The sequence below is a fragment of the Antennarius striatus genome, chromosome 18 (assembly GCF_040054535.1).
Source record: "Antennarius striatus isolate MH-2024 chromosome 18, ASM4005453v1, whole genome shotgun sequence".
NCBI lineage: Eukaryota > Metazoa > Chordata > Actinopteri > Lophiiformes > Antennariidae > Antennarius > Antennarius striatus.
In genome coordinates, this window is record NC_090793.1 from 12,105,409 (window position 1) to 12,221,471 (window position 116,063).

Genomic DNA, 116,063 nt, shown 5'->3' on the forward strand with positions numbered 1-116,063 from the left:
GCACGAATGTATTGGTTTATCTGTTGTTTGCGAGATGTCTAAAAAGATGTGGATGGGTTTTGATGGAATTTTGTGGATCTCAGATAAAAGTAAGATTTATTACATTCTGAAACAGAACTATTATGTAGATTTTGACTTTTTTTAAATATGATACCAATCTCATAAAATGATTGACATAATAAACCAATCAAAATCTGAAAATACCAGGACATGACCAGCACATTAGATTACTTCACTATGCAAAACTGGACCCAGATTTGAAAGACTATTTGCAGAGGGGAATGTATTGAGTCACAGTACAGTAACAATGATGTGACATCGCCTGTGATATGTAGCTTAGATCATTTCAATACAGATGGTTTCAAGTTTCTGTGAAGGGTCAGAAGTCATCGAGAGGAAAAGAAATGATTTTGAGTGATTGTAAAGTAAAAGTGTATTTGTTGTTAAGTCATAAACTATTCATCATAAATGCAGGATTCCATATGCTAGAAGAGTTTTTCTATTCAGTTCGATTAAATTTTGCATGAGGCTGTTCTAAGTAAAGCAACATCATCATGGCAACATCCTAGAGTGTGTGCAAAGCCCAGGGTGAGCTGCTCCAAGAGCTGACCCATGGCAATAATGTCAATGTAAGTATGCAAATAATTTGAATTTTGTAATTAAAGTTATATGCTTGGAACTGTCAGCAGTTCCACCAAATGTTGTTCGCTCTCTAAACCTATTGGATGGCCTTTGGTAGGTGGTTGTTCGAAGCCCAGCGTTGTCAGAGATCAGTCTGTCACAACGACCGTCAAGATTAAATAAAATTATTCCTCCTTTCCAAATGATTGACCATTTTGAGGGGCTACATCAATGATGAAGGAACTCATGTATAACCTTTAGTTTTGAGCTACAAACAACAAATGTCAACGTAATTCATTCATTTATTCATTTTCCCTAACTGCTTCATCTGTTTGTGAGGGTCGCAGGGAGCTGGAGTTTATCCCAGCTGTCTTGGAAAACTCACGGGTGCGATGCCATTGCACCGCGGAGCCACACAGAAACTGACAAGCACGCACACACACATTCACACCTATGGGCACTTTGGAACGGCCAGTTAACCTGAAGCACATGTTTTTTGGAGGTGGGAGGAAGCCGGAGAACCTGGAGAGAACCCATAGAGACATGGGGAGAACATGCAAATACAGAGTGGGAGTCAAATCTGGAACCGCCTTGCAGTGTAACGACAGCGTTACCCATTGCGCCACCGTGCCACCCCAACGTAATTCAGTCCCGAGAAAAAGTGTCTGCAGAGCCAGTAGTTTTACTGCTGCTGGTTGAAGTGTGTGTGTGTGTGTGTGTGTGTGTGTGTGTGTGTGTGTGTGTGTGTGTGTGTGTGTGTGTGTGTGTGTGTGTGTGTGTGTGTGTGTGTGTGTGTATGTGTGTGTGTGTGTGTGTGTGTGTGTGTGTGTGTGTGATCATTGTTGCAGTTGTTTTGATCTTTTATGTTTCAGATTGGTATAAGATTGCCTGTAGGACTTTTATATTTTATTGAATTTATTGCAGTACAGATACTAAAGTAAATGTTCTGATTACTTTGCGTTCTACTAAATGCAACATTAAAAAGTCATTAAATAACAAATATAGAGCATATAGTAACTCATTTTCCACAAAACAGAGGAAATGTTTCAATTCCACAGCCAGATAATGCCTTTTCTCAAAATAGAACACAGGAACATGCTTCTCATTAAGTCTGCATGTTATGTTTGCATCTGTTTGGAAGAGCATATTCATAATGCAAAGCTGGAATAGCCCTCTGCACAATCAGGACATAACAGCTGATGGCACAATACAGTTTCTAAATGTTTTCTCAACGGTGAACAACTGATTAACTGTGCAGATATGAGTGAAATGTTCCATCTATTAAACTATGCAGGGAGAGAGCCATGATTGTGGAATAATTGTGTAATTCAGTGATCAACTCACTCCAGTTGAACTGTTTGTAATACAGGACTGAGTAGCAAACAAACACAGAAATAATTTTAATGTGAAAACTTTCTGTACTAGCATGTGGTGATGTAGTGCCATTGTGGGATGAAATAATGTGTCCACTAACTATCAGAGACAGAGTAATGGTTGAGCTTCAGCATCCTTAACTGTGATTTGATTCTGCAGCTGATGTCATAGAATCAGTGGTACATATGTTGTTATCAAACTAACACTTGTTGATGTGTTGGTATGGTGTTGTATGAGCAAGATGCTTCTTTTTCTTTCAGCAAGTCCCATTAGGGGTTACCACAGCATGTCATCCTTTTCCCATGACATCATATCTTCTGCATCTTCCTTTCCAACACCAACTGCCCTCATTTCTTCCCGCACTACAGCCATCCACCTTCTCTGTGGTCTTCCTATTGTTCTTGCCTGGGAGCTCCATCCTCAACATCCTTTAACCAATATACTCAAGATATCTCCTCTGGACGTGTTCAAACCATCAAAATGTCCTCCAAAACATCTCACCTTGGCCGTTCCTCTGACAAACTCATTTCTGATACTATCCAACCTGGTCACTCCAAGAAAAAACCTCAACATTTTAATTTCCTCACCTACATCTTCCTGTCTTCTTTTCAGCGATACTGTCTGTAATACATACATCATGGTTGGCCTCACGATTGTCTTATAAACTTTGTCCTTCATTCTTGCAAAAAATCCTCTGTCATATAAGACATCCGACACTTTCCTCCACCCATTCCAGCCTTCTTTAATCCGTTTCTTTTCCTCCTTACCACACTTGCCGTTTCTCTAGACAGTTGACCCAAATTATTTAGAGTCCTCCACCTTCTCTATTTCTTCTCCCTGTGGCCTCACTCTTCCTTCTCCACTCACCAAAAGTCTCAACTGCAGCTCCAATTTACAACACGTTCCCACTCTATGTTCCTCACGGCATGTTTAGGAAACTTCATTGTAATAAACCAAGTCAATTTTTAGATTTATGTCTTCCTTAAATCTTTTATTTGTTTTTTTAAACTGGACCATTCCTCTGTTCAGGGTGAAGGTGGAAACTACTTACATTCAGCTTCACTGATATAAATTAAATTAAATGTTTATTTATGTTTGCCATTGCCATAATTTTAAGGTGACAAACTGAGGTAAGGTAAGGTAAGGTAACAATGCTATTTCCTTCACAAATGTATTCATTAACATTGCCCCATGCAATTAAATGTGTAACACACATTGGAATCTCCTCTCCAATGTGTGTTACTGTAGCAATGGGTTACGCAGTAATTGCAAGCTTCATTCCCATCAGGAATAGGTCACTCCTGTGGTGAGATGTAATGAATAATATGCAAATATAAACTTTCAGCAATAAACAGGCATCAACTAACAGAAAGCATGTCATATACTGTATGTGTCCCCTATTTTACCATGCAGATGATTATAGATAAAGTATAGAAAAATAGAAAGGAGACTTTGCTCATGATATATTCATTCATTCGTTCGTTCGTTCGTTCGTTCGTTCGTTCGTTCGTTCGTTCGTTCGTTCGTTCGTTCGTTCGTTCGTTCATTCATTCATTCATTCATTCATCCTTTCTCATACTATGTCCATTGTCTCTCGGAGGCGGGAGAACAGGTTCTCTGTACTGTGTCTCTATGTCACTGATTATGATGCTTGTTACAGGTTGTGGGAATCCTGTGATTCTCAGCGTCCATCTGTAATTATTGCTTTCAGTGTAGTCCATTTTATGTAAATAAATAAATAAATAAATAAATAAATAAAACAGGTGTGAGCTTATTATAGTGTGTCAGAAAAAGAAAATTTTGTACTTTACAATGTCTAAATTCCGCAGAACGTGAACAGCTTCTTGTAAAATATATGACAAGTGGTGTACATGTTTTGAATCAAGTTAAAAAGTTGTGCATTTTGTCGATTCTTTTTGCATTATTTTACCTTTTTTTGGTTCATTGTGCATGAAATGTGCAAAATAAAAAATAAAATTAGTAAGAATAAAAATTTTACATGGTGATTGATTTAGTGTGAAGAATATCTACCCACTTTGACATTGAATGTCTTAATGCATTTTTTTTTTTTAAATTATGGAGTAACTTTTCCATTTTTTTCTTATTGAGCTACTGGGCACCTGATTCTCCTCAGTGACAATGGTTGAGGGCACTACTGAAAATTCCATTGCAGATTGACTTTTCAAAATTACCGGTAAGGCTGCCTTCTGTGAAACAAATGAATTCAGAGACTCAAGATTCTTTTGAGCTGCTGTTTTTTTCATTCATTTCTTTTTTAATTTCCTATTTTCCCCACTTTCCACTTCTTCCTTCTTTTTAAATCTCAAAATGTAAAAACACTGACTCATTGCTTTGCAACAGTTAGTCAGGATTGTAAAGTTGTCATTTAGAAACAAGACAGCATTGAAGATGTTACATTTTAATTTGGTTGACATGTTCACATCGGACTTAATCAGTATAATACATTCCAAATACTTGGAAAGGGAACTTTGAAATGTTATACAGTATCTGTGTGATGTGTTTCACAAGAGTCATTTGAAAAAAACCTGTAAATCCAAAGCATATGTATGTTTTTGGAGGGATGATGAGTTTCATGTGTGCATATTTTGTTGAACTATACATATGGATTCATATTCTACACATTGGTTCACATCAGAGCATTCCTGTTTATATCCACAATGTGATAATTTCCATGTGGACTCCTTTAATGTTTACACCCTCAAAGACATTTAAATGAGTCTGTATGTGAACGCTTTGGATAAAAACTGTCAACTGTTGTTACAAAACATAATAAGGTTTATGATAAATGTGAAATGTCAAATTACCGTGCTCCATTCCTGTATAGACAAAATACAACTTTGCTTTGCAAATGAAATGACTTCCTTATCGTCCTCATTTTCTTTTTGGTGAACCAACACTTTGAAGACAATAAACACCAGGTGCAAGATATCAAACACTCTTCCCATCACTCAAAATCATCCTCTATAAGCAATTTCTAGATGGGAATGGGGATTAACTCACCTTCTCTAAACAAAAAGTAAATACAACTCAGAAGTAAATTAATCAATCTGGGGAAAACGTTTCCCAGACCTCCACTAACAATAAACGCTTTTAGGATCAAAAGGTCTCTGATCTGGAATTAACATAATTGCAAGTCCATCCATCCATTCGTAGTGAACAAATTACTTAAGTTGCATGTTTTTGGAGGTGGGAGGAAACCAGAGAACCTGGAGAGAACATACAACCTCTGCACAGAAAGGAATCAAACCCAGAACTTTCTTGTTGTGAATTAACAAAGCTACCCACCTTAAATAAATACAAGTCATAATTTTAAATTTTGAAATTCTGAAAATTATTCATGAAATATCACATGTTGTTATTCTCAATTTCATAAATCCATGCACTTACAAAAGGGTAGGTAGTTAGAATTTCATGCAAGATTCACCACAAAAATGAAACAAATTATCCTGAAATAAATAATTTTAACTGAGTCCATTTCATCTTGAAGTCTTATTAATTTGTAATTAAATAATGTCCTTACAGGGCGGCATGATGGCGCAGTGGGTAGCGCTGTTGCCGCAAAGCAGTTCCAGGTCTCCGGCTACCTTCCATCTCCAAAAACATAACTTAAGTGAATTGATGATACCAAATTGCTGATAGGTGTGTGTGTGAGTGTCTGTTTACATGTGGCTCCGCGGTGCACCGGCATCATGCCCAGAGTATACCCTGCCTCACGCCCCCAAATCAGCTGGGACAGGCTCCATCACCCCTTGACCCACGACAGCGGATGAAGCGGTCATGGTTTCACCATGTAAAGATAACAATCCAGTAAATAAGAGAAGAAAGGAGCACATGTCAGCCATGACGGAATCAAATTCAGAATCTGAGTGTCTCCACAAGGACCAATACATGTGTCCTAAGACTCTTGACATTATAGACTGCAGTGCTCATGCTGACAAAAGCATGGTTAAAAACAATTGTTGTGCAAAATGTGAGAAAGGTGAGAAAACTTTCACTTTTCAGTTGTACTATTCAGTCCCAATTGAGTCCACGAGAGGGCGGTGTGGCTCAGCTGCATTTTCCTCCTGACAGCATAGATGTTTGCAGTTTATATTTAGGCAAGCAGACTGATGCCCTCGTACTGAATATGTTTATTGCTTTCTCCTGAAAATTCCGCAATATTTGATGGTTTAATTTTTCCACATGACATTAGAGAAGTTAAATTGAATGTGAGGGAACCAGAGAAAATTTGAAAAGTTTCACTGAATTGCCATCTTGTGACACAAACTCTCACATGAATGCTCACTAAACTGCATGATAAATGTTGTTTATTAAGGCTCGAATGTGCAAAATAAAAATGTTCCAAGCTGAAATCCTGCTGCGACCCCCTACCCCTCTAAAGAAAACCTGTGTTTACATGATCTTTACTAAATAAAAATTTCTGCCAAACAACATGGCAGCAGTCTGTTTTGGAAGGAGGCCTGTACAGACTGGAACATTCACCACTTCACACACTAAACTGGATACCACATGAGGTCCTAGCTAGACATGGACAGTATAATTACATCCTCATGCGCTTCACTGACTGCCTTGTGGATTTCTTAATGAACACGTAACATCTACCAGGAATCCAGCTGGTGTATTAACCACCTTATTTGAATTAGCACTGGCATGGACACACTATATCCTGAGTGGTGGTGGAGGATCACAGTGCGGCAGTGTCGCCACAGCACCGGTCCAATAGCGCAGCGTTTGTTAGAGCAGTTATGGACTTGAATGCTACTGGATTTTAAAGAAATCCAAATGTAAATCTGAGCCCCCAAACTGGATCTTGTTGCAACGTCCAAATGATTTGTGGGTCTTCCAATATTGTTGTGAACATTGAATAACCACAAATATGATGCCACGTGATGAGTTGGTGTCTTACCCTGGGTGTACCCTGCCTTTTGCCTGCAGCCAGCTGGGATAGGCTCCAGCTGACTCATGACCTGCAACGCAATTAAATGGCTGAAGATGAGACGATTGCAATCTTCTCATCTACAAGAAAATGATTTTCTGATGCTGTTAATGGCTTGAATTTGTTGTTGATAACAGTTTGTAAATAATGTTTAACTGGTGACAAAAGATCCATTGAAATAAAATTTTCCATTTGATCTATATTTACATCTCTGACCAATTATACTCACAAAATGGGGCAGAATGAGCCAGTGTGATCATTTTTATCTAAATAGTACAAGTACAATTTAGATAAAAATTGTTTATTAAATAATATTTAAATATGATCTGATTTAACAAACAGGCTGCTAAGACAAATAATAAGCTGTTATCATCACATATGACAAGATGGGACAATAAACAATTAACATAATATTCAAGTGAATAATTCAAACATTACATTACATCCATTTTTGTTACAGTTTTCATCTCTTTGGATGCTATCACATTAGGAATGATCTAGCTTGCCTCTTATTCATCATCTTCCTCTTCCTGCTTTCAGTTCACTGCTTTCCCCTGCATTCCCCACCTATCCACCTTTAAATCACAAAAAACAGTGTGAGATATAATTGTCAAATTTGAGAGACATTTGACCTATAATTTTAAACCACACTTTTCTGTTTCCTTTGGAAGTGTATTTCCCTTGTATATCAGAACAGCACGACTTCATAATGCTACCTAGGGCTGTTAATGATCTGTGTAACAAAGACTACAGCTGCACTGAAGGTCATCTGTTGTGTCCAAGAACATTTGGCATTGAGTGCAGTTTGGAGTGTTTCCAGTGAACATACCAGTCAGACAACAGACTAACTCCAAAATAGCAAACTGCACAGGTCTTAGATGTTTTAAAAGCTTGACTGTATGCAGTTAACCATGCTGTGAATTGTTGGTACAGTCTGTCAATGCAATCACCTGGTGGGATCTGAAAGGTGGTTGGCACTGAGCACCGCAGAGACCATTTATACCCGGATCTGCATATAAAGTTTCCATCTGCATTTCTTTGTAACTCTGGTCAAACACAGATTACTCCAGACATGATTTGTGGAAATCATGAGCAACAAGCTGCAGCACATCCTATTAAACTGCCTTAATCTGCTGATTATTTCATCCTCCAGTGTTTCATCACCTCTAAATCAGTCAAGTCACAAGGAGCAAGAACAAGAGAAGCATGTTTTCCTCTCTTACTTTGAAAGAATTCCATTCATCATTGATAGTTGTCATCATCCACATCAATGAAATATATATATATACAGTATGCACCATCAAAAAGTGTCCGACAATCACACAACAGTTTTTCCGTACCTTTTTATAATTTGTAATGATGATTTGAGCTGCCATCTATTGTATCTGATATTCATTCATCTTTTTTTCCATTTAAGATAAATACTCATACATTTTTGGCAAGGTTTTTTCTATTTTTTTTTACATCGAATGCCCTTCCTGCCGCAACCCTCTGCGTTTATCTGGGCTTGGGACCAGCCTACAGTTGACACTGGCTTGTGCCCCCGTAGGGCTGCAGATGCTGGGGATTGAACTCAGAGCAGCATACATGCAAGGCATGTACCACTGAGCTACATCTGATATCCACAGGAATGGTGATACAGGTAGTTCACATAAAGATTTAGGTTTCAGTAACATGGAAAAAACTTCTTTTTTTTCCATTTCAGCTCTACTTGTTATGTGACCAAACCTTTCCATTACAGTAATATCACTCTAGACTAATATTGACTAAAAAACTTTTTTTTTTTTTTACAATGAACAGGAAACTTCAAAACAAACTTATTTGTAAAAGACATTTAAGGCAAAGGATGACAAATGAGTAAAGTAAAGATTTGCAAGCCCAACACATTATTTTCAAGGGCATGTGTTGCCTATGCGTCCCGATATTTGTATATATGTACTGTATGTTGATTCTGTTTAACCAGAGTGACAAATAATTATTTGCTACTATCGATTTGATTGTTTGTCATGTATGTGATGTGTAATGGTTGAAAATCCACATAAATACAAGCTGAAAGCAGACAAAGGGAAGTAATAAACTCATTGAAAGATAAGATGTTAATTCAAACTATTGATTATGCAGATTGATATGGGATTTTAAAAAGTTCATTCAGGATTTCTATCAGATTTGTATCATTGGTTTTTTGGTTGAGGCAGTAAAAGAAAAACATTGCTGTCTCTTTTCAAGCTTTTCCCACTTTTTGCTTTCCCATCAAAGAGATGAAAAATCAAATAGATCCCAGCATGAAATCAGAACACCCTTTATAATCTATAGTATCTACTTGACACACACACCCAAACTGTGAGCCACCGGATCAGAAAACAAAACAACAATGGCCTGCTGCTCCATGCTTAATTAATTTGCATATTTTGAAAAGATTTGCTTAAATTATTTGCTCATTTTCTAACAATATAAACATCAAAAACATCACTCTGACTGCAGTCTTTGACATCATTTCAGCATCAATGTTACATTGCTACCACAGATAACACATTATGAATCAACAAATGACCTTATGTACTTGATCGTACTGCCGGTTGTTCACACACTGAAAAGCCAGAACAGAAAAAACATTTTGTGAATGCTATTTTAGAAATGACGAGACACTAAATCTGTGTGAATCCCTCTGATCATATCAGACAAACGGTCATTATGAAGTGTTTCGCTGGCACATCATTTAATGTGTTTCAGTAGCTGCAACTATAATAAAAAATTAAGGATATTTGCTTTGAATTGCAGTTCATCATATGATATGTAATTTAAACACCCAGCACAGCAATCATCATTTCCAACAACCACACATCACTGAACAAGGTCAACAGTCCAAGATAAGGGCGATTACACAAGGTCTCACTTGCACTGATGGAAATAGCCCGGTCGACAGACGATTCCAGGCCAGGAATTTCAACCAATACAGTTTAACATCCTCCGTATCGTGATGATGTACACACAACAACAACCTTTGACTTAAATAGAACCACAAAGGCATATCCTTTTTTAGTCTGCGCCAAATTGTTGGCAGTGTGATCTTGCATTGTCTCAGGGGAGGGGGTGACACCTGTGGACGGTGGATAAAAGGACCCAGCCTCTAATCTGTCCCCTCCACACGCAGTAAGCTGGATTCCTCCAACTTGTCAGTTCCCACGCTTATTATCACCTAAAAGTTTCTAACTATGGCCCCAAAGAAGAAAGAAGAGCCAAAGCCTGCAGCCTCAGTACCCGCCGTTACCCCGGTGACAGAGCGCCCCAAGACCCCGCCATTCGACCCTTCAACAGTTACGGTAAAATAAAATGACAGATTTAGAAAATTAATCAGGATTTATTGGAGTGTTTAACAACTTTTTACAACTGATAATTATATCACTTTCATTCAGATGTTTTGCTGTAGCATCAAATGTATTTGCTATTACAAATTAATTCAATGGTTTCTTCATAAGTTATTATTTAAAAAAGTGTCAGCAGCAACCATGGCTGTACAGCAAATCAGAAAGGTTGTGGGTCTCCTGGTAATTTGTATAATATTTATGTTCATGTCAGCTCTTTATTACATTTCAAGCATGCAAAGCAAAATGTGTGATAAATTTAGAATGGTCAGACGCTGACCAGATCCCAGACATCATGGAAAAATCTTCAGTCTTGGCACCTTTTCCAAGGATACATTTTTTTCCTGTTTGAGTGAGTCACCATATTACAGCAGAGCATGGTTAAAGCCACAAAATATGATTCTCATTCTGTGGGAGAGCGGACCACCCAAGCCATTCCTCTAAGGGCAAAAAGGGTGGAAAAAACAGGAGGAAGAAAAATACAGATAATTATATCCATCACCATCCATCTTTAAACATGCTTAGATAAGTGTTTGGATAATATTACTCCAAAGGTCTATAGAGGAATTGAGGCTTGTAGACATATCAACATCACACAAAAGCTGGGGGCAGTGTCTGATGTAGAATACTCAGTACACATTATATAAATAGTCACATCACCCATGATTTAAATTTAGAAACACATTAAGATGCAGACAGTGGCTTTAAATTTTACCTCTCCGTGTTATAAAAACACTGAGGTATATTTTGTCTTTTACTTGAAAAACCATGTTCATACCACAAAGTAAAAAGGATCTCAGCAGTTTGAGTTTAAGCATCACAATCTCCCTCAACTGGCATATGATGAAGTGGTGGCAAGTCATTGAATTTAGCCTAAAATGACATCTTCAGACAGTTCCTGCTTTTTTCTCTTTATTGTTGTATTCTTGCACTTGAACATCCGCAAACATCCAACACAATTGTTGGGTTGAGCAATTTAGATATCCTTTTAAACTATTTATGTGATGCCCTGGGAGTGTGATTGTTTAACACATATAGTAAAAACTCAAATGAAGGTGGCAGTAGGAAATAATAGAGTAAAAAGTGTTTGTATGACCCAAGGTCATTGATTTACAATGCACCGTAACTGGAACAGGATGTAACCTGATCTGCTGGGATGGCATTAAGTATAAGGGAGGAGGCAAAGTCAGATATTACGCAGATGAAGTTTGTTGTTTCAGCCCAAACACTCACTTAATGAAATGTAATAAATCCTGACCAATCAGCCCTATTTAACCATCGTATTCACTCTGTCCTTTTTCAGCTGGAATTCACCCCTGAGCAAATTGAGGGTAAGGTCATTAATACAGCTGTCAGTCATGTTCTGTGGCCTGATGACTATTTATAGATGGAATGTATGGTAAAGCTCTCAATTAAATGTGTTGAGCAGCAGCTGACGATAAATTGATTCAGAGGATAGACTATAATTTTAAAGTAAACATCTAAATCTATGCCTTAGAGAGGAGCTCATGTCAGTCAGGATGGAGCACCTTAAAAGTATACCATTTGTTACTTGCAGACACATCCCTCAAAGGTGCACTTAAAAAGACAGATTGCTGATTGTTGCCTTATTCCCAGGTTGACAAATATTTATATATATAAAGTATTTCTCCAGAAACATCCTTAAAACAGAACTATGATGAACGGATCTAGGTTACTGCAGATATACAGTAGACACAGACAAAACACTTTTAGCAGGAAATACATGATGATTGACAGGGGTAGCTTTAGTAGGCTGCTAATATCTTATATTGTTTTTTTTTAATAGAGCATTTAATTATTTGGATATATAATTATAATACATCATTATTTTACTGTATCCTCAAGGCCTTTTCCTGGACTGCAGTGAAATGAAAATAAATGAAAAGGAATTATCTTGTTTCTGATCACAGACTTTAAAGATGCTTTCCAGCTATTTGACAGGACACCAAATAATGAGATGAAAATTACTTATGCCCAATGCGGTGACCTGACAAGGGCTCTGGGCCAGAATCCAACACAGGCAGAGATGATGCATGTCCTTGGAAAGCCCAGCGCCGACGGTGGGTTGTATGTGAGACACTCCTCTGTCATCCATGTTTGTAGTCTGATTGATGTTAATATTCTTTGTTAATTCACATTGTGTTGGACTCCCCCCCCCCTTCTTTTTTTTTTTTTTAAATACAGACATGCAGAACAAGTTGCTTGACTTTGACCAGTTTCTGCCCATACATCAACACATTTGTAAGGGCAAAGACCGTGGGACATATGAGGACTTTGTGGAGGGTCTGAGGGTATTTGACAAGGAGGGGAACGGCACGGTCATGGGGGCTGAGCTCAGGCATGTTCTGGCTACGCTGGGTGAGTTGAGCAGTCTATCTCTAACAGTCCATTCAACAGCAGTGTCTTTGTCAAGAGCTAATCTGTGATGTTCTGATTTCTTCCCTGTGGACCGTAGGTGAAAGGTTGAAGGAAGAAGAGGTGGAGCAGCTAATGCAAAACCAAGAGGATGCAAATGGTTCCATAAACTATGAGGCTTTTGTTAAGTACATTATGGCATCTTAAAGATACCTCATTGTCGTTGTGGTACACTCTGAATCACCAAATCAATGCCAACCGGTAGCACGTTTCTTATCATTATAAAGCCAAGACCATGAACCGCATATGAATCAATAATTCATTAATATTTCATCTTGTTTTTCTAGAAGCTTCTAGTCGATAATGTGCACAAATTGCACATTATTCCTGTTTAAAATGTAAAATGTGGTGCATGAATGAATCATTTCTGATTTTGTTCTCTTTTTTACAATGATATATTGTTTGTATCCCAATATTAAATGGCTGATCAGAAGAGAGAATTAAATCACTTTTATGTACTGTAACTTGAAGAGGTTAAAGGTTGGTGCAAAGTGAGAACTTTGTTCATTGTGTAAAAGGGTGATTCATTGCGGAAGATGAGACAAAGCAATGTAAAAAAAAATCTGTGAAGACAGAGTGAGTTACCGTAATTGTTTTTTTCTCATCTGAATGTCCACTATTTTTTTCATAAGCATGCTATAGGCAGGGGGAAATTTAAAGGTGAAATTCCAGAGAGAAACAAGAAAAGAAAGAAGGTAATTCAAACAATCATTCATTGTGTCTGACAGTAAAATCAACCAGACGGTGTTACTGGCCTTACATGTATGATTCCGTTTATGTATTTTTACTAATCCTTAGACACATTTAGAACGTTAGCTAGATGTACACACCGAATTATATTTTATAGAGTAAACACGTATTATATTAGTTTATTTGATTTATTTGTTTTATACAATTTTATTAAAAGACAGAAACACAAGTTAAGTGTTTTTACCTGAAACAACCTGTAAGTAATGAGTGAGTGTTTCAATCTCCTGTATTGAAAATATAGAAAACTACCATCCTTATTGCATCATTGGAAATCAATTTTTGGCATCAAAACAGGTCAAATGTCAAACGGGGATATTATATATAAAGGGGATATAATATAAATTCGGTTCATGTACAGTATAAACACTCAGTGTAAACAGCTAAAATAATGAACATGTCAAAGTCAGAGCATAATCACTCGTTGGCCAATAAGGGGAGCTGTTGAACAAATAATGTTTCAAATCGAACCCTTTTTGTTCAGTCAATACTGAAAACCCAAGACATCTTATACAGTAAAACTTAATTCAGACAATTGAAACAATCAATACAGATTCAAAATACCAGTTTTGTTTTCAAAACAAAGATGAGAGTATAATAAACTTGAAATTCAACTGTCACTTCTCATTCATTCTGCTTGTGTCAAAAAATGAAATGTCACATAAATTCAAATTTCCATTTAATCAAAATAATGGCACAAATAGAATAACTTTGCAAAACAATTTATATTATAAATATTTTAAACAAAGACACATTATCTGAGAATTAGAAGATTTGTTTCTGTCATGGACAAAACCCTGTTTTATCTCTATCTCTATCTTTAATAGACATTGAACTTGAACAAAGTTAAGACTATAAATTTGCATTGTTTATCTGCTATTAAACCCTGCTCACGGTAGCTTGGTTTGCAAACTGATTTACACAGAGTGGTCTTTACTTTAGGCTAGCCTTGGAGCTGTTTGCAGATCCAACAAACATCAGTGCATTATTGCTGCCTGAAGTGTTTTTCTGGAGGGTAAAGATACATAAATTCAAAACATTTTATGACAACATTTGTTTAACTCCTCAAAGAAATTCTAGGAAGGACAAACCTGACTATTATCGGAAATATGAAGTTATTTTCGTTTCTAGAGTTATCGGTAAGATTCATATTACAAAATATAATTCAAATCTTTCTCAGACTGTATTATCTCATTAAAATGATGAAGAAAAGACAAACTCAGCAAGGAAACAGTAAATGTGTATGACTAGCAGAGGTCATGGAGCTACAAAGAATCTCTCATCAATATTTCACCACTATGATCAACTCGAGGGCCGTATTCCCTGGAAGGTGGAAGGGTGAGGAGAAGAGAGCACCGATGACAACTTCAAACCCTGATGTCTTCTGAGCAAAGGGAGAAGACAAACCTCTTGAAACAGCAAAACACAGCAGCAGGGTCACCAGAGGTCAACCAGTCCCCGCTGGGATCCACTGGAATCGTTAGCTGTCAAATAATATACAGATCTTATGGGTGGAGAGCTCTCACTTGCTGCAGCAGGCTAATGCACAACATCGACATGTGAAAAATACACTTATTGTGGTAGGCACTGTAATATCACAATACTGTTCTTCCTCAGAAAACATGTGTCTTCTACAAAGGTGATAATGGACTAAAACTGGAGTGATATCCAACCCAAGGCATCAGGTAAGTACATCATCAAATAAGTCTTTTTAGTCTTGGAGAGAGGGAGTGCAACTTAAGGAGGAGCTAAAAAAAAAAAGGGAATTCAAAGTGAGTTGCTATAGTGAGAAAAATACTCATAATGAAAGGAGCTTTACTTCAAGTTCAAGTTGAGATAAGGATAACACAAACACCTGACTTTTCCACAACAAAAATGTGCCTTCAGAGAAAGGTAAGGAAAAAAACTGACTGCTTTGAAAACTACCTCCAAAAGTTAAACAAAAGATATTGCAGTTAATCCCTTGCTTCATTCTAAATATTTTCCAATGAGATAGCAAAATTCCCACTCAGCCTTAAATTGATATTGGTTATTGAAGTACATTACTACAGTGTATGAGATTGCTGTTTGACTGTATTTCATTTGGTTGAGCACTATCTGGGACAAACTGGTGAAAAATGTAGTGGAAAGGTATTTCTGTGTTTGTGAACTGTCTGAAAACTGGGGAAAAGATTATGTCATCATCATTTTTCATTCAGTAAGGTAAGCTTCTATGATATAAATATTGATGAAATAGGCTGTATTTTGATTTTTGGTTTTGCCTTGTTAGAAGAATTTTAATTTGAAAGCGATATTATGCAATCTTTTATCAGTACAAATCCCTTACCTTAAAAAGGACAAAAAACAGCCTTGTTGAAATAAAACCAATCATACTTAACAGAGAGCGCTATCTAGAAATAGAGCCCTAAATAAATAAAATTATACAAAAGCATCCCTTTTGATCATCACGTATCACTTATCAGGGGTGTGTGATGGTGCCAAGACCCCCTGCCAGGTGTTTCTAGACATTCGCCTTTGGGCATACGCAACTATCTTCTTCTCAGGATACCATAATTTGTTATGGCTGTTTTGATATATTTGGATTCAACAGTTATTCCATTAACAGGCGCCATCATGATGGAATAATTTACATAATCACATAAATAGCAAGGCTTTTACTGATAGTGCAGTTCATCATACTCAACCTCAGTTCCTAAGTTACAACCTTCCAGAGAAAATGAATGGATATAAACAGCACTTTTTCTAAGCCAGTGACTAATGCTATGATGTATAATTATAGTAGCGTTCCTCTATCTCTCAGTTTCAATGTCACATAAACAAATAAAGATAAAGTGTGTGAGAAACATTCAATAATATTTTAATCAATGGATGATTTTTTTGAAATTTCTGAAGGAACTTGGACTCATTCTGTCAGTATCCAAGTAGAGTGTGGCCTCATTACTCGCGGTTAATTTGTTCCAGGAACCACATGTGAATAACGGATACTGTGACAAACTATTTATTCTATTATTTACAATACTTTAAATGTTTATGAACCCTCCCCATACTAATATTAAACCACCGTTTATCTGTGTTACCTTTTCCCACACTCTGATAGACTGTTTAAAGCACTTTTGTGTCTCACGGAAGTGCTCTCCATTCTGAGACTCAAGGAACGTCACGAACTTCCGGATGACGTCAGCCAATAGAAAGCGGGTTGAGTATCACGTGACTACTTACTAAAAATCCGCCATAAGGTCAAGTCGCGCGTGTTGATGTGCGAATGCGCGAGGGATTACTGTTTCTAGTTAGGTTCCTGGACACAATTAGTTTCAACTAATCATTTCTCGGCTTTTTGGCTATGATCAAATGTAGTAGTGTGTAGTAATCCACAAGGCCATATATTCCTTACCATATATTCCTTACCACATGTTGAGTCCTGCCATTAACAACCAACTGAAACATGTAAGCATGAAAGGATTTAAGGAATCTGGCAAAAATGATATATTCTATAACAACTATTTGCTTAACTTAGTAAAAACTTTAAAAGCACAAAATGTTTCCAAATTTGTGCACAGTTGAGAAACACCTTATCGTTGCAAGTGACAAAGCAGTTTGAAGACTGTACTACCAGCCTCAGGCTGTCATGCAGTTCTTTTTATCTCAGTAATGAATCCTGATGTGTAATTTAATATAGACACATAACAGCTCAAGGCACAAAACCCACAATGAAGTGCGATTAGCCTACAGCAATGGTACACTCAAGAACATCAACACACTGTCTGTAATACTGTTGGTGACTATTAAAAGCAATAATTGTCGCAATAGGCCTCTATTGAGCAGCATCTGAGTCTCTTCTAATTGTCTGGGGATGAATAACTCATCGAATCCTGAGGGTACTGGGCAAAGACAACATTTTCTGCTCCACTTCACTTCAGCTTAGCCTGAATGTATGAAACAGTATATGTGTTACATAACCTGGCAGGCACTCTCACTGGGTATCTTCACTTCCATCACTGAAGACTGCATTCATAAGACAGACAGTGCCAGGGAGGCAGCAATAGTCCGCCATATTATACAAATTTTTTGATTGAGTCATTGAAAGAGTGTTGAATTCATTTCATTTAGAGGTTTAAAATGGAGAGAGATAAAGCAAATGAATCAACAGAACAGGCCCCATTAGTGCAATCTGCATCTGACACAAGATAGCCCAGAGAAAATGAAAATAGTAAGTGCCTCATAAAATCTGTCAACACACATCACTGTTGTTTACAAACCCTTTAAAATATGGGACCCTTAACATAAAAAGTCAAAGAGCAAAAATATGTATATATCTTTAATTAAAATCCATGTCTCCCTTCAAATATGTACTGTATGTACCAATGTTTACAATGATAAATAAATTACAAAGACATTATTTCCTTTCCACATAAAATGCATTTGTTTGTAAGGCAACATGGGTGGTTTCTAATATAAAACAAGTACATCAAATATATTAAATACATAATAGTAATATTATTGTAATAAATTGACAAATTTGGCATCACTCTGCATTCAATACATTTCATCATGTACATAATGATTTGACAGTAAAAGCAATACAATTCTGCAAAGTGCAGTGGGAAAAAAAGATGAATGTACACATTAAAAATTCTCAGTGCTGGTAAACATTGTTCACCTCTTTGGTGGGTTTGAATATTTTTTAAATTATGTATGAGAATATTAATTTGATAATTAACTATTAGGTAATGCTTTGATAATCTTTTATATATAATTCTATGAAATGCTGGAAATAAAAACTCTCACAAACCACAGTTACAAGAACACATTTAGATTTGAATAATTTTGGATGATCTACATTTGAGATTGTCTTTAATCTCAGTCCTGTTGAGCAGCGCATACGTAAAAACGTTCTGAACCCAAAAAACAATTGTAAACATTTATTTCTCAACAATGAATGATTAATTTTATGATCTGTACAACATCACATTTGGTCAAAAATACTGCATATTTTATATACTATACCACTGCAGACACACTAGATTTATATTTACAAATAAATAACATATACACAAAAAAACACACATACCTACATAAATAAATCAACAATTCATTAGAAATGTTAGACATTTTGGTGAATATGAATAATTTGGTTTACCACTCATGAGCTGATCATGACTTCTGTAATGTCAGTTAAATTACGACACGAATACCAGCAGCATGTTATAGCTTAACATCAAGACAAATCTTTGATCTTAAAATTACAGAATTCCCCTACAGTTCCTTATAAAGCTCATTTATTCATGTATTTGTGTAATCCATTCTGAAAAATATGTGTAATTATTCTCTTTTAGGGTAAAAGACCACTTCTTTATGACTTTTTTGATTTCTTGTAGTCCTTTGGCTCCTCTGTTTATCCTTTCCTTAAAAAGTATTTTTGGAGTTTGACTTTGCAGATCTATGGTTGCGCTCATTATCCTGTGGGCAGCCTGATGTAAGAGTTGGCATTAAAGGCTCATCACATCAAGCTTCTCTGCTGAACTAACAGCTTGAGGGTGCCGTTTGTTATTAGAAAGCTACACCACAAAGCTACAGCCACAGGCTGAAAGAATTTGATCTGCTTCTACTGTGCCAACAAGGGTTCAGGCATGACACAATGGACGCATATTAACATATATACGTACATGCATCACATCAATGGCTTAAAATCACTCTCTCAACTCCAGACGTAATGATCGATGGTGGAAAGACAAAGAGGAAGGGGGAGAACTTTAATTTAGGACTGCACATCTATCAGCCTCGGGGGTTTAAAAAAACACTAACACATTAAAATGCTCTCTGTGTTCACACCTTCCTTTTCTGAGTAAAAAAAATACAACAAAGGGAAGCAAAAAATGGTGATGAACATATTGATGGACCAGGGAGGAAGATTCGTCTGTTGACAAATGACAAACACTTTTTACAATAGTACAGGATGATACAAAAAGAACAAACCTTTGACCCCAATGCACCAGTGAAATGGCAAGTTGATCTTGCGTTGGACTTAACAGTTTTTGACGTCAATGCTAATTTATATGAATACCACAGGGGTGCCTCCTCTCAACTATTTTAAACCTCTTCTTACCCAAAGTCTCTTTCCTTGATCCCCACCGCAGCAATTGATGCCAAGGCGTCGTGCCTCAAAGCGCTTTTTTACATGTTGTTCTTCATTGCATTAAAAAGAAATATATTTTTGTATTGGCAGCATTAGTAGTGATTCATGGTCAATCTGACTAATTAAAAGTATTACTTGCCATCCTCCCACTAAGCAAGAATGGAGTAAATGTGTGACAGCGTGTGACCTGTTGAAAAGTCCTGCTATTTTCCTGACTGCAGCCCACCCGTAAGCTGACAGGGAGAAGGTCACAAGAATCGAACACCAACACTTTGGACAATTAATGATGCCATGCTTCTGTCTGTCAAAACTTGCTCCTCATGTGTGCTGTATTTTTTACAATAGGGTGGATCTTATTTGTCCAACACTCTTCACATGTAGTTGGTATTGATGTTCTCTTTGACACTACAAAAATGAACAGTAAAACTGGATGCATTCTGGACTTGTTAGAGGAATCTCTGTTCAGTAAATCACTTTGTTTTACTGAACAGACAGCTGGTCCTTAATATATTGATGCACTTAAGATTATGTGCTTGGTCTCCCAGTCACACAGCTGTGGTCTGTTTGATGCTGTGGAAGCTGATTCTGGTGGGAGATGTGGGGATGGACATGGCTCGAGCCACTCGAACTCGAAGGGCGTGGTTGTCCTGCCAGCGGTGCCACCTTTTCCTCACTGCCGAGCGCACCTGCACATAAACATAATGTCAACATAATTGACGTAACATTAGCAGAGGAAAACACAAGACATTCTTTATTTCATTGCCTTTAAATAGAAACTCACCTCCCCATTTAGAAAGCAGTAAAACACTGAGACGAAGAAACCCTGCAGAAATGGAAGCGGAAGTGGAAGAGTGGGGGACACATACTATCATGAGAAGTAGTGAAAGCAGTGATATTGTGTAATAACATTTAAATTACAAGAACAAGAAATTCAGAATGTTAGAAAAAGAGATTCTAACAATGACGATGCTGTGCTAGAGATCCATTTTCCTCCTACTCAGTCTCAAATTTAAAGATAAGAGGATAAAAAAAGCACTAAGGCAAACTCATTCCAACATGACCCTATTAATCCGGTCAAATTGTAAGCACAGCCATTACGTTACTTCAAATCATTTTCCAACATGAGGGCCTGTAACCTCAAAAGTCATCCTGAAGGAGGTGTTACTGGACTGCAATATTGATACATTTGTTACAGAATGATTCAATTTGTATACACTGTGTGTGTGTGTTTGTGCTTGTATTTGTGTGTGTGTGTGTGTGTGTGTGTGTGTGTGTGTGTGTGTGTGTGTGTGTGTGTGTGTGTGTGTGTGTGTGTGTGTGTGTGTGTGTGTGTGTGTGTGTGATGCAGTGTCACATTGCATCATTATACTTATTCCCACCTGAAAAGACTGAAGAAAGGAGTTGAAGTAGATGAAAACAATTTGTGAGATGTCGTCCTCCCCCGGATTCACAAAGAAGAGCATGTAGGTGATGCCCAACAGTGGCAGCAAGACCAGTGTTGCTTTCACAGCTTTTCTGTGGGAACATCAGCTGCCTCATTTATAAAATGATTTCAATAGAAACTTGGATGTCATATAAGTAATTTCGGGAGAATGATGAGTCAGTGGTAGAAAACACAAAAGATACACACAAGATACACACATTGATGCCAACAAAATTGCAAGCTGTCTAGCCTCATATTTTCATCTGCTGAGCCACTCAAGACATGACGTAAAAGTGCCATTTAAATGTTAACATTTATACGGGGGCTGCTATAAACACTTTATATTTTTTACAGTACACATCTATCTATTCATCCACATAACTAATACATAACTAATGGTCATATAACTAATGGGTTTAAGGTAAATGAAAGAGATGGATTGTTAGTCATTATAAATATATTTTATGTTGCCACGTTTAAAAAAATAATTTTGATGGTCTTCATCTTCTGTACATGGTGATAATGATATTGATATGCAAGTCTGTAGAGGGAAGTAGTAATAATAATATTAATATTAGCGGCACAGCAAGGCGGTTCCAGTTTCGAATTCTGCTCTGTGCGGAGTTTGTATGTTCTTCCCGCGTCTGCTTGGATTCTCTCCAGGTTCTCCGGCCGCTTCCCACATCCAAAAACATGCACTTCAGGTAAATTGGCCAGTCTCAAATTGTCCATAGATGAGAGTGTGCGTGATTGTCTTTCATGTGGCCCAGTTATACAGCAGCGTTTCACCCTGGTATGTACCCTGCCTTACGCCTCAACTCCGCTGGGAATAGGCTCCAACAACCCCGCGACACGTGACAGCAGAAGAAGCGGGTACTGAAGATGAATGAATGAATATAATAATAATCATGATCATAATAACGATAATAATAATAATAGCCCGATTAGAATCATTACACCCAAGCACGCTTGCTTAGCAGGCAATAAATCACACCTTTAAGATCTTCTTGCTCACTTATAAACTCTATGAATTGGAATGCATGTTCTTACTCACACACACATTCACTCCATTTTAATCATGTTGTTTAAAATGAAGTTGGGAGATTAATATATGAGTTGAAAAAGTCTTTGAAAATATGAGATTATTATACGTGTGTTCTTGTTGGCACTGGCAGGCAGTGCATTTCACACCTAGGCCTTCAGTGATGTTCTCCTTAGTCAACTGTGAATAAATACATCCCATAATACTGTAAGCAGCTCCCACCCCTGCCACCAATGTAGATACAAGACTGAGGTGTTTATAAACTGGCATCGGTCCTACTCCTTCTATTGTCACTGGCACAGAAGAACCCCGCGGCCACATCTTTTATAGATGTCACACAACAACGTCACAGAACACAAATGACTAAAATGACCATCATTTATGACACCACAGCTAGAGAAACAAAAACACACATACACTAACACACTAGCAGATGTTGCATTGCCTCTATCATGTATAATGCGGGGTGCTTTCCAACAGGGACACAAGTCTCTTTGACTAATTCCTCTACAATCATACAGCTGCACAAGCGCGCCACATTATTTACACATATTGCAGAAGAACAAGAATGTCTTTTTTCATTTTTAGTATAATTGTCATTTAATTTTGTTATAATTGATTTAAAATATATAAACCCCTCTGAGAGCTGTCACCTTACTGAGGTGGGGGCGTTTGAGTGACAGAATGATCCCAAGAGCTATGTTGTCAGGGACTTTATACTAGTGCTAGGGTCTCAGCCGTCATATGTTTGAGTTCATCCCGGTGAACGAGAAGATCGTGTCCCTGCGCCTTTGGGTTGGGACAGGTGTCTCACTGTCATTTCGGCCTACGGGACAAACGGAAGTGGAGTCCCTTGGAGGGGTATTGAATAATGCTTGGACTGGGGACTCCATTATTTTCCTTAGGGACTCCAACGCTCACGTGGGCAATGACAGTGAGACCTTGAAAGGGGTGATCAGGATGAACGGCCTCCTTGATCTGAATACGAGTGGTGTTCTGTTATTTGACTTCTGTGCTAGTCACAGTTTGTCCATAAGAAACACCTTGTTCAACTACAAGGATGTCCATAAGTGCACATGGCACCAGGACACCCTAGGCCGGAGGTCGATGGTCGACTTTGTTTTCGTATCATCAGACCTCTGACCACATATGTTGGACACACGGGTGAAGAGAGGGACAGACTTGTCAACCGATCACCACCTGGAGGTGAGCTGAGTCTGCTGGCAGACCAGGGGGCCGGACAGACTCGACAGGCCCAAACGTGTTTTGAGAGTCCATTGGGAACATCTGGCAGAACCCTCTGTCAGTGAGGTCTTCAACTCCCGCCTCTGGGAAAGCTTCTCCCAGATCCCGCAGGAGGTTGGGGACATTGAGTCAGAGTGGACCATGTTCTCCACCTCCATTGTCAAAGCAGCTGCTTGGAGCTGCGGTGGCAAGGTCTCTGGTGGTAACCCCCGAACTCGGTGGTGGACACCGGGAGTAAGGGATGCCGTCAAGCTGAAGAAGAAGGCCTATCAAATCTTGTTGAATTGTGGGACTCCGGAGGCAGCTGAAAGGTACAGGCAGGCCAGGCGTACTATAGCTCGAGTAGTTGCAAAGGCAAAAACTAGGGTCTGGGAGGAGTTCGGTCAGCCTCTAAGAAATTCTGGAAAACCATTTGGTGCCTCAGGAGGGAAAAGCAGTGCACAGCCAACACTGTTTACAATAGAGGCAGAGAGCTGCTGACCTCGACTGAGGATATTGGCAGGCGGTGGAAAGAATACTTCAAGGATCTCCTTAATCCCACTACCATGTCTTACTAAGAGGTAGCAGAGGCTGAGGTCTTAGAGGTGGACTCGTCCATCACCCAAACTGAAGTCACCAAAGTGGTTGCCAAACTCCTTGGTGGCAAAGCACTGGGGGTGGATGACATTCGCCCTGAGTACCTCAAGTCTCTGGATGCGCAGGGTCTGTCATGGTTGACACGTCTCTGTAACATCGCATGTCAGTCGGGGACAGTACCTCTGGATTGGCAGACCGGGGCGGTGGTCCCTCTTTTCAAAAATGGGGACCAGAAGGTGTGTTCCAACTATAGGGGGATGACACTCCTCAGCCTCCCGGGGAAAGTCTATTCAAGGGTACTGGAGAGGACGATCAGACCTATAGTTGAACCGCCAATTCAGGAGGAACAATGCGATTTTCGTCCCAGTCACAGACCACTGGACCAGCTCTACACTCTCCATCAAATGCTCGAGGGTTCTTGGGAGTTTGCCCAACCAGTCCACGTGTGTTTTGTGGATCTGGAGAAGGCATTCGATCTTGTCCCTAGTGGTATCTTGTGGGGAGTGTTTCGGGAGTGTGGGGTTCAGGGCCCTTCGCTGAGGGCTGTCAGGTCCCTGTATGACCGAAGCCAGTTTGGTTCGCATTGCCGGCAGTAGGTCAGACCTGTTCCAGGTGCATGTTGGACTCCAGCAGGGCTTCCCTCTATCACCGGTTCTGTTCATAATCTTTATGGACAGAATTTCTGGCCGCAGCTAAGATCCAGAGGGAGTCCGTGGACAAAAGGGTTTCATCTCCACTTTTTGCAGACAATGTTGTCCTGTTGGTCTCATCAAACCTGGACCTTCAGCATGCATTTGGACAGTTTGCAGCTGAGAGTGGAATGAGGATCAGCACCTCTAAATCCGTGGCCATGGTTCTCGACCGGAAAAGGGCTGTTTGCCCTCTTCATGTCGGTGGAGAGTGGAGGAGTTTAAGTATCTTGGGGTCTTGTTCACGAGTAAGAGAAGGGTGGAACGTGAGATTGACAGCTTCCGCAGTGATGCGGTCGCTGTACAGGTCTGTCATGGTGAAGAAAGCTGAGTCGCAAGACAAAGCTCTCAATTTAATGGTCTTTCTACGTTCCCCCTCTCACCTATGGTCACAAGCTTTGGGTCATGACCGAAAGGACAAGATCCCGGATACAAGCGGCTGAAATGAGTATCCTCCTTAGAGTGGCTGGGCGCACCCTTAGAGATAGTGTGAAGAGCTCAGTAACCAAGGAGGACCTCGGAGTAGTGCTGCTGCTCCTCCGCCTTGAGCAGAGCCAGCTGAGTTGGCTCGGGCATATGTTCCGGATACCTCCTGGACGCCTCCCCTGGGGAGGTATTCCTGGCATGTCCTACTGGGAGGAGACCTCGAGGAACACCTAGGACACGCTGGAGGGACTCTGTCTCTCGGCTGGCCTGGGAACGCCTCGGGATCCCCCCGGAAGAGCTGGAGGAGGTGTCTGGGGAGAGGGAAGTTTGGGCATCCGTTCTGAGACTGCTGCCCCCGCGACCCAGCCCCGAATAAGCAGTTGAAGATGGATGGGTGGATGGGTCATTTGATATAAATGAAACTGAATTACAACAACATTAAATATGAAAACTTGCATAAATGAAAAGCTTTTAATCACCGAAATTTAAACACAAAATCCATTCTATTTTGTTTCCTCAAGAGCACCCCGTTAGCTAGAACAGGTTAGCTAGTTCAGGTTAGCTAGAAAAGGTTAGCTCGTTCAGGGATCAGACCCTCGTCTCACAAGAGCTTGTCTTCAAATGTGCGTCTGCATAGCACCGCCATCTCAGAGTATCCAATCACGTACATTTCAGGGAAACGTGGGCTAGCCAGCAGGTCCTAGAAGGCCTACTTGTGATCTGATTAGCTATAGCATCTGTCTATTACCTATATCTTCCCATTCACTCACAGTGCAGGGAGACCTGCATTCTAGATTCTTAAGGTCCTGGGCAGATTTCATTCTACCTGGCAACACAAGCTAGTAGAATTCTGATTGGATGAAACCTCTCTAAACTAAAAATAGAACACTGACCCAGTGTTGGCCTATGTCATATTATATCCCAATGTATAATTATATATTTATACATATATTTGAATATATTTAAGGAAAATGCAATAAAATATAATAATAACTGATAAAAATATTATCATGTTAGACCTACAGAGAAGGCCTTGCTGGCATTGATTGTCCACCACTGTCTGTGAGTATAAGCATGAAGTAAACAGATCACAGATATCCCCGTCTTTTTTTGTTGTTTGCCCCACTGCTTGTACTGCTCATTATATTTTCCCAACACTTCTTTTTTTCCACTTAAATTTGGATAGCTCATGTGAGCATATCTGCCTCATTAAAGCCATAAATCTAACTAGAGCCTGAAAAACTTGTCTTTGAGGTTGTCTAAGGTGTGACAGCATCGTGCACTGAAAGAAGAAAACACACTTAACATAAAAGGTGAGAAAACACTCTCAGTTTAGTAGTTAAATGTACCCCCCCTCCAAGAAAAAAAAAACCTGAAGCATGATTTCACATAATTCCCATCTGTCAAGCACACATCAAATAGTTGCATTTACTGTTTCATCAAGTATTCAAGTGTATCAAGTGTGTTGGGGGGGGGGGGGGGGCAGGAAAAGACATATGGACCATCTGAACAGACTCATCCGCACAGCGGGCTCAGTGGTCAGGCTTAGCCTGGACTCTGTGGATACACTTCTGGAGAGCAGGACCATGTCTAAAGTTAAGGCTATCACGAACAACACCAGCCACCCCCTGCAAACCACCTTCTCCCAGCAGAGAAGCACCTTCAGGGGCAGACTGCTGTCACACAGCACCTCCACAGAGAGGCTGAGGTCCTCCTTCGTGCCCCATGCCATCAGGGGGTACAATGACTCTCTCAGGAGGAGTGGGGGGAGGTGGTGAGGTCAGCATGTGGTTGAATGGATTTAATTTAATTTTATACTGTTTATATTTCAATTTTATACTGTATTTATGCTAATTTATACTGTTTATATTTTAATTTAATTTTATACTATTTATATTTTAATTTTATACTGTTTATATTTTATTTTAATACAGTTGTATTTTTTATTTTATACTGTTTATTTTTTAGTTATAGTTTAGTATATAAGTCGTGTTAATGCTGCATGTGTCTGTTAGTGTAGTGTATGTCTTGTGGTATGTCCTGTGATGTCAGTGTTTCTTTTTCTCCTGGTGTTTAATCCAGTATTTATGTGTGTTGTAATGCCTGAGCAGTTTTTGCCTGAGCAAAAGCCATTCTCCTTTCTTTCCTCAAGAACGCTTTGATGACTAGGTTGAACAGTTTATTTGTACGTTTTAATTCCAGCAACAAATCCAGCAACAAATTAGCTTGTTCAGACCCTCGTGTCACACAAGCTTCTCTTCAAATGTGCCAATTCATGATCTGATTGGCTATCGCATCTGTCAATTAACTTTATGTGGCCATTTTCTCACAGTGCAGGGACACCAGCTTCCTAGATTCTGAAGGGCCTGGACACATTTCATTGAACCTGGCAACACAAGCTAGCTGAATTCTGATTGGATAAAACTCTCTAACCTAAAAATAGTGTTGGCCTATGTCATTTTATATACCTGTGTGTGTGTGTGTGTGTGTGTGTGTGTGTGTGTGTGTGTGTGTGTGTGTGTGTGTGTGTGTGTGTGTGTGTGTGTGTGTGTGTGTGTGTGTGTGTGTGTGTGCCCTGATGGTCCACCACTGCTAACAGGACAAAACAAAATGAAAGCGTTCAAGAGGTACTACATACCATGTCTCACATCTCATTTCAAATCACTGGAACAAGCACAAGTTCCAAATTAAATTTGAATGAAAAATGAAATTAAAGCATGTCACATTGAATGTTAGAGGTGACGGGAACTTGTCACAACACTTCCATCCATCTAAATTCATTCATCTATTCATCTTCCTACCCCCATCATCCACTTGCATGGCTCACGGGGAGCTGGAGCCTATCCCAACGGCCTATTAACCTCAGGCACATGTTTTTGGAGGTGGGCGGAAGCCGGAGAACCCGGAGAGAACCCACGCAGACACGGGGAGAACAAGCAAACTCCGCACAGAGCAGGACTCTAACCCAGACCCACTTTGCTGCGTGGCAACAGCACTACCTACTGTGCCACCGTGACACTTCTAAGGAAATAACTGTAATTAGAAAAATCTGACAAATTTCACGCCTTGAAAATACTGATCAATTGAGTGGCTTATTTACCAAAAATCATTATCATTACAGTAAATAAAGAATCACAAGAGGCTCCAAAAAGCATAATTGCCAGCTTCTTGTGGCTTTTGGGATGCACAAACTTGATTTCTCTAAGATTTGTCAGCAGTGACAGAATTGTAAAAAAATAAAGCCAGAACTTAGAAGTAGACAGTAATTGTGAAAATTGGACTCAATCTACCGTCTTCTTGAATTGCCACCTTATTTTAGTGAGGAAGTTAAAGTGCCCAAATGATTGAAGGAGCTATGCTGTCAGGAGCTTTATGCTCCTGGTAGGGTCTCTCATGGCATGCAGGTCCTGGGTGATGGCTCAGACTTTGCCCCCGACCCAAAGGTGCCCTTGCATCTTTGGGTCAGGGGCAAGTGTCCAATTGCTATTTCAAACTACGGGCCAAACTGCAGTGCAGAAACTGATGACTGATGAAACTGACGAAACTAAAACTGAGTTATTTGTACATAACAAGGGGTGGTATGCATGGCAGATGAAGAGCACAGCATTCCAAGGCAAACACTTGCTAGCCACAGTAAAATTTGGTGGTGGTTTCATCATCCTGTGGGGCTGTGTGGCCAGTGTGGTGAATTGTTTTAAATAAAATAATATAATAAAATCCACACACAGCAAATGCAACAGTGTTAGAGAAGTTGACAGAGTCATAGGGACAATGAGACCTTGATGTTAGGCAGAATGTTTGCTTTTCCTGGACTCAGATGAGTATTAGCAGTAGACCTACCACTACACTTGCATGATGTTTCTTTTGCAAAGCAAAGATTAAGGTTAGTTGGACATACGGTTGGTTTGGCATGTGATCAGTTGCCTGTGAATCCAGTGACCGCCCACCACGTACACACACAAAGCAGAGCTTGGAAATAAGAATTCGACAGAGACTTCAGTTGAGTTGAGTTGAGTGCCAGCTTGACTCCCGGCATGTTATTACCTGAGATCTCGTTAAATAAGTATCTGTTGACATTGTTTGTCTGCGTCTTTGATGACACTGTTAGAATTCGCCTCACCTATGTATGATTTGAATTGACAAATAAATATCAAATAAATATATACTCATGTACTTTCTCCTGTCTTAAGAAAACCTCTCTCCACCACACCACTGCAGGTACTGGCAATCTTATTAAAGTTGAAGGTCACATGGATTCCATTCAATATCTGCAGCTTCTTACAAACACTGTTCAAGAATCAGTGGCAAAGTTGAAGTTGCGCTGATGTTGGATCCAACAAGACAACAACCCTAAACACTGCTCAAATTCTACTCAGGCTTTCATGCAGAAAAATAAGTAAGACATTTTGGAATGGCCAACTCAGTCCCCAGACCTGAATATTATTGAAAATATGTGGTGTGATTTAAAGTGGGCTGTCTATGCTCGTAAACTATCACACCTGACTGAGCTGGAGACGTTTTGTGAAGACGAATGATCAAAAATACCTTCAACCACAATCCAGACCCTCACTGGAACTTATAAGAAGCATTAAGAAGCTGTTATCTTAGCAAAAGGAAGATCTATCAAATATTGATGTATTTTTTGTGTTTGTGTGCACCTCCCTACTTTTGTTTAAATAATTATTGCACACTTTCTGTAGATCCTATAAACGTCACTTCACTTCCCGAATCTCACTGTGTTTGTCTGCTATATGATATATTTAGGTGAAATTGCTGATCTGACCAACCAGTGACTTATAAAGGAAAATGTTTAAAATTATCAGGGCTGTCCAAACTTTTTCATACCACTGTAAGAATGTTGCCTCTGCAATCCGGCCCCAGATAAGCAGTTGAAGATGGATGGATTACTGAATGGACTCAGTACAGCAGCTCTTTCTTCAGAAATTTTACACATTGCAGTCACACAGTAAACATTCACGTTATCAACTCACCTGTACTGTATTGTTTCAGATGTGGTTGAAGCTCGTAGTTTGGTCATGAGAATTCTGACAATGTTGAATAGGAAAACAAAATTTATCTAGAAAAAAACACAATATATTTTGCTTTAAACCCTGCGGTAAAGCCTGAAATAGTGGAGAAATGCTCATTACATGCTGGATATTGAAGAAGAAGCAACCAATTTAAATGCATAATTTTTTTCTCAACACTACAATTAAGAAAGGTCACCTCACCACCGGTAGCTGGTTGCATATAACCATTACTGGATAAACTCATGAATAGTGTTTCATAAACACCTTAAAACATTACCAAAATTAATTGCACCAACAAGTTAGATACATGGTGAGGATAGGTCATTATAAAACCATTTTCATTACAGGGGAGGCATTTTTCATCAATTTACACCGTCATGGGAGTATGAGTAATAATACGTCTTATCTCGGTGAAAATTGAGTTTACAAGCAGTGTGAAAATAGCAGGAGTGGCTGCACAATGAATGAATGAATGGATTTATATATTGCTGCTCACCAGAAGTACAAGAATAACTGGTCCCTGGTAAATGTAGTCCATATATTTCCCAGGTTCTTTACCAAACCAGCATCTGTTGCCATAAGAAAATATTTATTATTGTCTAATTAACATGTCAGATAAATGATCAGAATTAGTTTTTGTGACCCTTACTGCTCATTTTCATAGTACAACTTTCCGATGGCCCAGGCTACTATTATAGGGCATGGAATACCTGGAATAAACAAACACTCATGCAAATCAGTAACTCAAATCAGTTATTAGATAACACATTTACAACACAGCAATTCACTGCAATCACACTCATCTGAGAAGAAATCACCATGTTTACGTAATGTAAATTACATATACTGTATATTACATGAATTGATGCATGACTGATATGCTGTACATATAAGGCATCACATAAAAACATTGTTGGACCTATGAGCGACACATAATCAAAGAATGAATCTGTTTGGGCCTCCTTTCTTCAAAACACCTTTATCTTATTTGAACTCAAAATTCTTCATTTTTTTTCACATCTTATGCTTATTATACCTCTTTTTAAGTTTGTGCTGCATCTGAACCATTTTGATGATTTTTTCAGCGTGTCAAGATGGAATTATGGACTGTCGTATGGACTGCATGCCAGTCCAATCCATCAGCTCGCGCTATCACTCAATTTAACATTACTGCTGTGAAATACACAAATGATTCAGGATGAATGATTGGCCTGACTTACAAAATCTAAAAATGTTAATTTTCATTACATTATATGGACCCGATGGAGTTTTTCTCTGCACAGAGGAAATTAATTCGAGCTAAATTTAATTTACCCCAGCAGGAGCGTTTGGTAAATTTGAAGTAATGATCAGAGGAATTACCTCACTATCAGCATACCAATCACATCAGATCATTAAAACTCCATTGACATCTGATCTATTTTAAGGCCTTCCCTTCCAGATATCAGCCATGTGCCACAACAAGCCATATGTAATCCCCTGTTCTGCTACTTGGATGTGACCTAGTTGCAGTTGAGTAGGTATAATTTTCTTCATATAAGAACAGAAAGTGTCCATACGAAGTATGAAGGTGAAGATGTAATCCTACGCCTTAGCAGACGTTTGCAATCTAAGGACTATCTAGTTTCATTGCATTTCCGAGGTTAAAACATTTATAAGAAAAGTGACTGAAAAGTATTCATATGTAAAAAGTTACGTTACTTTGGTTACATTGAAGGGTCAGAAATGCACTGTCAGCATGAATACTCACACCAGCCAATGAATAGGAAGACCCACTTTCGGAGCTTATCAGTCGAGTATGTCATCACAATGGCTGTGTGAAGGTAGCATCCTTCAACAAACATCCAGAAGAAGTTTGTCACCACAAAATAGTTGTATATTGTTGTAATCAATCGGCACCAAGGCTGCAAAAATAAGACCACTCAGTTAGGTGTATTCTACATTTTAACAGAAATAGCAACATGATTCATCAATCTATCGGCTGTTACCTCATTACTCTCGTGGATATTGTGGTCAATCAACTGAAGCAAAAACCACATAATATTCCTCAGTATGAAGGTGGTGATCAGATTCCAGTGGATGATGTTTCGAAGACATCTTATGCTCCTGAACCACAACATGAATGAAAGACATGCTTTTATTGTCTCACAGAAGTATCCTATTTAAAGTAATAATCCTGACCTACACATTAGTACAACTATTAATAGTAGGGTTAGAACCATTATGTTGGCCTTTTAAAGTCCTGTGTGTCAGTGACTGGCCAGTCACATTACTGAAGAAAGGTTAACACATGTCTGCAAAACCTACATTTATTTCATTTTCAACTAATTTACTTTAATAAAGTTAAAGTTAAAGTACATTAGCAGCCAGAACTTCCTGGTTGGCACTGCACCTGTGGCAAGAAACCACTGTATTACTCTATGTGCGATAGCAATGGCAATTTTATTTACTTACCATGGTATGAAAATGTATTGGACCCTGTCCCGATTTGTTTTGCAATAAATTAATAAATACAGTAAATAAAATTTCCAATACAAACCTGTGACATTGCTTACACAATTATTTTTTTTTGTGAAACCTAAATCCTTTGATACTGTTATTTAATAACGGAAAGTACATAAATATAAGAGGGAATGTCAACAGAAATAATAGAAAAAATTAGAATGATAGAAAAAGACAAAAAGGCCTTAGTTCAACCTCAGTCTTCCACAAAGAGGACCCAAAGAAAAGCAATCACTAGGCTCATGGAGTTAGGATTCCGAGAGATAAATGTGAAGTTCTCATCACAAACAGGATTTTCAAGACTACTATAGAAAACTTATATCGGGTCATGTTTGAGCTGCTTGGTGATAAATAATTTGATCTGGCATCCTTTCAACACAGTTTAACATTTAGATGGGAATTTCCTATCCAATTCCTTTTCCTTGTAGATCTAATTCAGGTCTATAGGAAAACACTAAGTTGTACTTTGTTCTATGAAATATTGAGTAGATTTAAATTTAGAGCAAAAACCTTACTATGTTGGATTTCAAGCGAAAGAAATCAATACCTGCAGTCAGAAAACCACATCGATCAAACTATAGAACAGAGCAGCTGAGGATGTTTAGTATGTTCCATGTTTTGTCATTGTAAATGTGTGTGTGTGTGTGTGTGTGTGTGTGTGTGTGTGTGTGTGTGTGTGTGTGTGTGTGTGTGTGTGTGTGTGTGTGTGTGTGTGTATGTGAAGAGAAAGGGAGAGAGAGAGAGAGAGAGAGAGAGAGAGAGCAAATGTCTTGCTTAACCTTAGATTTTTCCACCTGAGCTGAGCTGCTATCCATTTGACATAAGCGAGTTAATGATAATCTCTCTAAAGACAATGCATGCATTTCCCTGATCATGTTCTGTGAGGTCTCAGCCATGAAAGACAGAGTCAGTTGGGAACTATTTCTGCACTTGCCTTAAGCACAAGAAGAGAATGAAGGCCACGACCAGAGCTCCCACAGAGATACAGTGGCCCAGGTAGTTGATGATCAGTGCTACTTTATAATGCATCGGATACTTTCTCTGCAAAGAAAAACAAAGTGAAGAGGTGATGGATACACAAAAAAAATGAACAGAACCAGGGTGTATCAATTTATTTTTCCATGATAGCTGTTTGGAGGTTTTGCTTCAGTCAGAGAACAAAAGCCTTCAACACACACAAAATAAAAAATCTTACAACACAACATTGCAGTTTAATCAGGGCTTTAGGACACTTTGTATGTATTCGTTCAATCGACAAGAAACAATTGCTTATATCTATTGTATAGAAATTACAAAGTATGGTTAAATAAGCCACTGAATGACACATTTCCTTCGTAATTATCATTTGCTTTTACCCATATGCCATTAGTGTCATGATGAGAAACTGATGAGCATTTATCTAAAATAGGTCCGCTTGCAGAATGGACAAGCAAGATTGCTCCTACAATGCCACACTAACCTTCTCCTCCAAAATTGGTTCGCAGTTGGAGTAATTGCTCTTCAACGCCCATGTCCCATTATCCATGCATTCCCTGTAAGCACTCCCTGCAAGAAATGAGTCGGGAGCTCAGTTGGGAAAACAATGAAATTGTGGCTTTGCTGCAAACATCTGTCACATTTTTAAGTATTTGTTGAACTCAATTTGTTTCTCTGTTCAAGCTGTCATCTCAATTCCATCTCCATCACTGAAGTCACCAGTTGGTGCTGAGCAGGCTGGTAGATTGCTATGTCAAGGTTACAATCTGGTGTCTCCAGGAAGTAAAAGCAAACATCCTCGTAATGTCTTTGGTGTTAATGTGAAATGTGCTCATTGCTGTCTTAAACTCATGTGGAATACCAAGTCAACACACATTTTTATTATCGGCAGAGGAATGCAAAGCCTCTTACTCTGATGGGATATTTGCATACATATGCATTAAAACCTGCTTTGAGGTGGGTTTTAATGCATATGTGGAGATTTTTCATTTTGTAGCACCTCACTGCATATTGAAGGGGCCTTTTATCTTTAACCACAGGTCAACACCTGGGAATAGGACAGGAACACAGCTTTATATGGATTTTGTTTTCTTTACTTCATTTACTTTCTTTCCTCACTGTCACTCAGGGTCAAATGTACAGAAGTTGGGCAGCAAGTCAACTCTTTCTTTGAATACTGCACATGAATTCCACTCACTGTCAGGTTGTAATCTCTGAGGCTGCACAAACACACATCCCTGACTCCTTCCTCTAACCCACTCCTGCTCAGCCTGTGATCCACATTTGATCCGCTTCACATCTCTAGGCACAGTGTACTCTATGGATCGCTGCTTGAAATATACTATGTTCAAGTTGTCTACAGTTTTGGATGCATTCAAAAGCAAAATTAGTTGCTGCACACTGTGTAAGTTGTAGTTTAGTATATTACTTTTATTACAACGCAACACTTTTGTTTTTGCTCCCATTTTTCATGAGATGGACTTAAAGATCTATAATTCATTCCAGATACACAATATTACCATTTCTCTCAAACATTGTTAACAAATCTGTCTAAATGTGTGATAGTGAGTACTTCTGCTTTGCTGAGATAATCCCACCTCACAGGTGTGCCACATCAAGATGCTGATCAGACATCATGATTAGTGCACAGGTGAACCTTATACTGCCCACAATAAAACGACACCCTGAAATGTGCAATTTTGTCTCACAGAAAATGCCACGGATGCCACAAGCATTGAGAGAGCGTGCAATTGGCAAGCTGACAGCAGGAATGTCAACCAGATCTGTTGCTCGTGCATTGAATGTTCATTTCTCCACCATAAGCCGTATCCAAAGGCATTTCAGAGAATATGGCAGTACAGCCAACCATCCTCACAACCGCAGACCACGTATAACCACAAGAGCCCAGGACCTCCACATCTAGCAGATTCAACTCCAAGATTGTGTGAGACCAGCCACTCAGACAGCTGCTCAAACAATTGGTTTGCATAACCAAACAATTCCTGCACAAACTGTCAGAAACCGTCTCAGGGAAGCTCAACTGCATGCTCGTCGTTCTCATCAGGGTCTTAACCTGACTCCAGATCATCGCCGTAACAGACTCGAGTGGGCAAATGCTCACATTCAATGGCGTCTGGCACGTTGGAGAGGTAATCTCTTCACTGATGAATCTCGGTTTACATTGTTCAGGGCAGATGGCAGACAGGGTGGCGTCATGTGGGTGAGCGCTTTGCTGATGTCAATGTTGTGGATCGAGTGGCCCGTTGTTCGGGTTATGGTATGGGCCGGCATCTGTTATGGACGAAGAACACAGGTGCATTTTATTGATGGCATTTTGAATGCACAGAGATACGGTGATGAGATCCTGAGGCCCATTGTTGTGCCATACATTCCATGAACATCACCTCATATTTCAGCAAGATAATCCACGGCCCCATGTTGCAAAGATCTGTACACAACTCTTGGAAGCTGAAAATGTCCCAGTTCTTCCATGGCCAGCATACTCACCGGACATGTCACCCATTGAGCATGTTTGGGATGTGCTTGACCGGTGTATACAACAGTGTGTACCAGTTCCCACTAATATCCAGCAACTTTCGCACAGCCATAGAGTGGACCAACATTCCACAGGCCACAATTGACAATCTGACAATCTGGGCAGTATAAGGTATACCTGTGTATTAATCATGATGTCAGATCAGCATCTTGATGTGGCACTCCTGTCAGGTGTGATGGATTATCTCAGCAAAGCAGAAGTGCTCACTATCACACATTTTGACAGATTTGTGAACAATGTTTGAGAAAAATGGTAATATTGTGTATCTGGAATGAATTATATATCTTTAAGTCCATCTCATGAAAAATGGGAGCAAAAACAAAAGTGCTGCGTTTATATTTTTGTTGAGTGTATGCCAGTGATCATGTAGACATTCATTACACTATGTAAAAACAAGTTGTCATGATAAATGTTTTGTTTTTTCCTAATACTCAGACAGTTACGGGTACATGATTTATGATAGTGACAATCTTAAATGAAAAGTAGCTGTATGTTTTCCACCAATTATCCCCTGCAGTGACATGTGGTGAGATTCATGGCTGGTGAGGCACTGATTTCATCATAATCAGATTTACAAAAATATGAACCTACGGTTTAGCTTATTCACCATCTAATTATCAACAGTGAGTGGGTTGTGTTTAAAGTCTTAGAGCAGAAATATTTACACATACAAACTGTAATACAGAAACAAGCACATTTGATTAAGAAAACATTGTTATATTGTTACCTACATGTTTGCTTATATGTTATATTTACTTATAAATGAAGTGCATGTGCAGCTCCTTCTGAAAACATTTATAGTTGAGATATGTAATCCTACATTTATATAATAAGGCAAGGCGAGCGGAAAAAACAAATGAATGGCTCCACTTGACTCGCTGACAATAGATTGTAGCTTGCTGTCATTTATTCTGTGGCAGAGGAGTCCCAAGACAAATCCCTAGGATCACCAGCGCCCCCTACCATGAGGCAGGAGAACTGCGTGCCTCAATTAGTGCCTCTTTCCAGCCAGATTAGGATCGCTCAACTCAAGAAAAGATGTTACACACATGCAGTTGTTGACAAAAAAACACTGTAAATTTTATACATTAGCTAAACTATGGAAATTTAGTTCATATAGCAAACGTGTTTGAACATTTTAATAGCGACATGTAGAGAGACAGCATTACGGTCTCACTGTTTATCATGCCAGCTCAGCTAGCCAAGTCATAATCCATGCATAATCCATGGTGAGGCACGACTGGCTGGCGCCTCACCGCAGGTCTCTTCTGAGTATTTCAGTGGTAAATGTGGGAATTTGGTGATTTGAGTAAAAATAATCTAAAATTGGTGACGTTAAATGGAAAATAACTTTATAATACACATCACTGGATAAATATAACCATTTAATTTATTTCTTCCATTTTTCTTTTTTTTTCTTTTATGATGCCTCACCTGCCTCACCTGTCTCCCCTGACCGCCCATCACTGATCCCCTGGAATATAAAACTCAACTACGTATACGGCGATATAATTCAGTTTGTTGTATTAAGCAACAAGCTGAATACACCACATTACACAATACATAGATTAATAACAAGAAATATTAAATTATTAGCAAATTTATTAATCACCAGCATCTTGTGACAGCTACACGTATTATTTTATTTGGTTCACTTATGGCTCTCACTTCAGATGAATGTCACACTTCTAGACTATAATGGTCATATTCAATCACATTGACTTAACACCATGAAAATAAGTCATAAGGTGACAAAAATCATCCACCTAGGGCATCCTGTAGTTACTTGTGATGCAGATCAAGTCCCTCACATTGAACTTTATGTTATGTAATTTGACATTTGTATTTTGAGAACAGAGGGGAAAACAGCTTGTGGCAAATGGAAAGAACACAGATAAAGAAAGGTTATCTTAGCAGAGAACTGGCATTTTGTAATTTAACTTCCTGTATTAAGTGAGGAAAATGCTTTGTTATCGCTGGAGGGAAATCCCACTTCTGAGACATTTGAGCAGGAGATACTTCAATCAAAATTGATTAAATCTCAAAAGCATTTTAATGACTAGAAAGTGAATCCCTTGAAATCCAATTGAATTGTCATTTGAAATACACCATAGCACTCTATGTGAAAAATACACTAAGATTAGTGTACTTTGAAGAACACATTTTTTTTCAGGTCTCTGCATATACATAGTGGTCCTCCCTAACCATACCAACTCCTATTATCTGGTAAACAAATGCTTCCTGCATCAATAAGTATTTGGAACTTTAGGAATTTATGGCCTGGACAGAATCGAAACGATCGGATTTACTAGAGTTTATGATTTCACAAACTGGCATTATTGACCTGATTGATTTTCCTGAGTCATATTTGATTGTCTACCCAGATTAGGCCAAGTTCATCTCCGAGGCGGAGTTCGTTTAAGCTACGATAGCGGTGTGTGGTAACAACCAGGCTCAGAGCTACACACTGAAAGTTCTTGACAAGCTGCTGAAGTCAGCTAGCGAGTTTCTGGCACGTCCAGCTGGGAGGAGACCTCGGGGCAGGGATTATATCACAACACTGGCTTGGGAATGCCTTGGGATCCCCCAGTCAGAGCTGGTGGATGTTGCCGGGGAAAGGGAAGTTTGGGGCTCCCTGTTGAAGCTGCTGCTTCAACAGGATTACGGATAAGCGGTGGAAGATGGAAGGATGGATGGATGTAGTTGGACATCTGGCAGCTGAATGACATGAATTAAAAAAGCATAATATGTTACTTTTAACATATTTATTATCAGTTGCCATGAAGCAACTAGATCATGTTCAGTTGGTAGCCTGGTAGCTTGTATCTCCTGGGTGGACATTAACTGAGGAAAACACAGCAGCATACCAACGCAGTATTTTTTTGTATGTGTCATCCATGTAGAATCTGAGCCATCACTTCTGACTCTGTTACACAGCACACATTTCAGGATAATGCAATTCAATACAACAACACCACATGCCAATTTAAATAACTGCGCCCTTAAAAATGCTCATACAAAACTAAATTAATAATTAAATAATTACATAATTATAAAATCAACTTTAGATATAATTTGGGATTAAACCCTGTTATTTCTTCTGTTTAGCGTCTTCCTTTGTTAATTTATATCTGGTACACCCTTGCAGCAGTACGTTTTGACTCTATTATTATTACATTATTATTGTGGACAATTTGTGCAGAGAGAAAATCATAAGCATTTAGTGCAGTTTAATTGTTAAGGGCAGCTGAGCGTTAACATTGCGCTGGAATGCTGTCAAGTCATTGTCAGCGAAAGTCCCTCTGGTCAATTAAGTCTGCATCATTCAACATTTCACTGCAGTCAGTCTAATGTTTGATTTTTGTCAGCAATCGCGTCAAAACATCTCACTTATTTTTCCTGAATAAATCCTGAGCAATATCTGCAAGCAAACCCACTCAAACTAACTTTTTATAGCACCCCTAGTTGTCTAAGCTGATATTACAGCAACATAAAGTGCTTCAGCTCTAGTCTGGAAACACGAGGCAAACATCACACCGTATATCTGAAACAAGCTGTGATGGTGCAGAAATAGAGGAGTGGGAGCAGGTTGTGAATTCTGACAGAGCAGAATGCAGCGCTGAGGCAGGACTAATTCAAAGCACTGGTGCAGCAAGAACACATTTCTGAGGAGCCATCTGTATGTTACACGTGACAGATATTTTCTTCTCACTTTTCTGAGAGGGTTTTACATCCACACAGTTAAATAATACAACTGACTCTTGGGTTTGGGTGAAGTAAAAAGCTGTAAGTTAAGGTGTTAAGAAAGCTGGAAAAAGCCCTGACTGCACCACGCTCTACTACACTAGTTTAAAAGGCATGAAAGTCATGTGCAATTCCCAGCTGTTTTAGTGTTTTTTGTTCAAATATTGCCTAACTCTCTTCTAGTCATCCCGTCATCTTTTTTTTTTCTTTTCTTGCATGCACAAATACATCCAATCAAACATCATATGTCTGTTCGAAAAATAAAGCATTGGACACAGGTTTGTTAAGATAAAAGATGGAAGATGATGAAATTTAGCAACCTCAGAGTAAGTTAATAATTTTAAAATATATAGTCCAAACTCAATATATCAAAAAAAACCAATCGTCTGTGTCTTCACCAGTTATAACGACTGACTGCTTCTGTGAAAATACCACAGGAATACTGCTGTACAACATTTTTCACTTAAAGGTTGTGTAAGCCTTCTGTCCTTTGACTGATGTTTAAAACAGCCATGACTGCTACACCTCACAGTTATCACAAGTTCCCCAATTGTTTGAACTGCTGCGAAATTGTCAGTAAGGTTGTGGTTTCTATTTAAATGCATTCAAAATCATACATGTAATGTGGGTGATGAATGCACACCTGAGCCAGCTGTTGCAGCATGTCCTTTAAGCCATTTAATTTCACAAATTTAATTTCACAAGCTGTGGGCAGAGGGAACTAGAGCATACTGTTACAGTGTGGAAATTTTCAGCCAATTACAGTGTAGGATTTCAGCAAGAAATAGAGCAACAAGAGTGCAGGTAAGGACATGAAGGCACCACGACTTCCATAATAACAGAAAACCCAGATCAAGAATAAAAAAAAAAAATACTGTATGGTCCTGCTGTAATATTTAACTGTGCTGATAAATTCAGCAACAATTTGAATGTCCAATGTGAATTTAGAGAGATCTACTGGCAGACATTGACTGTTATGTTTATAATTAAATTTCCTTGACCTTACATTAACCTCAATCCCAAATCATTTGAAGGTGAGGACTTTTTCAACTTCTAGTCTGCCGTGTTGCACTGACCACAATGGACCAACACAACAGTAATTCCAAACAGAATACATAAACGAAAGTCTGTGTAAGCATGAGTAAACGAGGATGGCTTCTGGTGACGTCATGGCCTAGTTAGACCAACAAAAACCAAGCTCCATCAGACTAGTAAGGAAGTAGCCAAAATTAAAGATTAATCCAACAAATGAATACAAGAATCACTAGTGACCGCCGCGATACAGTGAGTGGCGACCAGAGGATGAACAGGAGAGACGCTAAAAGCGCAAAACAGGATGAAATGAGACCAGACAGACACAGCTAACGTTAGCAGCTACATCATCAATGATGACAAAAGTGACGAGACGGAGGTACTGACAAAGTTGAAGAGGCTCCGACTTGAGAATATTGAGTTTTTCCGGTATACCAAATTGTCTGGAACAGAGTGAAATCTGCTGTGGACGAAATTAAACAACAGATGGAGAAAATAGATGAAAGAGTGACGGAAGTGGAGAACAGAGTGAGTTCAAGAGGACCAAAACATACGGCTAAAATGTGTTGCGGGTTATTTACTGAAGAAAGAAGCTACTTTAGCTGCCAAATTTGATGATTTGGAGTGAAGGCTGAGACACAATAACATCAGACTATATGGGATAAAGGAGGGTGCAGAAAGCAGGGATATGATGACTTTCATTATTGGTTTCTTATTGACAGAATTGGACTTGCGAAACAAGGTGGACATTAAACTTGAAAGAGCCCATAGAGCCCTCACACCAAAACCAAAGGATCCGTCTGCACCACCAAGATCCATTATTGTTCGTTTTCTGGACTAGAAGGTGAAGCAAATGATTTTGGAGCAGGCATGGAAACATGGAGCCATCCAGTTCCAGGGCCAGACAGTGTATGTTGACCAAGATAACTCATCAGGTTCTGCAAAGAAAAAGGAAGCAAGTACGAGAGGTAATCAAAAAGCTTAAAGAGAAAAAAATCAAAGCCCAGTCTCCATATCCTGCACAATTGAAAGTTTTTCTGGAAACGGGAGTGAGAGTCTTCCACATGCTGCTGGATGCACAAGCAACACTGAAAGATCTTGGAGTAGAAGTGAAGATGGAGGAACGGGACATGCTGGAGAAGGAGCTGCTGCAGGATGGATGGACGACCCATGGAAACCAGAAGAATCAGTTGAATTCAATGAATGTTAGAAGTCTCATTCATAGGGACAACAGAGTAGCATAAGCTATTTGAGGGACCAGGAGTAGTGTTATGGAGATTCAATATCAAGACTGCAAAGACATTATCATTTCTTGGACATCAGAGATAAGATGCAAATAGTAGATGATGGCTAATACTGTTAAATTAGAGAGTTAATTTATAATTTGCGGTCTGGGCGGGGTGTGGGAAAAGGTATGAACACTGCACACTCTGGCTGGTGTATTATGACGAGGACAACGAGTTCTCCAACCAGGGGTACCCTGGTGGCTCGTTGTGGTTGCACTTTGCGTGTGTTTTCCAGGGAGTTATATCTCTCTGCCAAACTCAGATCGGGGGTGGGCTGCCTTTGGACATTATTTTATAGAGATGAATAGTTTCTTTCTAAGACAGTCTACTGCACATTTGGAAGTCCTTTTTGGTTTAACAAATACATTTATAATTTATTTTCACTTCTTCTTTTCCTTTCGGCTTTTCCCTTCAAGGGTCGCCACAGCGAATCAGTTGCCTCCATCTAACCCTGTCTTCTGCATCCTCTTCTCTCACACCAACTACCTTCATGTCCTCTTTCACTACATCCATAAACCTCCTCTTTGGTCTTCCTCTAGGCCTCCTGCCAGGCAGTTCAAAACTCAGCATCCTTCTACCAATATATTCACTATCTCTCCTCCAAACCATCTCAGTCTCGCCTCTCTGACTTTATCTCCAAAACCTCTAACATGTCCTGTCCCTCTGATTTACTCATTCCTGATCCTATCCATCCTGGTCACTCCCAGAGAGAACCTCAGCATCTTCATCTCTGCTACCTCCAGCTCTGTCTCCTGTCTTTTCCTCAGTGACACTGTCTCTGGACCAAATAACTTGCTGGTCTCACCACAGTTTTGTACACCTTTCCTTTCATTTTAGCTGAAACTCTTCTATCACACATCACAACTGACACTTTCCTCCACCCATTCCATCCTGCCTGTACACACTTCTTCAACTCTTTTCCACACTCTCCATTGCTCTGTTGACCCTAAGTACAGTGGTACCTCTACTTACGAAATTAATTGGTTCCGGAAGGAATTACGTAAGTAGAAAATTATGCAAGTAGGGACGCATTTTCCATGCAAATGTTCTAATCCGTTCCAAGCCCACAAAAATTCCGACATAAATGTTTTATCAGGCATTTAAATGCATCAAAACATGTAACAAATACATGTTACGATTAGATTATTACACAATAAATGAGAGTTGTGCATAACCTAAAAAACAAAGAATAAAGAATAATAATGACGGTCATTTACCTTTTAACTGCTGTTCCCATTGTTTTTCGCCCTCTTTGGTTCATGCGCTCCTATCTCACGATGCCAAACAACAGAGTGAATTCCAGTCCTCCTTTTGAACTTCTCCAACCACCCACGAGATGCTTTAAACTCAATTAAACTTCCTTTTGTTTTAATAATGTGGCGACTGTAGATACACTACGGCCATATTCTTTGATGAGATCAACCAAACACATCCCTTTCTCATGCTTTTCTATTATCTCTTGCTTTGTTTGTGTGGACAAAAAACCCTCTTTTCTTCATCTTTTCTTTCCCTCTTTTCTCCGTCACTTTCTTGGGGTCCATAGCGAATACGTACTCAAAAAGTTCATTTGTGCAAAACTACAGTATAAGACTACCTCATGGGTCGAGTGCCGAATGCCAAAGACACTCCATAGGCACCGATCTACCTCCACACAGAGGTGGAGTGGCATCCCTCTTAGCCAATGGGATGCCAGGGGGAGACGTAATAGGTAATGGCCAATGGCAGAGCAGCTATGAGCATGTTGCATTCAGGAACCTGTGGGAGATTCGAGTATCAGCTGATGCTGTGTTTTTACATTACGTAAGTCTAAATTTCTTTCGTAAGTAGAGGTAATATTTTCCTGCTGAGAGATTTCGTAAGTAGAAAATTTCTCTAAGTAGAGACATTCGTAAGAAGAGGTATCATTGACTTAAAATCCTCCACCTTCTTGATCTCTTCTCCCTGTAACCTCACTCTTCCACTTGGGTCCCTCTCATTCACACACATGTACTCTGTCTTAATCTGTCTACCCTTTATTCCTCTCCTTTGCAGGACAAACCTCCACCTCTCTAGCTTCTCCTCCACCTGTTCCCTGCTCTCACTACAGATCACAATGTCATCTGCAAACATCATAGTCCATGGAGATTCCTGTCTAACCTGGTCTGTCAGCCTGTCCATCACCATTGCTAACAAGAAGGGGCTCAGAGCTGATCCCTGATGTAGTCCCACCTCCACCTTGAACTCCTGTGTCACACCTACAGCACACCTCACCACTGTCTTACAGTCCTCATACATGTCCTGCACCGCTCTAACATACATCTCTGCCACTCCAGACTTCCTCACACAATACCAGAGTTCCTCTCTGGGCACCCTGTCATAAGCTTTCTCCAGATGGACAAAAACACAATGCAGCTCCGTTTGGCCTTCTCTGTACTTCTCTATCAACATCCTCAAAGCAAATACTGCATCTGTAGTACTTTTTAATAATTTATTTTCACTAATTTGTTCATAATATGTGTTTTTCGGCAAACTTTTTGATACTCAGGTCAGATACTCAGATTTATATTTATACATGGCAAAACTATAAAAATACAGTGTAAATCAAAACAAAGTATCCTTTTTATCCCTAAGCTCGAGTTGTAAATTAAAATGGGAAATATGAATACATTAAAACTGGTTAGTTATAACATAAATGGAATACATCATCCTATAAAGAGAACAAAATCATAACACAGTTGAGAAGGCTGAATTGTTCAATAGCACTACTGCAGGAGACACATTTGAACTTGAAGGAACACATGTAATTGAGAAAGGGGTGGGCAAAGGGTTTTTAGTGCTTCATGTGAAAACGGTAAAAAAAGAGAAGTTACAATTTTGTGTCATAAAACTTTGGGTTTAGTGTCAGAAGCAGTATATGAAGACAAAAAGGGGCACCACATAATAATAGTAGGTAATATTAGGAATGTTACATTAATAACTTTGACTGTTTATGCGCCTAATGAAGATGATTTAGGATTTTTCAAAGAAATGGCAAATCTACTAGCAGAACATGCAAGGGGTGTTATTATAATGGGAGGAGATTTCAATTGTGTGTTAAATTAAAAATTGGATAAACGCCTATAAGAACAGAGACAAAATACACAAAAAGCAAAAACATTCCATAGTGCATCAGAAGAACTTTGACTCATTAGCATTTGGTGCTTAAAACACACTAAGGACAGAAGCTTAACATTCTTTTCAAAGATGCTTAAAACATATTCTCAAATAGACACTTTATGTATTTCAACAGGTGAAGCTCACAAAGTTAGCAATTTTCATATCGAACCCATAACTATCTCAGATCATGGACCGTCATGTCATTTCTGATTGAAATGGAAAAATACTCCAAAGAGTTGCGGATGAATGTTTCTTTATTAAATAATCCAGATTCTTTATTAAATAATCCAGATGTGGTTTAGAGTATAAAAGAGGAATTTAAGAATGATTTTGAATAAAAACCCAACTGAACCCTCCAGAGCAAGCATAAGCGACAGTGGTGTTGAGGTAGAAACTCCGGGCAGGACACAGACTCTTTTGGGCGGCCATCCACCTTGACCGGTTGGGTGGAAAAGATGTAAAAGGAAGATAAGGACAGGGTAAGAGAAAGAGAGACAGAGAGAAAGTGACAGATGAGGAGTGATACTGGTGGGCTTGGAAAAGCAGGTCCACAGCGGATGGTCCAAAGCGGATGGACGGATGAGGGGTGAAACAAACGGCACAGCTTCCTTTTTAGATCAAGTCATCAGTTTTTTTCCTTAATGCTACACATCATGCTAAAGCTAAACCCTCCAATCATGTGTGTGTGTGTGTGTGTGTGTGTGTGGTGTAATGCCATAATCTGTCTCAAGATATAGCTTCAAGTGGTTTTCTTGTTCCTGTTAGTTTGCCTGCTTTTCAGGGCAGGCTCGTGCTCTGCAGGCTCAGACTCTTCATGGTTTCTTTGTGCAGCAGCTTGTACGCGTCCAGCGACGAGGCTCCCGCTCTGACGCAGCTGCAGGCTCATATCTTCTTCTTTGCTTCCATTCAACAGACTTGTTTTGTTTTAGAATCTTCAGCGTCTGTCTTTGACGTGGGCGTATCACAAAAAAAACCGTGTCACAGGGCAGGGCTATAATGTGGGATCTGACCTGTTAACATCAACATCTTAGCATTAAATATTCAGACGACCCCCATTGACCTAAATCTGACAAAACAGTATGGCAGCTAAACATCCCCAATAATAATATGGTCCTGCTGTCAAACCTCACTTTGTTTTACATTTTGATGTACACTGCTTTTCTTTTAAAGGGCAAGACCAAGCCCCAAGCTCCCTGGCATTATCAGCACATGCTTCAGTATCATAAGTCACACGTCACAAAGTAATTAAACTCATTATATTGAGTAAAAGCTTTTTCTTCTCATTGCTGCAATTTACCTCTGGTGCTCTGAGCTTTTATATTTTCAGATGAACAAATGCATTCAACTGTTGTCGTCTGTCCAGTAATCAGCACTGAAAGCTTAACCATGCTGAGGAGGGCTGCCTCTTAAAGGTCCCATATTATGTATTTTTAACTTAATGTCATTCAGCTGCCAGATATCCAACTAGACTGTATTCCAAATATTTTGACCTAAAGTGATCTGTGGTCCTAAATATCAGCTTTTCAAAATCGCTCATCTGAGCTACTCACATAACATACTACAGCCTCCGGCTGTAGTATGTTAATGAGCTCCGCTGGTCAACACCTCCTTCACCTGGGCCATGTCCCTCTGAAGGAGAGCTTTAGGCTAACGGGACACTGACCGGCATTACATTTGTTATCATTATGGCATTTGGAGGACCCATCATGTCGCATACATTTATGACCCTGAGTCAGACCCAGAAGCTCCTAAAGAAACACCGACTGTGCAGCTGCAGCAGGACGTTGGGCTTTGGGACGTTGGGCCTTTTTCTGTAGACTTTGCAGACATCTGGCCTATCGCACCATTGTTGGCTGGTGCTGGGTCTACTTAGGGTGCAGACTCCGGGTCGTCATTCCAGTCTGTGTGGTCCTTCACATACGCCAGGAGTTTCCTGAAGATGAAGGTTACTACGCTGGATTTAGACTGAGTCTCGGTTGAACCTGGTCATGTAGCTGGCAATGACCTCCTCCTTGTCCGGGCGCTCATACTGGGCAGACAGATTCTCTGGGACAGGAATGGACAACATCTCATTTGTGTAAGGCATGGGGTCCACCAAGACTTTGTCAAATATGAGGTCCAACATGTCAGCTTCAAAACCTGTTCAATAAAACACAAAGATAGATCTTTACTGTTATTGATATTGTTTGATTCATTTCTTTGTTTAGAAAAATTTTGTTCAAAATACATCCTGGTACTCGTTACTAATTTATTTATTTGTATGGTTTACTGTGTTTTGTTTTGCGCAATTACCAACAGAATTTCAAAACATGTTTGTTTGAAATATTAAAATATTGCAACACTAACAGAATGTTGGCACTGTCTTGTGAGGTTTGACTCTGCATTGTCCCTTCAAAAGCCTTTGGAAAGTGGATCTTGTAGAGGGGTACACCAAACGTAACGAAATAACGAGCCAAAACAATATATGACATTCATGAATCTGTCTCAAAATTTTTATACTAAACTCTTCACTTCACTTACTGTCTTGCTGGAATATTCTACTACACAACAATATTATTTTTTACTGAACTACTATCAACACATGTGCACTCACTTAAACCTGTAGACAACAATATTTAGAAAATTTTTCTATTTAACCAATTTTATTAAAAAATATTGTATGGAATATGACTTGTACATACCTTTACTTCTATAGTGGGAATGAAGAGTCCTGCAGGACAGCTGTGTACCAACAGTATGAGTGTCCACTGGGTCAGTTTGGCCCCCCACGTCCCTTGAAGCTGTGGGCTAAATGGATGCACAAGGAAGAGGGACACTAATTTCAGGACACCAATGTTCTGATTTTGGATAAAAAGGACAGATCTATGTGCGTTGTCGCTATGACATCGAACAAACAATCGACTCTAACACATGCGCGCACACACAATACGAAACAAAGCACAACTCCCTACGTAGCCTAGCATAAGTTGACTTTATTTATGCTGACAAATAGGAAGGAAAATTTGAGACCAACTTATGTGCGTTTTAACTATATACTGTAGGTCCGGCACGCACACACGTGTTGGAGCGTTCGCGCACACACGCAAATGCGAAACAAAGGAGACCTCTGTACATAGCCTAGCATTGCATGACTTCATGCTAACAAACAATAAGAAAATATGAGACCAGCTTATGTGTGTTGTACCTACTGTAGGTCCAGCACGCACACACGTGTTGGAGCGTGCGCGCTCACAGGAAATACGCAAACGCAAAACAAAAGAGACCTCCCTACATAGCCTAGCATAACATGACCTCATTCATGCTAACAGACAACAGGAAAAAAGATAAAATGTGAGCCCAACTTATTTGCGTTGTACCTAGATACTGTAGGTTTAGCATACACACACATGTTGGAGCGCACACACGCAAACGCGAAACAAAGCAGTACTACCTTATTAGCCAAATAGCACTCGATCACCCATGCTAACAGACAACTGCTAAAAAGATAAATGTGGTGAGACTTACCTGTAACCGGGGTGCAGGTCCTTGGTCCGGTATGGTTGGGAGTGATCCTTGAGTGAAGATCAGTCTCAGGCAAAGCCCCGTCTGGACTGACCCTCATTGCTAAAACAGGCTGGAGTGAAGTGGTTCGCACACACAAACAAACGTGCAGTGATGTAGCTGCAAATTGCCATTAAAAATGAAATGCAACCACGGTCTCTTCTGTTCTTCTTTGGATGGGATTAAAAATAAACACTGGTGTTGATTTGTACAATGAACAACTGAGCAACTATCATGTCTCCTTCTCACGGAAGCCATTTCAACAGACTGCTGCCTCACGTCCGACGCAAAAAACTCCGTCTTGGGGATGACCACGCCCTTGGGCATGTCAACCAGTCCATATCGTCCACGCCCTCGAGCATGTCCCACCAATCCATATCGTCCAATACTCTGTCCAATAGCACAAAGTGCAAAGTCTGACGTCAAGAATATCTATTCTAGCACTTTATGATCGATTCGAGTCGTTCAGAGCCATGACTTCCTAAAACTCCAAATATCTATTGATGTAGGAAGTGTTTGTTTACCAGACTATAGGAGTTGGTCGGGTTAGGGAGAACCACTATGTATATGTAGAGACCTGAAAAAGTGTGATTGTCATAATAGGGCCCCTTTAACTCAAAGTGTTCTATTAAAAAAGAAAGATTTTGAATTTCAATAATTCTTCTCATGATGTTATGCATTGCTGCTAGAGAAATACAGTACATTTAAATTAATCTGTACATAAGCCAAAGCTTTTATCTCTAGTTGCATGTATAAAAATAGATCATGTAAGATCCTTTCATTATGGTTAATATGAAGTTTGGTGGTGCTAGAACGTAAAATATGCTCCAGAATTATTATTTTTTTACCACCAGTTGGAGGCTCTATACACAAAAACAGGTTTCCATGGACACCATTAATATACTGTAGATTAATGTAACAAAACATCAAAATTCACAAATACATTGTATGATTAATATATGTATAAAGTTTGATTGAGTTAGTATGTACCAAATACGCTCCCGCACAAGTTGATAACCCTTTAACCCTTCAAATGACAAAATTTGGCCACTGTACATAATAAATAAATAATAAATAGAACCCCAGAAAGGTTTAAAGGCTTAGGGATCAAAATCACATATTTACAAAATGCACAGGATTCCTACAGAAACAGTGACCCAAAGGGCAGAAGGGTGCTAAAACAAACTTCTTCTTTTTCTTTTTAGTTTATCATACACATTTATTTAAAATGTGTGTTAAAAACACTGTATATGATTATAGACATCCTACTTGTCATCAGAAAAAACAGATGTTGATGAAGGTGACTATTTATATCAAAGGCAAAATGACACCAGAATCTAGTGAACCCTCTGTCTAATCAGTGGGAGATGTACAGTAGATCCTGGTGGTACGACAGGCCACACAATCTCATGTCAACCTCCACAGAACCAGTCAACAAAAGACTTATGGCATAATTGGTCTAATAGCTTTGAATGCTTGCCTAATTATGTCATTTCCATCCTTTAGACTGACATAGAGTACAGTAAATTTTTCTGTCTATATCGTATCCAAGCTATAAAGACATTCTAAATACAGCCTAATTAGAAAATTAAGCAAAGAAGTCCTGCAATGAAGAAAAAGGAAGAAAGCAAGAAAGGTTTACCAGACAGTAAGTCACCAGATGTCACCACCAGATGTGACTTTGTGTGTTTCAATGCTTTTTTCCCCCTGGCACTTCTCTTGAAAATAGAGTAAGAGTTCAGCTGGGTCAACAGGTAGTCGTTATGTGCTTCATTTCTAGAAAAAATGCTCTCCCACTTACTTGAACCTCTCCTGGTGGGTTTTACAACAGCCTTTCTGTCAAGTCCAGGTGTAAAAAACCGAGAAAGAAAACAATTACATGGATGACAATTTACAAGTTCTATCCACATAAAACAAATACAAAAGCATATAGAAAATAAAATAAGACATTCTTTTATTTGTCCCACAGTGGGGAATTTCCATAAAACTATAAAATATAAAATATAATTATCTCTTTCAATAGGCCTGAAGTGGATTAGGAAATATTCCAAGATTTTTCCTTCATGGAAAAAAATTAGAGTAGGGATAAATGAAAAAAAGTATTACGTAAACTATCCCCACATATTTAGGATATCAAATTATTTTGTAGAATAATAACATGATGGGAAGAAATGAAGATACAACTACAGTTGTACTGAAGCAATATTAATCAAAGCTTGAGGGCAATGTGCTTTTACTCTAGCCCTTCAGTTTCTCCATCTGCATGATGGAAAGGTACTTATGATTTGTCTGTGATCAGTACAATCACTTCAATTACTTCGATGCTGTGGAAAATGTCTGCTGAATCTAATGAATACCAGGAAAAACATGTTCATCTTACCAAATCAAATTTCAATCTTCTTCTTTTCCTTTCGGCTATTCCCTTCAGGGGTCTCCACAGCGAATCAGTTGCCTCCATCTAACCCTGTCTTCTGCATCCTCTTCTCTCACACCAACTACCTTCATGTCCTCTTTCACTACATCCATAAACCTCCTCGGTCTTCCTCTGGGCCTCCTGTCTGCAGCATCAGCATCCTTCTACCAATATATTCACTATCTCTCCTCTGGACATGTCCAAACCATCTCAGTCTGGCCTCTCTGACTTTATCTCCAAAACCTCTAACATGTGCTGTCCCTCTGGTGAACTCATTCCTGATCCTATCTATTCTGGTCACTCCCAAAGACAACCTCAGCATCTTCATCTCTGCTACCACCAACTTGCAAATTTTCATATGCATTATGTGCAAATCAACTGAAATACTTTACAGAATAATGTATGATAATAGACAGAGAAACTGTACTAAATGTTGTCTTAATCAGGATTCAGTGTGTCTTACCAAGAAATCCCTCAGATGGATTACATCATTTCCAATTAGCATTGATTAAAGAAATTTTTAAAAAAGAAAAACAAAACTGGGATTTTGAGGCTATTTCCCACAACAAAATTAAAATTCAGCAAACTTGAACAAATTTTGTTTGAAGCAGGTTGTAATGAGACAATCAAAGGTTACCTTATTGAAATTATTTTTTATGTCCACCTCTTAGAACTCCAGGATAATTTATGTCTCTTAACATAATTTGTAAATGTATATTATATTCATGGTGGTGCAACAAAATAAAGATTTGAGATTATCAACTTTAGTCACCACTTTTTGATAATGGTGACTCTGGCTGACTGTTTTTTATGATAATATACTGATGTCCTCCAATGTCTCTGTCACAACACGCAGGATTGGGACCCAAATGCAGGACACCGGTGGAAATGGCGACCGTGGGGCGACTGTGGCTCAGTGGTAGAGCCAGTCGTCCAATGATTCAAGATCGGCGGTTCGATTCCCGCTCTCGCCGAGTCATTTGTCGTTGTGTCCTTGGGCAAGATACTTTACCCTCCTCACACTCGCTGATGTGTGAATGTGTGTGATTGTTCCAGTGGTGGTCGGAGAGGCCGTAGGCGCAGAGTGGTAGCCACGCCTTAGTCAGTCTGCCCTAGGGCAGCTGTGGTTATATACGTGGTCCACCATCACCAAGTATGAATGAGGCGTGAATGAATAATAGATCCAATGTAAAGCAACTTTGAGTGTCCAGAAAAGAGCAATATAAATCTAATCCATCCATCCATCTATCTTCCACCGCTTATTCGGAATCCGGTCGCGGGGGCAGTGGCTTCAACAGGGAGCCCCAAACTTCCCTTTCCCTGGCCACATCTACCAACTTTGACTGGGGGATCCCAAGGCTTTCCCATTCCTAGGGAGGCACCCCAGAGGCATCCGCACCAGATGCCCAAACCACCTCAACTGACTCCTTTCCACGCGAAGGAGCAGCGGCTCTACTCTGAGCCCCTCGCAAACAGCAGTGCTTCTAACCTTATCTTTAAGGGAGACACCAGCTATCTGCCTGAGAAAGCCCATTTCAGCCGCTTGTATCCGCAATCTCGTTCTTTCGGTCATGACCCATCGCTCATGACCCATTGCTCATGACAATAGGTGAGGGTAGGAACGGAGATTGAACGGTAGATGGAGAGCTTTGCCTCTCGGCTTAGCTCCCTCTTTGTGTGGTACTGCAGTGCGGTAAAGCGACTGCAATACCGCTCCTGCTGCCCCAATTCTCCGTCCAATCTCACGTTCCACTGTTCCCTCACTCATGAACAGGACCCCAAGATACTTAAATTCCTTCACTTGTGGAAGGACCTCATCCCCCACTCGGAGAATGCAGTCCACCGATTTCCTGCTGAGGACCATGGCCTCAGATTTGGAGGTGCTAATCCTCATCCCCGCCGCTTCACACTCGGCTGCAAACCGGACCAGTGAGTAATGCAGGTCACAGGCCGATGACGCAAACAGGACCACATCATCTGCAAAGAGTAGCGATGCAATCCTCAGGCCACCAAACTGTAACCCCTCCTCACCGTGACTATGCCTCGATATCCTGTCCATGAAAATCACCAACAGAATTGGTGATAAATTGGCTGATGTGTGTTGCTGCCCTGAGTTGATCTACTCGTGCGTGAGTTGTGCATGAGTTTGCGAGACTTGGTGGGAGCGGAGGGTTTCTGGATTGTAGCTTGTTAAGGCTGGACGGCGAAATTAAGCCCGCCAAAAGAAGTCTGTGGTTGTCATCCTTGCACACATTACACAACACCAGTGGTGTTACAGTATTAAATACAGTAATATCTAATATTACATGTAATCTTGGCTAATTTATTATACAAATACTATTGTTTTCTGTACCATTTTGCATTGAGTGACAGGTGTCCAGCCAATGATACTATAAGGTCCACTTGTGCTATACAGCCAATCAGAGCATTGACGGTCCTGAATGTTCACCCTGCTATTCACGCCGTGCAGGTTAATTAGTCAACAACTGGGAACAAAAAAGCAATGTGGTTCTTTTCAGATGGAATGGCTGTTTGAGTTTATGCAAATAGAAGGACAAGAGAAAGAGAGCGAAAGAGAGAGAGATGGAGAGAGAATGGCAGATAGGCTAGATAGAGTCAGTGTCTTTATGGTTATAGTTAGGAGATTTGATGCAGGCGCTGAAGTGGGGATGGGAAGGTCAAGCTGCGTTCACCAACTCCTGGGTTGTTGTCTTCTATACATTAGCAACATATAATTAAAAAGTTGTAATTTGCAAGATGGGACCTGCATTGATTGAACTTGTTTTTTCAGCACATCCTACAAATGCTCAATTAGATTGAGATCTACAGAATTCGGAGGTCAGTTCAACACCTCAAAATCGTGGTTTTGTTCCTCAATCCATTCCTGAACTATTTTTACTTTGTGGCACATTTTCCTAATGAAATAGGCAAACTCCATCAGGGAATACTGTTTCTATGAAAGGGTTCACATAGTCTGCAGAAATGCCTAGGTAGTTGGTATGTGTCCAACTAACATCCACATGGATGTCAGGAACCATCATTCAAAGCATCAAACTGTCTCTACCGGATTGCCTTCCTCCCTTAGTGCATCCCAGTGCCATGTATTCCCCATGGAACTGAGACATACACACACTGATGAGATTCATCACATCAAGTCACCTTCTTCCATTGCACTGTGGTCTAGTTCTTATGCTTACGTGTACAGTGTGGGTGTTTTTCTAGGCCGCCCATTACCCATCACCACTTTTCCTTCCTTGGACTACTTTTGGTAGGGAATGACCTCTACAGGTCCACAACAACCCACAAGAGCTACAGTTTCAGTGATGCTCTGACCGGTCTTCTAGCCATAATAATTTGTCAGACTCAAATCCATATGATGGTCCATTTTTCATCCTTCTAACAGATCACCTTTAAGAACAAAATGTTCAGTTGCTGCCAAAAATATCCCACCTATTATGATAAACATAATGCCATGATAAGCAGACAGCACAGGCCTGTGATATGATGCATCACTTTTCTTTCAGTAAAACAATATGTTGCAATATATTAAATTTTAATCAATGTTTTGTGAAATTTATTCTACCCCAACACTCCTACCAATACAAAGCCCTACAAGAAAATACCAAAACCTAAAAGCTAAGGGCTTTTCACTCAAAAATGGTTACCATGGATATACTGCTTAATGACTTTAAAAATGTCTGTATGGACACTGAGTCAGTGGTGAGTAAAGCCAAGGTGAGACACGCTGATTAAACCCATGGAGGACTTGATGTGCAATGGTTTCTAAAATGTTTGCTACAAATGCTGACCTGGTTTCTGCTGGCCGAGAACCTCTAAAAACCCATCACAGAGGCAAATTTTGATCAACGGATTCAAAGGTCCATTTTCACAGCAGGACAGATACTTTACACAGATTTTTGGTGCAATCACTGGATATAGTGGAGAAAAATAGGATATAATTTTAAGCAGATTGTGTGAGCAGGAGAAATTGGTTATTGGGAGTGTCTAAAATAAGCTGTTGCCTGGACACTTTCAATGAATAAATTTCAATGTGCACCTCTGCAAATGCCTTTCTGATACAGAAATATGGGTTTCATATCACTCCTCCAAAAGGGGAATTGTGAGGGCATAACAGAAGATTAAACTATTATTGTGCTTATTTAGCCTGTCATCAAACTTCACCAGTAAATACCGGTGAGTCCTTAGGTTGCTACCGGTATTCTAAATTATAGATCTGTCCCCCTATGTCATTTATGACTCTTGAACAGTTTATTAGATTACTCTGGAGAATGAAGCATCAAAATGACCGAACTGTGCAGTATCTTAAAAGGTTTCCTCAAGACCACAAACTGATTGACAAAAATCAAGGAAATGTTTAAATTTTGGTGGTATTACTTATCTCTATTTATATTCCACTCTATTTCCTTTTCATGTCGACTGACTGCTCCCCTAGTTTTATCATTTAACACCCACCACAGAGGCTGCACCATATGTTATTTCCAACATACGGTGCAGCGGATTCCCACTTCTCTCTGAACCAGATAAACACTATGGTGCTGTGGTCTCTGAGTTTATTAGCCCTGATTATTACATTTTTGTAATAATTATGATCCTGATTTTATACTGACTTGGACAAAATGGTACATTGTACAGAGCAGGGACAAAAAAATGTTGTTCAGTTACCAAAATACGTATATTACTGAAAAAAAATCTAAGGTCAAAGTCACAAAAAAATAAAAAAGTACAAAAAATTATATAAAACACTCGGATTTGAATTTGCTTAACTGACATGCTGTTTGTTTTTACATTTATTTCTGCAATCATCTTTTCATGCCTGAGGCTTGACAGAAAGCCTATCAGAAACCAGTGACAATAAAAGACTTCAAATTATATGTGATAACTGTCCCAACTGTGGTGATGTGCATAAACCCACAAAAAAACAACAACAATAGGACACAAGAAGGTTTAAAAATGCATAAACCTCTTCAGCCACTCTGCAGAAACATTAATATTTATAAATTCTTGAATAAATGAAAAAGAATGACTAGCCTTTTAGCAGCATGGAGATTTTAACCTCTGATTTTTGTAACAAAAATGCAACATTTTGCTGACATTAAACTTACTCATTCATTTTTTAAAGAACTTGAAAATAACTCAACATTACACAAAAGATACCTCACAGAGTATCCTCCAGTAAAAAATAGGGGCATGTTCTTAAAGTAAAACAGCACACCCTCCTAGGTCATGCTTTTCTCCTATTCATTCATTCATTCATTCATTTTCAATACGTGCTTCATCTGCTGTCGCGGGTCGCAGGGCGTTAGAGCCTATCCCAGCCGACTGGGGGCCTGAGGCAGGCGACACTCTGGTCGCTATGCAGCACATATAGACGGACAAACACACACACACACACACACACACACACACACACACACACACACACACACACACACACACACACACACACACACACACACACACAATTTGAGACAGTCCAATTCGCCTTAACTGCATGTTTTTGGAGGTGAGAGGAAGCCAGAAAAGCCGGAGAGAGAGAACCCACACGGAAACGAGGAAACCATGTGCGGTGACAGTGCTACCCACTACGCCACCCTGCCCCTTCTACTATTCAGGTTAGCATTAAATGTTAAGCTCTGCCCCTTGCAAATGGTCAAATAGAGGACATCTATTGTTAGTTCCATAGGTCAGATGATGACAGGAAGAAACTAGATTTATGGTTAGGCATTGGTTTGTAATAGTGTGCTATAGTTCCAGATCAAGATTATTCTCTAATTCTGAATCATTTCAGTGCATAGCACTGTGTTAATTAATACGTGTTCATGTCATGGTCAGGCCACACTTCTATTGTTATTCTGACCTATTTTGCAATTTAAATTCAGAATTTATCTGAGGGTGAAAACAGCTGAAGTTAATATGAGAATCCTTTTCTTCTCTGTCAAGGAACCCCCATCACAAATCCAGTGCATTTCATCATATTTTTATAAAAGCTTTCCTGTCATAGTAAATTGAACCCATTTAATAAAACTAGAACTCAAACATTCATCTGACTTTATGCCCTTGAAATCCATTCACTTGTGTTTTCTCCATGACGAATACACATTAATAAAAATATCCTTTCTGAATGTAGAGTGGAGAGGAATGTGAAGTAAAAAACATTAGTGTCTGTATGGAGAGCTATACCGATAGTCTACTTATTTTTATTAAATCCAACCTATTTTTGATTCATGAAAGGTTGATATCTTGCCTAAGCAGAAGCATCCTGCTCAGCAAATTCCCTTTAAAAATCCAGCAATGCTATTCTTTTTTCAAACAACTGATAACATTGCACTAAACCCATCAAATCTGTTCATGTGGGTCCAACACATAAGCCAGTTATCCAAAACTCTATTATATTCCACTGGTGGGGGACCCACGATATGAAACAGCTGAAAGTCTCAAGATTCTGTTGGCAATGTGTGAAACAAGCTATAAGATTTAGTGTATTGGATTGACTGCAAAGTTAACAAATGGTAAAACTGCCTTATTTTGCCCCAAAACTGCTTTACATATAGAAGAAAATAAAGCCCTGTAAAAGGGTTCATGTTCATTTAGTGTCAAAAATAGATGTTGTATATGTGTCACAAATTATAACACTCAAGTTTGTCATAGACGTAAACTGACACTTGAGAAGGATTCTGAGGGAAACAAAGAATTTGACGCCTGGCTCATTCCAAATCAGAGCCAAAATCTATTGACTTAAACTTCCTTTTGGCTTGTCCAATTAGGGGTCGCCACAGTGTCTCATCCTTTTTTCTATTTAAGATGAACACTCATATTTAATTGGCCAAGTTTTTTTGGATGGATGCCTGCCACAACCCTCCGTATTTATCTGGGCTTGGGACCGGCCTACAGTTGACACTGGCTTGTGCCCCTGAAGGATGCTGGGGATTGAACCTGGGGCAGGGCAGCATACTTGTGAAGCATGCGCTCTACAACTGAGCTATCAAAAGCTATCGACTTAATGTCACCTAATTCACAAAAGATTCACTGTTGTGCAAAATTAAAAATCCAGACTCCTTTACAATGATTTTCCTTTTAATTCTCATACTCATTATTTTGGATGTAATTTATTCAACTGGTGAAAACATCAGACAATAGCAGTCCAATCACCTACAGAAAACACTAAATGCCTATGCACCCAGTGTATTTGAAAGGCCTATAGCTTGATTTAGGAAATCAACATTACAGAAATATTAAATCATTGAAATCTCCCCATAACATCACATCCTTAACCTGACATAAATATTATACTGATCCACAATGGTGTCACAAAATGAAGATGCACTTCAGGGAGGGTCACTACTCCTTTCACTGAGTGGATAAAATCACCAAGCATGTCAAATGAAGACTGGGACACCAGCAGAGCAAAGGGCAAATCAATGCAGCAGAAGATGGCTGCAGAGAACAGGATGTTTACATACACGTTTGTCAGAGGGATTAGTGGGTTTTGACATTGTATCTGAGCCTCTAACAGAGAACACTGTTGTGCAAAAGTAAAAATCCAGACTCCTTTACAATGTCACCCTGAACCCCTTTTGCATCTCAGGAGCTATTTTCAGCACTTTTGTTCGCGAAATGAATTCTGCAATTACCAGAGAGTCATCAACAACTTCATCTGTCTCATGATTACCAGAGAAGTTACATAATGTGATGGAGCTGCTGTGGCACAGCACTGTGATATGCTGCTGCCAACTCTACATTTGGGTTTCACATGATTCAGTGTTTCAAGAAAGCAGATTAAAAAATACTCTGTTTATCACTGAAGTCTAGCTTTGCAGAGAGTGATTGGGAATCAAGACCGGACCATTCACATTTCCATTAGGTCACAATCACAGGCATGAGCAAAATGGAAGGTGATGGTGTCCATACATTTACTCTTATTGTCCTCTATGTTAGAGAAGAGCAGACTGAATCATGGTCATTTCTTCTTAATAATGCTGAAAATCATAATAATGCATTTCTGGTAATTTTTTCCATTTTTTTAGACTTAGATTTTCTCTGTCAAAGCACACAGTCAAAACTAAGTAACTGATCTGACCAATAATGTAAGTCAAACGAATAATATTCAAGTGATTTTGAATAAATCAGTGCTTCAATGATCGCAATCATGTGAAGCTGTTCCAGTTTGTCGCGCACTTTGCAGCTGTTTGCAAGGTGCGCAAAGTGGACTGAGACTGTAGTTGATGGTTTAATTCAGAACAGAAAAGCATCAACGTACTAGAAACAATAACCCATTAGAAATGGAAAAATCAAAGACACAGTAATGACACAAAGTTAATTGATTTGTTTCCAGAATATACGCTATAAATTTAACTTTGAAATCAGCAAGTCTATCTGTTTTGAAGTTACCAGGTGACTTTTCCTTGGGTGATGAAACAATTCATTTCAGATAAACGCTTAACTTTTTCATCACGGCGCTTACTTGTTGTATTGTACCTCACCCCGTTGATGTAGTCGGGGCAGGGTCTCTCTACAATCCTCCCGGTACTGGTCCGTGGCCAGCAGGTTCCAATCTCATCGGTTGTGGCATTGCAATATAAACCTAAAAATAAATAAATGAAAAATTTGAATGCTTTTTTTTTAATTTACGCTCATGATAATCCATATCCAGCGCAACACTTCTCAGAATTGAACATAAAAGGACGCAATTCCTTCTCACCATCAATACTCATCAGTGACAGTGAAACGTTTTCTAATAAAGTGTCGTGGAAAGCATCTATCAAACTACAGTTTAAGTATCCGAGCTCCCCAAAGAGAATCTGGAAAATAGTAGCTTCCATGGTGCAAGTGTTTTATAAAGAGATCAATTCCAAGTCCGAGAGAACAGGAGCGCACCGAATCCACTGGTCTACATAGGTTTGTGAATCGGGATAACAGTAACGACGGGGAGAAAGCACTGCGCTCCTGGTGGGAGCCGCGTCTCTGGCCAATCAGAGTCGGGAGTCAGCACATCCATTCACGTGCTTCACGACGTCAAGCACGTCGTCCTTGCTCCAGTATTTCCCACCCACGTCCCACCTGGAGGTGAATAGTCGGCAAAAACGAAAGGAGAAAAGCAGAGGACGTTCACCGTCAGGATATATGCGTCTCATGGACGAAAGAACAACAGAAAAGTATTGTAAGACTTCCTGCTAGACAAATGAAAATACTGTACTCAAAAATAAAATTGGGTTTGCGAAATAACTGGTTTGAATACATTTTGAGCATGGCAGGATGAAATGACAAGCTCTATGTGTAGTTTTTTTATTTTTATTTTTAAAAAATCATGAGTCAATTATAGGTCAATTAGATCACTTCTTGTTATAGTTATAGTTGTAAGTCAGTTATTTGGATACTAGATTTTGCTAATGAGTGACTGCACAGGGGACATTTTGAAGTGTCATGGCAGGGACTATACAGACAGAATCAATGACCCATTCAGCTCCCAATAACATGTGTTTTATTATAACTTAAAAGTAGTTTGTCCAGTGTTAGTTTGTAAGATACAATGCAAAAAATAAACCACAAGACAAGGCTGGTATGCTAGCAGTATTAGTGAGATGGTCTTTCTAAATATTTGTAATGAAAGCTGACAGAGAACTAGCTTTAAATTTTAATTGCAATATGTCAATTCTACTGTGGTACTTTCACAAATGGTGGTATTACATGGGCTAAAGGTTTTTCTCTGATCTTAGAAGCTTCCTTTGTTGTATGTTTCCCTCCAAGTGCTCAGCATTTATAATACGGATGGGTTTGGGTTTTTTTATTTGTTTTGTCTTGTTTGGCTTTTCTTTTTTTTTCACTGCTTCGGATTGGCAATTGCATCAGGCATCAACCCCAACAAGACAGGATTAACATTAGAGCTCCACAGTATTTAGTTTCAGCATCAGTGCCCACATGCACAGTGCTATACATGCATAAATAGGTTTGTTTTTTGTTCTTTTTTTTTTAAATTGACAATTAAAGCAATTAGTGTACATACGGTAGATGTGTCCCTACAGTAAAGAGAACAACAGCACTGATCCAGTTACGGTACAAAGAGGGGGGGACAGAGGAAGACGGAGAAGCTGCGGCAGTTTATGATGCAACAAAGTTTGCATATGTCAGTATCAGAGCTCACTGGGTGGCGAACACATGAAGCTCTGAACTAAGCATCTTGTGATCGGTCAAGAACAAAAAGAAAGCACAGATAAATGTCGGAAGTATCAGAGGAAGTCCACCAAAGGAGATTAATTGCTACAAAGCGCTGGCAGTGCTGGGCACTTTGTTCTGAAAGTGACTGGCAGTCAATGAGTTTATTCCTAAATAAAACATTTTTTTAAGATTGACAGACTGCAGTGTTTGCCTGTTATGAATATAATTGAGGTTGTTAGACTGCACAATCACAGACACATACATGAAGAGTGCCACATGCACCAGGGAAACCTTGATGCATCTAAGAGTAAGGCAACTTTTAACAAAATTGTCTGCTGTAAAAACAATAGAAAGACAACTGTTGAAGCACAAACACAAGGAAGACAAAACACAAACCCGTCAACAAGTTCTCAAGGTATCACACTGGAGCCAAAAAAGGAGGGCTCAGGAGCAGAAATCCAAAACCACAAGATTTTTATTTCATAACAAGTTTCAGTTCACACAAAAAAAAAAAAACAACTATCCAACACATGCAACAGTATCCTCAGGTGTAAACTTAACATAGGGTCAAAGGACATAAAAATAATTTCTGAATCAAAAAGAACACAGGGGAAATGTAGTTACATATAGAGCAGTTCCCTGAGATATGAATATCTGTTGAACAGTGAAATGTTCGTATCTTAGGGAAATGCTGGGTGGAGTTACCGTTGCTGCCTCAACTCTGACTAAGCAGCACCACTCCATATGTACATCTCAGCTACTCATCTTGATCCCAGTTTTTTCTTGCAATTATAGATTGAAATGTAATTTCTTTAAAGAAACATCTCCTGGATGCACTGGGACACATCTTCAGTGATGTATCCCTGAGGTCATTGGGTGTTTCGGGTCTTGCAACATCAGACACCCTCCCCCAGGTGACCCAGCCGGGGTTGATCATGCCCCGACTTGCGTCCCAGTAGCAACCCACGAATCTGCCCTTTTGAGCCACAGCCACCTCGTGGCTTTCTCTGCGGCTTCACTAGCGGATTTAATGGACCTCTTCTTGGCCTTCCCTGTCACACCCAAACGGCCTAGGAGTTTGCAGAGAGAATGTCCTGCAAAGTCTCTACAGCCAACTTCTACTGGCTCGTAGAATGTCCTCCAGCCCCTGCCCCTGCACTCCTCCACCAGTTCCTGATATTTGGCACGTTTCCTTTCGTTGGCTTCCTCAATGCGATCTTCCCAGGGCACTGTCAGTTCCAGCATGATCAGGTGTTTTGAAGCCTCAGAGGTGATGATCATGTTTGGCCGGAGAGATGTTGATGCAATGTGCTGGGGGAACCTCAGCTGTTTTCCCAGGTCAACGTGCAGCTGCCAATCAGGAGCTGTGTGGAGGAGTCCTGTTGTTATCTTTGGACATGCGCGGGGTCTATCTCCAGCTTTGATGAAGGAGGCTGACTTCTTTGGAGCATGATGGTGTTTTCTGGTGCTGATGGCCGAGGCTATGCTCTCAGCAACTGCTTTCAGAACCTGGCCATGGCGCCAGTGGTAGCGACCATCAGCCAGGGACTTTGGGCAGCTGCTGAGGAGATGTTCCAAGGAGCCTCTTCCAGCGCACAGGGGGCAGGAAGGTGTCTCGCTCTTCCCCCATACATGGAGGTTCGCTGGACTTGGGAGGGCGTCGTAGACTGCCTGCACAAGGAACCGGACGCGGTGGAAGTCTTCCTGCATGATGTCTGACCAGGTAACTTTGCGCTGCAGCGCGCTCTCCCATCTTGTCCACGTCACTTGCTGCTGGAGTCCCACTGCCCCACTCACTCACTCCTCCTCCACACCTACCCGGACTTCTTCCTGGAGTAAATGGTGTCTCTCCTTTTCCCGGGCCTGGCTCACTTGGGTCTTTGGGAGGTAGCCCAGGCCTGCTCTCCCTGTTGCCAAGACCCCTACCAGTGCTTTCTGCCTTAGGCGTGACTCTGCCACCTCCACTGCCTTCTCAGCCTTCCACTTCCTTCCTGTCCTTACTTCAATCCCAGCTGATGACACCTTACAGTCCCTAAAATCCCTGTACTGTAGGGCTTCTCTTGTACGTGCCACCTTGAATTCTTCAGTGAGCCCACTGAAGGGTAGCTGACGGGTGTTACTTGTTCCGTACAGGGCAGCGCTGTTGAGGCTGCGGGATAGGCCCAGCCACTTCCGGAGAATGCCACTGATTTTCCTTTCGAGGGATTCCACAGCTGTTACGGGGACTGCATGAGGAGAGACCACAAGACTCTGGGCAGAATGGAGTGCTGGTAGATCCAGGCTTTAAATCTACCAGGCAGGCCAGACTTGTCCATCCTGATGAGCCACGCTCCATCTCCATCCCAGTTTGTTCTTGCAATTATACAGTAGATTGAAATGTAATATGTAGACAGTGTCCAACTTACAAGTACAATAGGTTCCAAGAGGTTGTTCATAAACTAAATGGTAATAACTTGTTATACATCAAATTTCCTCGGTGGGGGTAGCGGTAGAATGGGGAACTACATATATAGTGACTTACAAACAATTCAGCTTACAAACAGCCTATGAACAACACTGTTCTTAAGTCAGGCATTGTCTTCACTCACCAAAAAAGTTCTGAACAAAGAAGTTGTATAGACAAAGGCCAGCAAATGGACTAAATACACAAGGGAGGAAAAGTAATGAGGCACTGTTGAAGCCGATCAGGACAAAGGAGGTAATCACACAGGAGGTAAACACACATGCAGGAAGGATGAGAGAAGAGTGAGTACCAAAGTTGAACAAGAAACATAGACAACTGAAAATAAACATGACCATAATGAGGCCTCAGGGTGCCACATTGGCTCTCAAACCAATTGATATTGCTTTAACTTATAGAGGTCCAGACAGAGACCAATCAAGGAGACGTGAGGACCATCTACTTTGCAGTACTTACATCCATATAGAACAACTTATCTTTTCTGCTGTAAATTAGTAAGTGTCCAACAAGCTGTCTATTTTGTTTCAGTGATGTGGAGCCTACTTGTGCACTTTGGTGACAATAGCTTTAGAATGAGTGACAGTTCTTAAATTATGGCTTTCCCCTTAACATTATAGGCTTGTTTCTGGTTTTCAAATGTGAAGGTAATTATGTCCACAATGCGCTCTTGTACTTAACATTTTCTAAAAAGCTACAAATTACGATAAGGTTAAGTGACTCTTCCCTGTAAATGCTGTCATCACTAGAGAGCATATTTAGCTGGGCACACAATTTAGTTTAAAATCTTCAGGATTTGTCACATGCAAACAAACTGTTCAGTGTACTGGAGACCGTGAATCCAAAATTCATAAGCAGATTGACCGTATGTGTGAGTGTGTGCATGCGTGTGACTGAATGCTCACTGTCTGAACATTCAGACAGTTGAAGGTTCAGTCAGTGAATATTGTTTCAATAAAGAGATCTGATCTCAGATGCCCTGCTTTGTTTATTTAGCCTTCTTTTGAGTTAGAAATACACAAAGTATACAATTAAAAAAAACATACATATCTCTTTGGCTCAGAAGCTCCAAACCTTTCAAATAAATAAACATAACTGTCTGTCTGTTTACTGGTTAAATTAGAGGCATGACCTTTACATCGGTGAGAAGCTTTCTCTTTGGGCTCATTCGAAGGTTCCACATGCACTGCTCTTTCTCATTTTCCCACTTTCAAAATACATTCAGAATGTATGTAGAGCATGTAGAGTTGACTACATAATGAACAATGTCATAATTGCCCTTGCTATGAATAGTAATCCAAAAAGTCAATTAATTTTGCCACAGCAACCACATTGATCCACAATACTTTCTGTGAAGGAGAGTGAGAGAGACATCGTCCTCCCATCATCTCTAAATGATAAACACGTGGCCAACAATAAAGTAGTGAAAATACAGCCACACTCAAGTTTTTTTGAAATGTTATCTTATAACCTGTTTTTTCAGGCATGAAATGAATGAATCAGGGGCTGAAAAAATGGGTGCTGACAGGAATGACTTCTGTCATCGGCTTTTGTCCAGATGCATCTTTATGGTGTAATGCACACACTAATGCTTGCTATTAATATTTTTTTCACCCCTTTTATTCCACAATAGAATGCTAAAATGACAACCCTTTCTTCTCGACAATACTGTAGTGTCTGTAAGCGGCCGGTCACTGAGCACAAAGGCTCATGAGAGCGTGATGTTCAGATTGACAGGTGGCGTTTTATTGAGGATGTATACATGTTTTGAGTGTAGTGTGTGGGTATCTGGTGTGACTTAGGATGCAGGTGTTGTTTTAAAACTAACATCACTGTGTTACTCTGCTTTCTTGTATGCAAGCTCGCTACTTTGGTCAGAGTGAGGATTCTATTGCATTGAAAACAGAACAATAACAATAGAGAGACAGATCAAAGAATCAGGGCAAGTCATTTAGCTGAGCCTTAAGCTTTTAGAAGACCTGACACATCAACAGACAGCAGGTAGATGGACTTTTCCCTCCCACCCTGATGACTCCAGTGAACTACACTGCACTCTAGAGTCCAGAAAACCTACAGGAAGTATTCTCCCCCTCTGATCGTCCCCTAGTGACGAGAGTCACTACTAGTTAAACCCTGCTGCGTGCTACAGTCACTGAATTTTTTTTTCAGTCCCTCGAAGGACCCTGCTTCGTTATCTTCCTCAAACTCTATAGCAACAGAAGAAGAATATAAAGTCGTAATTGTTTGTGTGTTGACCACTGGTTATGAACGAAACAAGGACGACAACGCTCTACCTTCAAAGTGACAAGCTTGTGGACGTTAACTACATGCTATTATTGGCATGACTGTGGTCCTGTGGTTCAACAGGACTGCTGTCCAGGTATCCAGCCAGTGCATGTGTCATATTTAGGCAGAAGCCCCAGACACTGGTGTTCAAGGCTTTGCCTGAACTCAAGATTGCTGGGGCAAAAGAGATGGACTTCTTTTGTGAATCGCCTACAAGTTGTTCATGAATACACCATTCAGGTCCAGGCCAACTCTGGAGTACATTGTAAGAGGGCCTATGACCTTTGGTGCCAGAGTCAGGCTTTCATACTGGGGGGGGGGGGGCAAGGTATATGTGTATTGTCACTTCTGCAAGCTACAAAACAACTGGCAAAGCATTGACAGTTGGCGTTGGTTTACCAGGTGCTGGGGCAGGGGCAGTGCTGGGACACATTATGACCCATTCCATTGCCCTGCCATTGGTTAGAGAGGGGAATGACAGCAGCACCCCACAATCTGATCTGTGTTTTTGCCCTCTAGTTGCAGCCCCAGTCTTGTCATTTGAGAGTTTGTGTTGGTTGATGGGGTCACTGCCAAAGACTGACTGCTCAGGTAAGCGTGATTCTGAGCTCATCACAATAGATTTACACAAAACTAATTTGCACTAGAAAAAAGGTTTTGGATTAAACTTGTTACACATGGAACCAAAGCTTTTATCAACCTTGGATCTGGATGCCCGGGTATCTTGTGATCCATAGGTATTTACACAGAATCCCACTTAAAATTGACCAGTGTCTGGACCTTAAATGGATATTGATTTTACGTAAGATTTCTCTGGCAATTCTGTGCCTGAATGTGTTTGATGATTCAGGGTAAATTGAGGGTGGACTTTGGTAACCTGTATCGCCTGGGTGAGAATGAGTAATTAGGTGTACAGTGTAGCTATTACCCATTATTATCATTTGTTACTCTTGTTCAGGATGTAAGCAAGGGGTATTCCAGTGAGTCAACCTTCCTCCCCCACTGAGGTCTAAATGTACAAATGTGGGATAATGTTTTCTACAGTTTAGTTTATATTTTTGTTGGACAAAGTATAAAATTATAAAATGTTTAATATTTTCTTAAAAAATATGTAACATATGCATAAGTTTTACTAGACTCTATTAAACCCAATGATTAATATGGTTATAACTACACGTCAGGTCAGTTTCAGCACTTGGTATTTTTTACGCATGTAGCTGTCATGCCCCCGAACAATTAAGTTTCCCATTTGTCTTGGTTTGCTAACATATGATGTCATTTCAGATCCTGCCCCTCTGGCAATTAGTTCATTCCCTTCACCTGCCTTCTCTCCACACAACTGCAGCCACTCCCCACTCTTGTTTCCAGCTTTTATACTGTATACCCTGTTTAGTCCTCAGCTCTCTGCCAGATTGTTTTTTACATTCGCCCTGACATTCCAGCCATTGTATCCTGCCGGCCGTTTTCTTTGATTGTGCCACATTCTGCCCTTTCCCTGGACCCTGCCTGTCACCAACACCTCATCGGATCTGTCTGCTCAGTTTTTTGGATTGCTCTCGTGCATGACCCTACCTGTCTCTTGGTTTCTGCCTATCCGCCGGCCTCTCGTCGGAATTTGTCTGCCCTATTTAATTACACCAAGTAATTAAATGGACCGGAGTAGAGGTAAGCTAAAGAAAACCTAAGGGGAGCCAGATGAGCTACAGTGAAGCCACGCACAGAAGGATCAGTCAATGTCTGTGTGTGTGAGCCAACAACACTCTGTCTGCAGTCTCTGTAGGGATGGCCGGGAGCTGTGTGTGACTGGCCAATCACAGAGTGTAAAGACAGTCAGTTGTGAGGATTTTCCTTCAGCTATGCCGACATCTGTTCTACCGCTGAGCAATTGTAGCAATTGTAAAAGCAGTGCATTAAAGTATAAAAAACGAGTACCTGGGAATCCTCTTAATGCACTGATAAGCACTATTGATGGAGGCCTTGAGTCTTGCATTACTTTTTTATGCACTGGCCACACATTGAGTATGAACATGACATTGGCTATTGATGAAATGCTTTCAAAAGGAAAAAACAGAAAATAAAGAAATTAGCAGAATTTATTAGCACTTACCATTAAAAGGGCACTCATTGAAATACTTAACCTTCAAAACTTCAACGTTAGACTTTTATGAGCAATTAATGGGAAATTAACATTAAAATTAAAATTACAATTTTTTTCAGTCATGATAATGTTTCCAGTGATAGATGTGTCTACTTTTTGCATGTGAAAATGGTTCCAAAATAAAATAAAAACAGGTGCACATGGGGCCCATGTTTTGGCTGAATTTGAGGTAATTTGAGGTACATATCTCTCAGGAAATGTTTGTGTGTGTGTGTGTGTGTGTGTGTATATATATACACACACACACAGTGTATATATATTGACTTTGCCCAACCAAAGTATGAATACACACAACACACCTCAAGTGCCAATTTAATTGCAGTTAGTCAGATCATATCCACAGGTGATCTCGGACACATAAGGCCACATTACTTACAACAGATAGGTAGAATGGATCATTGCAGAGGGAGCATCATGATTATGCTGTCCAACAGATAATGTAATTAAAAAAGAGTATGTATGCATTTTTTTGCAAATGAAGAAGGGATTTAAAATCTGTTTATAGGTACTTGGAGCTGTCACCCAAGATGTACCCCAAAACAATTCAAAACCAGGACCCAAATGCAGGCAAAGCAGAAGAACTGCCAAAGAGGGTAGGGAACACACGGTTCACCTAGAGACAGGTAATGAGAGGGGAGGGGGAACAGGTGTCACAGGGAGGAGGCAATCATTGATAATTATCAGATGAGAAGAGATAAGGATACAATTAGCTACTGAGTAATATTTCTACTTTAAAGTACCTAAAGTAGAAAGGTATTTGTTTTCTAAAAGGATTACTCCGTTTTCTAAGTGCTCTGTTTTGTTTTTAAAAGATATCAAAGTTAACTTCCTCCGAAATAATTTCTTCTACTGCTACAACACGTAGCTGAGCATGCTTAGTTTTAGCTTTTGATACAATTCAAATTGCCACCATTTCTATGCAGCTACATGCAACCTCATGTAAGTGTCTGCGTCAGTGATTCAGATGTTTTTTTTCTTGAGGAAAATGAAAAAGTCAAATGCTATAAAGCAGAATTTGAGTGCACAAATTAAGCTTTTTCCATTGACAGACCACAATTCAGTATTCCATAGCAATGAACAGTGTGCAGCTATTTCCTCAATTTGGTATTATGAACCTGTACTAGAGTGCTTTAGAGCTGCTGCTAGGCAAAAAAATGTGTTGATCATACCAACTTCATTTCCCAGAGTATGATTAATCACTCCTGCTTCTTCATAATGTCACACACTAGACTGATGCACCCTGTGTGCCTTGGTGAAATTGAGACACCCGTACAGGATGTCATTTCCACTGCTTCATATTAACCTCCTCTGAGTTCCATTCTGTCTACAAATGAGTGAAAATTGAAGAAAAATTGTGAAACCGATGATGTTAGCATATTTTGTCAACTGTATATTGTACTGAAGTTGTGAAAGAGAGGTGAAGAAGAAAATACAGGCAGGATGGACTGGATGGAGAGTGTCAAAAGTGGTCAGTGACAGAAGGGTCCCAGCTAGGTTGAAGTGGAGTATCTACAGGATGATAGTAGAACTAGCTCTGTTATATGATTGAGAGACTTACTCAGGACTCACCAAAAACCAGGAGGCTTAACTGAGGTGGCAGCGCTGAGTAGTTGTTTTCATAGAGTGACAAAAGGTTGAGATGGTGATGTAGTAGAGATGTATGAAGGGAAAAGCATGTTGAGGATGGAGCTGCCAAGGAAGAGAGGAAGAGGAAGACCAATGAGGTAAACATGCAGGTGATTGGTGCGAGGAAGGAGGATAAAGAGACAGAGGGTTTCGGAAGAGCATGATCCATTGTAACAACCCCTAACAGAAGTAAGAAAAGTTCTGAAGTATTGCATATACTGTATGTTTGAGGGTCTTCTCTCGATGCAACAACTCAAAACTTAGGAAGTCTGTTCAAGTGGAATTATGATCTTTAAATCAAAATTGGATGTTATGATTACCACCCATGTCTGTGTTCAGATGTGCATTTCCAGGTGTGAGGGAAATCCTTTCAGATGTAAATATAGTAATAAACAGCAACCTAAACCATCAAAATGCCAGAATTTTTTGTTGCCATAAATACTGTGGAAACATTGCCTTCAAATCATAATTATGCCTTAACCTTGTCTAAAGGGGTGAAACAACATAGGGCAATTTTGTGACCTTCTACTTAAGGACACATTACAGTAGAGGATATGGGCATTTATTCAAACACTGCAGTTGAATTCTGTACACATTGGTGGTGAAAAATGTTTTACCTAGGTGCTGGTAAAGGTGTGAATGTGCTGATACTGAAAAGAAAAAAACAACATTTTAAAATTACACTTATACACGAAGACCTCATACAGTAAAAGCCTGTGAGAATGGACCCTCTGATTGCAGCTAATGAGTATTAAGTCATTTACAAAACATTTTCCCGGCTAATAAATTGATAGGCTACAGTTTAAAACTAATTTTCCTACAAGAATTAATTTATTTCATGTTAAGCAAACTCGTATATGTGTTGGTTTTAAAAATTTTCGGTTCTAGCTGGAAGACAATTTTAGTCTCATCATAGGTATTTGCATTCTAAACTGTTTATCACCAAAGTCAGTCATTAAATACAAATAAGTTCATCGGATTTCTGAACTAAGTGCTTTTGAGTGTCTGAGAGATTGCAAATGTGGAGGGAATCTCAGTTATACAGTTTAAGATGGAATCTTTTTTTTTTCTTTCACCAGAAAAAGAATAAAAAAAATATCAAAATTAATGAACATGCCAGTGATTTGCTTTGTGCTGATTGAAGAGATTTTCTGTGCTGATTTTTTTCTGTCTGTTCTATTATCTTGGCATCTCCGTGACTGGCATGCAGTGCAATGGTAGACTTGAATCAATTGTTGCTCTTCCAAACTCACCTTTCTGATCAATGGAATAATTCCATCATCCTGCTCCTTTGCAGTACTGTATTCTACGCCGCATGACTGCTGCGAATTTGTGTTCAATCTATCTTCTGTAGAAATGACTGAATTCTTTAGCAAGCATTGAGCAAGCTGACATTTGAACTTAGGTCTATTCCTCATGGAGAATGACATGATGATTGGAAACTATATTAATCTATAGAGGCTATGGGCCACATAAATTATCCTTGATAAAAAAAAAAAAGATTACATTTTCTTTCCATGGTATACACTCTTTAGAGTTTGCCAGGAGGTCGCTCATCCACTTCAGAAGAAGAAGAAGAACACACTTTAGTAATCCCCTTGGGGGAAATTATCTTTTCCCCCTGGGGGAAATTATCTTTTCCCTTTTATTCTCTAGACATCCTGTAAGAAGCAGACACACACAAAGACAAAGGCAGACACAAGTTAACTTTTTTTTGGTTTTTTGGTTAACTGTGACATATGTGAATGATTAATGAAATAATGAAAGAATAATGAAACAATCATAATAAAAACTGAATTATTCCATCATTTCCCCCAGTTTATCATTGCTGAATGTCTAATCCTAACATCCAACATTAAATTGCCTGCACAGGATTTCTGTAAACATAGTAAATGTAGTGGAAGAGACTGTCTTGGTCACCACTGATTTGATACATGGAAGAATATGAAAGAATAATAGAAATATGAAGACAATTGGCAAGAGAATCTTCAAGATGATGCAAGATTTTTTTTTATTCACAAAATCCTGCATCTATGCATTTCTTATGATTTTCATGGTTAGATGGCTTTGGCAATAACATGCCCAATAACATGTCCATTATCTGCAATGTCAGGAATATAAGCACAACAAGTGTCATTGAGGAAAACACAAACACCTGTCAATAGATAAAGGTCTGATCAATTTTGGAGGACCTTACCTTAATGGTGATGTTACTGTCTCCTGTAAACACACTTGTATTCTTGGATCTTCAATTTATAGCAAATTCAATAACAATTAAAGATGTCAATGACATTATTTCCAACTGTTTCATACCACAGCAAACAATGACAATTCAATAGAACAAGTTTAGGCGCCTATCTCCCTGTCCATGAATTGCCAGTTCCACGGGGTGTCATATCAAGTTTTAAGGTCTTACACTGATTCCTAATTACAGTTTTGAAGTCTTCTCTGACTCTTTTAGACGACTGGAGCTCACTCTTAATAAACCTCGCATGGAACAACAAAACTGGTCCTACCTCGTTGTCCATGTCGTGCTGATTCGCTATTGGGACGTCTGTCACTCCGGATTCCCCCTGAGCCGAGACAGGAATCTGCTGGTCACGAGGACTTTCACCTCCCCTTGTGAGACTTGAGCACGTTTTCAGCTTCCTCGTACCGGCTCAGTGGTTCACGTCGAGTAAGTAGGAATCCGGCTCGAAGGAGCAAGAGGAATGTCAGAGTTATTCTTCAGACATTCTGTGAGAAACAATCAGACACACACAAAGCACAGGCAGACAAGTTAACTTTTTATACTGCAGGGTAGGCACCACCATACTCAGAGCAGTGTGCTCAGTTCAAATTATTGTTGCCTCTCGCAGTGTTTTATTGAACACTACATTTGAACTATACTGCACTGCATTTGCACATAGATCATCAAACAAGAAAATTAAATGCAAGTAGCATTTCATTCTAAATCCCTCATACCTTAAAGATATATGATAGTTTCAGTTTGTGGCTTTTCAAATCAACAATGTTTAGGAAAACAAATATGCCTGGGGTCTAAGATTAAAGAGAATATATTTCCCATGGATCTATCTTTGGCTTTAAGATATCCCCAAAGCTTATCTTTCAGTATATAATAAAAAGAAGCACAAACATGGATTGTATGATGGATTTATGGATTTACAGTACTCCTTTGCTATTCTGTGTAGGGCCACACCTGCAAAACCTACCCAAATACTTCAGCTTCGTCAAGAAGCTAATTTCATAAAGAAAAAGCATGTGAGTAGAATGCAACTAAGAGTCCTGCAGTTGATCATAGGTCTTCAGCATGGTGCACAAAATCATATAGAAAGTTACAAGAAGAAACAAATAAGAAACTAAAGACGGTAAACAAATAATAAATTGATGTAGCCTGCATAAATACTGTGCAATATGAACAGATATTAAATTAATAATGTATAGCATATGTACGTATGTAGTCTGGATGAATACAGTATGTGACTTTTAGCTTCACATTTTATTAGTCTATCATTCGGGGTAGTTGTATCTTTATGACACAAATAGGAAATGCAGGATTCCTGCTATCTCTTCAACCTTGCGTCAGCCTCAGAGCTGTAATTTGCATTTTAAATGACTTTTCGCAATTACTGTTGTTGAAGAATGACATACAGTAAATTATTAATTATTAATAATAATTAATGAATTAATTATTCTAGCTCTCACCTGCTGCTTTTTGTAGATAATGCTACTGCTTTGTTTTCTTCCACCTCAAAGGCTGCAAACACAACATTATTATCATGGTCAATGAAGTAAATATTGAACAGGTTACTAAATTCAAAACACTAAGGGTGATCATAGATAAGATGCTAAATTGGAAACCTCATGTAAAACAATTACAAAGGAAATTAGCCAAAAGTGTGTACATACCGTGGAAAACTCAAAAACTATTAAATCAGAAGGCACTTTATATAATTTTTTGTGCATTAGTTCTGGCCTATCTGAACTACTGCACTGAGGTGTGGGGTAACACATATAAAAGTGATTTACAACTTCGATTCTTGATCCAGAAAAGAGCCATAAGAATTATCCACATGGCTCATTATAGAGCTCAGAAAAATCAATTATTCATTAAATCTAAACTACTGAAAAAACATGACATCATAAGCTACAGAACTGTTCAACTCATGTACAAAGCAGCCAATAATTGTTTACCACATAATATATTAGCCCAAATTCAGAATAACGAATCCACCCATCAATTGAGAGGAAACACAGCATTTTTACAGAAGGAAGCAAAAGAACAAACTTTAAAACATTTTCATGATCTTTTACCGATGTCAAACTATGGAAAAAATTGGACAATGAAGTTAGGAGCCTAGAAACTTGGTCTGCCTTTAAAAAAAGCATTTGAAAACTTGACTTTGCAAGGTTATAGTTCTGACATAAATGATGGTTAACATCTTAGACTATTATGGCTTATTAAACCACATGTGTTATGCCTGTGAAAAATATCACTGTAATCTTTGGGTAACGAGACGGTGGACGATAGTTAGAATAGTAGTCAATGCAGGATATTGTGACTACTGAACTAAACAGCATGGCAAAATTGCCTGGAACATCTGATTCAACCCACAATGCTTTGTTTTTCCTGTATTCATCCTGGCCCTCTATCCATCCTACTAATTCATCTCTAAGATGGTTGAAACACCCTTTGCCCTCTGCTCTGATAATGAGCATTTTAGCAAATCACATGCACCTGTAAACTGAGTCCAACTGGTCAGCAAATTACATCATTTCAGACATAACTAGTTTCATTAAATTTGATTCCAGTTCTTGGGAGTTATTGTCTCAAGAATAAAGATGGCTTTATACATGATATTGCTTCATTTAACTGTTTTGTTTTTATTTTTTTTATTTTTTTTAGATATGGGTCTGTGTGATAAATGCATGCAGGCTCCACCTGTGTGATGATTATTTTCATACTTTTAATTTCCTGCAGTCTCTTTCATCTATGATTTAATTGCAGCTGTTCACTTACTTAATTTATACACTATAGTGTACATTGTAGCAATTCAACTCGTGGTGGAGGAAATCTTATGTTGAAGCAACAAAACCTTCGAGGTGGGCAAGCTGATAAAGAAATCAGGTTCATTTTATTACTGAATTGTTTTATACAATGAGAAGCATGTATAAATAATTTGTTACTCCTGGATAGTCAGTGGGTTTCCAAGGCCTTCACCTAACCTATACCCTCTCACATTTTAATGGTTATTTGCTGTAAATCCTCCATTAACCTACAGTTGCACAGCTCTTTTAATGTACAATATGAATTACTTTTATCATAACCTTAATCTCTAATCTCTCTATTTATGTTCATTAAATATGAAAAATGCTACATTCAAGTGTAATGGATTTACAGCAGAGGCAGATGAAATGTGCAGTAAGATTTGTTTGATTTGTGTAAATGTACTCCCAGCACATTTTTTAGAGATTAATCTACATAATATCATGGAATTCAGAAGAGCTTTGTAAATCTCCCATATGTCACATATTCTAAATGTTCCACTGTAGGATTTTTAGCTGAAGGAAGATTACTGTAAAAATCCTCCTCTAAATGATTTGATACAAAAAATGTCTCACTGATATCTTGGATGATGTATAGAAATGGAATTAAATTGTTTTACAGAAGATTTCACAGAACATACAGCAGTATCTGTGTTTTAAAAGTAATACATTACCATGATAATAATCTCATCAAATGATTAAATGAATGAGGTGAGGTGAGATGAAAAGAGAAGAGAAGAGAAGAGAAGAGAAGAGAAGAGAAGAGAAGAAAGAGAAGAGAAGAGAAGAAAGAGAAGAGAAGAGAAGAGAAGAGATGAGATAAGATAACAAAACATAACATTACATAACGTAACACAAAATAACATAAGATGATATTCCTTTTTAAGTCTCACAGTTGAAAAATTACATTCACACAGTCTACTAGTGTGGGAACGTTATGTCTGAAGTCCTATGTTTATGTATATGTGTTCTGTTGGACCTCCTTGGTCTAGATGATACTGCCAAAGAGTCAACAACCGCTGTCCAGCTAAGGAAGAGAACTTGTCTGCTTCAGAGGAACTTCTTGTTATCAGCTCATTGATTGATAACATGGGAGGTTCCAAAATGGGGAAAAAAGATGGTGTAGTTTGCGAGAGACCCAAACAATGCAGTCATCTCTGGTCCAACCAGGCTCCACTTTCCCACTTCCCCACGCAGAGCAGTGAGCTCCCCCCGAGATGTTATCCATCCTGCAGTTAACTTCACCAGAGATGTTATTCATCTTGCAGTTAAGTTCATTAATCAATCACCACAGTCTGCGTACCCACTGCCCGACCCATCTCATCTAGTAAGGCGGCCAGGCTTTGGACTCCTTGAATAGCTGCCATCTTTCAAATTGTCCGATACACCAGGGTAACGCTTACTCTGAGTAGCAAAAGCCCTGCTATCCTAAATCCAAACAGATACAGATCTTACACTTTCTCCACTGAAAAAATCCACCAGGCATGAAACTCTCCATTCCTCCCATGAGTCCCTCATGTAGCCCGCAGCAAATATAACATGAGTACTGACTGGCTTGCCCCCCAGCACTCCTTATCAAAATGATTTTTTCAGTTGCGTTGAGGGCCCAGCCTATATGAGTTCCATGATTAATCCAGGTGATTTCGAAGAAACAATGCAGACAGACATAATGAATGGGTGCACCCATCCACTAATGCATGGATGGATGAAATGATGAGTGTTACAACCAGAGATGATTCAGGAAGGAGATTCGTCATTTCCTTTGTTAGTGCCACAAAACATTTGCTCCGCCCTCTTAATTTATTCAGCTCAATGTGAAACACAAAGAAGATCACAGAAGTCAATAGAAGCTTTCATCAAAAGTAATTGTTGGACCACATCTTAAAACGTTTTAACACAAGCAAACTTAGTAATTCTTGACTCAGAGAAAATTAATTTAGTTCAAGATGCAGTACGTGTTCACATCAGTAACTTTCCTTGTAAGAGTCAAAGATCTGTAGCAAACATATTAAACTAGCAGATAAAAATGAACTTTAATGCACTGTATAAAGTATATTTTTTACATGGACATGAACACTGGTCCTTATTAATAATTATTCTCACACTCACCAGAAAAACAGGAAGCATGTACACATAAAGACACTATGCAATGTTATCTTGCAATGGAGAGTATTAATTTCACTCCTTGGTGCACTGACAATTCAAATATAAAGTGGAATTGGTGTTCACATATGCAAGGATGATGGCAGACCAGGTATTTTTCTCTGGAACCCTCCCAAATCTGATTAACGATGAGATGTTTAGCCGCATATCATCCTTTAATCGCTACCTGTCAAGGTGGTGTCCCAATAATGCAGTAGGCGTCATAGAGAATTTGAAATATTTGTGGGGAAAGCCTGGTCTCTTTAGGAAAGACGGCATTCATCCCACTTGGAATGGTGCAGTCTATAATAGACTGTTTAGGATTCTCACAGGTAGTAGTCCTACCCATAAGCACCACCATACTCTAGAACAGGGGTGTCAAACTCATTTTGACAGCATAATGGTTGTCCACAAAGGGCCAGCTCTCGTTTTTGGTGCTATGTTTGGTTATATGTTTTTATGTTTATAGTCACTTCATTTACATTCTGTAATCCTTTCAAACCTTGCCGGCGCAAACTATTAAGAATCAGAAACTTCAGCAAATAAAGCATTACAGCCGAGTTTGTGCAACAACACAGAATTCCGACAGACATCACAAGGACCTCTGGCTTCCAGTGGATTACTATCCCACCAGGAAGAAGGCAGAGGTGGCAGAGGGAAAGAAAACAGGAGTGAGGCTGCAGGGCCAGGCGCCTTGGTGAGGCTACAAAAGCATCCCCTCAGACCACTGCTTCCCAACGTCTTCATTACCAACGCCCGATCCCTCCCTGACAAAATGGATGACCTAACACTCCAGGTCACTTTTTGTTTATGGAAACCTGCCTTCATTCTTCCATTCTGGACTGCTCCATTCAGCTAGCAGGCTGCTCCACATAGTGTCAGGAAAGAACCAGAGACTCCAGCAAGAGCAGCAGAGGGGGGCTATGTGTTTATGTCAATACCAAGTGGTTCACAAACACAGTAATAGTGGACAGTCTTTGTTACCCGGATCTGGAATACATGACTGTGAAATGGACCCTATTACCTTCCCAGGAAGTTCATGCTATTTACATTCCACCAAGTGCTAATGCTGACAAGGCCCTCGGACTGTTACATAGCATGGCCCCCCATCAATACTTGTACAGGAAAAACAGGTCCACTGAGGATGCCATCGCCACAGTGCTCCACACCGAAAACAACAACTTGGTCTTCAATACAGCAAAGACCAAAGAGCTTATAGTGGACTTCAGAGAACACAAACAGGACATTGAGCCAGTACGCATCAACGGAATCAGCTTGGAGAAGTTCACTGAATTCCATTTCCCGGGGGTTCACATGTCAGAGGACGTGACTTGACCAACCAAGTTGGTGAGGAAAGCCCAGCGGAGACTTTACTTACTGAGGATTCTTAGGAAATTCAACATCCCTCAAAAGCTGCTAGTGGCCTTCTACCGCTGCTCTGAAAGCATCCTCACATACGGTCTGTGCGTGTGTTACGGACACTGCACAGTGGCACAGCCACAGTGGCTCCAGAGGGTCATCAAGCCTGCCCAGGGGGTTACTGGTGGTCCCCTTCCTTCCCTGGAAAAACTATACAGTTCTCGCTGCTTCAAGAAAGCAGTGAACATCACTAAGGACACATCACATCCTGGTCACAGCCTGTCTGAACTGCTGCCATCGGGAAAACGATACAGGGCGATAAAAGCAAAAACCAGCAGACTGGAAAAAAGCCTCTATGCCACAGCCATAAATCTGTTGAACACTGCCAAACTCCTCTGAAATATGCATACATATATGTATCAGTGCAATAGGGAAATGCAACACTACCGAGTGTCTATGTGCAATTTAATTTACACAATCAATAATGTTTATCATTTCATACACAGTAATGTGGGTGTTATTGAACGTGTGATGGTCGTCATCTTGCCTCTCTGTTCCATTTTGTGTTCATATGTAGTTTATCTATTTTTTTAATCTATTTTTTTCTTATCTTCCTCGTATCTGTCCTTTTTTATCTGCATCTGCACCGAAGAACAGCAACCAATTACATTGTTGAAATTGACAATGACAATTAAAGTGATTCTTGATTCGTGATTCTTTCTTTGTTTCTTTCAAAACACAATAACAAGACTTAGGGATGAGATCCATCACACATTGCAGTCCGTTAATCCCATAATAGAGGTTCTGGTTAAAACTAGCAATTATCAAGAGTGCTTTCAGCAAATGGATCTCTCCGATTTAAATTCTCTAATTTCCTCTGCTAAGACAACCACCAGTCTGCTGGACTAAATACTACTAAACTACTTAAAGAGGTATTATCGTTAATAAATAAATCCATACTGTCAATAATTAACCTGTCCTTAAAAAATAGGTTATGTGCCACAATCTTTTAAAGTGGCTGTAATCAAGTCTCTCCTTAAGAAACCTTAACAAACCAAGCCTAGAACTACAGGCCATTCTCCAACCTGACATTTCTGTCATTTCTAGTGGCCAAACTGGTAAATGACTATTTACTGGAAAATCATTTATTAGAGGACTTTAGGTCAGGTTTTAGAACAAATTACAGCACGGAGACAGCACTGCTAAGAGTTACAAATTACATTTTAATAGCATCAGATAAAGGTCTTCTATCAGTTTTAGTTTTATTAGACCTCAGTGCAGCATTCGACACTGTTGATCATAATATTCTTCCGAGAAAAAAAAACTCAGCGCATTAGATTGGTTTAGATCATATCTGTCTGACTGTTCATGTAATGTTCATGTAAATAATAAATATTAACCACAGAGGGAATCCAAAGATAACTACATGTTTTTGACTACATAAAATGCTTTCTGTATATTTATTTACACATGCAGTATTTTGATGCATTTGATCATGTGGATATCACTTTCATACTTCAAACCAGTTCCCTGTCATTCTCCAGCTCACTGACTGATCTGAGATACAGCCCCAATCCATTAACACTCAATCATACTTCTAATCTCACTGAGCACCTGTTTCAGATGGCACTTCGCCTTTACTGAGCTTGAAAAAGACACTCAAAAAGGGTGAACAATTGAATGTCACTGCCAGTTTGAGACTTAAGCAGCACTCACAAATGCACTTCAGAAGGATCTACAAAAGCTCTCCACTGACAGGAAAGTTAAATCCCTGCTGGGACAAGGGGGCGCGGCAATAAAAACGATGCTCATTTTGCACCCACAGCTTCACTTCTGATAACTTCAATTCATTTAAGATCTTTTTGTTAAGCAAACAAAGACCATGCTGACAAGAAAAAAATAAAAAAAGATTTAATTGGAATTTTATCATGCTGACTTTCTAATTCCTTTTTGTCCTCGCTCTACTGGTAGACTTTTGTCCTGACTGTGAAATATTTGTCTTCGAGCTAATGTTAATCAGTCTGAATCCCTAATTTACATCATTTTCTCAACATCGCTGCCACACCATTCCACTGCCACTAACATCCGGCATTAATCCCTGCCATGTAGCTGTGGCAACAGATGTCTCAGAGGTGCTGACGTTAATCTGGATATTACTGCATGTCTCACTGAATACTATTGCTTGTCCATATCATACACAGACAGCAGCAGTGATTAGTAATGCTAATTCCCCCTCTGTTGTTATCTGTAGTAATTACTGTTGCACCGCCTACACATTGCATCTAATTTCTTATTTGCATGTAAGAAATTTGTGGTCCGCAGTAGTTCTGGTAACAGACTAATGCAGACGCTGATGATATATGGTGTGTACAATAATTACAGTAACATTTGGCATGACTTCAAATTAATGTAGGTTTAGGCATACTGAACTCCTGGATGAACAGAGTGTAAGGAGTCAATGCATTTTTAATACTCGATGTAATGATGCTAGATTTATGGAGATTTGTGGCACAGCAGCAGGGCACAGTACATATCATAATAATGAGAATGAATACAATTAAAAGTAATGAACACAAGAAATCCAAGAAATAAATCTAATAAAACAGGGACACAGTATAAATCAAACCTTAATGGAGTGTGATGGAATTGGAAGTTGTAGGGATGACTTATGTCTGCAAAATTGATGTAGAAAAAATTTAAGGAATGGAAAATGTAGTTGCAACAAGATTAAGTAGAAAAATCTGCATTTAAAAAAAAAGTGTTAATTTTGCCAACCATGATGTCTTGAATCAAAGATCTGGTCATTTAACGCAGCAGTTGTGGTATTTGTTTGAGAGACTGCTCAGATGAATAATCAAATCAATGGACTTTAGTATAATCAGTCTCAGCAATCAGGTAGGAAGGTGAGAACATCTAAATGTAATCTATGGTTGCAGGCTTCACTACAGTTGTGTCCATCTACCTTTTTCCCTTCTGGACTACTTGGCAGCCTTCCCTGATACTGACTGTGAATGGAGATGGATTTGTGTGCTGGTTAACCCTGAACAATAGTCATGCTGCTTGATTTGCATAAACTATTTATAGTCATCATTCAGTTTGGCAAGCAGCCTGGTGCCACTTCTATGATAGGAGACAGGTCACTACCAGACCGAAGGATGGAGAGAAAGAGAGACAGACAGACAGACAGACAGACAGACAGACAGACAGACAGACAGACAGACAGACAGACAGACAGACAGACAGACAGACAGACAGACAGACAGACAGACAGACAGACAGACAGACAGACAGACAGACAGACAGACAGACAGACAGACAGACAGACAGACAGACAGACAGACAGACAGACAGACAGATAATAGGTGGGTCGGTGGGTGGATGGATGGACAGAACTGAGCAGAGCATTGCCCTTGAAATCTTCAGACCATAATTTGTATGCAGACATGCACTTTGCATGAGTAATTACATTAACATCCAACGGTATCCTCATATACCATATCGGTATCAAATCTGTGGCATGCAGCTGTCACAAAAGGCTTGCTAATCAGTTTTAGCATCTGACAACCAGATTATATTTCTGTATTAGATTACACACAGGAGATCACTTTCCAACTAACTATGCACATTACTTTGCATATTTGCCTGAAGGTTTTTATGCATTTACGGCAAACTCATAACAGTCTTGAAACAAAGTAAAGCTTTCAGAGGTTAAGTGCTTTTATTATTCATTTGGAGTGCTGAAATATTTTCAAGGATGTTTGAGAAAGGATGCAGTTATTTTCTCCTATTCACAGGAAATTGACTGACAAGTTTTATTTTCATTTGCATTTGACTCGACTTCAAATCTATACCGTACTTTAAAGCTCAAAGAAGCACTAACAAAACTCCTCTGTCTTTCTGCCAGGGTAGTGCCATAATGTTTTCACCTCTAAACAGTTTCAGAATGGAACTGTGTGTGAATGAGAGGGACCTAAGCAGAAGAGTGAGGTTACAGGGAGAAGAGATCAAGAAGGTGGAGGATTTGAAGTACTTTGGGTCAACAGTCCAGAGCAATGGAGAGTGTGGAAAAGAGGTGAAGAAGCGTGTACAGGCAGGATGGAACGGGTGCAGATAAGTGTCAGGTTTGATGTGTGATAGAAGAGTTTCAGATAAAATGAAAGGAAAGGTGTACAAAACTGTGAGACCACCGATGTTGTTTGGTCTAGAGACAGTGTCACTGAGGAAAAGACAGGAGACAGAGCTGGAGGTAGCAGAGATGAAGATGCTGAGGTTCTCTCTAGGAGTGACCAGGATGGATAGGATCAGGAACGAGTACATCAGAGGGACAGCACAAGTTAGAGGTTTTGGAGATAAAGTCAGAGAGGTCAGACTGAGATGGTTTGGACATGTCCAGAGGAGAGATAGTGAATATATTGGTAGAAGGATGCTGAGTTTTGAACTGCCTGGCAGGAGGCCTAGAGGAAGACCAAAGAGGAGGTTTATGGATGTAGTGAAAGAGGATATGAAGGTAGTTGGTGTGAGAGAAGAGGATGCAGAAGACAGGGTTAGATAGAGGCAATTGATTTGCTGTGGCGACCCCTGAAGGGGGGGGGGGGGAGAAGGAGAACTATGAGAAGAGCCTTTACAGATATTGTATCTCATTCAAAAAGAAAATTAAATGAGCCAGCGCACAAATGAGACCATCTTTAATTAATATGTTAACAAGTCTTCATAGGACTATATAAACATGGAAGTTGTTCAAAGATCTCCTGGGCATCTGAAGAGTAAGAAAAATAATATAACTTAATTAGTCAAACATTTCTCACAGAACGAACATAAGGATCAAACATTACCAAGCAGGCAACGTGGAGCTTTACAGACACAATTAACTCCATGGCAATTCATAAACACACAAAACAAAGAGAGGATTTACTGTTGCCTGCTACACATATGTCTCTACAGTCCCAACACATCGAGTTTGCTGCTTGTGATCCACATGTACTGTACTGATATGCTATGTTTCAAAGTACACTAACTTGAAAAGGTAATCATGAAGAAATCTCCCCTCCTATATCTTTGAATAAGCTCACTTGAAAACCTCGTACTGTCACATTTTAACTCCACCCACTACCTGTCGCCGAACCAATCACAATGCCCAAACAATCATGGCGCATCTGCCAGAAGGAATCACGTGAACAAAATGGCGTAATGCATCGGGCAGCGAGGCTTTTTGTTGCGGTTACGCCTTTCATCCACATGACAACGCAGATATCCGGGACGAAAACGCTGGCCAAAGTGAAGTTTTTTGAAAACACCAGGTTAGCATTGTTGTGTGGGCACTGTAACCAAAACATTTTCTATCCAGGGTGGCGCCTCCCCACGATGAAAACTGCTGTGACGTCAGTGTGTGACCCTTGTCTACATGTACACACAGAATGGAAGGAGTAAAAACCGGCTATTTTCTAATGTATAACAGCTACACATCGAAGACACATTGATAAACACGCTTGACAGTTGTATATTTGTTCGTCAGTTTCCTTCTTTATGAGTCATAAAATTATATATATTAATTTATCATTCATCCATTCATTCATTCATCATTCATTCATTCATCATTCATTCATTCACATTCCTCGCCGACGCCAATTCTGGGTCAGCAGGGGAAAGCAGGTGAAATATTGTCCCAAAAAAAAAAAAATCACCAAAGACCTGCCAAAATGGACAAAAATGTTTTTAAATAAAAAAACAATGATATGTCCCAGGCATCATCACTGGCTATACCTCAACATTTCAAAAGCACAATCTTTGTCCATACCCCGACCCCAGCCACCCTCCCCTCACTGTACATGTTTACTGTATTTTCATTTTTGTTATGTCCCAATGATCATTTTACATACCGCCATTGTATGTGTATACATGTTTTACATACTTCCTTGTTTTGCTGACAGTTTTATTCACAGGCTTTCTACAAAATGCCACACACTTCAAACTCATGTCATCTGATATTTTAGCACCCAGTAAATGTTATACTAGAGAAAATGAAGGCTCAAGAAGCTTCAAACCACAGTGAACCAATTGGGATGAAAAGCTTCAATGCTTCATGGGGCTTCATCTGCTCATCACTAGCTATACATGGACTTCCCAGTTAACATAATTTTAGAGTGTCATAACTGTTCCAACAATTTTCATGTTTTTGAGCAGAAAGTCCAAAAAGCAGGAACGACACAAGAAACAGCAACAAATTCTGAGTGAAACTAAGTGGTTAGCACGAACAGTCTGTACAGCTATGGTTTCCGTTTGGAATGGGACAATCGATGTCGTATCCAAAATGCTCCTTGGGCATCTTACAAAAACGGTCTTTAAGTAGCTACATACAGTTCTGTTCATGTAGTCAGCTAACAGAACTATCACTTCTCTAAAATTCTTTTCCACTTACTCTTTTGACAGGTGCCTTTTCCTTTAACGTTAGCTCCTTTCCCAATCTCACCATTAGTTAGCTTTCTTTCTCCAGTTAGCCTGCTAACATTCATCTTCAGCTTCGCAATGCCCGCCCAGCTCAATCCATGATTTACCAACACAAAGTCGTTACGTCACCACGTTGAGTGTTGACTATGTTGGGTGCGCTTGGTTTATAATACCAATACATTTGTTTTCATATGTTTGGTTTACGTATATCCCTACCCATATATTTGAATAAGCTCACTTGAAAACCTCGCGTTGTCACGTTTCTGGTGTCTACCCAGAAGTTCGGGCTGCTAGCCGAGTAAGCTCCGGTCCTCACATGTGTCCATGTCTCTCACTTACGGAGCCATGTTGGGTTTGTCAAACGTAGTAGTTTATATTCTTTGATTGTGATGGACCTCACGTTGTCGTGTGGGGAACCCCGATGCTTTATTGACCAGGACCGAACTCACAAAGCCGACGTCTACCTGGATGGCCGGACCTTAATGTCGAAAGCGGCCTTTGCCCCATCCCACACACACTGAGCGGTTACAGCTTCATCGGACACAGTGGTTTGTTTTCTTGTGACAGCGAAGAAAAAAAAGAAAACAAACGAAGTGTGATATTAATAATTTATCATGGAATTTCCACGGGTTCCCGCAAAAAAAAAAATATATATATACATATATACACACATTAGTATATCCATGCCCCTGTAATACACACAATCACACACAAGTTTGCCTGTAAGCATGCAGTGGGAGGTAGAGTGGCGGGCAGCTCCTTCTTGGTGCGCCACAAATGAGCAACTTGTGAAGGGGGATGTCATCTTGCTCAAGGATGCCTTGGCAGTGCTCGGGAGGTGAGCTGACACCTCCCACCTCTCAGTTCACACTCCGGGTGGTTGGACTTGAGCTGGAATTGAACCGGTGATCTTGGGAGCATTGGATGACCACCCGCTCTACCGCTGAGCCACTGCCGCCCCTGATTGATTGATTGATTGATTGATTGATTGATTGATTGATTGATTGATTGATTGATACTACCAATTTTAAAACACAAGAAAGGCTTTCTTAAATTAAGTTGTTAGTAAGTTGTACGTCTCTGACGTTTGATTTACTCTTATTTTGTAGTACACATAGTACATATATACATACAGTAGCTGTTGTAAAATACCATAATTATTCTAATTGTTGTTTTTATTACTTTTTTTACATGAAATGTTGAAACAGATTTAGAAAAGAATCAAATCCTCAATCCCAGTTTATACAAGGATGATGGCAGAGGGCATGCAGTGTGGATGAGGTTTACATTTGGGTGTTGAGTAAATCATGCTTCATCATGGTAGTGGTGGGGATGGGGCGTGCGTGGGGAGGCAGCTTTATTGATGGCAGTTTGAACCCACTGAGCTCCCGAGCTCCCAAGACTCATTGAGTATTCCAGCCAATATCTATCATATTTTGCAGCCATTAATGAAGAATGAAGGGCGGCACGGTGGCGCAGTGGGTAGCGGTGTCGCCGCACAGCAAAGCAGCTCTCAGTTCGAGTCACGCTCAGTGCGGAGTTTGCATATTCCCTTGTCTGCGTGGGTTCTCTCCAGGTTCTCCAGCTTCCTCCCGCCTCAAAAAACGTGTACGTCTGGTGAATTGGCCAGTCTCAAATTACCTGTAGGTGAGACTGTGTGTGTTTGTGTTTGTCTGTCTACGTGCGGTTCCGCAGTACACTGGCATTACGCCTGAAGTATACCTTGCCCCACACCCATAGTCCGCTAGGATAGGCTCCAATAACCCCACGACCTACGACAGTGGAAGAAGTGAGTGTTGAAGATTAATGAATGAATGAAAGAATGAATAATGGGGAATGGATCTAAATTCCACAGACAAAAGTCAATGACCAGATGTACATGAGATGAAGGAAATTTTTCACAATGCATGAAGTAAAATTGTTCGTACATGATGCTGACTGGTTTTCTGACCAATTTCATACCTCTTACAGGTATATGTGTTCAAAAAGTGCACATTTGGAAACCTGTGTTTCTCGGTGTCACGGTAATTATCCACTATTCAGCGTTGGCAAATGGCTTTTTCCAACATTTCTTCGTTGGAAAAGGGCATTTTACCAAATACCAATAATCATGCTGGAGCAACATGATATGAAGGTTGTCTCTGACAGGATAGATTATCCTGTCAGAGATAAGTGTGCACTCACACACACCCACTCACACTTTGGTATTTAAGACCTGAAAGAAATGACAATTAAGAATTTAATGACAAAAAGTTTGGAATAATGGCAGAAAAAAGATATCTATATGTTTGTTGTGCATATGATCAATATTTTAGATGTTTCTATGTCAAAAATTTCACTTGATTGATTAAAAAAAACTGGCTTAGAGAAGATAATAGAGCATCCATTCAATCATATGTCAGGAAACAACAAGCAAATTGGCTTTATTTGTGACTGTACACATACATTTGCAATGCAACAAGCACACAAACTCTGAATGGATAAGTTTATACAGTAGGTAGTACATATATTGTGATTTTAATTACACCACATTTATGCATTCCAATTCTACTCTATTCTTTTGGTTATAACTGTATGGTGCTATATTTTTATATAAAGTGGTGTGGTGCTGACTTTTTATATGTGTTAGCATAAGTACTTTGCATGCCTTATTACAAAATCGGGGCTCTGGTGCACAATTCCCAATACAACATCAGTGTTTTTCAACCCTAACCCATTTCCCCAAAAGTGCAAGTGGGGAACCTCTTATGTCTTATGTCTGCATCCTCATTGTTTGTGTATTGACATTTTAGAGCTTTCAGATGATTTTAAAACTATTAGGATGTCCAAAGAGAAGCAGGATAAAGTAAGACGTTTTACGTGACTGTTACTTGTACAGTAATTTTGACTTGAAATACAACTTTTTTTTTTTAAAAATTACTTATTAACCCTAAACCTCACAGTCACCCTAACCTTTCCTCTTTAAAATTACACCTTGGAACAAACATACAGTATATCATGACTCTATCAATGTTAATGTTCTTCTTTCCGTTATCTGTTGCATATCACACGTATTTTAGAGAACACATGGTTAATAAACCCAAGTTGATCTCTTTTCTCTATGTCACACTGCCTGCACATTTGCCCTTTCTGCAGAATTTTCTTTTTCTTTGAGATCATTTAATAAAACTCACAAAGATCATTTTTTCATTCATACTCTGTAATTTTATTTTTGTCATTACAGTCAGCATTTATTTAGTACACACATACACAAAATTTTGTCAGCTCATCAGCTGCATAAATAGTAAAACCTGTTAAAACAACTAGAGACAACAACTAGAGAGATATACAACACCAAAACCATCATGATTGCTCAGTTTAAAAGAACTGTCCCAGGCAGACAGACTGCAATACATTTAGCGATCGGCATCCTCTTATCATGAATGGAAACTCACATGGAATCACTTTTTCAACCTGGTCGCCTCTACTCAACACTTTATCATGTTTGTCTGAACGAACATCTGATGTGATCGTCACAAATCACTACATGGTAATTAGTGTTACCAGAGAGATGAGAATCAAAATGAATGTGAGTAACCCCCTGTAGTTTCATCAAGTAAATTGTTTTTTTAATTTAATTTACACATGCTGCAGACACTGTGGAGAAGAATGCTGCTGCACATCAGTGGAACTGAGACTTTTGTATCTGACTGTGCGTGTGACACAAGTCTACATGTCAATGTGTGTGCAGATATACATTAATGTTTAATTACAGTCTCCACAGCATGTAAAAGGAATTCATCACCAAATCCTTATGTATCAACAAAGCAGATGATGATGCAGACTATCCAGTCACACCCAGGTGTAGTATGAAAGTGACTACCATGCAGGCAGAAGCTGACAGGGGTTTTGATGAAGTCAGACGTGTCTCAAACTGTTCAAAATTACAATTAAACAAGTGAAAGGGAATCCCAGTTTGGGACTTGAGAATCAAAGCTTAGCTATGTAAGAGATAGAAACACAGTGTAAGAAACCAAGGATTAACACATAATATTAAATTCTATGGCAACTTATATTGTCATCGTTGTGTATTCACAAAAGAAGTGATTTGTGCTGTTTGTTGCCGATAGTAAATTTAAGTTTTCTGTGTTTTCAAAGACTCCAAATCTCTGGAAGCCCAAGTGTGTGAATTGTGACAGTTTTTAAATTTTCCAAATGTAATTTTGCCTGAAACAATGCCCACATACATTTACAAACATCCACACATGTTAATCTTTATTTTCACAATATTCGGCTTATGTCCTTCTTAGTTTTTCAGCGCATATTGTGCTACTTCCAGCTCATCACGTATTTTAATAGTCACAATTTAAATGCTGACAGCTTGATTTAAAAACAAAGCAGCAGTAAGCTGATCATATTTTAATTACTGCTGTTGGATAGTTAGTGTTTTCCACAAATTGTTTAGACAGTTGTCTTTATTTTCTATTTCTGTTTTGGTCCTTCATTCTTGGGGAGTCAGGGTGAAGTTAATTATATGCTGGAGCCATCGATGCAACTAGTGAATTGAGTATTATAAATGCAGGATTCCACCATATATCAGTGGTACAGTTTTCATTTTTCCAGCTCAGATTTGAGATTAATAGCTCATGTTCTCCCAATGGTCTTTATATCAATTATAAAAAACGTCCGGCTTCATTTCAAATGAGCAAATCTATTAAAACCAAAGAATTTATTTAGTGCCAAATGTCCCCAAAGAGCAGAGGTGAGAACCTGGATTACAAAAATATCACGCAAACAAGCAGGAAAACATGCCTGTCATTCAGAACAACTGAAGGACAGGCATGTTAGCTGACTGGAGAATAAGCATAAATCATCAGAATGTATTTATTGACCTCAGTAAGAGTAAGGTAAAAAGAAAGATTTTAAAGAAACAAACAGAAGACAACATGCATGTGGAAAAACATGACAGAATATATACAGACATTTTGTATAAAGATCGACGGTATCTGAAAATTTTAATACAGAGGAATTTAAAAAAAAACTTGGAGCCGTACTGCCCTCTATTGATCATAAGAGTTACTGCACACAACACACCTGCTAAATGCTAGTTTCTTTTAATGTTTTTACATTTTCATTTTTTCGCTTTTATGAATGGTTGATATCATATAGAGTAAATTTTTGTATAATATTTATTTTCTGTATATATGCTCATAAATTGCATTTGAAATATTTCTTATGTGCAAAAGCAAAATTTTGATGTACAATTTTTTACAGTCTAACTTGAAATGTTTTATCTCTTATTTGTTGAACCATTCATGAGAGCCGAGAATTTTTCATTTCACATTTTTCATTTCCGACATGCCAAAATTGCCCGTATGACGCATGCACAGTCGGAGACAGTGTCCAAACAATTGAGATACACTGCTTCATCATAACAGTGCGCCTTCAACTTTGATCTCATGCTTACACATCTGTTGAAAATCTTATTAATGAAACAAGAGTAGCACCTTTCACTTTTCATTCATTTGAATGTTGGATCATCTGTCATTTCAGCTCCTGTCATCTGTTTGCGCTTTCGCAGCCACTGAGTCAATGTAAAGGATGTCCTACTGCACAAAGGATTACCGGTTAGGCTGGCTCGTATTCTATAAAATGTGCCCAGATAGATCCTGGTGCCCTTTTGTTTTGAAACCTGTCTGTGCTGTATTATTCCAGGTTTAGTCTCTCAAATGTATACTTTATATCTCAAGAAGTGAGTCATGATAAGTCAACCAACAAGAAGAAGGAGAAGAAAAAGTCATTAAGGTCTAATGAAGAAAAATAAGGAAATTTTCATATTATAATGTGAGAACTGCATTGATATCTGGCAGCATCTATCAGTGGTTGTTTTTATTTGGAACAGAGAGGTACTTATTTAATGTCCTCACAAAGAAAAACATGAACAGATACACTCTGCATGAAATAAAACACTGCGATCACAAAATCAGCAGAGGGGTCAAATCATTTTGTTCCATCAGATCAGATTTGACATGTGTCTCAGTGACTTAAAAGCCAAGTCACTTATAATCTATGCAGACAAACTAAAGTCATGTGAAATCAATTTCACACTGACTTGTTATAAAACTCATATGTTTGCCTATGAGATAAACTTAATTTGAAAGCTGCGAAGAGAGATCTGATTAAATAAATTCTTCCTGCAGCTGCTCTGCTTATTTTTTTATTTAGAAAAATGTGCTTTAAATTAAATTTGCATGCTTAAAAATATTTTGTTGTTTTTTACAATTTATATCTGTATCTTAGCCGCAGTAAGACAGAGTACATATGTGTGAATGAGAGGGACCCAAGTGGAAGAGTGAGGTTACAGGGAGACGAGATCAAGAAGGTGGAGGATTTTAAGTACTTAGGGTCAACAGTCCAGAGCAATGGAGAGTGTGGAAAAGAGAGCCAGACTGAGATGGTTTAGACATGTACATGTCCAAACCAACTCAGTTTGGACATGAGGAGAGATAGCGAATATATATAGAAGGATGCTGAGTTTTGAACTGCCAGGCAGGAGGTTTAGAGGAAGACCAAAGAGGAGGTTTATGGATGTAGTGAAAGAGGACATGAAGGTAGTTGGTGTGAGAGAAGAGGATGCAGAAGACAGGGTTAGATGGAGGCAACTGATTCGCTGTGGCGACCCCTGAAGGGAAAAGCCGAAAGGAAAAGAAGATATTTGTATCAGGTGAAGTATGGGATGTAGATCAACTACATATATTTGCAGACCTGTTTGTCAGCTAAACATTTTGGAAATTTAACTGATATGGATAAATAAGGCCCATCATCTTCACTGCACTGCTCTTCTTTTGCAGGCACTGGAAATCTGCAGCATGTAAAGATTGAGAAGTATTCCATCAAAAAACTTCTCTTCACCTGTGAGGAAACTGAAGACTGAAGATAGGTGGTCATTCCAGAAGGACAATAATCCCAAGCAGACTTCAATGGATTGGTTTCAAAAGAAGTCCTCGATCATTCCAACACAGTCAGTTGACAAGAATCCAATCTGTTTAAATTGAATTACAGTAACACGATGAAATCATTACTCATTGCTTAATGAAAGAAATAAAACAAATGGGGGAGTCAAGGTTATGCCTATACTACATTTGTCATTTCACATATTAGCATCCAATTGTTATATCACTTGCTGTCCTGGCCTAATTATGAATTGTGCTGGCTGTGTTACCCAATTAATTGCATCTAATTTTGGTTTAATTTTGGTATAATTACAGAACTAATCATCAACCGTCATCATCATTTAAACTTAAACTAACACAGACACGCAGCAGAATATGCTAGAAGCTCTCTTCTTGTCAAAATAGCAAAAGTAAATTAGACTTGGGAGTTTGCATGTTCTACCCGTGTCTGTGTGGGTTCTCTCTGGGTTTTCCAGTATCCTCCCACCTCCAAAAACATGTGCCGGCTTCAAATTGCCCATATGAGTGTATGAGTGTGTTTGTCTGTCTCTGTGTGGCTCCATGGTGCACTGGCGTCGCGCCCGGAGTTTCCCCCACCTCATGCCCAAGTCATCTCGGATAGGCTCCAGCTCCCTGCGACCTGCTATGGCGGACAAAGTGGAAGAAGATGAATGAATGAATGAATGAATGAATGAATGAATGAATGAATGAATGAATGAATGAATGAATGAATGAATGAATGAATGAATGAATGAATGAATGAATGAATGAATGAATTAGACTTGGATTTGGAGAAAATTGCTGCGAAAGGGATTCTCACACTTTCTTACTCAGCTAAAACAGCATCCTCACTAACAACCTGAGGGCCTGATGAATCCATTAGATCCATGCTCACTAGAGGGCATTGCTGAGTGCATGTGAGCAGCGACCCATAAATTAATACTTAATCTCATGCTGCAGAAACATTTATATCTCTGCATCTGGAATGAGTGGAATTCAAATCAAGATCAATGAGTGCTGTGAGCACTACTCTACCCACGTATTAATTTTGCCATCACAAACCAGAAGGCAAACAAAGTTATTTATTTGATAATTAAAGTGCTTTTTCCCAATGCAGTTAACAATGAGATCTGTGCAAATAGAAATCATGGGGACATTATGTTGTTTCGGAAGAAACGAGAGTCACGCTGACCTGTGTAACAAGCAGTGAGTATGTGACCTTAGCTGCATTGTGTCCCTAAAACCTCCCACCTCAGACCCCACCTTGCGACTATAAATGCCTCAATGGGCTCCAATGGCTACACCATCTGGTAAAACGGGGGGGTAGAAGGAAGGGATTTCTCCATGTTATTCCCCAGTGTAACATTTCAGAAGGTCGTAGAACTATGCATTGCCCCCAAGCTGAGAAAAGAAACAAAACCAAAGAGCATTTTATGGATCACTCCCTTTTAATTTGACTTGCTGTGTTTTTTCTATCAAACCAAGGACAGAAATGAGGGCAGGAAAGAGATGAAAGTTGAAAGAGAAAAACACAGCCTACAGCGACTCCAATGAGACTCCAATGAGAGGCAACCCTAACCCTAACCCAGCATGAAGTTTTCTTGGATTTTTTCCGTGTGTATTAACAGATAGTGATGATGCTAACTAAAAGAGGGTATTTAAGAGCTCCATAAATTTTAAGTTAAAGAAATGTATAACTCCAAATATAAATGAAAAAAATTTGAGGACAGTTTTGTCAAGTTGATCTGACCACCCTGAAGAAAATCATGTCAGTCATTGGATAAACCCTGAATGCATCTGCAGAGACTTAACCAACAGTTTGTTTCATTGGTTAGTGATGTATCTATACACCCACTATGGATCATAACCAACAATGCAAGGAATTAAGGAGGTTCATGAGTTTTAACAACATTGTAAATAAAACACTCCAATGTAGACAGGCTTGTAATTTCCATAACTGTCATAAATTATTTTTGTTGCAATTAAATTTTTCTGTGAAATCTAGTTGATAAGGGTTTATTTTTCCTGTCTTGGTTATCATAGGTGTCATCTATATCATTGCAGCAGATATGTTAACGACCCTGTCATTTAAAAAAAAAAAAGAAAGAGGAAGCTTACGTCAGGAGTGAAAAAATACTGGAGAAAGTCAAGAACGCTCCCTGTGTGTTTTGTTCTTCTGTTGAAATGCTGAACTTGGGCTCTGCTTAGCGATGCAGCGTCTGGGATCATCCTTGGTTGAAAAACAAGTGGGTGATCACTACGCAATCCTATTTCAAGAAAGAAAGTGATAAATAACAAACATCTTTTGAACATCTTCTGACACAAAATCCATTCATGTGAACATTGTGGGTGGCCTGATGGTATTTGGTGAATCCAAGGTATGCCCACCAAAGATAAATCATCTCTATGTGTATCTCCTGACCCCTGAGACAACCTATATGAGCTCTGTCATAGTTCACAAGTAATGGTATATATTTCAGCATTACTGAAGATCACTAAAATGATAGAAGTCCGGATAATCATGAAGTCAGTGATAACAAGGATGTTTCTCTTCACTCAGCTGAACACAGATTTAATTTACAAACCTATCACATGTCAGTTACTGAAGTGATAAACTCCGTCTAGATTAACTGTAAAGAATACATTTTATGCTTTTTATTTATTTTACCTGTGTTTCTGCCCCAGCCCCTCAGAACTCAGAATCGCAGGATGCAGAGTTGAAATAACACGTAGTTCAAGCCTTCTTTATTTCATATCATTATTTCATATCAGTTCATCAGTGTTATTTTAATATTTGCACGAATGCTTTGTTAACAGTCGTGTTTTCTGTACTCCCACTTTAATTTCATCAAATCCATTTGTAGCCACATGTGAGCATTAGTGCACCAGTCGCAATCATATGTCATAAAGAATGAGCAGCAGTATAGTGTTGGGAATGTTGAAGTCAGAATAAGAAATAATCAATATCACAGGACATCAGGAAGGCATGGTCTCCCTGACAGCATCTCTGAGCATTAGCCTAAAGCAACTAGAAGAAAATGTCTTTCCATTCACGTCAACATATTATTGAAATGAAAATGAGTTAAACTGATAACTGAAACTCCTGGGGTGTTTGCATGTTCCTAGGAACCAGAATAATCAGTAAACTATGGATACAGATCAGTTTCTTCATGTTAGAATGGCCAAATTATCAGATAAGAAGGGATTGTTTTTGGTCAGTTATTTTTGGCATGGTTCAATAGTGTTGTGTAAGAAAACATGATAATATTTGCTCTCTCTCCTGGATACAAAAGAATGGAATCAGTTCCACATGGCCTGTAGTTTGTGAGACGATGTCTGACTGATGTTTGGCATTTCTCAGTTGTACAGGCGTAAATGTTTCCAGCATTCAGTGGATATGTGTTTGATAGATTTAGTGAGACAGTACGTGCTTTTTTTCTCCTGCATTAATGATTGTAAACATTTTATAGATTCTGCACAGAAGTGAAGACAGTGTGAAATAGCTCACCAGTAGATGCTCATTAGCTTCCCTCTGGGAGAGGATGTAAAATTTCATCAGACATACTAAAAGAAAACAAGAAAGTTTGGGAGGCACATTGTAAACTTAGGGAAATGTCGTCACAATGATTGGCCATGTGTCTGATGGTCCAGATTTGTAGACGGCTTCTGTTTTGTTGTTCTAACACACTGTGCAATCTGCTCTTTAGAAAAGAAATTTTAAAGGCAAACTTTGTCACCATTAGAAAAATGCATGCAGAGTTCAGGAGAACAATTTCTCCATTTAGGAGCATTTGTGCAGCCTCCAGCTCAGTCTAAATGTATTTTGTTATATGGAAAATAAACCAGCCACTATTTGGAAAATTGGTTCAATGAGATATTGCTCTGATCAAAGGATACAAATACATACAAATACAACAAAAATTTAAAATACTTTAATTGAATTTACATTTCATTTCACTACGTCATATAAAATGCAATCCAGGTATGGATTAAATACAGTGAGTTATGTGACAAGTTTTTATTGGCTTTGTTTAGGACTTCCCGAGTTGTAACTGCTGCAACAACAGCATCTTGGCAGTACTCTCTCATTAACATGTTGGCCTGAAACAGCTTTCTTCTCACACCTTTTTGACAAAGGGACATGACACCTTCAGTATCTCACTATAGCTTTTATTTCCACATAGAAAAGTGTTGTTAGAAAACTGTACTAAAAATAACAGGGCATCCTGTTATTGCTGAAATGACAACAAATAGCATTCCACCAATAGCAATGAAAAGTAAAAATGCCCTTTCCAAATACCAGGGATTTATTATTACATGTTGTTTATTTGTATTCTGACCTGCCCTCACTTAAAGGCAAAGTGCAAAGGTGGATATGCAGTCGTGCAGAGTAATTTACTGTATGTCTATAATTCCACACGACTTGCAGGTTCACAACTTGTCATTTGCCACTTGAATATAGCTCATCTCACTTTCCAAATTAGTTTTCCAATTGCATGAGAGGAGTTAGATCTGAGGTGGCTGGCCTGCATAAAATGGTGTGAAATTCAAAGTAAAATAAAAATACATCACACTAAGTCAATTTAGCCTTGAAGCTATAAGCAGTCACCATATTTATATTTCTAGAAAGAGAAGAAAGGAATGAAGCTTTCTGATTGCTATGATTGCTGGTTTTTATGCTTTAGTTGAGTGTTAACCTTTAGCACTGCTGTACGTCCTACTATGAACAGATTGCAGAGGCAGAGTGTAGAATGGAATATATCGTCTATTTACATCTCATCAAAAACTGCTGGACAGAAATCAATTTAGCACACATTCTGGGGGGTGATGGTTTAATCATTAGTTTCTCCAATTTGCTTTTTTATTATTAAATATTTTAGTCAATTTAGTATGTTTTTGCACTTTGCATAATCCATAGTTGTGCAAAAAAAAATCCATATTTTTTGGCACAACTATGGATTCTGTGGTTATTTAAAAAATGTATCAACCTAAACCCTGAATACACGGGGTCAATTAAATTAATTGATGGTTGACTTAGAATTACAAACTTGGAGAACTAGATCATGTGGGACCGTTCTGGATAACTTCCTGTACCTCGCAAAAATCAGTACCAGTAGCTAAGAGAAGTTTGAGTTTCAGGAAAAATGTGTTAATATTTGAGAATAGTTCTGTCCATGCATTACAATAAATGCAAATATTTGTAAATATAGTATATAGCTACAAGATTTTAGGTTTGGTCAAGGACAAAACCATCTGCATAGTTAGCCAACAAAACACAGCATAAATATGCATAATAATATTGGTCGGTTAATATCTTGGGTAGCTGCTTAACTAATTACAGCGATTCTATATTAGAATGGATGTTTGTGTATTCTTATATTTTTTTTGTTTTGTTTTTGCTTTGGGGTTTTTTTTGTGTGTGTGATGTAGAGACAAAAAGAGGACGCTAATCTCTAAATGCCATATAGAATGGATTGCTCTCTGCAGACTACAGCCACACACACTTTATTATGTGAAGAAACTAAAAGCTTGACAGCACTGCTGTGCCTTGAAACTGCTGCGAAGGCTATTATTGGAACAATCACGCATTGGCTACTGGCTAACAGTCAATTTGTCTGGCACTGATTTGCTTGCTGACAGACTGGATCATAATGAAAGTGTAGATGATGTAAATGATGGCCAGTGATGACGGTGGGATGATTATGAACAATCACTACTAATTTAACAATCTGTGGTTGAAAGAAATGCCACAGTCTGCTTAAAGATTAAGATTCCCCCATGAGGCTGATGATTCTTTCTGGTTCAGTGTTGGTTGGTTACAGATCTGTATTGTATCAAGGTCTTCGCCTGGGCAGTTTAACAGCAGCTCAGGATCTCACCATGCAGAGAACATGAACAGCCTGTTCACAACAAGGACGTACTCTGTTCTACCAAATTGGCAAGGTGTATTTTTGGAAGAGCACTTTGCCAGTGGATGGTATTGGACAAACCTCTTACTATGCAGCTACACAGCTCAGCTGTTAAACAGAAAACTGGCTTTTTAAGACCTGCAAATGCAGCAACTTTATTTTGGGGGGGGGGGTGTTAGAATGCATGTGGACAATTTTCTTTTTTTTTCTACACAAAAATTCTAGTTTTCTTTTTCTCATAAAATCCAATTCTGCAATATAATCCAATCTAATCCCATCCAAATCCCATCTACAACCTTCACGTTCTTGTTTTTGTTTCCTATCAGTCAAAACTTCTGTTACTCCTCAAAAGCATTAACAAACCAGCCTTGAAGCACCCTAAAGCCTGATCTTCCTTCTGCTGATTAATGCACCCTCCTTTCACTAGGGGGAACAATAATACACAATGCAGGGAAGCAGCTCACAGATTATTTCCTTCCCTTGCTAAGGCTATGGTTACTACCAGACAGAAGACAGGGCAGTCCATTTGTAACCCAAGGGACAAGACCTCTGTGAGAAAACCCTGTGCCAGGAGAGAACACCTGCCCTGTTGCAACCCATGAACTCTACACTTCACAGTCACCTCCCACTGATTTTCTGCCCTCACTGAATTCCACCACTGCACACACAATGCTTTGTATGCAAGATTTAATGCAAACGGTCAGGCTTTTGAAACATTTCTTCTGTGTAATATAACTGTCTTTTTTGTGTACTGTGAGTGGAGGAAGAGAGAACACACACTTCTTGAGGCAATCAGGAATAGTGGTCTGGTCAGAGTCCAGATTTCATAAGACCTGAAACAATGACAGAAAAGTACTGAAAACCATGTGGAATATGTTGTTGAACCTTAAGGTTTTTTAGACATCCTGGTTTATATGTTTCATTTTTTTAAAACAGAAATAAACAGAGCCATTATCAAACTGGTCATCTGACGAACTTAAAGTGATACCTCATCTTCATTGGTTGATTTATATTCTCAAAACTCTTCCAAAATAATATTTTCAGTATTTCCATCAAAATGTCACTAAATATGGTAAAATATCTCTGCTGGATTTCAATATTTCCAGGTTGGCCTTCCCCATGACAGGTATGATTCAAAAAATACAATACAGTCTGTACAGTGTATACAATAGCCTACAGCCATATTTTATTACTCCCTAGAGGGGTTTTGGTTTCACATGCATGAGGCCAGGAAGTAGTAGGGATGTGGTGCGTTGTTTAAATCCACACTTCCTACGCAATTAAGGGAGAGGTCCTCGGACCCTCAAAGGAGCCTAAACTCCAGATGTAACCCGGCAGCTTCATTGATTACAAAGAAACCAGTTCACAGGATGGGAAACTGTCCTACTCACCAGTCATCCAGCATTCTTCCACCTTGTTCCGGTCACTGGTTTCTGCCACATCAAAGACCTGGACATCCATCATCACTGACTCTCACAGAGATAGGATTTGTTGGACCGACTGGTGGACATGGGGAGAAAAAACAGAAGAGCACTTCCTCATTTCTGGTTGCGAAAATAGTCCATGTGAGAGGAATCGTTCAGACAAAGGCTGTTCTTGTTGTATTCCTTTTTAATGTAGTTATTTATAATGTTCCTTTGAAATGCTCAAAACAAACTGCGCTATCATGTCTTATTTTCTTTATTTGGGACAGCCTTCCAAAGGAGCTGACGACATGGCCATCTGTACACAAATCTAAAGTGGAAGTGGAAACCACAGGCAGCTATCAGCTGTCTGCTAATTCAATATAACTCCTGTCCATGTCATTCTCTCTTCATTACTATTCGCTAATATTCGCTATTGGTATATTGTTATATTAATTTGTTTTCATTCATTCATTTTCTTACCCGCTTCATCCACTTGTACAGGTCACGGGGAGCTGGAGCCTATCCCAGCTGTCATAGGGCGTGAGGCAGGGCTACCTTTGGGCGTGACACCAGTGCACCGCAGAGCTACACAAAGACATACAAACACGCACACACAGACTCACTCCTACAGGTAATTTGGACCGGCCAATCAACCTGAAGCGCATGTTTTTGGAGGTGGGAGAAAGCCGGAGAACCCGGAGAGAAACCACACAGACACGGGGAGAACAAGCAAACTCTACACAGAGCGGGACTTGAACCCGGACCCGCCTTGTTGTACGGCGACAGCGCTACCCAATTCGCCACTGTGCTGCCCTAATTTGTTTAATTACTATACAACTCAATCGGGTTAGACAACAGGAAGGAAACTGTGCTACATAATGTCAGCAGCAGAAAGCAATACAAACATTGCTGATTTCAACCGCTTCCACAAAGTTTCTCTTTCTGTCATCAGCTATCAACCATCACCCTGTGCTCCACTCCTACTAAGAAGCATTAAAACATCAATACAGTGATTAGGATTTCTCTGAGTGTCTTCATCTTGTTAGAATCACCCCCCTTAGAGAATTTGTAATAGATGATGATGCAATTTCAAATGACTTATTGCAATCTTGTACAATTGTTTTGGCAGCACAGAAAAAAAAACAGATTTAAATATAGGTAATACAGATAGAAGGTGGTTTAGTATCAGTATGGGTAGGGTCATAAACGTTTAAACTACTGTAAATATTAAGATAACTAGTTCGTCGCTCGATGAGGGCAAACTGTATACATATATACATACAGTATATATATACTGTACATATGTATATGTAGTGTGTGTATGAGCTACTTATGAATTTCCCAAGTTGGGATCATTAAAGTACATCTATCTATCTACTGCCGCCCTGAATCAAGGGTGGGTTCTTGTTGCCCCTCAATATATGTTCATATTATTTTTAGAACAAAGTCGTATATTTCAAATACCTCTGAACTTCGATGAGTTTAACGATAAGGGAGATAACAAACGCCAGAGGATTTGTAAGATAAGATACCATATCAGGATATCAGTGAAGGGTCACCTTAAGGGTCACAATAACTAAGAGAGTATAATACTTGCATCATTCTTCAAAAAGAATTCATTTATTCGCAATATCTTTTGGAAGAAAATCAGCGTACCAGAACACGAATGAGAGTCAAGAATTTTTTGCATGACATGATGATGTAGTGTTTTGGCCAGACTTGGTTTGTGTTCCTGTTTTTCTTTTACCTGAACACTGCTGGATACTTTTCACGGAGCTTGTGGAATGGATTTGGACAACAGGATAAAGGGTTCATTATGCACAAACTACATGTAGGAATTTGGATAAACATTGTTATATAGCAGGAAAGAACTTACAATTTGAAGTGAGATTGTCAGAACTATTTTACTTCATTAAAAACATAAAACATTCAAAATAAACAGGTGAAAAGGACTGATTAGGCACTCAAATTCATACTAAGGCAAAGTAGCTTGAAGTAATCTGTCAGTAAAATGACATTTACAGAAACTAACATTAATTTTTTTATGACTTATCATCTTCAAACAATAATCATACAATTTCCATTCTTACAAAGGGACTACTAACATTTCATTGCACAAATGTAGGTTTTAGGCGGTACGGTGGCGTAGTGGGTAACGCTGTCGCCGCACAACAAGGCAGTTCATGGTTTGAGTCCCGCTCAGTGCGGAGTTTGAATGTTCTCCCGGTGTCTGTGTGGGTTCTCTCCGGGTTTTACGGCTTCCTCCCACCTCCAAAAACATGCGCTTCATATTAATTAGCCAGTCCCAAATTGACCGTATGTGTGAGTGAATGTATTTGCGTTTGTCTGCGTCTTTGTGTGTGGCTCCGCAGTGCACTGGCGTCGCACCTGTAGTGTCCCCCACCTCATGCCCTCAGTCAGCTGGGATAGGCTCCAGCTCCACGTGACCCACGGCAGCGGATGGAGCGGTTGATGATGAATGAACCTTACACCTAAAGTTCCACCATGCTTTCCCAAATTGTCACTGTCTCTGTCTTGATTGAATCATTAAGGAAGGGAGGAACACAGTTTATAATGCATTGATGGTCATGGTGGTACCTTGTTTGTAATTTAACTTAAACAGAGACAAACAGCTGCAGATAAATTCAAAGTCATTACCAAATATATGAAGACCCCTGATAAGAGTGGAGACATTAATCTTGTTGAAGTTCATCACAGGTCTATCTGACTAACAAGTAAAAAGGCTTTTGTAACGTTTTTAAAATGCAACATGTGCCGAGAGATGTGTGAATGTGCATGAGTATGAATTTAGAATGTTTGTACACCAGTGACGTGTGGTTTAACATTTAAATCTGTAGTACACAAAGCTAAAGAACTGTTATTGCCAAAGATTTCAAATGTAAGTTTGAAATTATACAACACATTTTAAACATTCACCATACAGCTGGGAAAAACTATTCCAGAATTTGTTTTAGCTTTTTAACTTTAAAGGTCCGTGACATGAAAAGAGCATCCTGTAAATGTTAAATTTCTATATCTACAAAAACATTCTAATTGACCTCACAAAAATTGTGACTGTGATCGTAATTTGGATAAATTGTGACAGAGGATATCTAAATGTCTGTTTCATTAAATGAGACAGCTCTTTTTTTCATTTAGGATCCACGTTCAGATAGAGAATACAAAATGTTTGTTTTGGGAAGGATCCATAATTGCAAACTCTCCTACCGACGGTTGTTTCCTATCTTGATTTTACACGGACAGCTTTGTACAACATGTACAACACTTACTATATGGCAAGGAAGTCCATGTTATTGTCTTAATTTCTGCCCCAATTAATTGTCTCGTGGGAAATGGTCTGAAATAGTTTCATTGTTTCCCATCGATACAAAAACATGTGACTTAAAGATTTCTGCTCACCCTTGCACGTATTCTCCTGTGTATCCACACGTTCTGTTCTGGACAGATGTACTTCACATACAATTAAACTAAATGACCCCTCTTCATCCACAGGCTTGGAGTTCATCCCTTGTGAATGTACATGTTGAATCTTTTTTTAATCCACCTATAGTTTTCTATGAAGACATTTATAATATTTGATGGTGTCTCTGCAAGGCTGACCGACTTCAGAAATGCTGTTTAAACTCTTTATATGTAAATCATCTACAATGTGAGGTCAAAGCCTATGAGTAATGCAGTCACACAGGGCTGTTTGAACGTCAAGCAATGAGCTGAATCACAGTACATTACTGTACATGGAAAGTGGGCCAGTGTTCTAGTCTATCTCTTCTAGCTCCAGTTTCAGTTCTGTTAGCAGAGGACCCACTACACATACAAGACCAGAATGTACTGCCTCCGACATCTGTGCAATCCTGGGTGCTACGACACCATCAAGATGGTTAGCTAATTTTGCAGAGATAATTAAAATGATATTTTTGATCATTTTCCAGATCATGAGTTTGCTACTTTTACACAGTTGCATTTGTGAAACAATTTAGTTTGCAGAATTGACTCATAACTCTGCAGTTACTGTATGAGAGTTTGATGACTGAAGACAATATTCAGAAACAACTTTTATGCTCTTAAGCAGGTAAAATGGGAGATGAAGAATCTCTGCTACAAAAGCCTACCATGTCAACCATCTTTGACAGGTGAGAGGATTAAGTGATACATTCAATATTAAAACACACATAAATGTGTGATCTTGAGATGAAATCAGTTTTTTTTAATCATGTAATCCTTTCTTTTTCTTTGCATATGCATTTGGTGAACACTGATGAACTACGTTTAGGCATTTCTCAGGAGTGCAATAAATTACGTTCTCTACAGTCAATTTAAAATGGCAAATACAAATTACTCTTTGTTGTGTTTGAAAGTCAAAAGTGCTGTTTTGAAGTTTACTTGTGAAGGCTTTAAAAAAAAACATGTTTTAGTATATGGTGAACTTCTGCAAAGGCAAAATAAGAAGCCCATTATAGTTTCCATCATTTCAGTTTTATCTGACACCCCATGACATCACATAAGTGACTTCCCCCGCTGTGTAATAATGCTCTGTTAGACACAATTTTCTTAATTAATTCCTGCGGTGTGAGATGCATCATTATTTATAAAGCTCCTGTATGTGATTCAGTTTAAGGAACTAATTTAAGCAATATCTGTTGAACAAACTATATGAAAACACTACTAACCTCGTCACTACAGAAATGATTCATGGTCCATTTGAAATAAAAAGATTACCAAAATATCAAATTACAATCGGGGCACGTTTTAGGGACAAACAGTTAAATGGAATTTATTTAGTGTTTTCATTAGTGTAAAGTATTGACATGAAGGTAATACCGATTAGTTCTATTCCGAAATAGTCCATTATTAATGTAAAAAAAAGAAAAATATGATTGTAGATTGGAAAGAAGCTCAAATTAATTACCTTTAATATTTGTAACTAAGAAACACACATATATCCCCGTATTACTGTAGTCCTCAGTGTGATTGCAGTTCATTTTCCCTCCTGGACATTTTTTTTGCACTGTATTTTCTTCTCAAAAGTTAAAGAGTAAAATCTAGGACAATATGTAATACAAGTATTCTGTTTTATTTTCATTGCATGAAACAATGCAGCTAACAGTAAAGAACACCTTTACTCCTTCCTATTCCAAGAACTTGAGAGTCACTATCTGGCCTCCCTGCTGTTGTCAAGGAACCATCAAGCACAAGGTTTAGGAATTCTGTCATAAACATTTGGAATTGCATCTCTGTTCCATTTCATCATTACAAACAACCCATGACAGTTACGACAAGTAAAACTAACATATATATTTAAGCACCTAATACAATAATTTTTGTTTAATGAGGACTATATGTTTTTGTCAGTATGAATGTACTGTATGTCACTTTGCTGTTTTCTATCTGTTTCCAAAGAAATGCAAATAAGTACAAAACACATCACATGTCTTTGGCCTCATGAAGGAGTTAGGACGTAAAAGAGTGTTGGTGTCCTTGGCTTAAATCTTATAGTGAGCTTTTGGATGGTAAAGTCCATCCTTATCAGATGGTGCATTTTATTTTATTATTCTATAAACTCTCATGCCAGAGAACTAATGTCATCCAAAGCAGTCATCAAGTCAGCTCAACATTAGGCCATAATATTGGTAAAGGAAGGTTATTGAATACTTACTTAATATAATTTAGAGAAAATATGTCACGAACAGGGGCAGCACAGTGGCGCAGTGGGTAGCGCTGTTGCCTCACAACAGCGGCTCCAGGTTCAAGTCCCGCTCAGTGCGGACTTTGCATGTTCTCCCCATGTCTGCGTGGGTGTTCTCCGGCTTCCTCCCGCCTCCAAAAGCATGCGCTTCAGGTTGATTGGCCGGTCCCAAATTGCCCATAGGAGTGAATGAGTGAGTGTGTGTGTGTTTGTCTGTCTTTGTGTGTGGCTCCGCGGTGCACTGGCATCGTGGCCAGAGTGTCCCCCGTCTAACACCCTATGCCAGCTGGGATAGGCTCCAGCTCCCCGTGACCCACTAAAGCGGATAAAGTGGCAGAATATGAATGAATGTCACGAACGGGATTAGGATCCAAGCGCAGGACATCAGTCCAGAAGTTTTCCTCCATATTTTAATCCAGCAACAGGAAGTCTCAAGAAATCCAAAACTAGACACTAGGTCATGAATACAAAACAATCTGGAAAAGAGTCAAGACAGAAAAAGTTCGTCGCTCTATCGCTGAATTCGTTACGCGCGTGTGGTTCCTGGAATCCACTAACCACGAGGAACGAGGACGCACTGTACCTGTAATATTGATTTCAATTAATCTGGTTCTAAAACTTAGCAGTACTTATGATTTCCTAGCTTTACATTTCCAAATCTTCCAATTAATGCTAAGATTTCTAGGTAAAATAGTAATTTTTCAAGTACGAACTACTGATGTGTTCCTCTGTCCCAAAATCCTCAATGGTAATCTCACCGCAGGAACACTTAAAACATGAAACGGGAAGAAGTCTATAATGCTAAAGCTGTTGTCATGGCATCACAGGCCCCTGACTAAGCCTTTCAAAAATGTTTTTGTATAGGTTTTGTATAGAAGGGGAACACCAGTTAGGGGCTTTACAATGGTAGTAAATATGCAAAGAGCCACATTTGACAATTGAGGGGAACTGATGCCTCAAATTATAGACCCCCTATGTGTTTGTGAGCCATTTGCAAGAAACACAAAGTGGAAATAAAAAACTAAAAGACAGACATGCACAAGTAAAACCAAAAGGCTCCTTCCACACATCCGGTGAAGAAACAAGAACCCACAAAAAGATGTAATTGCAGCAAGATAATTCAAGACAGTTAGCCACAACACAACATCATTTGAAGCTGCATTGCACCCATCAATAGGAGAGTCCCTTGATCCAAAGACTAATCAGTTAATGTTTAAAGTTATATGAACCCTCCATAGATAAGAATACTTTGAAGCAATTGCGCTATTGTAAAACAATTTAAAATGTAAGAGAAATGATTTTGTTGCACTGAAGATGTGAAGACACGTTTCCTTCACAGAGATAAAGCAGATGAATTCACAGCACAGGTGTTAAAATGAGTTATAGTACCTCGGGCAAATAGCAGACCCAGACATTTGACCCTAAAGGAATTTGCATGACGACATCCTGCCACGATCACCAATCAATGTTGTGGAAGGCCAAAGAAATTTATTACTGTTCTCCTGTTACGAGATAAATGCAGAATAAGAGGATATCCTATGATAGCTGTTACAAAAATAAACAGTAGAAATTAATTAGATTCCCACTGTGGAAGTCAGATAAGCCAAAACCATTAAAGAAACATTAGACCTGCTAATGCTTCATGGAGCCACAGCAAATGTTACAGCTTGGATATTTTATAAACAAATAAAAACAATGCAGAAGCAGCATGACATTTCTTGGATGCCATATTTCACCTGTCTTTTCAACAATAGCTTGACGTGAGGCAATTTGGTCATTTTCGGGAAACAGTTGCGGAGGAAATAAATTTAAGATCTTAACAGTGCAACTTTTCTGAAAAGTTGAAACTCCACCAGTGACAGAGCTGAGAGTAACCCCAATTTATACCTTGTGCAAAAGGTTAATTTCAGTTACATAACTGTCTAGTAGCAACTTACCAAGTAATGATCCACTAATTTGTCCCTAATTTGGTTTCTGTCTCATTGATTTGAATGCTCCAAAGGAATATCTTGACATGTCGTGACTTCAGAGTGTGTGTAGGAGTGTTCATTTTAGCAATGTCTGCCCAGCAAGACAATCTAATATATGAATCTGAGCTCTGGCAAGGTTTTTCATCTGTGATTTGGCTCGGTTGTCTCTGGCTGCTTTCAAAGGCTTCTAATCACCCACTTGTTAGATTGGGGTCACTGTGAATGTAGGCCTATTGTTACCTTGGCAATCAACACATCGTTTTCTCTTTTTTTGTTTTTCTTGTAGCTTTAAAAAAATAGTTTTCAGAGGAAATGGTGTAAGCGATAAAATGATTCATACTGGTGTTCCATGGTTCATTTGAACATAAAATATCTTGAAATCAAACTGTGATCACATCACTGTGAGCAATTAGTAAAATGAGTTTCTAACTGTCACAAACAATTTTGCGGGTCACTGAAGTTCTGTGTCGTCCACGCTCCTTGACCTTTAACCCGGCAGTCTGTTTGTTCAAACAACAACTCACAGCCTTCTTTCCAAACTCTTGGATCAAGTGTACGTTTTATTATTTATTTTACCTTTTTTTGGTGAATTGCACTGATTGTACCACCTTGTTCTCCAGGTCTTCTTCTGAGACTTATTCTCCATTTTTTTCATAACTAAATTGTCTTCTTAGATGAAATACAGTATACTGGCTGCATTTATTAAGAAAAATATCTACCTCACACCCATCCCAACAATCGTCATGGCAAATTAATTTGCCTTGAGACTTTAAATGCTGAACAATGATGCCACTTTTACTTTGAATGACAGTTTTCTGTTTGAATACTTCTCTAAAGTTAAGTGTAGGAGTTTTGCTACATCCATCTATTGACTTTTACTGCAGTGTGTACAATTATTGATAGCTGTATGCACAATCTGCATGTATGGCTGGATTAATATAGTAGTGGTAGACTCCATTTACGTCTATTCATTGTGTGTTTTAAAGCATTCTCAACATTCCTGCCCTTGTGATATGACTGCCTCGGTGTGAGGCGTGTGATTTGATGTTTCTCCACAAGCTCTGGTAAGAAGTATGTTTAAAAGAAGATATAAGCAGAGGTAAAACTGGAGTGGTCTGAAAGTCTGATAAGGTGCAGTGATATCTCTCTTACTGACAACTGTGTAGGTGTCTGATTTGTGGAAACACTTTCTTCACCATTTAGGAAAGTCTTGCACTTAACTTTATGTCAAAACAGCCCTCCCCTGATGTCTGCTAATATTCCTCCTCCGTATGAGGAAAAAAATTAAAAACAGTAACATCGTGTATCATCTGTTCAATCCCCATTACAGTTCTGTTCTTTTGGATTTATTTTTTTTCAGTATCTAATTGGTTAATGCTGACTTCAGATGGTAGAAATAAATCCATGTTGTGTCAGAACAGAATTGACCATAATAGATAAGGGGAAAGAATAAAATGAACTTGCTATTTTCGAAATATCTTGGTTGAACTGCCTATTTGTACAAGAATGCACAAAAACATACCTTTTGAGAACAGACCAGAGCTTTTCTCAGTGAAAACATGGTGTGTGTTTAGTCACAGAAGAAGCATGTGGGTTGTTTGGATTTTTAAGCATTGCGATTGTCAAGTGAGATCATCTTAGTTAACAAAGGATAATGGGTCTTGAAATTCAAAGAAACCAAACTAATATAAATCTGTTTCATTTTAAATCAATGTACTGTACCGATTCTACCTTCCATCCATGCATCCATGCATTTTCTTCTCCTTGTATGAATTTGGTTCCCAGTGGCAACAGACAAAGTAGAGTTTACCAGACATGCATCCAGTTTTCCTCCTCCCTGGCCATACCTTGAACACCTCCAAAGGGAGATCCCCTGAAGGAAGCAAAACCACCTCAAATGATTCCAAAGGAGAAAGGACTGTGATTTAGATTCCACAAGCAGTAGTCTGAAGTTCTATAATTGGTCAGAGCCTCCTTTCCTGCGCCCTGGGAGATTTTATAAAAATGAAAACCCTATTCCCCTCGTTTTCCACTCCACAGGTCCTGTTGTGTCCACCACGAAAACCACAGAAAGGTGCTGTCTGGACACTTTCCACACTCTTCTTTTCCCTGAAGAGTGTTATAGAGATGTGCATATAAGTGCACAACTGTAAGTTACATGTTATATGTTATGTAATGTAAGCTCATCCTAGATTAATGTTTGACATTTTACCTTACATCCACATTTGATTGCAAATTTGGATATTGAGTATTGTTAGCACATCCCCGATTGCTCACTTTTAACAATTTCAAAATGCATTTTTGCCAGTTTAATATTGGAAAAGCCAGTTGTAGTCAGGGAAATCACACACATAAAAGGTTGTCAAATGAAACAACTGAGATGTGGCAAATGGTAATCTATTTATTGTTTATCAGTTTTGTATTTTTTTTCAGCCATTAAGTTTTCTCTTCTAACAGTTATTAATCATTGCTTTTTAAGGTCCTCACCCTAGCAGCACAACGCATCCATAAAGGAAATGAGAGGTGGTGGTTTGGAAGACTGTTAGTACAGCCTGTCTTAACAGAACTTGGCATAGATCCCACTCCCATCTCGTTTTGATTGTGCTACTTGATTACCACACATCTCTGGACATGAAATTTTCCATACTCACCTCTACAGCATATAAACATAATTTATTCAGTGTTTCTATCATTGTACTGTTTCTCAAACTTGTCGTCAGGCCATACCTGTCCTGGAACCTTTTGCTCCAGTGGTACACTTGCATACCCCATCACATGAAGGAGTTATGAATATTCACAGCACTTTCCATCTGTTATGCAAGACCGCACCTGAACCCAAACACAGAACACATCTAGCTGGACAGATGGACTCACAAATACTCTTAGGTTCAGCAGTGTGAGTATCTCCAGATCAGGATTTAATTTTTAAATTAGCTTCCATGTACCAAGTTGTCACTGCAGTAGGAATAAAAAGAAGTTTGTCCTCAATGTCTGGTTTGTTTTTAGATTCAAACACCACTCTATTTATTTTCACGTTCATTCTTTACTGAGTTTTTCAGTCATGGTAACAGGATAAACAAAACTGAAATCAGGCAGTCAGTCAAATTATGGTAGAATTTATACTCTCAATCTAATTTTCTCACACACTTGGATTAGGGCTATTAGAATGAGAAAAAATCATTTATATTGTTCTATTTTGTTGCACTCATAAAATGCTTTCTATTGGCCCCCACACATCCTTCCAGCATAACAAACAGCAACAGTTTCATAGTAACCACATGTATTGTCTATTCTTATGCCTCTGCTGTCCATTGTTAGTTGCATCTGCTGTGGCTTATTACTATAGCTGACTTGTAGTTAGTGCTGCAGAGATGTGAACATTTTAGCTAATCTAACAGCAGAAGAAGAAGTTTGATTTGTAAAATCACGTTTGTTGGTAAAGTCGATGATATTAAAAGATAATCACGTTGACACAAAATCCAAGAAAGATTCATGCAAACAGGAACTCACACTTCAAAAACACATTATATGAAATGTAAGCAACATATACGTGAATTAAACCAAACACTGACTGAACACTAGGTACTCACTTAACACGGAACATGAGACACCTTTGACACACCATGGGTTCGTAAAAGTGTCTAAATCATTCATAACTCTGAAATAGTTAAAATCGATTTTGATTCTTGCTTGACACATTCTTTATAAAATGGCTTCTGCACTGCAGTCAGACGAACCTTCAACCTTTTTCCTCCTGCTTAGATAAATCGGCATCTTTGTTTGGCCCAGAAGAAAATTTAGAATCTGCCGATCCTTTTTTTGATTTTTCCTACGTTTCAAACCAATAATGTTCACCTTTTTATCAAAAACAAGACCGAATGAGAGTAAGACACTCTCCAAAAAATGGAACAGATTGTCGAGTCTCCGACAGGAAGAAGAACACACACACACACATCATGTGATTGCTTTATTTCTATACATATAATGCAAGATGAGACATTAAACTAATCAGCTCTTCAGAGGCTTCAGCAGCAAAGCAGCTTCCCAAAAATATATGTTTACAGTTTTGCCTGTACATTAAAGGAGGGTATTTCATGTGCAGTGGAGATTTTTGGAGTTATGAATCAGAATTTTCTTCCACCATCATCTGAAAATAATCTTTAAGTTTAAAATGTGCATTTTTCATTAAACATACGTAGTGATATATCTTAAATCCTGTATGTCCAAGTCAAGTGGTTTTTCATGCTGAAGTGACTACGACCTAATTTCTAACTAACAAATTGAAATCATGTTCTCTGGTAGGCATAGCACGAGACAGGAATAACAGGAATACACACTCACAATCTGACCTGAAGGTGTGTCCCGGTCAAAAATGTGTTATATAATATGAATGCCAAAACGGATATATCTGCACACGCAAACCCTTTGTTGCTTCGCTCTTAAACAAAAGTATCCTTTTGTACAACCTGTTACAAAAGTTGAAGCTGAATGTAATTGTCACCGGTTTTTATAGATAACTATTTGTGGAAGAAGTACAACCTATGACCATGTCTAATCATGTATATAAAATTAGAAAATGCAGTATGTCATATTTAAATTAAAAGTACATTGCTTCAATACTCATATTGACCAGAACAGATTATTATCAGAGTAATCCTTGATGACTAATAATTCAGCAACAATTGCTGATACACTCGTGTAATTATCGCTTTAACATTGCAGTTGGTAAATTTAAACTGATATCTTGTCAATTTTCCCGTAAATAATATAATTTAATACAGTGCACCCTCGTTCTTTGCGGTAAATGTGTTCCAGAAACCACACGCGATTAATGAATTTCATAATAGAGCGAAAAACTATTTATCTTATTATTTACAGTAATTTAAACATTTATGACTCTCCCCATACTGGTATTAAACCACCTTCTATCTCCATTACCTTTTCCCACACTCTTATCAACTGTTTAAAGCACTTTTGTGTCCCACGTAAGTTCGAAACTCACGAAACAGAGCGCACTTCCGGATGCCGTCAGCCAATAGAACACGCATACGGTATCACGTGACTGCCTATCAAAAATCCACAGTGAGGTGAAGTCGCGAGCTTTGATGCGCGAATGCGTGAGGGCGCACTCTATCCACTTACAGCGCTTGAGAAAAGATCCTGCATTGCAACTGGACAAAACAAAAACAAATAAAATATCTGATGATTACATTTTTAAGAAATTCCAGAGACAAATGAAATCTGGAACTGTCATCACTTATTTTATTCAAACAAATGACGACCCAGCGCTGAGCTAAGTAGATTACTTCCCCAAAAGTTCGTCATTGTGGTTTAAGACAATGTTTCATGGTGCTGCAACAAATCTTTTATGAATGGTAGTGCTGTTCCTGACACGCTTGTTGTCAGGTATGTGCCAAATATGGGGACATTATCTCTAAACAGCACACACTGGCACAGTTAATAATTAAAAGGTCATATATTTCTTTGAGGACAGAACACATCCCCTCATCCACCTGTGATGCTGCTTTAAAACAGTTAATGAATAAATTCTGTTCTACAATAACAGAGTAATATACCAGCATAGATTGTGTAAACCCTACAGGTTGTGCCAGCTTTATTTTGGAGGGAAACACCATTTCATTTTCATTTTTATTCAATCAGATTCAATTTTAAAAAAAATTGTGAACTCAGGAAGCTGAATACACATCTGAACTCTGACAGTCGTGTAGTGTCAACTTCAGAGACATTTGTCAGTGGCCTGGATTCTGTTTGCTGTCGCATACCCTTGAATCAGGGTCCAGGTGCATCAGGCAGCACATTTCTCAAAGTTGATGTTTTACTTTCCTTGTTTCTGCTCTACAAAACATCTACTAATTGCTTTTCTGGAAAACGAGCTGCTACATGCCGTAGCTTTTTTTAAGTAGTTTGTTTAGGCCTACTTTAATGTCCTCTATTCTTGTGTTGAAATGTAATAATACCAGTTTGTTTCAATTTTAAGTGAATAAAAACATGTTTGTTTTCTAGTAAGTGTGTAATAATTGACAATAAATGCTTTGTGATTTTTTTTTTAAATTCTCTTACATCACATTCCTTTTTCTTGTACCTTGTGTACCGGCATGTGGGATGTCATTTGAGTGGTCTTGCAAAAGCATGAAATAATTGTATGTGGAGAGAAGGGTGAGACTTAAAACGAATGGGAGTTGCCTTACTTTTCTTTTGCTATGTTATCAGTCTTCTGTTGAGTGAATAATTCCACAGGAACCTGAAGCACAATTGAGCCAAAAATGTTTTGCTGATATATTTTGTTAAACATGACAAATTAAAAGAGTTAAATTTATTGGGATTTAAAGTTTTAAAGTATTTTACTCATCAAGAACTCACGTCAGGGTGCCATACACTAAAACTATAAATATATGTGTGAGTGGAAATTCACCGTTGGATGCAGTTATTTCAGAACCCAGTTGTCTTACATACAAAAGTCCAAAGACCAGAAAATAGTGCAAGCTGGGAGAGAGGCCAGAGGACAGGGAAGGGAGGGTGGCAGAGGGAGGGAAGTAACAGACAAGTCTTGTGGATTTCTCATTATTTCAGTGTGGCCTTCTCTTTCAGTTTTTTAAAGCCCGCCCACAGTCCATTATCAGCCTGGGCCTTATATATGCAGCCTGTCACTCTGGTTGGGGAGTGCACACACATTACAGAGCTCAAACCCACAGCCAAGCAGCCACACTACCACCACCATGAGAGAGTTCAAGAGCAAGGACTTCTGGAGGGCCGTTCTGGCCGAACTGGTTGGCATGACCCTTTTCATTTTCCTCAGCATCTCCACAGCCATTGGAAACAAGAACAGCAGCAACCCAGACCAGGAGGTGAAGGTTTCGCTGGCTTTCGGACTGGCCATCGCCACCTTGGCCCAGAGTTTGGGTCACATCAGTGGAGCGCACCTGAATCCTGCAGTCACCCTTGGTATGCTTGCCAGCTGCCAGATCAGCATCTTCAAGGCGGTCATGTACATTATTGCCCAGATGCTGGGTTCAGCCCTGGCCAGTGGCATTGTGTATGGAGCTCGTCCAAGTACCACAGATGCACTAGGGCTCAACTCTGTGAGTGAAACATTTCATTTTACTGTTGTTGACAGCATATGTGATAACATGTGATTGTAAATTTTCATGTCCAAAAGTGTCTTCCCATTCTACCATAAAATGAAGCCATGTGTATTTCAAATACATCTGCCACAACTCTGACTTTGCTTAAGATGTAGGAATTTAATTTGGTAGGAATTTCATTTTGTTACTCTACGAAAATAATTTTTTTGCTTATTATTGAAAAGCGATGACATATCACTAAAGCACATCAAATGGGAACAGTTGAAAGAATCTACTCTAAAAAAAATATGCAATGTCAGCTTCTCAAATCAGGTGTATTAAATATCGGGTGTTGATGTGAGAAAAATTAAAGTAACAATTTTCTTTATCTGTAATGTGTAACATCAAATGTCTTATTAACAGAAATTTAGTTTAAAATCATGTTTGTTCATTGTAGGGACATTGTACTGCCAAATGTATAGTTTACCACAATTGAAAAATAATTTTCCACAAATGGAAAATAAACATGCAATGTAGTGTTTTGGATTCCTGGCTACAATACAATACCACTAGTAGCTAAATGGGAAGCGCTCTAGATGGGAAACTATCCATCCAACTGCATACTGACAAATTTTGTTGTTTTGGAATATTCCTCAACTCTTTCAGCTTAATGGTGTCACCCCTAGTCAAGGCGTGGGCATAGAGCTTCTGGCAACCTTCCAGCTGGTGCTGTGTGTCATTGCAGTCACTGATAAAAGACGGCGTGATGTCACAGGATCAGCACCCTTGGCTATTGGCCTCTCAGTCTGCCTGGGACACTTAGCAGCAGTAAGTTGCACCTCACGTGTCATGTTAATCATAGATTACATGCTTCTTTACCCCGTACTACTGCTGAACCGTATATCACCATATTGGTTGGTTGAGAGCTCTCTCTTATGTTGTCTCTTTCTTGCTGACTACAGATCAGCTATACAGGCTGTGGAATCAATCCGGCTCGCTCCTTTGGTCCAGCTTTGATCCTAAAAGATTTCACGGATCACTGGGTGAGTCAGAGAAAGAAGCTCAGGTCCTTTATGTGAGCTTCACATTTTTTCTGCATGCATGTTACATGTCAAGCTTAAATAATCCAATAACTCCATTACAGACAGATGACCTGCAAATTCTTCCCATGTTAATCAGTTACAAGTGTCCTGTTTTTTTGTTTTTGTTTTTTACATTTAGCCTTGTTTAGATAAGACAAAAGTAAAACATTTGGGATTATTATTGAGTTAAATGTTATTTGCACTTGTGAACAATGTTTTTACCATGTCAGGTGTTGATTAATGCCCAAACCAGAGATTGATCTGAGTTATCCATTGCAGGTATACTGGGTAGGACCGATGTGTGGTGGAGTAGCAGCAGCTCTCATTTACGATTTCTTGCTGGCACCCAAATTTGATGACTTCCCTGACCGTATGAAGGTCCTAGTCAGCGGACCAGTGGGTGACTATGATGTTAATGGAGGAAATGACGCTGCAACTGTGGAGATGACAACAAAATAGTCCCAACACAGCCACAACCACTATGTTTCCTCATATATGTCTATATTCTTTGTAAAAAGAAAAAAAAGTTCTTGAATTTAATGTAGAATGAATACTTCTGGTTTCGTCTTTAATACAAATGAGGATTGAGATCACGGGTCCGTCAGTGTTTCTTGATAATTCACTCCATTGTTTGACCCCAAATATAACTGCTAATGGTGAACCCATGTCAAGGTTGTGAGAATCTTGACGGAGCACTTTGTTCAAATGTTGTCCAATATCAGTATTCCATAATGAGCCATTTTTGTATACTTTATATGCCTTTATCACTTTTTGTTTCAGATGGACAATGTATTATGAGTACACACTTTTTTAAATAAAACACTTGTTGATGTGCTTTTTTGTAATATGTAGTAATTTTTTGTTACTAGAAGACTATATAAGACAATTTTCATTTTGCAGGATTATTCCAATTCAGTGAACTCAAAACAATTCTGCACAAACATCTACAGTAGATTAAAGTGTCAATGAATACCAATACATCAGTTTAACATCTTAGAGTCTCAGAAGAATATCCTATTTAATAAATATTATGTCACAACA

General features: G+C 39.1%; 3 protein-coding genes across 3 annotated transcripts; 2 read left to right on the plus strand and 1 right to left on the minus strand.

Moving 5' to 3' along the window:
• Positions 1 to 10,074: 10,074 nt before the first annotated feature.
• Positions 10,075 to 13,511, plus strand: myl13 (myosin, light chain 13). Its single transcript, XM_068341502.1, has 5 exons — positions 10,075 to 10,272; positions 11,618 to 11,645; positions 12,246 to 12,395; positions 12,520 to 12,693; positions 12,791 to 13,511. Exons 1-5 carry the CDS (start codon positions 10,165 to 10,167, stop codon positions 12,895 to 12,897), a joined length of 567 nt encoding a protein of 188 aa, XP_068197603.1. The 5' UTR covers positions 10,075 to 10,164; the 3' UTR covers positions 12,898 to 13,511.
• A 6,569-nt stretch (positions 13,512 to 20,080) lies between these two features.
• LOC137612281 (corticotropin-releasing factor receptor 2) lies at positions 20,081 to 60,085 on the minus strand. The gene is made up of 12 exons (XM_068340738.1): positions 59,965 to 60,085; positions 59,728 to 59,847; positions 34,023 to 34,108; positions 33,498 to 33,604; positions 32,050 to 32,167; positions 31,812 to 31,965; positions 30,711 to 30,771; positions 30,558 to 30,630; positions 30,023 to 30,108; positions 21,010 to 21,145; positions 20,412 to 20,453; positions 20,081 to 20,316 (listed from the first exon to the last, which is right to left on the minus strand). The coding sequence occupies exons 1-12, from the start codon at positions 60,083 to 60,085 to the stop codon at positions 20,176 to 20,178; spliced, it is 1,245 nt and encodes a 414-aa protein (XP_068196839.1). The 3' UTR covers positions 20,081 to 20,175.
• Positions 60,086 to 113,513: 53,428 nt separating this feature from the next.
• On the plus strand, positions 113,514 to 115,857 carry LOC137612482 (aquaporin-1-like). The gene is given in 5 exon segments (XM_068341021.1): positions 113,514 to 113,582; positions 113,584 to 113,958; positions 114,607 to 114,768; positions 114,903 to 114,983; positions 115,302 to 115,857. Coding segments are annotated over 5 exon segments (867 nt in total). The 3' UTR covers positions 115,482 to 115,857.
• Positions 115,858 to 116,063: the final 206 nt, after the last annotated feature.

Bases quoted from the DNA above. Each gene is read 5' to 3' on its own strand.
- myl13 (XM_068341502.1), top strand. From the start codon at position 10,165: ATGGCCCCAAAGAAGAAAGAAGAGCCAAAGCCTGCAGCCTCAGTACCC. The intron at 11,646-12,245 runs GTAAGGTCATTA...TTCTGATCACAG, and splicing joins CACCCCTGAGCAAATTGAGG to ACTTTAAAGATGCTTTCCAG. The intron at 12,694-12,790 runs GTGAGTTGAGCA...TGTGGACCGTAG, and splicing joins GCATGTTCTGGCTACGCTGG to GTGAAAGGTTGAAGGAAGAA.
- LOC137612281 (XM_068340738.1), bottom strand. From the start codon at position 60,085: ATGGAAGCTACTATTTTCCAGATTCTCTTTGGGGAGCTCGGATACTTA. The intron at 33,605-34,022 runs GTTAGTGTGGCA...TTTTCTTTGCAG, and splicing joins AACCAATTTTGGAGGAGAAG to AGAAAGTATCCGATGCATTA. The intron at 31,966-32,049 runs GTAACAGCCGAT...TTATTTTTGCAG, and splicing joins ATATCCACGAGAGTAATGAG to CCTTGGTGCCGATTGATTAC.